The following is a 144,179-nucleotide window of genomic DNA, read 5'->3' on the forward strand; positions in this document are numbered from 1 at the left end:
TTTTTACGATTCAGTATCCATGCTACCCGTCGGATGATAGCTCAGAGTGTCTTCTTTCAACTAGGGATGGTTTGGTGAAACTGTTATTTCGTTAAAAATTTATTTTATTCGTCAAATATTTTCTATGGTGAAATTCCTTTGAACCACTAAAATACAAAAATTCTTCAAAGTGCATATTTTTTACGATTCAGTATCCGTGCTACCCGTCAGATGATAGCTCAGAGTGTCTTCTTTCAACTAGGGATGGTTTGGTGAAACTGTTATTTCGTTAAAAATTTATTTTATTCGTCAAATATTTTCTATGGTGAAATTCCTTTGAACCACTAAAATACAAAAATTCTTCAAAGTGCATATTTTTTACGATTCAGTATCCGTGCTACCCGTCAGATGATAGCTCAGAGTGTCTTCTTTCAACTAGGGATGGTTTGGTGAAACTGTTATTTCGTTAAAAATTTATTTTATTCGTCAAATATTTTCTATGGTGAAATTCCTTTGAACCACTAAAATACAAAAATTCTTCAAAGTGCATATTTTTTACGATTCAGTATCCATGCTACCCGTCGGATGATAGCTCAGAGTGTCTTCTTTCAACTAGGGACGGTTTGGTGAAACTGTTATTTCGTTAAAAATTTATTTTATTCGTCAAATATTTTCTATGGTGAAATTCCTTTGAACCACTAAAATACAAAAATTCTTCAAAGTGCATATTTTTTACGATTCAGTATCCATGCTACCCGTCGGATGATAGCTCAGTGTGTCTTCTTTCAACTAGGGACGGTTTGGTGAAACTGTTATTTCGTTAAAAAATTATTTTATTCGTCAAATATTTTCTATAGTGAAATTCCTTGAAACTCCCAAAATACAAAAATTCTTCAAAGTGCATATTTTTTACGATTCAGTATCCGTGCTACCCGTCAGATGATAGCTCAGAGTGTCTTCTTTCAACTAGGGATGGTTTGGTGAAACTGTTATTTCGTTAAAAAATTATTTTATTCGTCAAATATTTTCTATGGTGAAATTCCTTTGAACCACTAAAATACAAAAATTCTTCAAAGTGCATATTTTTTACGATTCAGTATCCATGCTACCCGTCGGATGATAGCTCAGAGTGTCTCCTTTCAACTAGGGATGGTTTGGTGAAACTGTTATTTCGTTAAAAAATTATTTTATTCGTCAAATATTTTCTATAGTGAAATTCCTTGAAACTCCCAAAATACAAAAATTCTTCAAAGTGCATATTTTTTACGATTCAGTATCCATGCTACCCGTCGGATGAAAGCTCAGAGTGTCTTCTTTTAACTAGGGATGGTTTGGTGAAACTGTTATTTCGTTAAAAATTATTTTATTCGTCAAATATTTTCTATAGTGAAATTCCTTGAAACTCCCAAAATACAAAAATTCTTCAAAGTGCATATTTTTTACGATTCAGTATCCGTGCTACCCATCGGATGATAGCTCAGAGTGTCTTCTTTCAAGTAGGGATGGTTTGGTGAAACTGTTATTTCGTTAAAAATTTATTTTATTCGTCAAATATTTTCTATAGTAAAATTCCTAGAAACTCCCAAAATACAAAAATTCTTCAAAGTGCATATTTTTTACGATTCAGTATCCATGCTATCCGTCGGATGATAGCTCAGAGTGTCTTCTTTCAACTAGGGACGGTTTGGTGAAACTGTTATTTCGTTAAAAATTTATTTTATTCGTCAAATATTTTCTATGGTGAAATTCCTTTGAACCACTAAAATACAAAAATTCTTCAAAGTGCATATTTTTTACGATTCAGTACCCATGCTACCCGTCGGATGATAGCTCAGAGTGTCTTCTTTCAACTAGGGATGGTTTGGTGAAACTGTTATTTCGTTAAAAATTTATTTTATTCGTCAAATATTTTCTATAGTGAAATTCCTTGAAACTCCCAAAATACAAAAATTCTTCAAAGTGCATATTTTTTACGATTCAGTATCCATGCTACCCGTCGGATGATAGCTCAGAGTGTCTTCTTTCAACTAGGGATGGTTTGGTGAAACTGTTATTTCGTTAAAAATTTATTTTATTCGTCAAATATTTTCTATAGTGAAATTCCTTTGAACCACTAAAATACAAAAATTCTTCAAAGTGCATATTTTTTACGATTCAGTATCCATGCTACCCGTCGGATGATAGCTCAGAGTGTCTTCTTTCAACTAGGGATGGTTTGGTGAAACTGTTATTTCGTTAAAAATTTATTTTATTCGTCAAATATTTTCTATAGTGAAATTCCTTGAAACTCCCAAGATACAAAAATTCCTCAAAGTGCATATTTTTTACGATTCAGTATCCATGCTATCCGTCGGATGATAGCTCAGAGTGTCTTCTTTCAACTAGGGACGGTTTGGTGAAACTGTTATTTCGTTAAAAATTTATTTTATTCGTCAAATATTTTCTATGGTGAAATTCCTTTGAACCACTAAAATACAAAAATTCTTCAAAGTGCATATTTTTTACGATTCAGTATCCATGCTACCCGTCGGATGATAGCTCAGAGTGTCTTCTTTCAACTAGGGATGGTTTGGTGAAACTGTTATTTCGTTAAAAATTTATTTTATTCGTCAAATATTTTCTATAGTGAAATTCCTTGAAACTCCCAAAATACAAAAATTCTTCAAAGTGCATATTTTTTACGATTCAGTATTCATGCTACCCGTCGGATGATAGCTCAGAGTGTCTTCTTTTAACTAGGGACGGTTTGGTGAAACTGTTATTTCGTTAAAAATTTATTTTATTCGTCAAATATTTTCTATAGTGAAATTCCTTGAAACTCCCAAAATACAAAAATTCTTCAAAGTGCATATTTTTTACAATTCAGTATCCATGCTACCCGTCGGATGATAGCTCAGAGTGTCTTCTTTCAACTAGGGATGGTTTGGTGAAACTGTTATTTCGTTAAAAATTTATTTTATTCGTCAAATATTTTCTATAGTGAAATTCCTTGAAACTCCCAAAATACAAAAATTCTTCAAAGTGCATATTTTTTACGATTCAGTATCCATGCTACCCGTCGATGATAGCTCAGAGTGTCTCCTTTCAACTAGGGATGGTTTGGTGAAACTGTTATTTCGTTAAAAAATTATTTTATTCGTCAAATATTTTCTATAGTGAAATTCCTTGAAACTCCCAAAATACAAAAATTCTTCAAAGTGCATATTTTTTACGATTCAGTATCCGTGCTACCCGTCAGATGATAGCTCAGAGTGTCTTCTTTCAACTAGGGATGGTTTGGTGAAACTGTTATTTCGTTAAAAATTTATTTTATTCGTCAAATATTTTCTATGGTGAAATTCCTTGAAACTCCCAAAATACAAAAATTCTTCAAAGTGCATATATTTTACGATTCAGTATCCATGCTACCCGTCAGATGATAGCTCAGAGTGTCTTCTTTCAACTAGGGATGGTTTGGTGAAACTGTTATTTCGTTAAAAATTTATTTTATTCGTCAAATATTTTCTATGGTGAAATTCCTTTGAACCACTAAAATACAAAAATTCTTCAAAGTGCATATTTTTTACGATTCAGTATCCATGCTACCCGTCGGATGATAGCTCAGAGTGTCTTCTTTCAACTAGGGATGGTTTGGTGAAACTGTTATTTCGTTAAAAATTTATTTTATTCGTCAAATATTTTCTATGGTGAAATTCCTTTGAACCACTAAAATACAAAAATTCTTCAAAGTGCATATTTTTTACGATTCAGTATCCATGCTACCCGTCGGATGATAGCTCAGAGTGTCTTCTTTCAACTAGGGACGGTTTGGTGAAACTGTTATTTCGTTAAAAATTTATTTTATTCGTCAAATATTTTCTATGGTGAAATTCCTTGAAACTCCCAAAATACAAAAATTCTTCAAAGTGCATATTCTTTACGATTCAGTATCCATGCTACCCGTCAGATGATAGCTCAGAGTGTCTTCTTTCAACTAGGGATGGTTTGGTGAAACTGTTATTTCGTTAAAAATTTATTTTATTCGTCAAATATTTTCTATGGTGAAATTCCTTGAAACTCCCAAAATACAAAAATTCTTCAAAGTGCATATTTTTTACGATTCAGTATCCGTGCTACCCATCGGATGATAGCTCAGAGTGTCTTCTTCCAACTAGGGATGGTTTGGTGAAACTGTTATTTCGTTAAAAAATTATTTTAAATATTCGTCAAATATTTTCTATAGTGAAATTCCTTGAAACTCCCAAAATACAAAAATTCTTCAAAGTGCATATTTTTTACGATTCAGTATCCGTGCTACCCATCAGATGATAGCTCAGAGTGTCTTCTTTCAACTAGGGATGGTTTGGTGAAACTGTTATTTCGTTAAAAATTTATTTTATTCGTCAAATATTTTCTATGGTGAAATTCCTTTGAACCACTAAAATACAAAAATTCTTCAAAGTGCATATTTTTTACGATTCAGTATCCATGCTACCCGTCGGATGATAGCTCAGAGTGTCTTCTTTCAACTAGGGACGGTTTGGTGAAACTGTTATTTCGTTAAAAAATTATTTTATTCGTCAAATATTTTCTATAGTGAAATTCCTTGAAACTCCCAAAATACAAAAATTCTTCAAAGTGCATATTTTTTACGATTCAGTATCCGTGCTACCCATCGGATGATAGCTCAGAGTGTCTTCTTTCAACTAGGGATGGTTTGGTGAAACTGTTACTTCGTTAAAAAATTATTTTATTCGTCAAATATTTTCTATAGTGAAATTCCTTGAAACTCCCAAAATACAAAAATTCTTCAAAGTGCATATTTTTTACGATTCAGTATCCATGCTACCCGTCGGATGATAGCTCAGAGTGTCTCCTTTCAACTAGGGATGGTTTGGTGAAACTGTTATTTCGTTAAAAAATTATTTTATTCGTCAAATATTTTCTATAGTGAAATTCCTTGAAACTCCCAAAATACAAAAATTCTTCAAAGTGCATATTTTTTACGATTCAGTATCCGTGCTACCCATCGGATGATAGCTCAGAGTGTCTTCTTTCAACTAGGGATGGTTTGGTGAAACTGTTATTTCGTTAAAAATTTATTTTATTCGTCAAATATTTTCTATGGTGAAATTCCTTTGAACCACTAAAATACAAAAATTCTTCAAAGTGCATATTTTTTACGATTCAGTATCCATGCTACCCGTCGGATGATAGCTCAGAGTGTCTCCTTTCAACTAGGGATGGTTTGGTGAAACTGTTATTTCGTTAAAAAATTATTTTATTCGTCAAATATTTTCTATAGTGAAATTCCTTGAAACTCCCAAAATACAAAAATTCTTCAAAGTGCATATTTTTTTACGATTCAGTATCCATGCTACCCGTCGGATGATAGCTCAGAGTGTCTTCTTTCAACTAGGGATGGTTTGGTGAAACTGTTATTTCGTTAAAAATTTATTTTATTCGTCAAATATTTTCTATAGTGAAATTCCTTGAAACTCCCAAAATACAAAAATTCTTCAAAGTGCATATTTTTTACGATTCAGTATCCATGCTATCCGTCGGATGATAGCTCAGAGTGTCTTCTTTCAACTAGGGACGGTTTGGTGAAACTGTTATTTCGTTAAAAATTTATTTTATTCGTCAAATATTTTCTATGGTGAAATTCCTTTGAACCACTAAAATACAAAAATTTTTCAAAGTGCATATTTTTTACGATTCAGTATCCATGCTACCCGTCGGATGATAGCTCAGAGTGTCTTCTTTCAACTAGGGACGGTTTGGTGAAACTGTTATTTCGTTAAAAATTTATTTTATTCGTCAAATATTTTCTATAGTAAAATTCCTAGAAACTCCCAAAATACAAAAATTCTTCAAAGTGCATATTTTTTACGATTCAGTATCCATGCTACCCGTCGGATGATAGCTCAGAGTGTCTTCTTTTAACTAGGGATAGTTTGGTAAAACTGTATTTCGTTAAAAAATTATTTTATTCGTCAAATATTTTCTATGGTGAAATTCCTTGTAGGAATGGTTTGCTGAATCTGTTAATTTGTTAAACAATATTTAATTAGTCAAATCCCTACGGTTTCTCTGGTAAACGCGCAAGTATTTTGCAAAGCCATGCTGAAGATGACGGGTTCGATTCTTCAAAATGGAAATATCCTCATGGCAGATTTGCTTCACACATTTTTTCATTGATATTTCTTTCACTCTAAGAGGCTCTATAGAGCCTCTATAGATATCTTAATTTACACATTTTCTAGTTCGGTCAGCCAATCTCATAAATGGCTGTTTTTAAATGAAGCAGCTTGTGGAGTGACAGAGATAGCCGAGCAAATGAGCAAAGCAAATCCGCCGTGTAGATGATCTTTGTACTTGCCACACATAAACATGCAAAATGGACGTTACCAAAGCACCTCTCAGTTAATAACTGCACCTAGACATAGAACAAAGTGACTAAGCTGAGGAGCAGGTTTTACCCCAGTTGGGATGTTACGCCAAGAAAAAGAAAATGCAATCGTAATGGCGACTTCTTCAGCGACTTGAGCAGCCCGCACAGCGCTGTCATTTTGGCTTTGAGGATGTGAAGAAATAAAGGCTCAAATTTACCACTTTTTGCCACCTCAATTTTAGCACAGAGAACAGACATCAAGGCTAGAACAAATTTCATTCGGAAAGTTGTGTAAGGATTTGAATCTTTACTTGAGTAAGGTTGCAAACCAATACACGATGACAACACTAACGCCACCAAACACCATATTGCCACAGTCAGTGGTGAATTGAAACATTTCAAGTGGTGAATTAAATTAATATGGGAAATTAACCGATTGCAGCGCCGCGCTATTGCCACTTGTGTTGGCGATTTCAAATGGCCGTTAAATTCCTTACACAGTTTCGGAACTGGACTTGGATGTCTGTTCTCTGTGATTTTAGTGCTTAACTTCACAATTGCCGTTTTCGTAACATAATTTTCGATTAACCACCCGAGGCACAAAAAAATGAAATATTTCACACATATTTTAGTGCTTGGTTTTTAGTGCCTGGCGAATTTCTTCTTGGATCCGAACGTAGATGTCGCTAAGGTAGGAAAAAATTTTAGTGCCTGGTTTTTTTAGTGCCTGACTTAACACAAGTTATCGGGCACGCCATCGACGCCATTGCAAAATTATGAAAACAAAGTCTGACGACGAAGAACAACAATCAAGAGAAATTTACATTTACATTTATTGTTCGTTGAAATCGTCCTTCAATGGCTTTATTTATAGAGTCGCTACTGCCCCGGTACAAAATGAACAAAAAAACCGGTGTAACTGTTTGTCCTACCACCGAGGAACGGTCCGGAACTGTTCGTGAAGTTGGTTCCCAAGCGATTTGGAGTTTGTCCTCCTGTAAACCTGGTAGGTAATTGTAATTGTAATTGTAATTTATTTAGTTTAAACGATACCCTGTTGGTATTACCATTTGCCAGGTCAAGGAAACATAGGTATTCTCTTTTGAATTGATTCATCGAAATCCTTGCCTTAAAAAAAAAACGCTCCCTTCCAGGATTCGGCGTTGAGCAGCTGCGGGACAACTCGATGGAAACGTACTGGCAATCGGACGGGCAGCTGCCGCATCTGGTAAACATCCAGTTCTCCCGGAAGACCACGGTAAGTCAGATCTACATCTATTCCGACTACAAGCTGGACGAGAGCTACACCCCGAGCCGGGTTTCGATCCGCTGCGGAACGCACTTCAACGACCTGCAGGAGGTCGAGGTTTTGGATCTGTGCGAACCGTCCGGCTGGGTGTGCATCCCGATCAAGGAGGTGCGAGACATCCCGATGCGGACGTTCATGATTCAGATTGCCGTGATCAGTAACCACCAGAACGGGCGCGACACTCACATGCGCCAGATTAGGGTACATTCGCCGACGGACCTGACGACCTATCCGCTGGAACAGTTCGGACCGTTTAGTACGATAGAGTTCCAACAGTTTCGAACAATACGATAGAATTGACGGATAGACTTTGCTGGAAAATCTAAATATACCGGAACTCATTTGTCCGAAATTCCTTAGTTTAATATTTAGTTTTTTTTCAACTGATTAATTGATAGGTGCTGAATTGTTATTGCTTCTCCAAACTTCCTTACGTGACGTTCTATGTAGACAGATGTCCTTCTTTGCTTCCTATTCATTAAATAGTTCAACAAAAATCGATACTAGTTGACGATTAAAATTAGCGATTATGTCGTGAAAATTAAGAAATTTTCTAAAGGAATTCAGATAGGAATTCCTGAAGGAAAAATTTCTGGATAAATCCTGAGGAATTCCGGAAGATTTATATTCATATCGTATGAAACGAATGGTGAATGGCGACCTCACGGTATATTTTCATGTATTTCTGAAGTGCCATTTTATTTACACATCAATAAGTTGATTCAACCAAGAGGTTCAATCTTTCCTTCAACTTCATCAAGAAACACAATTTGATGGAAATATTGCTAAATGTATTGCTTGCATTTTTATTGCGGAGAAGATGGATGATAATGTTGAATCTTGATATAAATACTGACCAACCTGCAAAAGCGAGGATTGAGGTTGGTGTTCATATCCTCAATATTTCCCCTCCGAAAGTGTACGGATGTTTTCCCAAATCTATAAGCAAACCAGTTTTTGAAGTGGTTAGCTATAAGCTGCAATTTAAGTTTTATTATTAACATTTTCCAAATTCTCTATTTTTCCACTTACAATTTTTGGTGAAACACCTTTCGCAATTGGGTTTTTAAATTAAGAAAAATGTATTGATTTTTTGATTTTATACGAAAGAGCACCTTTTTCTGAACCACTATGATTTTTTTCAGATTTTTAGAACATTATTTTGGTACCTAAAATCAATTTTAAAGAGATGTTTCAAAATCACCTTTTGACAGCTCGGCAACTGCTTGACAGCTCCGCCCAGTACAAAATGCGACGAGGGGTGATTCGACAAATCGTTCCCATACAAACTTCAAACTGATTTTTAAATAGGTTCCCGGGCACCTAAATTCATGAAAATTTGGATTTCGGCTCAGTTTTGCATGCAGATTCAGAATATGAAATCATCTCAACAACGTTAAAGAAGCCAATTGGATCACGAATCTACACTTTGGGCCACTGTGTATTTGCCTTCTGTATGAAAATATTATGTAATTAGTGATTCTGTATATTAATTTTGTCGTACTCACAGTGGTTGCTCAATTAGCTTTATAAGATTAGATGTAGGTAGATTGCACGTTGTAGCACCTAAGCCTAGATTAAGGATGGTTTTTTATAAGTATTTTTAACAAACATGCTAGATATTTGCATATTTACCCTGGCTCTATCTCCACTACAGTTCAGTTGGCAATCTATTAACTCTAACGATAGACTATAGTTTAGGCTCAAATTCACTTCTGAACTTTACTTTTAACTAGATTTAAGCACAGAACTATATTTAGTAGGAATTCAATTATATTTTAGGGAAAATTAATTTCGTCAACTCTATTGGCTTTACAGCATGACTTTTGGTTTTCAATCTTTTGTTCGAGGTATCCTATCGTTTGTTGTTGTCTGGTCATCCGTTGGTCATTTTATTCTTCGCGTGGTAGTGTGCGGCTATCGGTGGCGTGGTTCGCTGATGGACCACGAGTAATTGCCTCATCGGCCACAATGCCACCGTGGAGGGGATCCACATCGTAACATCCCCCCACCCGTGAACCTGATTGGGATCCTGGATCCTCTCTGGAGCCACCATGTTGAAGGCCGTCAGGTTCACTGCTCTCTACGATGTCCAGTAGAGCTAGCTTTACCGCGGGTCTTCGGAATACACCTGATGCTGTGCGTACTTCTGCTTGACGCACTCGTCCGTCTCTCCCAGCGATGACCTTTTCTACACGTCCACGAATCCACTGATGACGCGCTGTTCCACCAACAACAAGAACCAGATCATCAATTTTCAGGTCCCGCGTTTCCGCAAACCATTTGGTCCGGCGAGTGATGACCGGTGCGTACTCTTTGACCCACCTGCGCCAGAACTCGTCGCAAATCCATTGGGCCAGCTTCCAGCTACTCCTTAGATCTCCTCGTTGTAGCATTGGCTCGGATGGCAGAATCTTCAGGCCACTGGAGTTGCCCAACAGAAAGTGGTTGGGCGTGAGCGATTCTTGATCTGCTGATTTAAGGGGAATGTAGGTGAGAGGCCTGGAGTTTATGATGAACTCGGCTTCCACCAGGATTGTTTCCAGGGTTTCATCGTCTGGTTTTCGGGGGGCATCCGCAACTGCTCCAATTGCGGTTTTCACTGAACGTACGAGACGCTCCCAGGCTCCGCCCATGTGCGGCGCCGCCGGAGGGATGAACATCCATTTTGTTCTGGCACTTGTAAAAGATGACGCCAGAGCTTCGTTCCGCTCACGCTGCTTCTCTAAAACATTGCCCGCACCCTGGAAGCACGTTGCGTTGTCGCTGTAGATTTCAGCTGGCGGACCTCGCCGTGCAACAAACCGCCGGACTGCCATGATGCACGATTCAGTTGACAGATTGTGCACTACTTCGATATGCACCGCGCGCACTGTCAGGCAGGTAAATACTGCCACCCAACGTTTAACTTGGCTCCTTCCAACTCTGACGAAAACAGGCCCGAAATAATCTACTCCAACAAATGTAAATGGTCGGACGAAAGCTTGCAGTCGAGCCGGTGGAAGTGGAGCCATTGCTGGAGGTTGTGGACGACTTTTCTTCACGCGACAAAGGGCACATTCCCTTGAAACCTTCTCGACGAGACTTCGCAGCTTTGCCACTTCAAATCATTGCCGCATTTCGTTCACGACAGTTTCCCTGTTTGCATGGCGAAAGCGGCGATGATAGCAGTCAGTTATAAGTTTGGTAATGCGATGATGCCGGGGCAAAACAGCAGGGAATCTGGCTTCGACTGGTGCGAATGTTGCAGCGCCAATACGGCCCCTCATCCGGAGGATCCCTTGGTCGTCCAGATATGGCCATACTTTGAAAATCGGGCTTGATTTGGACACGCAAGCGTGCCGCGTATCCGGTGATCCTTGCGTCGGAGACAGGACTGTTATTTCTTCAGGAAAGCAGTCCGCTTGAGCTACTTTCCACAACGCTTCCTCTGCACGCTTCAATTCAGTTTGGTTGAGAACGCCTAGCTGTAGTGCTGAACCGCTCCGTTTATGACGAAGATTGTCTACGAAACGTAAAGCATACGCCATTGCCCGCTGCATCCTCTCGTACCGACAGAATCTTGTGGCTTCAATCAGTGGGACTGCTGACCAGTGCGCATGAACTGGCCGAAGTTCTTCTTGGGTCGAAATATCTTGACGACGTTCCGGCCAATGTTCTTCACTTTGATGAAGGAAAGATGGACCACGAAACCACGGATTTTGTGCTTGGAATACAGGGCCTTTTCCCCACTTTGTGGCCATATCAGCTACATTGGCTTTTGTCGGGACCCATCTCCAGTCTTGAGGATCACTCAGTGTCAAAATTTCGCCCACTCGAACCGCAACAAACTTCTGGAACCGGCGGTGGTCTGATAGAATCCACGCTAGTACGGTTGTGGAATCGGTCCACAGATAGCGTTTAGACACCGGAAGTTCATGATTGCTTAGAACAGATTGAAGGTATTGAGCACCGAGAACAGCAGCCTTCAACTCTAATCATGGGATGGAAAGAGTCTTTAGGGGCGCCACTCTGCTTTTCGATCCAACCAGAGCTACTTGAATACCACTTTCACTCACTAGTCGAAAATATACGACGCAGCAGTATGCTGTTTCGCTAGCGTCAACGAAGACATGGACCTCTAGTCGATTGGCATTGTTGGAAAAGGCGGTGGAGAAGTAGCACCGTGGAATCCTTACTGTGTTCAACTGATCGAAACAATCCACCCATTGGCGCCATTGTCGAATGTTGTTTTCGTTGACCGGTTCGTCTCAACCTGTTCCTGAGGCCCAGATTCCTTGGATTAGGACCTTTCCTTGAATGAGGAAGAAAGAGACTAGGCCTAGTGGGTCAAACAGGCTCATAACGACCCGAAGTATTTCTCGTTTCGTGAGAACGTGGTTGTGGTTGAGAATCCATTGAAGATCTTCCCGAAGTTTGACGGTGTACGTGAAGCAGTCTACACTGGGCATCCATTTCATCCCCAAAACCGATTCTGTGTTTTCAGCCCTCTCCAAGGCCAATTCCTTCATTGGATCTCCTGATTTTTCTCCGATACCTTGCAGAACTTCCCCAGAGTTGGACAGGAAATTACGAAGCTCGAATCCTCCCTTTGAATGAACGAGTTTCACCTCATTCACGACTTCTGTAGCTTCCTGGACTGTCCGGAAGCTGTCCAGGTAGTCGTCCACGACTACCTGGACAGCTTCCGCCTGGTGCTTGATGATGGCGACCGCGGCTCGTGGATATTGCTCAGAAAACTCTGCAGCGTTTAGGTTTTTTACAAATTGGGCTGATACGGGCGAACATGTAGACCCAAACGTCGCAACATCCATCACGTATATTTTGATATCTTCTGACGGAGTGTCACGCCACAGAAAGCACTGAGAGAGACGGTCTTGTTCCCTGATTTTAATCTGGTGGAACATTTCCCGTATATCACCACACACGGCTACCGGGAATTGGCGAAAGGAGCTGAGTACGGCGAGCAATGGTGTCAGCAGGTCAGGACCCTTTAGGAGTTTAGAATTGAAGGAGACAGATCCCACTGTAGCTTTGGCATCCCAAATCAACCGAACTTTCTGCTTTCTGGGATGTTGAACTACTCCTAACGGCAGGAACCACAATCGGCTGCGATCCACTGAGTCCAGCTCCGCTTGAGTCGCCCTGTGCGCGTAGCCTTTACGCTCGTAGTCATGAATCTGTTCACGTACTCGATCTCCGAGCTGCGGCTGTTTGGCAAATTTCCTTTCCAATCCCACCAGTCGTCTAGTCGCCATCGGGTAGCTGTCAGGGAATTCTGGATTATCTGTTCGCCATAGAAGTCCCGTCTCGAAACGATCACCAATGCGTCGAGTCGTCTGTTCGAGAATCATCCGCGCTCGTTTATCTTCCTCCGATTCTAGGGTTTCGTTGCGATTGAAGAGGCCGTCATTCTCCAAGGCGAAAAAATCTCGCAACTGCTCGTTCAATAGGTGATCCGTATCCGCAGCTTCCACGGTGTGAAAATTAACCAAAGCTGCGTTTTCTCCTCTGTCACCAGCACACCCATAGACGGTCCACCCTAGGCGACACTTTGCAGCAATTGGATCGTTCGGTCCACCCTCACGAAGTTTCAGTGGAGCGCCTAGACGAAGGTTATCCAAGCCGATCAGAAGCTTCGGCTGAACATTTTCATAACTCTCCATTGGGAGACCGCGGAGGTGTGGGAAACGCTGAGACAATTCTCCGTAGTTGAGCTGCTGACTGGGCAGAAATAGACAGCTGACTGTCCTGGCTTGACGAAGATCGAACTTTTCAGAACCACACTTCCCTGATATTCCCAAGTTCACCTCCTGGGACCTGGACTCATTCCGCTTAACGTTACCTGTCCACTGGAGAGTTAAAGCTTTCACGGGACCTTTTACACCCAGCTGCTTCGCAACGTTGTCTTCCAGCAGTGTGATTTCCGAACCTTCGTCGATGAAAGCGAATACCGACACGCTTCTGCCTTCGTTGTATAGGATGACAGGTAGTATGCGGAACAAGGCTTTCGTTGAAGGTGTATGGGTAGATGAATAATTGACATGGTGTGTCGATGAAGGAGAGTGAAGAAGAGTATGGTGCTTCAGTCGGCACCCATCTACCGCACAGCCTTGCCATGACTTGCAAGGCCATTTGCCGTGGCTGTTCAGACATGTTCTGCATAAGCCCTTCTTCTGAATAGTCTTCCACCGCTCGTCGACGTTCAGCTCTTTAAACTGAGAGCAATCCGCCGCCCTGTGACCTTCGCGAGTACAGATACCACAGATTTTAGTCGGCTTCCGTGGTGGTCCTGACGAATTCGTTTTACTGCTGGGACAATCGCTTTGCGAATGTGCATGGATCCCGGCACTCTCCCTTCCTTTCTGCTTTTCGTGCTTATACGTCTTCTCGTGGACTGGAAGCTCGAAGCTGACCGCACTCGCTGCGTTGACCTGCTTTTCCATGAAGCGCCCAAAGGTCTCTAAGTCTGCCAACGGTTGTTGGCCCTTGAAGGAAGCCCACTCCATTTTCATCAAGCCTGGGAGCTTATCTACCAACTCCTGCATCATCATGGGGTTGGTGAGATGTTGCTGCAACTGCGCCGCCCGGAGATGATCGACAAAATTGCCAACTGCCAAACCGAACTCGATAACCGTTTCCAATTTATCTTGTCTTGGGCCTGGTGTACGACGAACCTTTTCGAGGAGCGATTTGAGTAGCAGCTCTGGTCTACCGTAGCGTATACGCAGTGTCTCGATAGCGTGAGGCACGCTCTCTGGCAGCAGAAGTTTGCTGCAGACCGACTCTTTCACGTGTCCAGTCAGGCACTGCTGAAGCCTAATCAGGTTTTCAGCGTTTGTGAAGCCGCAAGCAGCGGTCGACTGTTCATAGCTACTGATGAACATAGGCCAGTCAATTGGGTTGCCATCGAATCTGGGCAACTGTTTCCCCACTACCTGCCGCGCTGCAAGCTGTTGCGACTGAAGAACGACGGATTGTTCAGCCATAGCTGGCTGTTGAACTTGCGGAGGCACGATCTCCTGTTGGTATCGATGGGACTGCCGATTCACCCGTGGATTCGAAAAACCAACGTTCTGTGGAGGATACGTTGGATAACTTGACCCGGGAATCCCTGCGTATCGCTGAGATGGCTGCTCAATGACCAGCGAGAGCGGTGTCGCTTCCGACCGATCATATCCACCATGTTGCTGTTCAGGCGCTGTACTATGGGCCGCATCCTGGTTGACAGGGCCGCCGCTGTGTGGATGGCGTTGTTGCTGCTGTACGTATGGATAACACAGCTGCTGCTGCGCTGAAAGCTGGCGGTGCACAGCCTGATTAGTACACAGCATCGGTTGAATGTGAGGCTGGGAGTTCGCTACGTATCGTTGGAACGGTTGCACGACAATTTCTGACCGAGCTTGCTGTAGCGTTTGGGACAAGCTTCCCACTTGCATACCACGAGCCATTTGCGAGGTGATTTGTGCAACCCTGGATTGCGATGTTGGTAGCTGGTATGCCAACGGGTCTTGAGAAACTGTCGGGTGAAGGCCTCTATTAGCTTTTTGTTCCTCCACCATCTTCCCCAAAGATCTTCCATCGGTATGTTGACCTGCTAGCCAACTCTTCACCTTCTCTCGTGAATCTGGAAGTGAGCTCGTACTGCTGCCGCATCCGCTTCCGGCCTCCGACATCCGCTTGATTAGCTCATTCTTCTTCTCGACCGATTCTCTCCGAATCAATTGCTGTTTCGCCAGCAACGCCCGTTGTTCGTCCAGCACGGAAAAAAATCCATTCCCCTCATCATGAATAAACAATCATGTTCTTATGATGTCTGCCAACTCATAATATCATAATTAAAATTCATAATATCATGAATGAGTTGACCAGAAATATGAATAGAAACAAGCATTTTCATAAATTCTATTCATGGTCGCTTCCTAGCGTTACACTTATCTGCCATATGCAATTATATAAATCGCGCGGTCGTCCAGCACAGACATGTGGAAAAAGTTGAACCTGCAAAGTTTTTATTTGGTTAGAGTTATAAATGTGCATATATGAGGAAATGGAACATCGAAACAGTGTGCCCGTAAGATTCGGCAGTTTGTTGGGAGTTGAATGACTAAAAAGTACACGCGCAAAAAGTAAACAGTGCCCAGTTCGCGTTTTCGTTGTGCCATCCGTCGTAGTTCCGAGTTTATGTACGGAGGGTGAAGCAAAGTGAGAATCGCGCGTTAATTTTCGGTAATTCTCTCTATTTTTCCGGTTTATCCATCGTTCGACGACTTCGGAGACTCAGCAAGTGGTGTGAACTAGTGAACAATTAATGTGGTTTGGAGGGCATCCTTACCCGAGCAGGAATGAATAACTGCCACATAACTGGAGCATACCAAAGTCAGGTATCATACCAAGACAAGTTATTGGTCGGTTATCCAGGTATTGGAAATAACTTATTTTGGTATTTTGTAGGTATTGATGGAATACCTCAACGAGTTATTGGTTTGGTGTTGAAGACTGCTTGAGGTATTATTCAATTATGGAAAAATCGCTTTTTGTATGAAAAATCGCCGATTATTATTTAGGTACTGCCATACCTGATGTCATTATTCACGCGTTATGCACAGAATGCACACCAGTTATTATTTTAGGTATTTTACCTCTTATGCAGGGCTACTTAATACCTCATTCAGGTTGTAGGTATTCGGTTTTCCATACTTGAGTTAGTTATTCTTCAGCTATTTTCTCCTGCTCGGGTAGCCTGTTGGATGTAGTAACCAAAGACAAAAATAGTAAACCAGCTAAATACGATTATCCGGTGAGTTCGATCATTGTTGTTCTCTTTTATATTTGAACATTACATATCTACACTAACAAGAGGACAACTAAAAAGTGCTGCTTGCTCATAGAAAAAAAGGATGATGGATAGGTCCCAAAATCATAGAAATGGGCTCTGATATCACGTATTTTATTTTCTTGAGATTTTAGCTTGCATCGTTTTGTTAATCTAATTAAAAGCATTTGGGACCGACGACGACGGAATCATAAAAGTAATTCTTAATTCCATGAATTCTATGCATGGTTCCATCTCCCTCAACCATGATTTTATGAATTTGACTGAGAAACATTGAGGTCCGACGATGACGGAATCATAAAAGCAATTCTTAATTCCATGAATTCTATGCATGGTTCCATCTCCCTCAACCATGATTTTATGAATTTGACTGAGAAACATTGAGGTCCGACGATGACGGAATCATAAAAGCAATTCTTAATTCCATGAATTCTATGCATGGTTCCATCTCCCTCAACCATGATTTTATGAATTTGACTGAGAAGCATATAGGTCCGACGGCGACGGAATCATAAAAGTATTTTTTGATTCCATGAATTCTATGCATGGTTCTACCTCAAAAAACCATAATTTTATGAATCTGGTGGTAAAGCATCAGGATCTGCATCCAGGTTTATGAAAATTATTCTTGGCTTCATGAATGCTACTCATGATCCCAGCTTATTTAATCATAGCTTCATGATTATATTTTCCATTTTTGGTCGTCGAAAGCCAAAACAATAACGGGTGCATAGCGTTATGGTGAAATCAATCATAAGATCATAAAATTTAATCATGGTGTATATTTATAACATAAAATCATAAAAATATCGGGAAACTATGAGTCATATTCATGGTCTTGGGAATGGATTTTTTTCCGTGAGCTTTCGCTGGCGGAGACGTCGTTCTTCCTCTATCAATTGCTTCTTCTCTTCGATCTGACGCTGTTCTTCATCCAGTTCCATTTTCTTCAGCTCTTCCTGCTCCTTCAGCTCCTGTTCCTTCATCTCCTTCTCTTCCTCGATGACCTTCATATGGGCCTCCAGGGCGGCTGCCCGAGCACTGGAAGTTTGGCTCGCTGGGATCGAAGCAATCTTCGAGCCTTTCCTCGAAGCTGATCTTCCACCGGATTTGGCGGACCGATTGTCAGCTTTCAGCTGTTTCCCGCGCTTAGATTTATCGGCACTCACCTTGGCTATGCAATCATTGCATACATACTGCCGATCCTTGACGGTTTCATCAACGCCCGCACACGTGAAGTGTTCCCACAACTGGCACTTGTCGCAGGCAACCATCTGGGCATCTGCCGAGTCAGGACGGTTGCAGATTTTGCAGTTGGACACCGTCTTACCGTGACCTCCATCCATTGCGCCTATCCACGTACAAAAATTCTTATAGAAAATGTACGGATGTTTTCCCAAATCTATAAGCAAACCAGTTTTTGGTGTGGTTAGCTATAAGCTGCAATTTAAGTTTTATTATTAACATTTTCCAAATTCTCTATTTTTCCACTTACAATTTTTGGTGAAACACCTTTCGCAATTGGATCACGAATCTACACTTTGGGCCACTGTGTATTTGCCTTCTGTATGAAAATATTATGTAATTAGTGATTCTGTATATTAATTTTGTCGTACTCACAGTGGTTGCTCAATTAGCTTTATAAGATTAGATGTAGGTAGATTGCACGTTGTAGCACCTAAGCCTTGATTAAGGATGGTTTTTTATAAGTATTTTTAACAAACATGCTAGATATTTGCATATTTACCCTGGCTCTATCTCCACTACAGTTCAGTTGGCAATCTATTAACTCTAACGATAGACTATAGTTTAGGCTCAAATTCACTTCTGAACTTTACTTTTAACTAGATTTAAGCACAGAACTATATTTAGTAGGAATTCAATTATATTTTAGGGAAAATTAATTTCGTCAACTCTATTGGCTTTACAGCATGACTTTTGGTTTTCAATCTTTTGTTCGAGGTATCCTATCGTTTGTTGTTGTCTGGTCATCCGTTGGTCATTTTATTCTTCGCGTGGTAGTGTGCGGCTATCGGTGGCGTGGTTCGCTGATGGACCACGAGTAATTGCCTCATCGGCCACAATGCCACCGTGGAGGGGATCCACATCGTAACAGAAAGATTGATCCAACCACCACTATCATCCAGTTTGACCAAACCATCAAGATCATCCAAGTTCGTCAAACTTTCCTCTCGATTTGTTTGATTCGATAAATCCAGCAGTGCAAAAGAGTCAGCAGATTGAACGAAGACCATTCCATCAGTGAGGAAGAGATAGCAATTCACCAACGTTCAGCGCGTGACTCACGGCGTTCATGGTGGCCAGTTCAATTGAATTTTATGGAATGCTTTGAAAGCAAATTTCTAGAAATAAAGTGTCACGTTTTTGCTTTGTAAATATAATAAAAACTTGATCATTCGAAAAGTGCAAATTTCGATACTTCGCTTGCTTATTCAATTCCATTAATGATTATCAAAAAATATTTTTTGATAGTTCTGGTCACTTACCACGCCATATTCGATTTTTTTTGTGAGCATTCATAAACTCTTATCTATTGAACGCAATCTTTCCGATTAGCATGATCAATTGTTAAATAGTGGATCTATTTACATGATGAATTATGCTATTTTTCCTAATGTCTTGAGAAGGTTAATGTTTCTTATTTTTACCACAAGTTATGAACTTCTACCGTTGAACCAAAATATTTCTTACAAAATGGAGCTTAAACAAGTATTAACATTCGGTTCGAACAAGTTTTGATTTTTGCTAATGTAGTAAATATGTAAAGCAGTATAGGCACCGACGAACCGACGTGACAGCTAGAACAAATAAATTCAAATTTGTTGTCCGCGACGCCATGATGAAAAATAGCCGAACATTATCGCCACCTCTATATTGCTGGTTGCTTTCAAAGATGGATTTATGATGCACTTCAGCTATCACACTATTTCTGTGCTCGGGCACGGTTGCCGACATCATTTTCATAAATTTAACATTTCAAAAACTTTTTACACCAAAAGAAACGCACAAACCTGCATGACTGGCCACACTGCACCAATTTTCGCGAGAAAAACAGAGAGAAAATTGAATCGGAGAGTTGTCAGATGACTGAGAATCAAAACAAAACCGAAAAAGAATCCGACGCAGCACACACCACGTGCTAATCTGTGACATTTCTCGACGTCAAAATGCTGTCAGACAGCATGGTTGCACTTATCGTCACACTTTTTAACCGTCACACTTTCATACTGTGCAGTTCGATTTGGTGGGAACAGTGCAATATTTAACGGCTCGCGATGATTTGATAGCTCGACATCAAACCCCCGTGTGTTCATATAGGAAACGGTTCGCGTCTGTGCTGATTTGGCAGAAGCGATCGCTCGCTTCGCTGGTCGACCGTTAAATTAGGAGGGGACAGTTTTGGATCGCCACTGTCACGTCGGTGGTATAGGTTTGGAAAACAAAGGCTGATAAGAGGTTATTGCCATATTGATTTGTTTGTGTCGTCTATAATTGAAAATGTTTGCTTTATCCGTTATTATTCAAACAGGTTTCTCTATAGCTAGATTGATTACTGAACGATAATTAAATTATATGTCTTGAGAGTGACTTTGGGTATTTTTGGCAGTTTTACTCTCTTTGCCATAAGGGGTTTTGTCGTCCAAATTGCTTGAAACTTAGTTGTAAACAGTTTGATTGGCAAAGATGTGACGCCAACTTAAAGTTTATCAGACTTTAGATAACACCCCATGACGAAGAGAACAAAGCTGTCGAAAAAAAACTGAGTGTTCCTACATGGTTCTAGCATTTTATACTAAAGGTACTACAAAATCGCATATGCGTTAGTGGAAATTGAAGATGTGCTATAAAACATGATAAACCAATGTTAAATATTGAACATTATTCCTAAACTAGCAGACCCAACGTGACTAGCCACGTTCCTAAAAAAGTAGTTTTTATACAATCAAGAAAATGCTAGAATCTCCTAGAAGGTATTTTCTAGAAGCTTTCTTGTTCATATATGAAATATTTCACTCAACATGGTGCACCTCTTTGGAAAGCGCCAGAAGGTATACTATAACATATCCAACATTGGCTTGTATATTATTGTTGTAGGGTTCTAATTCATAGAATGAAAGAAACTTCTAGATTTTTGTACAGGATTGATGCAGTAATGCAAAAATGCAGCGATGCATCAAGAAAAGATGAAACAATGCAGCGATACACTAATGCAGCGATGCAACAATACGATACACCAATGCAAAAATACAACAATGCACCAATGTATGACGGAACAATGAAAAGATAATACTTGTATAACCATGTGAAACAGTTCAACGAAACATTTCAAACGCGACGGAAGAACTGACAACTCTGTGATCTCATATCTATAATTTTTATTCACAGAATCTTCTAGAAAGAAACTTTTTAAAAGATTCCACGAAAGCTATTACATCAATGCATTGGTGAAAATTTCCACAGCATTGGGCATCTCATCGAGAAGCGCCAGAAGGTATACTTCCAAGCATCCACCTTTCGACTATAAATGACTGTTGTAGGGTTCTGATCCATAGAATGGAAAGACAATTCTAGAAACTGCTGAATTGATTGATGTCGTTTTCGTTTTTGTGCGGGTGCTACACCGCTTTGTGCTACACTTTTCACTCCAAAAATGAACATTTTCGGTGCAGTTGCATTGGTGTGCGTGAATAAAAATCATAATATTTAAACCTTGCAAACGTTGATTGGTGGATACGGTGTACACCCGCTACACTCTCGAATTTTTGAGTGCTGCACTATCTTGAGCGGTATAGAAAAAGTGCTACACCGGTGCAGCACGAAAATCAAAAACGAACACTTTCAGTGCAAAAGTGCTACACCGGTGTAGCACCACCGCAAAAACTAAAACGACATAACAAAACAATGCTTTAGAAATCATACGATGCATTGATGTACGACCAATGCAGCAATGCACCAATGCAACGATGTACTAATTCAAATATGCACCAACGCAATGAGGCACCAATGGAAGGATGCACCAAGTCAACATAGGTACAATGCTACAGCGCACTGATTATTGTAGCTTTCATTCTGTGAAACATTTCAAAGCGTGACGGAAGGACAGACAACTCTGGGATTTTATATATCTAGCGTAACATGTGATAAGGGCTTAAGTCCAAAATGTAAACATTGAGAAATCTGCTTGAGAAGGTTTCCATGTACACACTAAGATTCAGATGTTCCAGCTCAGTAATTTTTTCACTGAGTTCAGTATTCTTTCCATCTTTTTACTGAGTTTTCAACAGCAGATTTATTTCGGTACACTCGGTAATCGTATTTACCGTTCACCAGTAACGATATTTACCGTGCTTCAGTAACTTTTGACAGTTTGTGAGCTGAGCTCGGTAACTCATTTACAGAATATCCTAAAAAAATAACCGAGTGTACCGAGTTAAATCTGCTGTTGAGAACTCAGTAAAAAGATGGGGAAAATACCGAGCTGATCTTAGTGTGTATATTCTTAAACCGTATTTAGAAATAAAACACTGTATTAGTTACACTTATGCAGCAAATGATGCGTATGACTGCTCCCTACATGCTGTCTAGCGCCAAAAATAGCATACTACATTGAAATTCGTATAAAAATTAAATTTTCCAACAGCAACGGACATTGGCCCTTTTGAAAATTTTTCTTGACTTGGGCCTCAATACTTTGGCCTTTTGATAATAAGCAAACGACTTAGGCCCTAGTACATTGGCCCTATGAGCAACTATGAATCGACTTAGGCCCTTTTGAATTGAGCTTATTTTGAGTAAAAATAAGTTAGTTTGCCTAAGTTTTCTTATATTTTACGTGATTATGCAAGATAGTATCAGATTCAAATCAAAACCATGAAAAATCCAAGTAACGTGCCAAAGGGCTCAAGTAAAATTGAAATCTAGTTCAACTTGGGCCCTTTTACTTCGACTTAGGCCCAAAAGCAACTATGATTTTACTTAGGCCTTTTGAAAAATCATTAAAAAAGTCATGTTAAAATGGGTTTTTGGAGTGGATGAGGAAGTGTATCGATTGATTACGTGAAACTTGATAGGAATAACGGAAAATCTCGTTTGTTTACATTTTCGACTTAGGCCCTTATCACATGTTACGCTAGATATATCTGGAGCAACATTTGAAAAGGGCATACAAGCATTGGTAAACAATGACTTCACACGTCGCTCCTGAGCCCCCCTCAGCTTATTCACAAAAACTAAGGGCGTTATCAGATAGAGCAAATATCGATCTTTCGGATAACGGTGTTCATTTGCGTGGGCGGGCTGCTGCTATGCCCTACGGAACGTTTTAGAAAAAAGACACAAGACCTCTTGGGCCCTTTTCAAATGTTGCTCCAGATATGATAATCTAATGAAAATTTACGGTGCGCAACTTGTGCTTGAAAATGTTTATTTGGCAGCGCTTTCTTGTTTCCTTCATTCCACCATTCCATCAATTATTTCGATCCCAAGGATTATTGATGAAATCACGAGGATCAAACCAAGTATCAATCCAATATCTTCGACATTACTTCTTTCCAGAGAGATAGATCAAGCCGAGGTTCGAGCAGAGAGAAAATCTCCCGGCAGTATGAGAGAAGTTAATGCATAAAGAGAAAAAAAATGTCCGTGCATGCTTAGCATACGTGCACAGATAGCAAAGCAAAGCCTTTTATTGAGTCAATGCGTTGATTTTCAGTCCTACCGATACCAATGCCAATAGGTAATGCGTAAGATAATGTATTGCTGACTGCACCCCAAATTGGATTGACACAATAGTGTGCACACACCTTCAAAGTGTGATTGCAGCGCAGGGACACGTCGGATCGAGTTGAGGTCTTCGGTGCACTTATTTCTTGTAAATGGAGGAATAAGTGCACCGAAGACGTCGAGACGATCCGAGGCAAATGTGCACTTTTATCACACTTTTTAGGCGTACCAAAAAAAGTGTGATAGTCCAATTTGGGATGTAGTCTGCAATATACACACAATGCATATCTGTCAATTTTTTATTTGTTTTTTTTTTAAATAAATTTTCTATTCACATTAATTTTTTTTTCCAAGCTTTACCATTTTTACATATTCAAACATATTACATATTTTTTATTACGGAAAGTTTTTGGACAGCCCATGGAATGGGACTCGAAACACCTTCAGCGTCGTCTTGCTGTATTACCATAGACTAATTTCAAGACCTCGATGTACCAAAGAAAACGATCAAATTTTCGGTGACCAGTCCGGTACCCAATAAATATTCATAACCGTGTATTTTTTTCCGTGTAAATTGCCTTTTGTGTAAATTTTATTTAGCGTGTTACACTGATCTGACAGCTCTGACAGTAAGGGACTAAACATAAATTACGTAAAGTGAGTACCGAGGATTGTTCACAATCTGCGAACTTGACTGCGGAAAAAATTGCGACCATGACGCCGCTGGTATTACCTTTATATTTCGACATTACAAAAATTACTACTGAAGGGTGTTATTTGTCAGAAGGGGGTATTTCTAATTTATAGGCAACGCAAGTAAGCATGTTACCACCATAATGTGCAAATTATTAATTAACTGGTGTTAGAGACCGCCAGTGCACCAGATTTTTTTTTTATGCAATTCAGTATCATAATTTCTATCTTATACTACTCATTTCAGTTGCATAATGACCTACTTTTCCGTACCGGTTCATTATGCAACTGAAATGAGTTGCATAATGAAAAATAGTTGCATAATGTTCATTATGCAACTCATTTGAGTTGTATTATGAACATTATGCAACTCAAATGAGTTGTATAATTAAAAAATCATTGCATAAAATTTTGTATGGAACTCGTTGCAAAACTCGATTTTTTCAGCACTCTTCGTATTTATCCAACTCGGCAAGCCTCGTTGGATAAATGTACGACTTGTGCTGAAAAAATCAACTTTTTGCAACTCGGTACATAAATAACTATTAGAAGAGTTCGGTAGGACACCAATCGAGTTATAAGATTACACAAAAAAGTTGTCAACTGTTTATTGCCACTAATGCATTGTAATCGTTGGGTTCATTACATTTAAATAAAGTCTTGGGAAAAAATATACTTCTGCATAATTGTTCTTTCTTGTTCGATGATCTAAATATTACATCTGAATTCAGTTTTCTTTTTTGTATGTATTTTTGTATAATAAATTTCAATAGTTGTTTAATTAAATTAAAAAAAAAATATGGCAACACGGCAGATTGTTCTGCAATGATGATGCTCTCGTTCACGCGCTGCTGCACTGAAAGAATGATAGGTTGATCTGGAGGGGAAATATTGAACCAATGAATTGATCCATGGAATAATTTGATCCATGGTTTGACTGGTTTGAACAATCTTCGAGAGGATTGATGTAGCAATTTTGAAGGTGGAGAAATATTGTAGAGAAAATTGAGTTGTCAAAAACATGTCTCACGAAACCTACTGCAAGCCTATCCATATGCGTGAGAACAATAGTTATTTATTGCGTCTTGCTTTGCTTTATAGATCAAATGTTCAATCGTCTGAAATATTTGTTCACACGTCAAACACCAAAGAAAATAGCAAGTAAACAAACCGATTATTCCATGCACCACCCAAAAAGTGTAACAGACGCTTAAAATTTCTAGCAGCGAAACAAACCAATGTATGCTGAAACTGGTGGGAACATATTGTGGTGTGACAAAAAATTTCTGCAGGGGGTCGAATACGGTGCAAAAAAAGCAATATGTAACGAGTTGCAAAAAGTTGATTTTTTCAGCACGAGTCGTACATTTATCCAACGAGGCTTGTCGAGTTGGATAAATACGAAGAGTGCTGAAAAAATCGTGTTTTGCAACGAGTTCCATACAAAATTTTATGCAATGAATTTTTCATAATGCAATCCATTTGAGTTGCATAATGTTCATAATGCAACTCAAATGAGTTGCATCACAGAGAACAGACATCCAGGCTAGAACAAATTTCATTCAGAAAGTTGTGTAAGGATTTGAATCTTCACTTGAGTAAGGTTGCAAACCAATGTACGGTGACAACACTCACGCCGCCAAACACCATATTGCCACAGTCAGTGGTGAATTGAAACATTTCAAGTGGTGAATTAAATTAGTATGGGAAATTAACCGATTGCAGCGCCACGCTATTGCCACTTGTGTTGCCGATTTGAAATGGCCGTTAAATTCCTTACACAGCTTCGGAACTGGACTTGGATGTCTGTTCTCTGTGGTTGCATTATGAACATTATACAACTATTTTTCATAATGCAACTCATTATAGATGCATAATGAATCAGTTCGGATAAATTGGCCATTATGATACCAAAATGAGTTATATAAAATATAAATTATGCTCCTGAATTGCATAAAAGATGTTTACGAAGTTCTTACAAATAGATTAACACGGGAAATCTGAACACAAACCACTACCACACAGCACAGAGAACAGACATCCAGGCTAGAACAAATTTTATTCGGAAAGTTGTGTAAGGATTTGAATCTTTACTTGAGTAAGGTTGCAAACCAATACACGATGACAACACTGACGCCACCAAACACCATATTGCCACAGTCAGTGGTGAATTGAAACATTTCAAGTGGTGAATTAAATTAGTATGGGAAACTAACCGATTGCAGCGCCACGCTATTGCCACTTGTGTTGCCGATTTCAAATGGCCGTTAAATTCCTTACACAGTTTCGGAACTCGACTTGGATGTCTGTTCTCTGTGCACACAGGCATTTGGATTGGTCAATTGAAGAAACATGCGCTATGCAGGGGAAATATTGCTGTGTGGTTGATCAAACAGAAGTTAGGGGAAAAGCTGAATGATTGATGTCAATCTATTTTTGAACAATATTTTACATTCAATGCATCCATAAAACGGCGAACTATTGATCAATATATGCACCGTGTGACTGGCGCTTGAGATGAGAGTATCAACTCTGCGAACAAAATTTCCAAACACTTTTACTGTGTCAGCCATATTGCATGCAACGCAACAGGATGGGATGTTGCATGTCCAACAAATGTGTGAAACAAACAAAAGGCACACGCGTACTTTGCAACAAGTCTTGGTTGAGAGTGTCGTGTAGTAATCATTGTTCAAAATATCAAATACGGTGCTTCAGCGATCCTAAATTGGAAAATTCAAGAACTATAAAAGTAAGTACATGTCTATTTAGATATCTCCGTGTTATATTGGCTTTCATTCTTTAAATCTTGCTCCTTCTCAGGATGACATCCAGTTGTGCCATTTGCAATGACAACCAACAGAAAAATCCACAATGTCGGCTGTTTCCCTTCCCGGACCCCGGGACGCAACCGATCCAGTACCAGAAGTATCTCACCGTTTGCGACCTACAGGAACAATCGTTGTCACAGCAAGGGACTCTGTATATATGCTCGGCCCATTTCACCGCAGATTGTATTGACGCCGAGGGAAATTTGGTAGAGGGGTCAGTACCCACGGCCAACCTGGAACGGATCGAAATCGAAGCCTATGCGGATGAAGATTTCCAGATGTTGGAGGAATATGAACCACTGTTCAATGTGAAATCAACGGCCGAAGCTGCTGTGTCTGTGGTATGTTCGGGAATCGTGCGATATTCAATGCAATTATAGATAACTGGCCATTCACTCTTTTAGGAATCTGTGGCAGCTTCCAGCGAAACACAAGAGATGGAAACGGAAACACTTCTTGTTCCAAAGGTAGAACCCGTCGAAGAAACCTCAGAGGAAATTACCTTCGTGGAAACTGAAATCAAAACGGAAGCCCCAGAAGTCGACGAAGGCATCCCGGATCCGTTTGGAAACGTGATTGCGGCGGGACCAGACAATGACCCCAAATATTGCATCCTCTGTGGGGACCGGGAATCAAAAAATCCCAACTGTCGACTGTACGTCTTCCCGAAGAAGATCCCTAAAATCTATCGCAAGTGGATGTTGGCCGCTCGACTGGACATGGCCCGCTATCAGGACAAGGACATTTACAGCTGCCAAAAGCACTTCCCAGAGAATGGGTTCTTCGCGAATGGAAAGTTCATCCAAAGTTGGGCAACTCCGAAGCTACATCTACCTCCAAGATCATCGAAGCCCCCACTGAAACCAGCACCGTCAACCGCACCGCAGATATTCTTCCTCAACGAACCCGGCCCATCGACATCTTCCTGCGCTGCACGACGCCCCGCCGCTGGCCCACAGATAATCATCAAGTCGAATCCGGCGAACCGGAAGAATGCCGAAGCGCTTAATATCGATCCAGACAGCTATGCCAAGACGTTCGCCAAAGTGGTAATGGAACTGATGCCCACAAAGCTCAACTACAATGGAGAACAGCGCCCGGTCACCGGCACGGTCGTGTTTCAATCCAACTTATTTTAAATGGACAACTTTGACATGTAAGACAACTTCGGAATAAATCTCTGCAATGCTTTATTTGGCATCAATCTTATCAATCTATGAATGCACAAACTAGGCGTAAGCCCAATCCCATAACTCTAGACCCGTACTTAACCCTGGCCGACCATCTTCTGCACCTTCTCGTACAACAGCTCCATTCGGCCTTGCATCACCGGTTGGCCCTTCTTGGTTTTCATGGTCATCATCTTGTGCTTGCGTTGCTTCTCGCTTTGCTTCCGTTGATGTTCCTCCTCTCGATCCTCCTTCTCGTATCTCTTGATGGCACGGGCTTGCGCTTCCAATCGTTCCGGGGCCAAACAGTAGTCCAGTTTCTCTGGTTTTGCCGTAAACAGTGCGTCCAGATTGGGACTGGAACGCTGTTGTTGTTGCTGCTGTCGGTGCTCTTGATTCTGTCCCTGACGTTGTTGGTGCTGCTGCCGCTGCTGTTGATTATGCCCCTGATGATGCTGCTGCCTCTGAAGATTTTGCCCCTGATGATGCTGTGGCCGCTGTTGATGGTGTCCCCCTGGCCCACCACGTGGCCGTTGTCCATGATGTGCACCTCCGCCGCCACCGCCTCGTTGCCTCATACCTTGGCTTGGTTTGTTTCTTTGTTGGAACGGTTTGCCCCCTCTGGGCTGGAATTTGCCAACTCTGCCAGAATCGTCAGCTCCTCCGTCTCGTCCACCCCCAGCTCCACCAGGACGTTTCCATGGCTTACCAGCGGGACCTCCGTCACGTTTTGGCTTGTCGAACTTCTTTTTGAAGAACCGATCGTTTTTGGGCTTATCTCTGTTGTGGAAGCTTTTGCCCCCTCCCTGCCCAGCACCATTACGAGAACGATTGATGTTTGGGTTGGTTTTCATGATTAGTCCGGTACTTTCTGTAAGGATCACTTTTAAAACTAAAGAAATTCGAAGATGCACCGTTAAACCACTGACGGCCGTGCACGCTGTTTGTTGCTGTTTTGATTTTTGTTTTTGACAAAAAAAAAAAAAAAAAAAAAATAAAAGCGAAACGTCTAAAATGTCAATGCTTGCAACATTTGAATGTTGCGTCTAGAGTCGTGTGCGACATTAGGGGAAAGCGATCCGATATGCCCACTTTTACTCAATTGAGTATTGTCGTCGCGGTTGAAACCCGAAGTTTCCCCACACCCGACAATCGAATTTCCTCAAAATCCATACGTGAAACCTAACGTCGGACGTAGTGCGCTGGACAGCGGACCTGGCCCTCTATCCAGCGCACTGTGCCCGACGTACGTCCGACACACGGTTTAGGAGAAACATCGATTTTCGCGTGTCAAAAATTCCGATTTTCAACTGCACGAACAATAATATTGGGTTGTTTAGTGAATAAAATATTGCAATTTTCTATAGCCTAATCGAAAGAGATTGCGAAAGAGCTCATTTTCCTGAGTATAACGTGATTTTATTGGATTCCTATACCATTGTTTTGATGGTTAAATTAATAAACACCCGAATAAAACGGTATCGTATACTAATTGTACAGTGTGCGGTTTTCTTATGATTTGGGTTATCATAAACTGGATTATAAATCGATGATATAACCAATCATATTGATGATAATAGTTATTGTTTTAGGGTTTTTAATGATAGACCGAATGGGTTGTTAAGTATCGTTACCATTCAAAAACGCCAAATTTCTCGAACAAAATATTGGCGGAATTGTACGTAATATAATCAATTTATCATCAACTTTATGATTCGGTGAATAATAAAAACAAAACTGAAATATTTCACCAAATCTGTTTTACCGATTGGAAAAAATCACACCCCTGTGGGCACTTGTAGGACACTGTCAAGTTTTTCTACGATTGTGTGAATCGTTGTTTACATCAACGGTGTTTTTTGTTGTGTCGGGAATCGAACCGAGTAAGATTAAGATTGAAAACTCTTCGCGTGGTGCTTACACACTATACCAAATTGAATCGGTGTTCGCGGTAGGTTGAAACGCGTTGGTGTTGTTAATGTGAAATTTCAATTTGCGAACTCATCGACTTTGGCAATCTGCAATAGAAGCATTCTGGGTGAAAAGGGGACCTTTGAAGTTGTCGACTCCTGCGTGCTATGACATCCGGTAAAGGTAAGATTTCAAGTATTTCGTAAAATTCAGAGGACAGCAGCTTCTGGCGTTAAAAAGCAGCCGCCAAGAGTGGCAGTTTTTGGGTGACAAAGTGATCCTCGCAAGAGCAAAATGGAACCATCACTACAAAGTTGTTTTTTGGTGAGCAAAGGCATTTAGAAGTACGTAACATTGTCACTGATAACGAAACAGCAATGCATAATATCGTAACTTTGTCCCATTGCATTGTGTTTACATTGAAATAGTCCACAAAAGTTGCCAACTTACCAGAAAGGTATTAATAGAAATGATTCATGTATCATTGAATGTATGGTTATCGCAAGCGTTATGATACTTCAATAATATTGAATAATGTCAATTTTCCAATTTCAATCATCGAATCATAGAACTATTATTGCTTTTGTAGTAATCATTCCACGGATGGACGTCTTATGATATGAACGATAGCAGTAATTGTTAATTTTTATGCGGGCAGTTTTAATTTTCGTGGATAGAATGACAGTTCAATCGATAAAGTGACAGTTCGACCCGAACAAAAAATTTTCCCCATACAAATTTTAAATGCATTTTAAAAATAGTTCCACGGTCTCCAAAAATTATGAAATTTTGGATTTCGGCAAATTTTTGGGCGGAGAAACAGATTACTAAATAATCGAGATACCCCTAAAGAACCCAATTGTCCATTTTACGAGCCGATTTTATGAATGAATTTTGACAGGAGGTAGCGTCCAATAACCCGTGAAAATCAATATCATCATCAACCTTGTTGTCACTTCGTAAAATGGCTCATCGCAGTTTTGAATCATACGTTCGATAACTGCAACATTTTTACGTTTCACTTACCGAATAAAACTCGAAATCTGCAACAACTGACAGACGTCAAAGAACTGACAGTTGCTGTAGAATGCAGCAAAATTTAATGTGCATTCGGAAAACATCGCACTGCAAAAATTGCACGGGGAAACATTGCATGGCTGTTGACATTTCATTTTTGTGGATAGCGGTGCGATTACTGCAAAATTGTTGCACTTAGCGGACTTGCAGTTAAAAACGAAGAATTCTTTATGAAGAAGACATGGAACTCAGTTATTTTCCCATACTAACGACAAACGTCACTGATGGCACCGCCGCCTGTTGAGCAAGGGGAATGACATATCCTTTTCTTACCGGAATATCCGCATTTATCCGTACCTAACCGTCGCTAACCGCTGTTAACTGAGCCGAGACTGGGCAGCAGTTAGACGCGGTTAACGACGATTTGCAACGGATAAATTGCGAATTTTTTCGGTTAGCAAAGGAAGTGTCATTCCCCCTGGTACAGCTGTTGAGCTAAGGTGGTACCAGGGGGAATGACACTTCCTTTGCTAACCGAAAAAAACCGCATTTATCCGTTGCAAATCGTCGTTAACCGCGTCTAAGCCCAGTACGGAGGGTTAGCCTAACATTAGCCTAATGTGAGACTAACTGGCCAGCATGTTAGGCTAACTTTTTGTCTCACTTTTGCCTAATGTTAGTCTAAAATTAGACAGATATGACACACTTTTGTTAGACATGTTGCAAATTCGAAACATGTTTGTTAGTCTAACATTAGACTAACGTTAGACATGTTTTACTATGGGCTGTTAGACAAATGTTAGGCATAGATTTTATGCTGCTTGTTTTCATTCCAGCTGTCATCCGAGCAAGAAGTGTGATTGTAGTAGTGAACTTTTGTCGATGTTCACTACTACAACCATACTCTTGCCTCGAATGAAAGCTGGACGAAACATATTTAATAAAAAACTCGGAGCATGTTTTAATTTTAATTTTAATTTTAATTTTAATTTTATTTTAATTTTAATTTTAATTTTAATTTTAATTTTAATTTTAATTTTAATTTTAATTTTAATTTTAATTTTAATTTTAATTTTAATTTTAATTTTAATTTTAATTTTAATTTTAATTTTAATTTTAATTTTAATTTTAATTTTAAATTTAATTTTAATTTTAATTTTAATTTTAATTTTAATTTTAATTTTAATTTTAATTTTAATTTTAATTTTAATTTTAATTTTAATTTTAATTTTAATTTTAATTTTAATTTTAATTTTAATTTTAATTTTAATTTTAATTTTATTTTTTATTTTGAATTACATTAAAATTAAATTAAAATTAAATTAAAATTAAATTAAAATTAAATTAAAATTAAATTAAAATTAAATTAAAATTAAATTAAAATTAAATTAAAATTAAATTAAAATTAAATTAAAATTAAATTAAAATTAAATTAAAATTAAATTAAAATTAAATTAAAATTAAATTAAAATTAAATTAAAATTAAATTAAAATTAAATTAAAATTAAATTAAAATTAAATTAAAATTAAATTAAAATTAAATTAAAATTAAATTAAAATTAAATTAAAATTAAATTAAAATTAAATTAAAATTAAATTAAAATTAAATTAAAATTAAATTAAAATTAAATTAAAATTAAATTAAAATTAAATTAAAATTAAATTAAAATTAAATTAAAATTAAATTAAAATTAAATTAAAATTAAATTAAAATTAAATTAAAATTAAATTAAAATTAAATTAAAATTAAATTAAAATTAAATTAAAATTAAATTAAAATTAAATTAAAATTAAATTAAAATTAAATTAAAATTAAATTAAAATTAAATTAAAATTAAATTAAAATTAAATTAAAATTAAATTAAAATTAAATTAAAATTAAATTAAAATTAAATTAAAATTAAATTAAAATTAAATTAAAATTAAATTAAAATTAAATTAAAATTAAATTAAAATTAAATTAAAATTAAATTAAAATTAAATTAAAATTAAATTAAAATTAAATTAAAATTAAATTAAAATTAAATTAAAATTAAATTAAAATTAAATTAAAATTAAATTAAAATTAAATTAAAATTAAATTAAAATTAAATTAAAATTAAATTAAAATTAAATTAAAATTAAATTAAAATTAAATTAAAATTAAATTAAAATTAAATTAAAATTAAATTTAAATTAAATTTAAATTAAATTTAAATTAAATTTAAATTAAATTTAAATTAAATTTAAATTAAATTAAAATTAAATTTAAATTAAATTAAAATTAAATTAAAATTAAAATTAAATTAAAATTAAATTAAAATTAAATTAAAATTAAATTAAAATTAAATTAAAATTAAATTAAAATTAAATTAAAATTAAATTAAAATTAAATTAAAATTAAATTAAAATTAAATTAAAATTAAATTAAAATTAAATTAAAATTAAATTAAAATTAAATTAAAATTAAATTAAAATTAAATTAAAATTAAATTAAAATTAAATTAAAATTAAATTAAAATTAAATTAAAATTAAATTAAAATTAAATTAAAATTAAATTAAAATTAAATTAAAATTAAATTAAAATTAAATTAAAATTAAATTAAAATTAAATTAAAATTAAATTAAAATTAAATTAAAATTAAATTAAATTAAATTAAAATTAAATTAAAATTAAATTAAAATTAAATTAAAATTAAATTAAAATTAAATTAAAATTAAATTAAAATTAAATTAAAATTAAATTAAAATTAAATTAAAATTAAATTAAAATTAAATTAAAATTAAATTAAAATTAAATTAAAACTAAATTAAAATTAAATTAAAATTAAATTAAAATTAAATTAAAATTAAATTAAAATTAAATTAAAATTAAATTAAAATTAAATTAAAATTAAATTAAAATTAAATTAAAATTAAATTAAAATTAAATTAAAATTAAATTAAAATTAAATTAAAATTAAATTAAAATTAAATTAAAATTAAATTAAAATTAAATTAAAATTAAATTAAAATTAAATTAAAATTAAATTAAAATTAAATTAAAATTAAATTAAAATTAAATTAAAATTAAATTAAAATTAAATTAAAATTAAATTAAAATTAAATTAAAATTAAATTAAAATTAAATTAAAATTAATTTTTAAATTAATTAATTTAAACACATTAAATTAAAATTAAATTAAAATTAAATTAAAATTAAATTAAAATTAAATTAAAATTAAATTAAAATTAAATTAAAATTAAATTAAAATTAAATTAAAATTAAATTAAAATTAAATTAAAATTAAATTAAAATTAAATTAAAATTAAATTAAAATTAAATTAAAATTAAATTAAAATTAAATTAAAATTAAATTAAAATTAAATTAAAATTAAATTAAAATTAAATTAAAATTAAATTAAAATTAAATTAAAATTAAATTAAAATTAAATTAAAATTAAAATAAAATTAAATTAAAATTAAATTAAAATTAAATTAAAATTAAATTAAAATTAAATTAAAATTAAATTAAAATTAAATTAAAATTAAATTAAAATTAAATTAAAATTAAATTAAAATTAAATTAAAATTAAATTAAAATTAAATTAAAATTAAATTAAAATTAAATTAAAATTAAATTAAAATTAAATTAAAATTAAATTAAAATTAAATTAAAATTAAATTAAAATTAAATTAAAATTAAATTAAAATTAAATTAAAATTAAATTAAAATTAAATTAAAATTAAATTAAAATTAAATTTAAATTAAATTTAAATTAAATTTAAATTAAATTTAAATTAAATTTAAATTAAATTTCAATTAAATTTAAATTAAATTTAAATTAAATTTAAATTAAATTTAAATTAAATTTAAATTAAATTTAAATTAAATTAAAATTAAATTAAAATTAAATTAAAATTAAATTAAAATTAAATTAAAATTAAATTAAAATTAAATTAAAATTAAATTAAAATTAAATTAAAATTAAATTAAAATTAAATTAAAATTAAATTAAAATTAAATTAAAATTAAATTAAAATTAAATTAAAATTAAATTAAAATTAAATTAAAATTAAATTAAAATTAAATTAAAATTATATTAAAATTAAATTAAAATTAAATTAAAATTAAATTAAAATTAAATTAAAATTAAATTAAAATTAAATTAAAATTAAATTTAAATTAAATTTAAATTAAATTTAAATTAAATTTAAATTAAATTTAAATTAAATTTAAATTAAATTAAAATTAAATTAAAATTAAATTTAAATTAAATTAAATTTAAATTAAAATTAAATTAAAATTAAATTAAAATTAAATTAAAATTAAATTAAAATTAAATTAAAATTAAATTAAAATTAAATTAAAATTAAATTAAAATTAAATTAAAATTAAATTAAAATTAAATTAAAATTAAATTAAAATTAAATTAAAATTAAATTAAAATTAAATTAAAATTAAATTAAAATTAAATTAAAATTAAATTAAAATTAAATTAAAATTAAATTAAAATTAAATTAAAATTAAATTAAAATTAAATTAAAATTAAATTAAAATTAAATTAAAATTTAATTAAAATTAAATTAAAATTAAAATAAAATTAAATTAAAATTTAATAAAAATTTAATTAAAATTTAATTAAAATTTAATTAAAATTTAATTAAAATTTAATTAAAATTTAATTAAAAATTAATTAAAATTTAATTAAAATTTATTTAAAATTTAATTAAAAATTAATTAAAATTTAATTAAAATTTAATTAAAATTTAATTAAAATTTAATTAAAATTTAATTAAAATTTCATTCAAATTTAATTAAAATTTCATTCAAATTTAATTTAAATTTAATTAAAATTTAATTAAAATTTAATTAAAATTTAATTAAAATTTAATTAAAATTTAATTAAAATTTCATTAAAATTTAATTTAAATTTAATTAAAATTCAATTAAAATTTAATTAAAATTTATTTAAAATTTAATTAAACTTTAATTAAAATTTAATTAAAAGTTAATTAAAATTTAATTAAAATTTAATTGAAATAAAATTAAAATTTAATTGAAATGAAATTAAATTTAAACTAAATGAAAAATAATGATTTGATTTATGAATGAAAGATTAAATTAAAATTAAAGTTACTCACCGGCTCGATGAAGCCAAACTTAACGGAATCGGACACTGTTTTGGAGATGGCTGGTTCCGGCGACAGTACGACGAGAACTAAACGGACTTAGTGGCCAAGAGCAGCGACGACGAATTGACGGGTTGGACAACCGAACGACGGAAATGGTTTAACTGAACGGAAATGGTACGGGTTTAACTAACTGAGACGAGAATTTTTTTCATTCTCTCGACCGACGAACGCGATTTTCAAGCTGCCGCAATCAACAAAGTTTTTTTCCACTGCCATTTGCTCAACTGTCAACAATGCGCGAAAAAATCGAACATTCAGCATAAATTCGGAGTTATGATTTATGCTCTCCAAAAATTTTCGATGAGCAACATGTCTAACCAATGCCTAACAGTGTCGAACGCCTAACTTCCTCCGTGCTGGGAGGGTGCTATTACACTTTTTGCCCAGACGCCAAATATTTGACCACTTTTGACAGATAAATTTTGGCAGGTTGTTTGGCTCTGTTTGTCCCTATTCGTTTTTCGAGTGACATTTTTGACGTAGGACTACGTCTCTCTTTTCTATACCGGGTGTCATTCTAAATTTTCAGAAATCAGCCGCGTTACGTTTAAAGTGGAGATTTTGAGCGTTAATAGCTCAGCCATTTCTTGTTGAATTTTCAAAATTTTGGCACCAATCGATTGCAAATCTTTACACCAATTATGTCCAATAATAATATTTGCTGTTTTTCAATAACAAACTATTGAAAAATTGGGAAAAGTGAACCCATGTTTATTCCAGCCAATCACGATCGAGCACATTTTGGAGCACATTTTGGATGCTCCCGTCGAATATAAAAGCTACTGCTTCTTCGCATCTTCCCTCATTTGCCTTTGTCGTCTCGAGGTGAACGCATCGAACGAGAGCTGCCCACTTTCTTCGTTTGCGTTTTCGCTCATTATTCTTTGACGGCCGTGTTGGCTCGGCGTCGGTGGTTGTCGGCAAGGGTGCTGTTGCACATTCTAACCTTCTAACCTAAGGCACCCTACACACTACTCAAACGGTTTGACCAACATTGACTCCGCCCCCAGGTTGGTGGTTGAGTTGGTGCTGTGTTTGACCGTGTGTGATGCTGTTTGACGAACCGATTTGGCAGTTCGTCAAACCGATTTGACGGTTGACGGTTTAGTCGGCAAAAATCAAACCAGTTTGATTTTACTCAAACCAACGGTGGGCGGAGCCAATGTTTGACGAACCGATCGTACCGTGTGTAGCGTTGTTGCACAAACATAGTGCGATTTCAAATGGGAGAAGATGTTGGTGCAACCAAAGTGACATGTTGGTGCAACACGATTTGGCAGTTCGTCATACGGTTGCAGAAACATTCGCTGGTTCGACCAACCTGGGGGCGGTGGCAATGTTGGTCAAACCGTTTGACTGGTGTGTAGGGTGCCTTAGGCAGACGAAGGAAAGAATACGTTTCATCGATTGCTCGGCGGTGGTGGCAGAGGCAGCAAAATCCACAGAAAGATCAGCGACATACGAATTTGCGAGTTGCGTCGCTGTCCTCGGGGCTCGGTCCTTTCGCCGATTGATTGGCGGTGGCGCATTGATGATAGCATCAGGAACATCCAGGGCAACAAGCGGCGGGCCAATTTTCGACGGCGTTCAGCATTCAGCACGGAGGAATCCAACACGCATTGCGTGGCATGATAAATTCATGTCATTTTTTGTCTAAAATCTTTCAATATTCAATCGGTTCTTTTCAGGACCATAGAAAATTATTCATCAAGAGTTGTGAATCAGATAATTATTTCATTCCATCATGGATCGGTAAAAGTGTGGTACAACCGAAAAGTGAAAGATTGAATGCTTGGTGGCCCCGCAAGAATGATGATGCCGGCCACTAATGGTTCCATCCGGAATTTATCAACCCTATCCGAACCATTTTTCGTGAAACATCGATAAATTATAACGTTGTTCGAGTTAAAATGATCTTAACCTTACAATATTTTGATTACTTTATTCGTTAAATGGAAATTTTCTCATTTCTCGGTTGATTAACCGTTTCAAGCGTCTGGTGCATGCGGGGCGGGTCATGCAAATAAAATATACTGAAAAGCCAGCCGAATGGGAGGAGCTTCATCTGCTAATCTAGGGCATAAAAGCTGCTCCCTCTGATTTCTTTCGTCATTTTCGTTGGATCAGTCAGGCAGGGTGGATGTCACCTCCACACCTGAGCACTACCCATCGGCGACTCTCGGCTATCGTGCTGATAGCGTCATGCAGAGATGGCATTTCACCGTAGTGATTCACTGCGGCGTCAGTTTATCGACCACACTGGGGATAGGAACATTTTTCACCACACCAAGAAGCCAGTTTCTCTTGTTTTGGGTGGTAGGTAGACCAAGCGCTAGTGCGTGCTCTTGCTCGTCCGCCTTGGAACCTGAGAGAGAGGAGACAGCTGGCTTCGATTGCGTGCTACTTAATGTCAAGGAGGACCTGTCACAAACTGTCACCGCGAACCGAGCTGAAAATCGCACATTGATGCTGTGGAGTGGCCAAATATCAAACAGATCTTATTGAAATTTTGCTCCGTTTGTTGTAATTAAAAAAGATAAAATTATGATGGCCAGTTTTCCTCAACCAGCGCAACGAATCCATTCATTTTCCAAGCTCTGTTGCAGTGAATTCAATATGCAAATCGTTTTTGACCAAAAATAAATTTTCAAACCATTGTGCGGCGCATAAACTTGTTAAAAGAAGTAAGAAGAAGAAATGTAAACATCGTGGTTGTCAGTGAGCTGTCTCCTCTCTCTCAGCTTGGAACGAGTGTGGCTCACTCTTTCGCGCGCATCGCTCTCCGGCGCTCTCCCGTTTTTTCACCCAGCAGTCACCGAATTATCACCATGGTGTCGCCGGGGCGAGAACTCTCCGGTGTTTCACCGCAGCGCGCACTCTGGCGCAAAAACCTCACTGGAGCGCGCGCCCGGGTGATTTTTTACACTTTCACCGAAGAGAATTTTAAATCGCTCTCGCCGCACTGTTGTGTGGCCTAGTGCTCAGGGAGCTAAGAGATTTATTTCTACTCACCAAGCTTGCGCGCATCCGAATCGCAGTGGTGGCTCCACATATAAGAGAAGGGCTCCTGTTCAGATGCACAGCGTGAGTGGTGTATTTTCTATTTCTCTTTCCCTCACTGAGGATATGGACATCTCTGGCGTCATGAATCTTATCCACGGCAGAAAGCGGCCTACCAATTTTCGGTGGCATCCTGCAGGATTAGCACGGAGAAAACCAACACGCATTAGTCCTGTTCAACGACGTAGGTTGAACTTGCTCGAAGTTGCTGCATCCTACTCTTACCCATTTGTCAACAAACGGGAAAGAGCGAGATGGAGCAAGTTCGAGCAAGTTCAACCTACGTCGTTGAACAGGACTATTGCGTGGCAAGGCGGTTTCATGCCATTTTCTTCCTGAAATCGTTACTTTATCAAACGGTCCTTATCAGGATCACCAAAAAATGATTCTTCAAGAGTTGTAAATCAGATAATTTTACTCCATCAATCGAGAAAAGTGTGGTTCACCCGAAAAATGAATGATTTAATTCCGGCCACTAATGGTTCCACCCAGAGTTCAGCAACGCATTACCCTATCAGAACTATTTTCCGTAAAACATTGTTTAACTCTAACAATTTTCGAATTAAAATGATCTAAATCATCCAATATTTTGTTTACTTTAACGCTTAATGATTTTTTTTTTCCATTTCTGGGTTGATTAATCGTTTGAAGCGTCTGAAGCAGGCGGGGCGGGCCATGTAAATGAAATATTCTGGAAAGCCAGCCGAATGGGAGGAGCTGCATCTGCTAATCTAGGGGTATAAAAGCTGTTCCCTCTGATTTCTTTCTGGATTCCGCCAGACTGAAAAAATGTCGAATGTCGGGTTAAAGTCGGGTCAATTTTTATCGAATGTTGGGCCACTGTTGGACCAACATCGATCAACTATTGGGTCTATGTTAGGTTTGGTGGCTAAAATCAAAATAGGTGAATGATAGGTTGATGTCGGGTTTGACGTCATCAACTATGGTAAAAGCTTTAAACCTACAACACCACAAATGTATGCTTCCTAGCTGGGGCTCAATTGAATGATGTGCCTTGACTGAGGCTGGAGCTGAAAATTAGTAAAAGCTCGAGATCAGTCTTACCCAACCAATCACAATCAAGCATAGTTCTGTGAGGCGACACGACGAAACTTACACGGAGACAAATTTCATTCGTTTGAAACAAAAATATTCATGTTTATTCGATAAATTGATGAAATGTTTAAAACTAAAATTTTAATTTTTAAAACTAACTCAATTACACATTTATTGCGACAATACCCATTGAGGAGCCCCCCGTTCCGCCGTCGAGAACATAAACAAAACTCACAAGTACTTTCTAGGTTTAATCACCGCATGACTTTATGATAATTGAATTTTATTGGCTTTTCTCGGTGAACGTAATACTACTCAAAGAAGGAGGGAGTAACGAAAGTAATGAAAGAAACGGTGGATAGAATCGCAAGTGTGCGACGAGAGAAATTGAATAGAAGTTGAAAATTAACAGAGGGCCATAATTGAACAACACAATCACAACGACGACCCCTTTGCCTAACGTTCTCGTGTTGAACGGCTAGGTACTAGTAGTTTGATGATGACTACTAGCCCTAGACAGGCAAAAAGATCGTGGTTGTGATCTGTTAAATGTTGTTCGGCTTTGCTTTCGGTTCTATCGATCTGTGACACTTGTTCAGAGATTCATATCGAGCGAACGTTACTTATTTGATTTTTCGCGCTTTCATCTCGTATGCTCCTATTGTGTAGTCATCATCAAACTACTAGTACCTAGCCGTTCAACACGAGAACGTTAGGCAAAGGGGTCGTCGTTGTGATTGTGTTGTTCAATTATGGCCCTCTGTTAATTTTCAACTTCTATTCAATTTCTCTCGTCGCACACTTGCGATTCTATCCACCGTTTCTTTCATTACTTTCGTTACTCCCTCCTTCTTTGAGTAGTATTACGTTCACCGAGAAAAGCCAATAAAATTCAATTATCATAAAGTCATGCGGTGATTAAACCTAGAAAGTAAAATCCAGTTGGCAAGAAAGAATGAAACTCGGTTCGAATAAGATCATTTGGACACAATAGGGGCATACGAGATGAAAGCGCGAAAAATCAAATAAGTAACGTTCGCTCGATATGAATCTCTGAACAAGTGTCACAGATCGATAGAACCGAAAGCAAAGCCGAACAACATTTAACAGATCACAACCACGATCTTTTTGCCTGTCTAGGGCTAGTAGTCATCATCAAACTACTAGTACCTAGCCGTTCAACACGAGAACGTTAGGCAAAGGGGTCGTCGTTGTGATTGTGTTGTTCAATTATGGCCCTCTGTTAATTTTCAACTTCTATTCAATTTCTCTCGTCGCACACTTGCGATTCTATCCACCGTTTCTTTCATTACTTTCGTTACTCCCTCCTTCTTTGAGTAGTATTACGTTCACCGAGAAAAGCCAATAAAATTCAATTATCAAAAAAAAACTCACAAGTTCCAGCTGCAACATCAAACAAAATTTCCTCCTGCAAAAAAGGCAAGGTTCACCGAAAGCCTTCACGAAATCCCGTTGTTTTTGGGAGCGTATGTTATTTAATACATGTATACATGATGTTGGCATTGAAAGTACAACACGGGAGGTGGATTTTTCCAGCGAAGGAAATGACTTTATAAGTTCAATGGGAAAACAAATATTTCCGTAGGGCCGACCTGCCACAAAAAACAAAAATATTTACATTTATTTCTAACATAATCTGTCAGAAGATGCATTTTTGTTTCAAACATGGATTGCATTAGCTTCAAATGTGACGTTCGATTTGCTCCAAACAGTTTTATTTTTGTGGCCAGAACAAATTGACAATTTATTTGAATTTGCCTCAAATATTTTTGATTTTAACATAGATTTTTCTGCGTGTATATAAGTGGTGCACACACTCATTTCGATCATTTCATCGGCACACACAGCAGCGGACGGACAGCACCGAGCGGCAGCAAGATCCCAAAAAAGATCCGCTTCAACGGATGAGCAAACGGGTGGCACCGCCCTCTGTCCAATGAAGCCTCGATTCTTTTCGGATCAATCGGTGGTGGCGGCATGGGTGGCAATGAATTCGACACTGATTTTTCATTTGGGCCTAACTGACATTTTCGAGTTCTCTTCATCGATCCTCTCTTTGTGTTATCACAGAATGTGTATTGAGTTTTCCAAAGATTTTTTGGTTGAAATGCGAAGAAGACGACTACATGTTGCTATAGAAACAAAAAGAATAATGATTTTGTTTGTTTTGATCAAGTTTTTAGCGAAAGGGAGAGTCGACGAAGAGAAATCGATCAAGTCAGTTAGGCCCTTATGAAAAATCATTGTCGAATTATACCAAAATGGTTCTTTTAAGGGCCCCAAAGCTTCCGAAAGAGTTATTTGGAGCATTATTCAATTATTTCTAAAAATTCAACTAATTCTAATTTTTATAGTTTAGTTTATCGATAAAGTTTAATTTACTAAACGTAAATTACTACTAAATATACACCGCTGTATATTTGGTATTTGAAATTCCAAATTTACTGTCAATGTCATTCCAATCGAGTAGGATACCTGTCAAATGCGCTTTAAGGTTGAAGGATTCGTCATTGACATAATCGTCATCATTGAAAGTTCGAAAGCAGTTTTCTCATTCTAAACTGAAATTTCTGCAGTGAAAATAAGTTCACTGTACTCCAATCTTCAGCCGCAATACAGTGAATACATTTTCACTGCGGAAATTTCAGCTTTGTACGAGAAAACTGCTTTCGAAATTTCAATGATGACGATTATTTCAATGACGAATCCTTCAACTTTAAAGGCATTGCTCGGCAGCATCATCGTCATGATACGGGAATCATCATTACCAGCAACAATCGCCAGATTTCGAGTCTTTAGCATATAGTGATTTTACTCTGGCCGTTATTTTTGCTGAATAGATACACGTTTACTTCATCTGTGAGCCCCAAATTCTTTATTATGCGTTAAAAATTAGTCCTACGTCAACATTGCGGTTATGTCTCAGACATTACACACTCCTAGTTTTTTTGTTTGCCAGATACACCTTGGTCAAAATTTAACTGTCAAAAGTGGTCAAATATTTGGCATTAGTCAAAGAGTGTCATACAAGCTTAACTGCTGCTCAGTTAGCAGTGGTTAGCGTCGGTTAAGAACGGATAAATGCGGATATTCCGGTAAGAAAAGGATATGTCATTCCCCTTGGGAAAACAACCTAATTTTGGGTAACGAGTTTATTCGATATACTCAATTTTAAGTAAAATCGACCCAAATATTAGGTAGTTTGGATTTTCCGTTTACCTAATGATCATTGGCGGAGTCAGCTTATTCTTCTTTCTTACTTACTCTACTAAACATACAATAGAAAGAGCGAGATGAAAGAGGAGGCAAGCTGCCTCCTCTTCCATCTTTCTCTTCCTCGTGTCTGTTTAGGAGAGTAAGTAAAACGAAAATGCTGGCTCCGCCAATGCTAATGATAGAAATTCATGTACATTTTCCAGGATTTATTCCTTCTACCTCTGATTAATACAGGGATCAAGACACCAGTAGTTACAGAATGGATCGGAAACGCCCAATATAGAAGCTACTGATCCAGAAAAAAACTACACTATCACTTATTCAAAGATCAAATGGACATTAGACTCATTTGATCCACATAAAACACCAGGTTTAGAGTAAGTTGGGCAAAAGTTCGACCCTAGTTTCAATACTTTTTGAAAAAAGCAAAACAGATAAAAAAATACCGTTTGGTGATTCCACCATCCATGAGCTAAAACTTTGCTGAACAAAGTACGCCAAATGTCCTTTCAATTAAGTTACAACATGTAAGTGTGCGTCCCATTCGAACTCTTGCCCCACCGCTGGGGCAAAAGTTCGAATCTAGTGTTTATCGAGTTTAGCTAACCGAAACACAATATTTTGACACTTTAGTAAGGGACTGGTCATAAACCACGTAGACCAAAATTTGGCTATCTCAGACTCCACTCCCTCCTTGTAGACTTTTGTCCATACAAAAAAAATGAAATTTGTATGGATCGTAGACTTTGGCCAGAATCCCCCTCCCCCTAAAAAGTCTACGTGGTTTATGAACGGCCCCTAATAGTAATACCTGAAACTAATTAACATTTGATGTGGAATACACTTTAAATTTCGATCTAGATTTTACCCAAATTAGGGTTAAATTAACCACACCAACCCAACAATTAGTAGTTTTCTGCCAAATCCAGATGAGCTTGAGCTTGATTGACCGCTCGTAGACGCTACTCCAGTGTCGCCAGACCAGCTACACTAAGGAATCAATGAGATTATCTGCCGGGGACTAGCATTCATCTTCAGTGCAGTGTGTGAACGTTGGTGATCTTCTATTTTTAGGCGACAACGGCGCCTGCCACGTCAGGTTGTAGGTCAATGTGGGGAAGGGGAAGGAAGTGATGATTGCAATCGTTTGTATCCACGTCAGACCGAATATACCTCTGCGTCTGCAAAACATCATGCGGATGTCAGAGTGTTGGTGGGATATGGTTGGCAGAGAGTTCACACATTGGTGTGTGGATGCCAGACGTAAGGTGATTGATTAGTGCGATTATTACTATGAAGCTAAAGCGGCATAGTTGGCTTGATTGCATAACTTGTAGGCGTTGTCTGATAGATTGACACTGTGTTGTTAAAGTTTGAAGGAAGGGAAACGGCTTTTCAACCGTTTTTGGTTCTAGAGATGGCTATGAACATATGAATATATGTTCTGGCATTCGATTTGAGTAGGTCGGATCTACATACATACATACATACTCCACTCATTATTCACAAAAATTGAAAAAAAAAAATGAACATAAGGAAATAATTTTAGCAGCAGTACTTGAGGTAGAAGGCGCGTTCCACAACGCTTGTTTTGCATCGATGAAAAGGGCCATGAGACAAAGAGGGTTTTCTAGAAACATAATCGATTGGATTGAAGTGACGCTTCCAAGGAGGGAAATATCCGAATTTCTTGGGAACTCTGCTGTAAAGGTAACAGCTGTTCAGGGAGGCTGTCCCCAAGGAGGAGTTATTTCTCCTCTCCACTAGTCTATGATTGTCGATGATCTTCTTGGAAAGTTACAGCATCAAGGATCAAGCTTTGTAAAAATAAATGGTTAAATATAAACCCTATAAAGAGAACAATTGTACCGCTTACTAAAAGACACAAATTCTCCATATCTAAGGCTTGCGACTGCATCAGTAACAGGGCCAATGTTTAGTGAAGCAGGTTATTTCTCTATGACCACAGAATGAAATAAAATGTATATTTTTTCCTATTAGCATTAAGAGCAGTTTCAGGCTGCCTCTTCGTTTATTAAAAAAGTTGACGTACAAGAATTTACTTTCCGATTGTATAAAATTTAAACATAAAATAGAGTAAAGTTGTAGGCTTTCAAGAGCGTTGAGATAGAAATTTAAATAATTTTCGTTATCAAATGAAATCAGGGTGCGTAATTTAGCAGAGACGAGCCACGTTGACGTCGTTGGCGAGGTTCATGCGCAAACTACATTTTCATAGTTGATCATCAGATCGGCAGTGGAGCTGTTGCAGAGGCTTTCGTCGGCGAGCGTGGTCAGGTTATCCATCATGTCCCTGTGGGATGAACACATTGAAAATTTAGTAATCTTGTGGTTTAGTTTTTTGGTGTTTTGAAACTTACCATGTGTCCTTGCTAACGTAGCAGAACACCTTGGGCAATGGGAAACCATTGAATGGACTTGCAACCGGAATAGTGTAGGCACCCATGTCGTCAAAGACAACCCAGTCATCGATCTGAAGTTCCGGCAGGATGATGGTTTCAGCGATTTGATCCAGTGCATCGCACGACGGTCCCCAGATGGTGGATTTGTAGGTCTTGCCGCCTTGTTGCCCGATCAGACGGAGCTTTGGAACCTGATGGTCGTAGAGGATGCAGTTGAACGAGGCGTAGACTCCGTCGTTCAGATAGTACATCATACGATCGACGGTACCGGTGACGGGGTTAAGGCAGGTGCGTTTCGATTGCACATTGGTGATCAGGGTGAACGCCGATGCTACGTAGTATCGGCCAGGCTCGGAGATTACGCGCACCGATTTGTCGGGGAAGAATTTGTCCAGAGCCGTATTGACGATCAGTGACACTTCGTCAATCGAGGTTCCATGATCACCGGGGAAGCCGCCGCCAATGTCCAACAGGTTGAATTCGTATCCCAGTTGCTTAGCGTAGTCGAAGAGATCGCGTGCGAAGGAGATTGCCTTGTAGTAGATCGGGAAGTCGGAGCATCCGGATCCAACGTGGAAGCTGATGCCGATCACGTCCAGGTTCAGACTGCGGGCGGCCTTGATCAGCTGAGGAGCTTCCTCGACGGGATCGCATCCGAACTTCTTTCCCAGGGGACATTGCGCCTTCTCGGCTTCGCAGCGGATGCGCAGCACCAGCTTGGCGTCCGGGCAGAACTTTCGGACCTTGTGCAGCTCGATTTCGCTGTCGAAGGTCATGGTCTTGACGTTGTTGGCATTGGCGTAGCGCAGATGCGAGCTCGGCTTCATCGGGTTGGCGAAGATGATGCGATCGGGGCTGACGCCCAGCGCAAGGATCTTGGCGATCTCGCCCTTGGATGCGCAGTCGAAGCTGGCACCGAGGGCGGCCAGCGTGGCGCAGACCACTTCGGTGTCGTTGCACTTGACGGCGTAGTGCGGAACCACTCTGGGCATCTTCTCGATCCAGGCCTGATGCTTGCGGACGATGTCGTCGATGTTCATCACGTAGAAGGGCTCCTCGGTGGGCAGCTCGTTGGTGAGCTGGTCGATGATGGCCGGCACGTTGATGGGGCCGTCCACGATCTGGACCAGCTCGGTTTCGTTTTGAGTGAGGAATTTCATGTTGATGAGTTAGTTTTAGAGTTTTGGAATGCTTGCTTGCGATGTAGAAACTTAGAAATTTAGGGGTAAGTCTTAATCCGATGGCACTTAAGCGTGTATTGTAGTCCAAAGATTTCAATTAAAACGAACTGGAAATGAAGAGATGAGAATTAGTGACGTTCTAGAACTTCCGGGAACAAGTTTCGGGTAACTTACGAGGCAGCCAGTCTCGGTGGGTGTTAGCCAGCGTATTAATCACGTGTCACCAGGGAGGATCTCCTTGGATGTGGTCAGAGCCCGGGGCAAGGGCTAACTGACCTGTGATTTTATTCTGTAACAAGAAAGAAAAGTAATGAGATTTTCATGCTTTGGGATTTTTTTTCGGAGAAGAATAACGAAGGAAAAGGAATAGAAACCTTGGGCGATCGTTCCACCCGTTTGAAACGCGCGTCAAGGTCATTCATTGATTGTTTTGTTTATCATACACGAAGTTCGGCGATGCGCGTTTACTTCCGCGATTGCCATGAATCATGGGTAGGTGAAATCGGTTCAATATGCGTCATTGGAGAAAACAATCCTCTCCAATACATCCGTGAAAAAAAGAGTTTGATGTAATACTTCAAATGCGTATTAATTCGTTTGTGCGGCACCTATTTACGTCCAGGGACGCGTTTTACCCCGAACTCCCCATAGACAAAATTTTCGACACCTTCCCGTTATCAAAATCGCAACTTCGTCGGCAGCGTTCCACCAGCCGACGAATGTAATAGCAATTCCCGTCTTATCAGTAGTTTCCGATTGTCTTCATTACGGTCATTCATTGATCTCCCCGTGAATCTTGACCATTTCAATAGAAATATCATGTGGAACGAAGCATGCCATGCTCTAGCTAGACTCACGTGGTTGTCGATCTTTCGAATGAGAGCAAGCGATGGAAGCTGTGAGCGATTGAGCAGTGAGAGATAGGTGACGTTCACCCGCAACGTAAAGCAGTCACTCGTATCATCGATCAACGGCTACTGCTGTGATTTGTTTAGGTTGTTGCTAAGGAACCTGTTGTTATGACTTTGTCTTCTTCGTCATCAACGAATGTAATGTGGTGTTGGCAAATTTTCACAACCGTCTGTCAACGACGTTTATTATTTGTTTAGAATTCTGAATCATTTTTCAAGACTGATTCAGGCGTATTTTTGTTTAGTTTTTCTTTTTAACGATGTGAATACACAATTATTTCTGGGATCAAAATTCTGAAATGCAGTAAGAAAATTGAACAACTTTGCATTTTTCGGAGTCTGCTGCTAATTTTTCGTAACTTTGATAGTGCCCTTAAGACACATTGTACGAGATGTCTCTGTTCTTGAGCTTTTTTTGGATTAATAATGTCGTTGCACAGTAGGTCTGGCCGCTTCAATGCTTGTATTACATCTCCGATGTGCTGCAAGCATTGATAATGACAACAAAAATGTTAGAAGCAGTTGATTCTATCATTTTCCAGGATTCTTTCTGTGAATGGCTGTGTATGTGTAGACTAGACTAGATATGGGCCCGATACTCCCACTATCCGATTTCGTGTCGATTTTCCCTTCACATTAATCGGTTTTCACGCGGTTCAAATGAAAACATGAATAACCACATACACTACAAATTGGTCGCGTCACATATAGCTTTGAAAACAGGTTAAGAAGTCTTGTTTGTTTTCTTATTTTCATTTTGATTATTACGGTCAACAGCGTAACAACAAATTATCAAATTTAGTTTCAAAGACACTTGAAACCTCACACATATTTTATTTTCACAATCGAAATTCTTTGAAAATACGTTTGGCAACTCTGCGCGACGTGAAGGCCACAAGTTTCGATGATACCAACTCTGCACGTGTACTGTTCGTGGAGCGGGTATTACGCCTTATCTAAATTTTCTATGCTCATATTCGTTTCCTCGAGCAAGTAAAATCGAACAAACCTATGACTAATATGGTCAGACACTTATTACCCAGCAACCAGCGGGTTTTTCCTAAGTATTTTTCGTCTCTAAATCATCCGTATCATTTTACTGATCTGTCCCTTCTGTATAGTCATTCTAATCTCCTTAAATTCTCTACCTTTATCGTTCCTCTTTCAAACATTGTGCTGTCTGTCTACCGAGAGGTAGCCATTTCCAAACCAAGAAATTTAGCTTAGTTGGCAATTTTGGGAAGAGGAAAATTCCCAACCAGCTTGTCTATACCTATGTCGTAACGTGTGATGGACAGTCAGTCAGGCAAAAGAACGCATGTCATGAATCATCATGTAGTCTTCTGAGCTTATCCGAGAAAAACTTACCTTTAGAGAAATTCTCGAAACTTTTCGTCAATGAAGTTAATTATTCAGCATTGATGGGAACGGCTTGCGATCACTCACGGCTACCATGCGATGGGGGCGATTTCACGAATTACACAACAAAGAACCACTCACTTCACGGCTGATTCACTGCGGTTGGTAATTTTTCTCTAGTCGCCTTGTGACTTTTTCACAATTCTTCCACCTGATAGGAAATTTTCACTTCTTCCGACTATGTATCACTACTGCGTTTCTGCTTTCGCACCGCGCTGGCTTGTCGCTAACCACACCGAGAGCTGAACTGAACTGAGAGGCTAGTTGCCAAGACACTACTGTGTATAGCCTTACGTGATACTGTCGGTTGAGAGATAGTCTCCGCTTCTGTTGGTCCGCCCGAGCGGAGCGAGGCTTTTATAAGAGTTCTTGCGAGTGCGCCATGTGAGCGTATGAACCGAATAAGGGAGAGAGAGAGAATTAAAAACACCGGCGCGCATGCGATGTGCTCTTTTGTTTGTCCGTTCTCTCTTTCTTTCTCTTCGGCTGCTTGCGGAATGGAGCGTATTGATTGGTTGGGCTGGTTCGAATAATAGGATAGCCTCGTCTAGGTTCGTGGAATCTGCCTAGTGCGGGGGTTTTGTATCGTGGTTATGGATTAATTGCGATTGGTTAACACAATCGGTTGGTGGGAGGTTGAAGGAATGTTTTAATGAAAATATTATACAACATTTTATTGTGGGATTTTCCATTACAGCTTCTTTTGTTTTGAATAAACAACACTTGTCAACACTGACTTCTATCTTCTATGGATTATATTCATATTTTTCAATCTTATTGCTTTATAATATTTTCAGGATTTTGCTCAAAGGTAACAATAGTTTTCAATTTTAAGATTGAGACTACACAAAAAATATTGACAAGCTATGAACAAGTCCTTAGATTCATAAGCAATGCTCGACAAATGAAAAAGCCTAAGCTTTGTAAATAAAACAAACGTCATTGAAAACAGTTCTTCAATAAATTAATACTTTGGTTTATGGATTTTTTTTCGATCATACATTTCATACATCGCACATTTTTTACTTTTCAGCCCAGCAAGCTACAACCATGTTCCTGAGAAAAAACAACGTTCTAAGATGTATATTTAAAGATGATATGATTGAACTGATCTTCTACTACTACCTGTAGGGTTTGTACTGGCATGCACTCTCTATGTTTACATTGAGTGTGTAGATGGTGCGAATTGAGCAGTTACGAATGAGTGTGTAGAGTGACAGTTGCGATAAGAGTGGAGCGTCGGCGGACGACGGACAGCGAACCTGTGGGAAGTCTGGTGAATCCGAACGACCGGAGAAAGCTACTGAACTGGAGAGCTGGAGTTTGCCGTTGCGAGAGTTGCTTCCGGAAGTGGACCCTACAATTGGCGACGAGGATGGGATGGAAGGCCTCGGTGAATGTTTTTTTGCCCCCTTGAACGTGTTTGTTTTCAGATGGATTTCTGGCAGGTTGGTTGGTGTTGTGATGATGAGAGAAACGGTGCAACAATTCGGCAGGTGAAATTAAAAGAGGAAGTGCAATTATTTGCACGGAATTGATGGCACAGTGTTTTGTAAATGCAGGTGTTAATGGATAATTTTTGGACAGATCATTGAGAGAGCGTGCTTGTATGATGTTTCAGTGCAGAAGTGTGAATGCGCGTGGTACAATCGGTATTTATCAGAACATTTTTTTTTTCAACCGTGGCGGGTTGCCGGTTGAAGAAAATTTTAACCGTGGCGGGTGCCGGTTAAAAGAACACATGAGACCGTGGCGGGTGCCGGTCGAAGCAAATTTAACTGTTGCGGGTGCCAGTTAAAAAAAAAAGACAAAAATACCGTGGCGGGTGCCGGTCGAAGGAAATTCAACCGTTGCGGGTGCCGGTTGAAAGGACAATTGAGACCGTGGCGGGTGCCGGTCGAAAGGAATTTAACCGTTGCGGGCGCCGGTTATAATCGAGGCCGTGGCGGGTTGCCGGTCGAAAGAAACATTTAATCGTTGCGGGTTGCCAATCAAAGAGAATGATTAACCTTGAAAGTCCCTGCAAGGGTGCTTGGGAGCAAGGTAGTGATTCCATGGCTTGGGGGCGCCTGGAAAAGGATCCGTAAATTCCTGCAATCATGTGACATCGAGGTGTTGTGTTGTCATGACTTAAGGGTGCGTTGAATACACAATAGTAGTTGGTAGTGGTTTTGGCAGTTCCTGTAACCACAACATGGTAACATTTCCATGGCTGGGGGGCGCATGGAAATAAAGTAATTTGCTTTAGAAGCTCCTTCCTTCAGATAGGGTGCATGGGAATTGGGAAGTGCTTCCACTACATCTTGAAGAAAACCTGGGTATATTTGTGATTGATTGGGAACAGTGTGATGATTGGCTGGATGATAAAGAGGCGATGCCTTGCATGTTGTGTTTGAAGGCAGTGTAGTATTTCCATGGTTTGAGGATGCCTCTAGGAAGATTGGTCTGACTTAGAGATTCCAAGTTGCACTTGAGACTTTGAGAGCACAAGAAGTAAATCGTATTATCGCCTGATAGTTCTTGCGAGAGACGTGCGGGCGTGAATCATTGTATTCCATGATTTGAAAGTACTTGTAATGGGTAATACGTGTATATAATGGATCACTAAAATAACTAAAACGGCCGCTATGAAGCGAACAGAAAGTGCCACTATAGCCTTGTGTGTTTGACGTAACTCCACTGCTGTCACAATGTAATGCCCATATACGCTGGCGCCTTTGTTTACATGCGATGAACACTAGAAAAGTTTGCTGCATTGATCCATTGATTCTGGCTTGGAAGAGGAGAACAGGGTTTTCCTAGTACTATGGATTTGATGCAACAGTTGTCACAATTACACCAAGCGAACGTGTGATGTTTGATGGTTTGTGCATGGAGTGGAAGGGAAAGCGAGACATGTTTTGTTACTGACCCGGATGCTGGATTCAAGAATGGATTGTTGATTATACCAGGTTGCTGAAACTTGGTTGTTGAAGGTTGGCTAGCTATCTGTACGCGGATGGTTGGGATTGGAATGAGAAAATTTGGTTGGACTTCGTGCGTCATTAAATTGCGCACTTGAGAAGTTGGCTGAAAAATAAAGTATCTAGTGTTGAAAGGAGTTGACGTCTATGATTAATAAATCTTACACCGTTCACTGAAGGGGTCAGCAATATTATGAAAAGCAGTGTGTAGTTCGAATGAAGCATAGGTTCGGAGAGTGACACACGTGGCTCCTATCAAACCAAATGAGTATAAGGCACAGAAAAAAAACGTGACATAGAAGAGAAAATAGTGACTTCAAGGTCTGGGTTCATTGTGGATGGCCAAGATGTGTTGTGCCATGAAAACTGAAATTTTTGAGAGGTAAAGAAATCCTTAAGGAATGTTTTTGTTTGGATTTGTTAAGTGTGGGAACTCACATCGACCCGGAAACCTCTGCACCAATGGAAAAAGTCAGCTGGTTGAAGAGTTAAAACATTTGGAGTGTTAAAACAGGCATTGCCCTATAAATTTAGGCATTTTGTCTTACTTTGTCTAGTTTCTCTCATATAAATACATTATTTATATTCATGCATTCAGTTGCTTGACGCATTGGTGCAGTACGGCTTATAGAATTCTATTGATTGATTGATTGATTGATTGATTGATTTGTCTTTATTAAAGAGATTTTCAGCCCTTGGCTTTGAACTTTGACGAATAGAGTGGCTTCTCTTAATTATTTCCTTGTTGTTCATTGATAAAAGGTTGGAATTAGAATTGGAAAAGGTTTGAAAAGCCAAGGGGATGTTATTCGAAAATAGTTGAGTCACGACACATCACGTTGATGTTGGGAAGCATGCAAAGATGCAAGGAGGTTGATGATAGCTGCTGAACACAGAGTCTTGTTTGGTGGATTGTTCTGATAATTTGTGTGACGGGGTTTGATAATTAAGAAGGGGAAGGTTATGTATAAATTGTTTCTGGTTTCGCGGATGTGTTTTCGTGTTTGACAGATGTTGGATCTCCAGTTAGTCCAATGCAGTGGTGCTTGGGCTGAAGTATACCTCGGGCTAAAGTGAGATTTAGCGTCTAAGCCGTGGGCCGCAGTTTGAGCAACACTGGTCTAATGGATAAGGCTTGCCATTTTCTAACCCAGAGAAGCTGAGTTGGATTTCCGTCTCGATCATAAGGTATTCGAGACTTCCTAGATGTGATATATCAAAGAGCTTTCCACAATGTGCCAGTTCGTCCAATAGCAGGTGGGAAAGGTCCTTGATGTTAGATTGCTTATGGAATATTGCGACTGGGCAGGCCAAAGTCCAGCGGAGGCATTGTGGATTGTTGTTTTTAAGTATTGAGTTGCATAGCGTAAATGAGGGGTGCTGAGTGATAATAACGCTGGTATTGCATTTCAGAGCATGGGCTAAATTTTGCTGAATTCAAGGGAGTCTGTAGTTTTAGTGTTACATAAAGAGAGATTGTTTAGATGTCAGGTTCATAACATTTTTTAAAGAAAGATGGGGGTGTAGGGTTTGTACTGGCATGCACTCTCTATGTTTACATTGAGTGTGTAGATGGTGCGAATTGAGCAGTTACGAATGAGTGTGTAGAGTGACAGTTGCGATAAGAGTGGAGCGTCGGCGGACGACGGACAGCGAACCTGTGGGAAGTCTGGTGAATCCGAACGACCGGAGAAAGCTACTGAACTGGAGAGCTGGAGTTTGCCGTTGCGAGAGTTGCTTCCGGAAGTGGACCCTACACTACCCAAAACCTCGCTAAACATTCTATGCAAAGTTTGAAGAGTGTCTGATGCTTTATTACGAGTAGATCTGAAGGCCTTAAGGACAAACGTCTTGAAATCCCGCTTCAGCAGTGCATCAGAACTTCAGACGCACAAATCGCACAAAGCAAGCTTCAAACAACAGTGCATTTTATTATTCTGTTCTTGCTCACTTGTAATAAGCTTAAAATAAGCTCAGGTGCGCTGGTTTTGTTTACGAAGAGATTTGTGCTTTCAAAATCGTGAGTAGGTGCCAAGGTCGGCCATTGAGGTGGACATTTTGGGATTCTAACAAGTCTGTCCTTAAATACATAATATTATAAGTGACCTTAGTGACCTGATGCTCAATTTACCATATATCTCAACTTCAGAACAGTTTGGATGATCTAGAAAGCCACAAAGATTAGTATACCAGAACCATATCTCGCGTTTAGTATCATATGGGCGTATCTACAATGATCGATTTCTCTTTATAGATTTTGGATTTTTCTGGGAAATACGATTGTTGTTTTGGCTATTTCTTATCCCTTGAACAGTACAGTTTTCCAAAGTTTTGCTCAAACAGTATCAAATTAGGCAAGGAACCATAATACCCACGCTTTTTGCATCATTTCATTGCAGAAACGGAGAATTGACCTTCTCACCATACTAAAATTCAGCTCATTACTACAAATCTAGTACTTCACCGATCTGTCCTATTGGTAAAAAGATATAAATAGAAGAATGTTAAAAAGTTTTCCAAGTCATTTGCAATTCTTCAAAGACTAAACTTTGACACAGTTTTTTCACATCAGTCATGTTTATTTTCTCATGAATCTCTCGAACACCTGCCTCTTGCCTGCTTCGCAACGAGAACCCGACCCTTGTCAACAAGCAAGGGAACGTTCAAAAATTACGTCCAACATTTTGGGGGGAGGGGGGGTCTAAGAAAGTGTGACAGTACGTGTATTAGGTATAGGAAAATAGCGTGACAGAGGGGGGAGGGGGGGTCTAGAAATCCCGAAAAACGATGGACGTAATAAATGAATCTTCCCCAATTGGTTCTCTCTCTCGCTTCTAATCGCTCCTGCGGCCGTGCCGGTCGGAGAGCTCTAACTCTCCTCGTGCTCAGCTTGTTGTTTTCTTATGAAGAGTGTGTGCTGTACCCTGGCCTCTGGCTGGCTGAGGCTGGAAGAGATAATACCGCGCGCCAGCAAGCCGGCTCGAGGTGGTTTTCGACGACTGGTATGTACCTCTTGTATTTGTTTACAACGTTCGACAAAACGTGGGTACAGGGTAGGGTTTTTCTCGAGGCCTGCTGAAGAAATCCGTTTTACACTACTGGCGGCGGTTTTTCTTCGTTTGCCATGCTGGATGGTTGGTGAATGCAGCTAAGCTCTTCTATAGAGCCGTGCAGTGGAGGAAGAAGGCAGACTACGCCGATGCTTGTTTGGTCGCTTTCCACCGATCGATACACAGCCCGATGACGATGAGTCGAATCATATGAACATGGGGGGAATCGGTGCGAAATGCGATGCTTGTTGTGTTGAACGATCATCTCCGATGTTTAGTTCTTATTTAGCATTTTAACTCTTCATTACTTACCCAAGTACATGATGGGCTATAACACGCTTCGGTTAAATCTACGCCGAACGAAGAATCCTGCAGGGTGGCTACACAGAATCAAAACTAAAATTGCCGCATTTTTCTCGCACTGATTTTGAATCAATAATATAATATAATATAATATACAGAGGATACTCAAAATAACTGGGACAGGTATAATTTTCACTTTTCAAAAAATGATCAACTCGCCGTAACTTTTCGAAAAGGGCATAAAATATTCTCAAATTTTTACTGTAAGTTCATCAACTAGTTGTGTATCAGTCGTAAATGATCAAAATTTCATTGCATTCGGTTCATTGAATCCGGAGATATAACAGCTCAAAGTTGGCTATCGGATAATTAAACCTTTTTCTAGAACCTTTATAACTTCGTATAGAATGGTTCGATCTTTTCCAAATTTTGTCCACTGATACACAACTAGTTGATGAACTTACAGTAAAAATTTGAGAATATTTTATGCCCTTTTCGAAAAGTTACAGCGAGTTGAACATTTTTCAAAAAGTGAAACATTTACCTGTCCCAGTTATTTTGAGCATCCCCTGTATATTTGCTAAGCTTGTAAAACATTCAAGAATCTAAGTTAAGTGTATATGTAAACCGTATTGGAACAACTACGTAGCCCAATAGAATTATCGGACAGTTTTCTTGTGAAATTTTTCGAAAAGTTCAATTGCCTAGAAATCCTAGAAAGCCTCAAGAAGTCTAATTGAGACTTTATACAGCATCAAATATTTGACAACGCCATCTGTCTTGTACTAATGAAAATTTGATCAATTCAGACAAAATGTTTGAGCCTTAGTTTAGTAGCTACTCATATGTGGCGCTTGCATCGTTTTTGTTTGAGTTTGACGTTTGCTCACTACCGCTAACTAGTGCATGGTTGGCCAAACTCAGTCCTTTTAGCATTGGGCGAATATGTATCCCTGACTATGATTTAATTATAAAAATGTTGAAAGTGTTACGTCTGTTTGTCTGTGGATTCATGTTCTTCCTGGTTCTTCTATACAAAAATTGAATACACAGCTGTGAAAACTCCTGTTTTGTGGAAATTATGATGATTTATATAAAAAAAAGCAAATGATCAGAGACTTTTTTACAAAAGCTGAGGGAATTCTCCTTTATGAAGGGCCAAAAAGGGTTGTGCGGACCCGCAAGTAGAGACACTTGCGTGAAACCTGCTTCAGGGGAAAAAAATCTCCTTCCAACAGAAAATTCTCACGAAAAACTGGGCATTTTTTTAATTATCGTACAAATTGGGCCGAAGGTCAGATTTTTATGAAACTTTTTCCACAGGCAGGGCTCATGGATATATGAACAAAAAAAAAATTGAGGAAAATTCAGGGTCCCCTATTATCCCGGAAAACACAGGTGGAATTTTTTTGGTTTCCCCTGACACTACTTACTTTGAAAAATCATAACTCAAGAACGAAGCATCGTAGAAACAAAGTTTTTTTTAGAAAATGAAAGCAAATTTTCTCAGAAATCCAAAAAAATATGAACTGGAAAAAGTTCCCCACAAAATTTTCCACAGCTGAGAAAATTCATAATAAAAAAGCCGAAAAAACTATGCCCGAACTCGTGGAAAAATTTCGAAAATATATTTTTGAGAAGGTTATTTCATAAGTTTTAATCGCTGAAATTTTTGAATTGCATTTTTTTTTTCGTTTTTGAGTTATGGCCAATTTTGTTGAAAAATGTCCAAATGTGCCATGAAAGCCTTTTCTTTGAAAAAAACATAACTGAAGAACGAAGCATCGTAGAAACAAAGTGTTTTAATGAAAATGAAAGCAAATTTTCTTAGGAATCTAAAATATATATGAAGTGGAAAGAGTTTTCCACAAAATTTTCTACGGTTGAGAAAATTCATAAAGAAAAGCCGGAAAAACTATGTCCGAACTCGTGGAAAATTAAAAAAAATATTTTTGAGATGGTAATTTTTGGAATGTACTTTTTTTTCGTTACTGAGTTATGGTCAATTGTGTGAAAATGACCATGTAAGCCTATATTATTGCCATAACTCAGGAACAAAAATTAAGTGCATTCCAAAAATTTCAGCGATCAAAGCTTATGAAATTACCATCTCAAAAATATTTTTTTAAAAATTTTCCACGAGTTCGGACATAGTTTTTCCGGCTTTTCTTTATAAATTTTCTCAACGATGAAAAATTTTGTGGAAAACTTTTTCCATTTCGTATCTCTTTTTGGATTCCTGAGAAAATTTGCTTTCATTTTCATTAAAACACTTTGTTTCTACGATGCTTCGTTCTTGAGTTATGATTTTTCAAAGAAAAGGCTTTCATGGCACATTTTGACATTTTTCAACAAAATTGGCCGCCATTTTCCGCAAGTTCGGGCATAGTTTTTCCGGCTTTACTTTACAAATTTTCTCAACTGTGGAAAATTTTGTGGGAAACTTTTTCCAGTTCATATTTTTTTTGGATTTCTGAGATAATTTGCTTTCATTTTCTAAAAATAACTTTGTTTCTACGATGCTTTGTTTTTGAGTTATGATTTTTCAAAGTAAGTAATGTCAGAGGAAAACAAAAAAAATTCCACCTGAGTTTTCCGGGAAAATAGGCGACCCTTAATTTTCCTCAATTTTTTTTTGTTCATATATCCATGAGCCCTGCCTGTGGAAAAAGTTTCATGAAAATCTGAGACCCTTCGGCCCAAACCCGTACGGTAATAATAAAAAATCCCCAACTGCAAAATCAAGCCCTTGTTTGGCAGAATTATCCCAATAGATGGGGTCCAAGAGCCCGCTCTCAATCCACGAAATGTTAACAACAAGGAGGAGGCAGTTCCAGGCTCCTGTCCAAATAGTTTCAATCGGATGCCCTGATGGTACCTCCCTTTTCCAATATATGATATGATATGTGTGTATTATTTGTGACTGTTTATTATATGATAGAACATTCTTACCGTTTTGTTATCTGAAAACAAAAATGTTATGATTATATTTGGTTAGCATTTTTTCATACATGAAGTTTACCTGAATCCTCCTGAAATAAAATGTTAATAAGTAGTAAAAATTCAAATATAACACATCTAGATTGAGTTTAAATAAGGGCGAAAGTAACATGAGAGAGTTCTCTTTTTGAAATCGATTTTTGTTCTATTTTTAAGCAATGTCGCTCACTTCAAACATCTCATTCTCCGTAATCAATGCTCCGATTGAGCTGAAATTTTTACTGTAACTCGCCTACATATGATATGTCAAATAAACGTCGAGAAAGAATTTGTGAATTGTTTTTTTCTTATTGAAAAAAAAAATACGTTTCTTCAATTTTTTTTGGGAATTTTGCTAAAATTTAAGGAGATCGTTCGCAAAACTCGCCAATATCAAATCAATCGGTTTGAAAATGACTTAGTTATAGAGGCAAGTGCCCAAAATAGGTACACCTGCCCAAATGGTACAATACCCTATCTTGAATTTCATCAATCTGACGCAAAATCTGTATTCAGATGATCGAATGGTATTGTATTCAGCTTTTAATTTATGGAAAAAGATTTAAAATTGGTTGAACAAAACGCAATATATTTGAATTTTAGTAAATTACATATTTTGAAAAGTTGTAAAACAAGATATTGAGCTAAAACTCAAAAACTGTTCTACTTAAAAATTTTTGAAGGTCGGTTTCGAAATCAGCGCTAAATTGTGCTTCAAAAATTTTGGTCGTTGACAGAAGTTCACGACTTTCGTTTTATTTTGTAAACTATTGTTACTTTAGACAGGAAAATATGTAGCAAGATCTAAATTTGATGTGGCGGATCTTACACCGCAACGCTCCGTAGGAATAAATTATAACTGGGTGAGGCGATTGGTAGGAGTTGTGATGACATTGAACTCCGCGAATGCTTAGTAGTGACCCTCCCACTACAAGATGAGCAGATGTGAGGGGTTCTCTAAAGAGACTGCTGATGGGTCTGAAGTTTAGAAATCCCTTAATCTAGACCAGCAGCGTAGTCGTGTCATGATTAACACGGGGTTACCTTCAATGACTTTTCGGAAATGATTCGGTGTGTTTGAGTGTGGGACTGCGTTGATAAACCGCTCGGTGCATCATCACGCAGAAGATACAGGCTAACCAAAGGATGTATGCGTTCGAGAGATTAGTTAAATTTTGGTCGGCATAAGACTCGGAGGAGCCAGGTCCCAGATATGTGTACTTTTTATAAAAAAAAGATGCAATTTTGCGTAACAAACTGTGTAATGGACAAAAAACTGAGTTCACGAACAAATTCTGAAGTAATTCCTTCAAACCACACAGGAAGGTCTTCGAACGTTTCAAGTCATTCTAGATAATCCACCTCATCTAGCCCAAGAGCAGCGGTTCCCAAACTTTTTGTAATCATGGCGCCCTTCGAAATTGTTTGACAAATCCGCGGCGTTCCAGTAATCAAATCCTGATTTCATTCCCTGCTTGTAATATGAATATCTATGGAATAGGCTTGATCAGTAAAAAAGTGAAGGTTGGATAGATGGCAAGGTAGAATGTTAGGTGAGATGGAGGAAAGTGTAGAGCGTATGGTAAAAGATTAGGTCAGAGGGTATGGTAGAGGTTACGGTAGGGTAGGGTAGGATAGGGTAGAGGGTAGGGAAGAAGGTGGGGTTGAAGATTAGGATAGAGCGTATGATAGAGGTTTGGGATAGAGGACAGAGAAGACGGTAAAGTGAGCGGTAAAACGGTAAGGATTAGATAAAATGAGATTTTCTCGAGATACCTTCAGGAATTCTTTCCGGGATTTCTTCAGGCATTCCCCTCGAGAATTTTCCCAGGATTCCTACCGAGATTCCTTCAGATGTTCTTTTCGTAATTGCTGTGGGGATTGCTCCTGAAATCTCTTCAGGGATTTCTGCAGGGATTGCTTTAGAAAATCCTGAAGGGATTTTTTCAGTGTTATTCTATTCAGCATTCCCTCAAGGATTGAACTCCTTCAAAGATTTATTCCATTTGGAATTCATCACGAAAAGGAATATGAAAGAATATAGATTTCAGTCGAGTTTGGTTCAGACAACCTTACATTTTTTAGGTATTCGTGCCGAAATTTCTGATGGGATTTCTTCTAAAACTCTTCCCAAGGCGGTTTCTTTAATAATTCCTTCCAGATTTTCGTCCATGGTTCTTTCAGGGATTCTTGCTAAGCTGCCACCCGAGATTCTTGCCATGATTTCTCTAAGGATTCCATCAGGTATTCTCTACGGGATTCCTTCAGGAATAAAGTAATCCATGATTTTGAAATCTTGAATCTTGAAAGGATTCTTTCAGAAATTCTAGCCGGCATTTCTTCAAGGATTGCTGCTAGAATTACTTAAAGGTTCCTCCTGGTATTCTTTCAAAGATTTATATTATATTCAGACAATCCTAGTGTATTTTTTCAAGTATACGTGTCAAGATTCCTGTTGGTATTCTTGAATGATTTTTCTGTAATTCCTTCCGCGATTCCTTCTGTGGCTCTTTCAGTCGAGCTTCCAGCTGAAATTCCTCTCAGGATTCTACTAGATATGACTCCCAGAATTTCTTCAGAAAATCCTTCCGGGATCGCTTAAGAAAATCTTGAACTGCCAAAATTATTTACTGTGCGAGTTTTCTAAAGAAGAACTTCCTCCAGCGTGGCTTACAGCTAATGAGAGTGGGAGAATAAGATAAAAATAGGGAAACAGACAGAAATATGCTTTTTGATGCACGTAGATATCTCTAGTAAACCATGGCGTCATCTGAGTCATTTTCTTATTTTTCTTGAGTGCAGTGCCAATTCAAGTGCCAATCAATTCATATCAGCGTGCAGATTACCCAAGTGATTACCTAAAATAATTTGTAATAGAAATGTTGGAGAGTTATTTTTTGTCAGTTCTAACTACTCACTCAATCACTCATCAATTTTTTTCTCAAAAACTCTTGATTTGTTTGCAATATTCTTTACCTTTTTCAAGCCAGGTGACCGTAACTTTCCAAAACGAAGTTCAAAAACATATTATAGGTTGTGCCTAAATTTGAGAGACTTCTGTATCCGAATAATCTCTATCTAACAAGAAATCATTCATAATTCAGAAATCTATATTCATCATTTGTTTAGAGTTTTGTATTTATGGATTTTACACATGCAAAACGGTCATTTACAAAAGAAGCTTTCAGTTAATATTGCCCGTTGTGAAGATTTATAGATTCCGACGCAAAAAAAAGATTAGGCTCATTTTCAGCGTAGGTGCGTTATAAATGTTTGTTTACAATGCAAAACTATCAAAAAATGTGTACCTAACAACACAGCGTAAAATATTCACCAGGACGCGGTCTGGTTTTATATCTGCGGGCCCACGCAAGAAAAATCCACGCAACTAATTTTCGCGCAGGAGTCTAAACAGGTGGAATCTCCGCAATAACTACACCGCATTTTTTTTTGCTTTTATTCAGCAAACTTTGCTGATTGCATTCAGCAATACGAATTACACAGCGAAACAAAGACTAACCATTGCATTGGTCTTTCTCAAGAGCAAACTTATGTGTCTCCGACGGATGTTTGGCCCCTGAATCCGAATCCGGGCTCAGATTTTCTCCAACATGTCACAATTTTGAGCTATACCTCTAGTTATAGGATAAAATATACGATTTTAGGCTGCAAGCCATTAATCATGGAAATCTTTTTTTAATGAATTAAAAGGTAAATTGGTCAACTAACATGTACATTAACGACTCATGCAAAATATTTCGATTTACAAAATCGAATTTGATAGTTTTCAGCGATTTATGTTATGTACGATACTTCCCATACAAGTCACCAGTGCTGAAAATGTCATTTCGACATACATATCTAAATTCAACCACATCCAGCTCATTTTAGATGTTCAACCTGAGAATATGGCATATGAAAAACTTGTGTGGCTGGACCAGTTCTACAAGAAAGTCACGGAAAACATGATCTTTTTAGAATATTTAAGATAAATGTCAAGAAGTCAAGAATTGGGTTGTTTAGTGAACAAAATATTGCTATTTTCTATATCCTATAATAGAAAGAGTGCATTTTTCTGAGTATAACGTGATTTTATTGCGTTCCAATACCTTTGTTTTGATGGTTAAATAAACAAAACATTTTTTTTATTTTTGTGGATAGAATGTCAGTTCAATCGATAAAATGACAGTTCAATCCGAACAAAAAAAAATTCCCCATGCAAACTTTAAATGCATTTTAAAATAGTTCCCAAACTCCAAAAATTGAAGTTTTGGATTTCGATTAATTTTTGGGCGGAGAATCTGATTTTGAAATAATCTGGATACCCCTAAAGAACCCAATTAACTTCGTTTTAACTACATTTTTAGTTCAAGGATATAATAAACTGAAGATGGCGAAGTAATTTATTCTTATGAAGATTAATAATAAAACCAGGGATAGGCAATGGGCCATTTTACGAAACAACAACAGCGTTGATAAGTGTAATTTTAATTTTTAATTAAAAACATGTCAATTAGAAAAAAATACAAAAAAAAACAATTAAAAACACGTTAATAAAAAAAATAAAAACAGTGTTGATAATAAATATGTAATATTCACGTGTTCGTGTTGCATCCAAATGTTCTCCTGTTACATTTTCATTCATAAGACTGGTTCATAAAATAAACTATTTAAAAATGGGATTAAATATCAAATAATTTCCTTGGAAAACTCATTTTGCCCAACCCCCCCCCCCCCCCCCCCCCCCCATTTTGCCTAGGCAAACCAACCAACGGGCTTGCCCGACGCTGGCAGATGTTGTGACGCGCCGCGCGTCAGAACGGCAACAACGATCCAGTGATTTGATACTTTGCGCAGGCCCAGAGGCGATGAGGTAAAGTCCCAATCCTCGGAGGTCGAATCAATGAGTCCAAAATTCGGAAAAGGAAGACGGTGAAGGCGGTTCATTTTGAATAATTGAATTAATGTTTGTGAGGAATTGGGAGTCTGGGAAATGCCAGACCATTACAGGTTGAAACGGGTTTTGGGCGGTCTTAGAACATCAGCACATAGTGAGTAATCATGAGAAATATTGAAAAAAGAGATTACATTCAAGTGTTCATAACCGGCTTCAAAGTGCTTTCTAAGCTATATGCGGATGTAGATTGTTGATAGCACAATTCAATGAATGTCTAAAACCTAATCTCGTTCTTTTGTATAATCCTCACTGATCTAGGTATTTTTTCTCTTCCTTTCTTCGAAGTTTATACCTGGAAATCCGTTCTCAAGTTCAGTGTTTCTCCTCCAGGATTTTTCAGATTTTTGCCTCGTTTTATCGTTCCGATTGCGAACAAGTTACATGTATGATCCCCTCATGGTTTCTTGAACCTCGATTAAGATTGGATCGGAAACCTCTGGTCTTTGCCAATGTGATTGGTAGATCCCTGAACCTGATAGTTTCTTTGTTGATTTTTTTTTGCTGGAGGTACAGAAAGTGGACCATCATCGCTCCTATTCCAGCAGTGAACCAAGTAGGCTGTTTACAATTGGCTTGGTTACGTCGTTGTGGTCGCTGCCGCCGCCGTGTAACAAGCTGTAAAGTGCAAACTTGTCTCGCCTGTCTGATCGTAGTAGGCGCGCGCTTGCGCCAAGGGTGTTATCAATCAGCCGCTATACTGCCTGCGCCGACCCGGGGCGTGATGAGTGCGATAGTCGCATGATAAGAGCCGGTCTGGGGGTTTGTCCTGAACTTGTTAATCGGAACTTGGCTGTTGACTTTTCAATTAGATGTAGGTATTTAATACACCACTAAAATTGATTGTCATTGTCGAGCGGTCGCGGTGGTCAGACAATCGTGTTGTGTTAGCTTTTGATACAACGTATTCTTGTTTTTTATTTCCGAAGACGTAGTGACTCATGCATGCGTCTAATTTGTTTGCCAAAGGTAAAAAAGTCTTAGTTTTTAATTATTTATAGCATATTTTAGAGCATTTGGATTTAAAGTATGTTGACTATTTGGCAAGAATTAGAAAGCACCATGCGTCTCCATGATGATTTCATTGCAACTATATACAGTAGACGTTCGATAAGTGCAACATGTTTACGTTTCAGTTACCAAATGAAATTCGCTAACTGCAACGACTGACAGCCGTCAAACTGATGTCAAATGCTGTTGGACGCAGCCAAAATGCATTCGAAAACATCGCAATGCAGCTGAAGTGCATCCGAAAAACATCGCAACTCTGTTGAAGTTTTGTTTTTGACAGATAGCGGTGCGATAACTGCAAAATTGTTGCACTTAGCGGACTTGCAGTTAAAAAGCATTGCAGTTAAACCGTTTGCACCGAGCGAACGTCTACTGTAATCGATTGATCCCTGTCTATGTCTCAGCTTTACTGAAACCGATTTGGATTTTCTGAAAAAAAAAAAATGGATAGATAAATTAGAATTGATGAATTTATAACCTATGAGAAAAGATTCAAGGAAAATACGAAAGGAATAAAATGCAGGAAAACAAAAGTAATGGATCGATCGGTAAAAGCTTATTTCAAAAGGAGCATTCAAGTGAGCCACATTACTTTCGATATTTTCCTTTTCTTTTAAGGACAGATTTGTTAGAATACCAAAATGGCAGCAACAATGGCCGACTTTTGTACCTATATACTCACGATTGTTGGCGCACGAATCTCATTTTAAGCTTTTCACAAGTGAGCAAGAACAAAATACAAAAAATCACTGTAGTTTGAAGCTTGCTTCTTGAGAGTTGTGCTTTTGAAATTCTGATGCACTGTTGAACCGGGATTCCAAGACGTTTGTCCTTAATGTATTACAAGCTATTGGGCCTAAATCAAAATGACTCATCAGCACTTATGTTCTACCGGATTATTGAGATTCTACACCTAAGTAATGAAGGTAATTCAAGTTTAACTATGTTACAACACTATAAAAAGTAGACATTTTTATATCGCACTACCTGTCTCAACGTTTTAACAAACTTTATTCTGCTTACTCCTTTTTACATTTCAAAACAAAACCCATAAATTCAAAGCAGAAAAGCGGATTTTTTAGGGTTTCTTGGTTCCATATGTAAAAAACGTCATGAACCTTTCTTTGAGCGCACACTATCAGAATAAGAAGTTTAATCTAAATGAACAATTCGTAGTTTAAAGTGGAAGATGTGAACAACCAAGTCAATAACCGCCGCTCAACTGCTTGAAAGATCGTTCAGCTCTGATATCCGTCGAAAGGGGCGGTTCAATAGTTTATTATGCAGATTCAGTGACTGTAATAGCTCTGTCACCATGGGAACTCCCAATTGCTTGTAATGAATTTTACCGAAAATCACCTTCAGCTGCAACATGAAGATACTTTTGAAAGGTACTATCCCTACTTGGGTTCACAGGGAATGCATCATTAGGGGCATATACATTATACATTGTTGCAACAAATTATTACAGTTTTACACGGAACTACAAATGACCCAAAATTCAAGTTGTTTTGATGCAATCTCGGTCTTTCGCGGAATTACTCAAATTTGCGTCAAACAGTGACGTGGTGAGTAAGTAGCTCTCGTTTGATCGCTACAAAAAAAAAACAGTTATTTTCACCCACAAAAATACCCAAGTTATTTTCACCCAGTGCACATTGGGCAAAATCGAGCCCAAAGGTGGAAAAAAATATTACTTTCCTAATACAAGACACTATGTGTCCATCAATGGCTTATTCGAAAGCAAATTTTCTCAAGAATTGGTTGGTGGATGATTCATGTACGGGCAACTTCTCTGAAGCGAGTTATAGAGCCCGTTTTACCCCAGTTCCCCTTAAAATTTGGGAATTTTTGTTATTTTACGGCACTTGTTATGATTTGAATGATTATTTCGCTGGGATACCATCGCCCCACTCCCATTGAGTAACGTTACATACAAAAAGTTATTGAAATGTTGGAATTTTAGGGTGTTGTGGGGTCAATTAGGCAATGGTATATTTTCAAGGTAGAAATTCATTTTTTATTTTTATTTATGATTTTTTACGTGACAATAACTAAATACATGATCGAATACACATGGTTTATTCCTAAAGAAGCCATTTTTGGCGAGTTTGATCTTAAATTATAGGTTATAGTTAAGTTTTCCCGCATTCAAATATGAGTAGTTCCCATCCTTATAGCACCATATAAATTTAGAGCTTAGTTTACCCAAACTCCCCTATAAACTTATTTTTTATTGTTTTTAAATTAAAACAACTTTAACTTGAAACTTCTATGCATGATATGAGTATATAGAGCTAACCAGTAATATCACTGCATCCTATGAAATTTGGAAATTTAGTGCACAATGGGGTTAAATGAGAAAAAACATTCAAAAAGCTTGAATGACCATATAAGTTGACAAATAAGTTGACCAATAATCATTCAAATCATAAGGTGCCGTAAAATAACAGAATTTCACAAATTTTAGGGGGAACTGGGGTAAAACGGGCTCTATAACTCACTTCAGAGAAGTTGCCCGTACATAAATCATCCACCAACCAATTCTTGAGAAAATTTGCTTTCGAATAAGCCATTGATGATCACATATGGTCTTGTATTAAGAAAGTTATTAATTTTTTTCACCTTTGGGCTTGATTTTGCCCAATGTGCAGTGGAAGCCTTATTTTTCAAGAAACCCATATTTGGCTTCTTCCACGGAGCAGCATAGGATGTGTCGGTGCTTTTCGTTTTCGACAAAATCCCTGTGGGCGAGGGAGAAAACAATCCAGTGCTGAGTAAAAACTAAAAAGTGTTTAGCCAAATTTGTGTTTTTAAGGCTTATTCGGTGGGTTGAATTTTTTTTCCGTGTATATTTGGACTGTGCGTGTACACATCCTTAAAAAAATGATTGTGACGCATGATCACGTCGGATCGAGTTGGGGTCTTTGGTAAACTTATTACTTGTAAATAAAAAAATAAGTGCACTGAAGACGTCGAGATGATCCAAGACAAATGCGCACTTTTATCACACTTCATAGGTGCACCAAAAACAGTGTGATAGCCCAGCAAGCTCTTTTGTAACAATTGTTGAGCTCCTGCACTACCGCAGGATTTTTTGTGATGCTTTTGATTTTTTTTAATTTTAGTAATTTTATATTTTTTCGAATGTTTTTGTAAATTTTCTCAACTTTTGCTACACATAAACTCAGCCATCCTGAAGACGAATTGAATCATGCATCGTTTCATTTGTTCATTAGTAATCAAAGGATATGCCGTATGGCAAGGGAATGCTGTCTCGGAAAACGTCGTATTGCCTATGCCTACTATGTTTTTGACATACAGCTCTGGAGAAAAAAGGTCTAAAAAAATATAATTTTAAGTTTTGCCGTTTTTGTTGGTTTTTTTTATTGGTGCCATTTGCATCATTTGTATTAGAACCCCCTTTCGGAAGAGTGAAGGGTCTCACACATACCCTAGACACTTTGCTTTCCTTCACAAACCTTCTTCTTCTAGGCGTAACGTCTCAACTGGAACAAACCCTGCTTCCTTTGGAAAAGACACTTCACTGTCTTCAACCAGAGGTTACACAGACTGGACGATCACACACATAAGCCAACGGACAACACACCCAGTAGTCCGCTAACCGTACGGCAACGAAGCTCACAGTTTTTGCCTAAGAGCTTCCTCTGCCAGTGGAATTTAGCATAGTTGTCCCATGTTAATAAGGATTCCCATAGAACATGGGACAACTATGCCGCGCACGGCAGTGAAACCCCTTGGAAATTCTAAGAACGAAACCCTGGAATGAAAGTCCTTGAAAACCACTGGAACGCCCCTTGAGTGCCTCTGAATCTTCTTTAAACCTAATGGGACGCCGCTATAACCCCATTGATCGCACACTGAAACCTCCTGGAAAATCCCTGGAACAATACGGAACCTCCTTGGAACCCTCTGGAAACTCCCAGATAACTCCTTAAATCCACTCATGCCCCTTGGTACGAGCCTGAGACCCCTTGAAACCCCCTAGAACGCTCCTGAAACGCCCTGGATCGCCTTGGAAATCCCCTGAAGCCTCCAAGAACGTCAAGTAGCCGGTTTAGAATAGTACTACGGACCATCTGTTCCGGGGGTAAAAGCCCACCAAATACTGTAACCCCAATCCAAGGTGTCAGGCGACCCGTGTTGATGGATGAATGATTGAGGGGGTTTAAAAGATGCTCGATCTTTAACGGAGCCTGTAACATTACGGTAAAAGATCTACCAAACCGAACCCTAGTGACATCCGGTTTGTCAATTTAGGGTAATGTGTTTTGGTAATAAGGATTCATGGTACAAAGTCCTTGTTACTGGTGACACTTTCTAAAATTGCGTTTATTCTCTGCCTTGCTGATAGTTGAAGACTCGGACTTTGTCCATCCGAGACTACACACTTGACGTTAGGAAAACGCACATGATTTACGTATCTTATTGCGTACTAACCTAATAAGGACTGATAAATACTGGTAATTCAAGGACTTACGTGTATTCTTATTGCAGAACACATTCTTTAATTTAACAGAATTTTGCAACTAGCCTTAGGTCCCGGGTTTTTCTTTGTTGTCCCGGAGCTAAACTAGAAGCGAAACTTGGATGCGGCTCCAGGTTTCAGGATGAGTTCCAGTGCATGGATAAATATCAGTACATATACATACTACTGTTTTGTTTTCTCAAAAATCAAACCGATTGTATTTGATTAGGTGCGCTCTTTTTTATGGTTTAAACACCTATGAAAACAGGACCTTTTCGTCGCATTCGATTTTTGAATCTCTGAGGTAACAAAACAAGAACTGTACAGAAATCGTTGGTTCATTGCCTCTTAATGACAATGGAGTAGTTCCACATGCACTAAATACTAAGGATACCACAAAAGATCAAAATACTGGTCACAAAAGATCAAAATACTGGTCGCAGTGGCTCATCCGAACAGAAAAAAAACGTCAAGAAAACCTATTACGAAAGTTAAACGGGCCCTACCAAAACCCGCGCCGACGTTGGGCGCCATTATTACGAAAATATATATGGAGCACTACAAATGCATATTAGAAATATATCATCTTGTAGTGGAACCTTATAAATGCGTAATAAATTAGGACATCACACTTGGACAAATACAACACAGAATAGATATTTTGCCCTGTTACCCTATTGGATAGCAATTCCCGATGACAGGATGACGAGGTTTCATTAATGTTGTTGGTCCATCAGTCAATCCTGTAATCGTATTTTCTCTGACAGATTGCCTTTAGTTCACAGCATTAGTTGCTTTCAAAGCTTGAGTTTTGTTTAGGAATTTCTAATCCTAAGGGGCATCCCGATTCGGGTATCATCATTAGAGTTCTATAATATGAAGTCTGTGCCAGGGAAAGGTTTACATCTCTAGTACTTAATCACGGCCCGAAATGGCCTAAATGTTGGCAATCGAAATAGGTTTGCGGGCCTCTATTCTGCCAGAGCCCTTTAAATGTGCATAGCATATTTAACACAAAAATAAAACTTGTAATAAACCCTATGGACGTCTCTGAAACTCTCTGAGCTTCAAAAACACCCCTGGAATGTCCTTCAATGCCCTGAAACGCCTCGGAAACCCTCTGGAACCTCCCTAGTACTCCCTGAAACCCCCTCAGGCCTCCTGGAATACCGCTGGACGCCCCTGATATCTCCTAAATGCCTTTAAAAACCCCTAAAAATCCCTGCAGCACTTCTGAAATCTCATGGAATGCCCCTGAAACCCCTCAAACAGTGCCGGATATAGGGGCTTCCATAAAATTTCACTTCACGAAAAAAAAGGGAAGCATGAGAAAAGAACTTGTGCAATGTACATCTCTCGATTGGATTTTTATCATAAGAACTTCACATTACTGCCTAATAGGAGGCAATCAGTGAAGTACTAGATTGAAAGTAATGAGCTGGATTTTTGTATGGTGAGATGTTCAATTCTCCATTTTTGCAATGAATTGGTGCAAACAGCGTGGGTTATATGATTTCTTGGCTAATTTGATGCTGTTTGAGCAAAAGTTTGGATAACTTTGTTGTTGTATTATTTATTTCATGCAACTTCAACAACACAGTTACCCAAACTTTTGCTTAAACAGCATCAAATTATCCAAGAAATCATATAACCCACGCTGTTTGCACCAATTCATTGCAAAAATGGAGAATTGAACATCTCACCATACAAAAATCCAGCTCACTACTTTCAATCTAGTACTTCACTGATTGCCTCCTATCCACTTATCCGCAAGCGGTAATGGTGGCGGCGGGCTTGTTCAACCGGTTCAGTTTTTGACGTTTCATGGGGGAAAGTCAAAACAGTTTCATTTTCCTCCTCACCCCTTCACCCACCGTTTGATGGCGCCAACCGACTGCGATCCCCACGAAACGTCAAAATTCGAATCGGTTTTTTATGCCCACCGCCGCCATTACCGCTCGCGGATAAGTGGATTGAAAGATGTACAGGGGGTGGCCAAAATATTTGGGATAGGCAACTTTTTTTCCTCTCACAAAAAAGTTCAACATGCTGTAACTTTTCATAGAGTATATAAACATTTCTCAAATTTTGACTATTTGTCAACCTATGGTATGTGCATTATTGGTACAAATTTAAGCCCGATTGGTTAATTTTTCGCGACCTTGGCGTCATCCTAGATGAAAAGCTTACGTTCCGGTTCCACTATGAAGACGTTATATCTAGAGCGAACAGACAGCTTGGCTTTATAATGAAAATCGCCAATGAATTCCGCGATCCGCTTTGTTTAAAATCACTGTATTGTGCACTTGTGCGGTCCGTTGTTGAGTTTGCCGTCGTCGTGTGGTGCCCTTATCAAACCACCCACCTGGATATCTCGCATCGAATCAATCCAGAAAAAGTTCTGGTAAAACACTAATTTTGCACAACTAATTTTTAAACTGCCATATCTCAGAACCCATTGAAACGAATTGAATGAAATTTTAAACGTTTTTCAACATTGTATTGATACTTAATTGATACTCAATTGATACGACCTTATGAAATATACATTTTTCTCACGACGAATAAAGTTATACCGGTTTGACATTTTCACCCATAAAGAGGAAAATTAGTAAAATTTACAATACCAAACAAAAATTACTAAATGTATTCTTCCGTTAATCCAAATATAATATATCTAATTAGAGATATTTTGAGAATAGAAGTAGAAAATCTTTGGATATCAGAACTAAAATTTAATGACATTAATGTAGAAAAATTACACTTTTTCGAGAAAACCCCAAAAAGTGTCAATCCATGATAACTGTTTTCGACGTTCAAAAAGTACCAGTTTTTTAAGACGGGTTCAAATTTGTACCAATAATGCACATATAATAGGTTGACAAACAGTCACAATTTGAGAATTTTTGATGTACTCTATGAAAAGTTACAGCATGTTGAATAAAATCCATATATTCCTTGAGAAAATTGCAGAAGAAATTTAGGAGAAATTGACTAAAAATTTTACCGGATTTTCCACCAAAGATTTTCAAGAAATTTAATAGAAAATTCTATTGAAAATAGATCAGAAAATTCATCAGAAACTCAAATCATGGATTCCCGCTATAATTTCTTCAACATTTTCTATTAGATTTTCCTCTTTGATATCGGAGTTTTGTGGAAAATTCTTTTGGGAGGCCGCCAGAACTTCCCATAGTAGTCACGCAAGAACAAGTTTGTCCATCATGATCATGTTGCCGGTGACGGGTTCGATTCCCGGTCGGTCCAGGAACTTTTCGTAATGGAAATTTTCTTTACTTCCTTAGCCATAGAGTATATTCGTGCCTGCGAATGCCGTGAGTAAGCGATTTGCGAACTGCAGAATATTTGAACTAACCACTCAAAGGCTAGCCTTTTTTGGAATGATGGACACATTTTAGAATAATTAGTAAGAATTTTTTTATGTAGTCTTACAAAATTATCATCCAAAGTATGAAGCTTGCTCACTCTGAACTCAATTCAAAGAATTCCATCCATTTATCATGCATCCGGTGATTTCTAGACGATAAGTAGGTTGTTATCACCTCATCAGCTTGAAGCTCAAAGATCGGAGTTAATGTAACAATCATTAGCATAAGCGGTACGCTTTGCTGTTTCAGTTAAGCCTAACAGAGGAAACCCCCTTGTATTCCTCTGCTTGCGGTAGTTTCCGGAGATCTCGTGCAAGGTCGATAACTTTCTATCTACCCTAGCTTTATCGGAGCGATCAATCTCGAGAGATATAAAATTCGACGAATTTCCACGTGCAGCTTGCGGTTAGGTTTCCAGTGGGTTTAGCTGCCGGTACGTGTTATATATTGATGGCGTTGCGTCATCTTGTAGTTGATGTTGGGAAATTCCCCACAGAAATTTCAAAAATGTTCGGAAAAACAGTTGACGTACAATAAGAGAATTTGGTTGCCATTAATCAAACCTCATCAAAACAAACTGTACGCGTTCTAAAGCAATTATCGCGGGTCTCCGTGTATGGGATTTAATTGCTCCGAGATTAGCACCTGATCTCGGCAACTACAATGTAATTACTTAATTATCGCACAACGTGTTGGACTCGATCACGCTCGTCATATGTGAGTGTTGACGAGATCTGCCAATGGGAGGCCCAGCCACAACCGACGCCCCCATCTTGCGGTCACGTTGAGGCCGGTGTGGGAAAGTCCCTTGTGAGCTCGTGCCAAGATATTCACCAGGCGATAACCTGTCAACAACCGAGCAGCCGGCCGGGATTATTTTCCGAATGTTGCACAAACCCATTAGGTGTAGTTAGAGGGCTCGCGATCACTTAGCGATCATGTTCATTCATAAATGATGCGAATATTTTCCCACTGGATAACGTGCCGAGCCGATCGTTGCGTTGCTCTGGCATTAGGCTATAAAAGTATCTTGGGTGAAGTTCAAGGGCTTAGTTGTTTACATTGGTTGATCAGCTGGAGATCGCGCGCGCTTCCAAGATGCACAATATTCGCTATAACTTGATCGAGGATGGGCTTTCGCTGGACGAAGTGATCCAATCAGTTGTTGCTCGTGGTCCGCAGGATAGCCCAGTGCACATCCTTAATCTGGACGACGTCGTAGCAAAGCATCGGAATTGGCGTGAAAAGTTGCCACGTGTAGAACCCTTTTACGCCGTGAAGTGCAACGACGACCCAGCGATCATCAGGACACTGATCGCCCTCGGAGCAGGATTCGATTGTGCGTCGAAGAAGGAAATCGGAACGGTGCTCAAATTGGGTGGTGATTCCAGCAAGATCATCTACGCTCACACGGCCAAATCGATGGATTCGATCACTTACGCCAAGACATGTGGTATCAACTTGATGACCTTCGATGGAGAGATCGAGTTGGACAAGATCAAAAAGTTACATCCTGAGGCGTCGTTAGTACTGAGAATACGCTTCGATTCTCCCGATGCCGTAGTTTCTCTGGGGAAGAAGTTCGGTTGCGATCCAGAACATGAAGCCCCTCATCTACTCAAGTACGCCAAGTCGCTTGGGTTGGCCGTGGTCGGTATAAGCTTCCATGTCGGATCGGGGAATACAAATGCAGACAGTTTCTACGGAGCCATCAAAACAGCTCGTTCGCTTTTTGATTTTGCAGCAGAACTGGATCTGGACCTCAACTTACTGGACATTGGAGGCGGATTCCCAGGTGATCATGATAAATCAATCGACGCATATGCGAAGTCAGTAAACCTGGCTCTTCAACGCTACTTTCCAATCAAGTCCGGCGTTCGGGTGATTGCCGAACCAGGAACATACTACGTCGCGTCCGCCGCCACCCTCGTTGCAAACGTCCAATCGAAGAGAATCATCCGATCCAGGCCCCAGTCGGCCATTACAGAGATCATGTACTACCTAAATGACGGCCTGGCAGGATCGTTTGATTGGCTGAATCCACGCCGCTATCCACCGGTCGTGATCCCCGGAAACCCCCAACTGGTCCGCAGCCGAGATCAGTTCCCGACAACGCTTTGGGGTCCCACGTGCGACTCTACCGACTTGATCGCCTCCGGGTGGATGATGGAAGAACTGCAGATCGGAGACTTTCTCGTGTTCGACGATATGGGAGCCTACGGAACGGTGTTGGCCACGAACTTCAACGGATTCGACAAACCCAAAGTGTTGGTCTATGTCACTAGGACGACGTGGGATCAGCTGAAGCTTAACAAACATGGCCGAAGATTGAAACGAAACGGTCACTGCTAGTGCGAACACGAAACGGAAATTTCCTACTTGTTTGATTGCGAATAGTTGCGATCGATACGATCTAAGCGCGATAATTAAGGATGAATGGTTGGATCGTGAGAAATATAACGTTGCAATAATTGCTCAGCAACAAGATTAGATTCATTGAAAGGTGCACATATATGAATGGATTGCGAAAAGTTGATGGATTGTGGTAAATTATTTGCTATGTTAACGAAGTGAAAATGAGATGTTCGATTGCATATTATTTGTTCTTATATAGACTACCAGTATTTTTAGATTCAGTGAAACTTTAATAAATCAATTTTATTTACCCTACAGTCGTGTTCAATAATTTAGTTTATGTGAAAGCTTCTCTGATGCTCTGATATGTTTGGTAGGTCATCGATCAGTCATTTTACCAGTCAAGTCAGTATAGGCACTAGGCAGGCTTTAGCGATTTCAGCATAGTCGTTCTTAATTCAGTTTTATACGGAAAGTTTTGAGGCCAATTTAGACTTCAACAAGTGGCCGTGACCATGGGAACAAAGCTGCTGAAAAGGAGCCCCAAGTAACCATGACGCTGTATATAGAGCATTAATTTTGCTTTATAGGGTATTATATGACATGCGATATAAAGTTGTTTTGTCATATAGGCATCATTAAAGTAGGTTTAAAGTCGAAAGTGGCGCTACTATTGTTAATTTAAAGCAAGCTTTACTGTGGCGATTGCTAAAGCATATAAAATGCTTGTACCTTATAGCTAATGCAATCAAATCGTATGAAATGCATACTTAATGCATCATGTCAAAAAAGAAAAAAAAGTATGTTTTTCATTTTTCTATCTATTTTTATCTTCCGATACTCTCACTTTGATGTTTTTTTATTGTGCATCTTAGCTTAATCACTCAGATCCTGCTGATCTGAGTCAGCCGCCATAAGATTGCGCCCGTTTGATTTGTACACGGCGGCTGACAGCTCCACCCGGCGGCTGCACAAACAGTTTTAGCCAAGGTGCACACCGTGTACAAATTATACGTGCGCGGTCTGGCGCGATCTGAGGCTGCGCGTTTCGAACGCAGCTTGCTGAGAATCTAAGATAAGCGCGACAATATTGTATTTCGGGAATTGAACCTAGACTGCTGAAACTGAACCACGATGAAGCTCGGACGCGCTAACGTTGTGTGCTACGATACCATGTATTTTGTACCTGGAAAAATGTGCAACATAAAGTAACGTATACTTAGCTCGTGCCTTATTGAGTTGTGTTTTCAGCAACTCTAAAAAATGTGCTGGGGTCTGAATGCCATCAGTTATGTTACTCTCGAATATAAATTCGTCTGTGTTGATTCTGTTTTTTTTTGTTTTCATACGTGCTCACTTCTACCTAGAATACAATAAATAAGAAACAATACAAACAAGGACTAAAGCGCTTCCTTTTATGAATTCGGGACGTTGTTAAATAAGGAAACCAATACCCCACATAATTTTTGTTCCCTCAGCATCTGATTGTTTTCATGTCCCAACCAGAAACCCAAAAAATCATAAATAATATAAATTTTCAAACAGCAACATCTGAGCATGATAATCTAAGTGCTCCGCAGGAATCCATGAAAATTTTGGTTTGTTTTTCTTTTGTTTTGAATGGTTCTGTTTCTAAAAGTGTTTTACAGTTTTTTTTTCGAACTGAGCGATATTTTTCTGTTTACAACGATGAAAGCTTTAGTACAGGCATATATAAAGTAATAAATGCTTGCATTATTGATTGCTATAAAGCTTTTAACATGGTAATGCAATGAAGCATTTAACAACGACTCTATAGAAGTATACAGAACTGTCAAAATCTCGTAATGCTTCAATGCTTTCATAATGTAGATTAAACGCTTCATTACTTGACAGAGGTAAAATAAAAGTTATGTTGCATTAGCTAAACTATAATACGATTGAATTAATGTTATGATATAATGCTTGTGGTTACTTGGGTAAGTTACCTTTGAGTTTTTCGATAATAAGTAAGAAAGCATAATTAATTGCTTTACGTATCAGAAAAACCTAACACTGAGATTTCACCTTACTATTTTTTTTAAGATTACGGTGATTAAAATCCGCGATAAGGCTTTATCGATTTTATCAATGAAAATTGGTGAAAATTTTCACGAAAAGCCAATACCCATGACTTTGTTGTGCAAAAGGATTTATAGTGATATTTTTTCCATGTGGTAAACAAAATCATTCAAATTATCAACCTCTCCAGTATGTTTCAATTTGATTGAAAACTAGCTGTACCCGGCAAACTTTGTCATGCCTGCTGCGTTTTTTTGACGTTTAAAATTTCTAGCCAAGACCAAGTCCCCGGTCGAAATGTATGGGAAATTGATTTACAAAATTTCTCAATTTTTTCATGTTTTTTTTTTGTCTCATAAACCTTCCTTGGGTGAAAACTACTAGAATAAAACTAAGACGACCAAAATCGGACCTTCCGTTCGCAAGTTATGCGCGGTCCCACGTGAGCCACTGCATTTTTATATATAGGGGGATTAGGGGCATAATGGACACCCGCGGCGAAATGGACACCCCTGTTTTTGCAGAAACCGTTGGCTTTTATGTAAAACGTTAAATGCATAAGTGTAAAGGAACAAGTCATTGTTCTATTTTTCAAAAGTACCATTTATATTCCTTCAAAATAACCAAAATATCATTGAAATTGAAGTATGTTTTTCATATGGTGGATTTCTAATAATTTCGAAGCAGCAGCAAATTAGGTATTACGAGTGTTTCAGTGTGTCCACCATACAAACAAGTGAATTGTTAGGTTATCTACATGTATACGTAGATTTAGTCATGGATGAAGTATTATATTTTTGATCAGAACTTACTGAAAATAGTCATTTCAATGTTGTAGTCGATTCTGGGCGAAATGAACACTGACAATTATGAATGGATGTACGCGCGTTGCATACTGTTAGGCGTTTTAGAGAGTTTGAAAAAATCAATCCGATTATTTTAGCCTTAAATTTATTTTATTACCTTTGAAGTTACACTGTGGTGCATAATTGATCGGACAAACGCCGATTTTCATACAAAATGGCCAAGTTTGAGATGCTGTAACTATGGTTTGCGTGCCGCTGTCCGATCACTTTTGCAATTTTTTCAACGCCTTGCCACGCCCTGACCTGTGAACGAAAACATTTTATACTTTGTATACACAAAATTCAGCATATTCGTAGTTCCGTGGCAAAAATTGAGCTCAATCCATCAAAGCAAACCTACAGCATCTCAAACTTGGCCATTTTGTATGAAAATCGGCGTTTGTCCGATCAATTATGCACCACAGTGTATGTAAACTCGTCTTAGATGAAGTATTATATCTATGGTATTGATCTCCGTAGGCAAATTACTTAACTGGTCGATATTATTAAAGATACAGCATAACATATGCAGGGGTGTTCATTATGCCCCGATGGGTGTCAATTTCGCCCCGTACCTTTCCTGCCATCCCCAAAAACACATGGTTTTCAATTCATTATTTCTTCTCAATAATGACATTCTACAAGCTGTAAATGTTTGAAATACGTAGGAAACAAGTTAAAGTTGTAAGCCAACTGATAATATGTTAAGTTTTTGGCTGTTATACAGGCCTAACATACTCATTTGCTTAGGGTGTCCATTATGCCCCTAATCCCCATATAGATGATATTGTTGTGTTTTAGCAAAAAAACAGAACTAGCAACAATTTTTCTTTTACTTCCGCCTCTTTTTATACATTCAACACAATGTCGGAAGGGGCGCGCTGTTTTGTTCATAGTCACTATGTTCACAGTTGTGTATATCTCGCGCTCGTTTACTCTTTTGAATATTCCGGAAACTACGAGCAGTATTTGTATGGTTTCTCGGTGTAGTCCCCTATCAAGGACTAGTATCTAGAACAATAGAAATATCCAAACTGAATTTCCCGGCCAAGTTATTGAAGGAAGATAGAATCGATGAAGGGAAATCGATCATTGTAGATACGCCCGTATGATACTATACGCGAGATATATATTATTTTTCGAATTATTGTTAAAGAATTCTAATGTGTTTGTCAAACCACCCTCAATATTCTTAAAGTGACTTTCGCCTATACGAAAAAATGTGGCTTTGTTGTGGCAGTTTGGGCCCCAGGTAAGTTTGGAGTAATGGCAAACAGGTTTGGTATAACATATTGACCCCATTTTTGTAACATCTTCATACTACAGCGGCCGTTCGCTCGTTGCAACATGTTTACATTGCAACGAGCGAATACCATTCGCTAATTGCAACGTCACTTTGACACTAAAGTGCATCGAAATGCACTGACAGCATGACTGACAGCCCAAATTTGACACTTGATTGCTTTTTAATTGCCAAAACTTGTCAAATTTTGCAATTAGCGGACTTCAACTAAAAAGCGTTGCAACGAGCGGGTTTGCAACGAACGAACGGACGCTGTACACGGTAAAAAATCTGCACTGTGATATGAACGGATTGGTACTTGAATAAATATCATTCGAAAAAGAACATCCAATGCCTCTTTAATTGAACTTCACTTCAATTCGTTGTTGACAATGTTTGGAATTCGAATCTAGAATTAAAAAAAAAGTGCTCGCCGCACCCAGATTCGATACCAGGACCTGGGAGGTACACTATCATCTGTTTTACCACTACACTCAGCGAAAAAAACTAGCGAAATTCATAGAAATACCTTATGAAAATTTGCTATAACTAATTCTTGAAATTCATCCGAATCATTATGAATTATTTGAAGGCCGTTTCATAAGTTGGGCCTTATGGAAATCTTAAGGTTATTTGGCTGAGTGTACACTACTTCACACCTGTTAGAGAGGTTCGATTCGAAGCGAAACACTTTCTACCACCTGTCATCTATATTTACTTTCATACCCAAAACAGTCATTATCAAATCAACAGCTTTTCACTTTGGATCGTACTGCTTTGTACATTAGTGCAAATTGAAGTGATTTTTAGTTGATTTCTCCGGTGGGTTTGTTTTGGTTCTCAAATCAACACTGACAGCATTGCGATTTCAATGGAAAAGCCTTTCTGATTGTTAGGTGTGATCATAGCACACCGCGCAAAATTCAAATTTGAATTCGTTGCCATAGGCAACACGTTTTTCATCACAGCAACCTGCGCGTTGCCCGAGCCTCACTCGGTCTCTTTTGTGGTTAACACTAGTCAAGTAAAGACGCGAATAAAATTAGCTCATAATTGAATTAGTAAAACCACGTTTTTCACTGTTTCGGCTGGTTCCAAAATAATTCGTCTTTTGGCCGAAACACAACATTTTTGGCGACGAGGTAAAACGCAACGAGTTCCACGACGGCACAGCAGCGAAAATGGCGACAAATTCGTTTTCCGCACACGGGGAGGAAATGCAGCAAGCGATTCTGCAAATGGCTCAACTGCTCCAACGATTGGCCACGCCGACGCCGATCAGCCAGGAGAAAGTGCTAGAGTCCCTCTCCACGAACATCAACGAGTTTGTGTACGACCCCGAAAACGGCATCACCTTCGAAAAGTGGTTTGCACGTTATTCGGATCTTTTCGACAACGACGCCCGGAATCTCGACGACGCTGCCAAGGTACGTCTTCTCCTGCGGAAGCTGGATCATGCTTCACACAGCCGCTACGTGAACTACATCCTGCCCAGGCTTCCGAAAGACATCGATTTCGACGAAACGGTTTCCACGCTGAAGAAAATTTTCGGCACACCGACATCCGTTTTTAACAAGCGCTTCCAGTGCCTGCAGCTGGTGAAAAACGAGGCCGACGACATCATCAGCTACGGTGGAAAGGTAAATCGTGCTTGCGAGGAGTTCGAGTTCGAGAAAGTGAACATCGATCACTTCAAGTGCTTGGTTTTCGTGTGTGGTCTCAAGGCACCACGCTACGCCGATATGCGGGCACGACTTCTTTCCCGCATGGATGGCGAGACGGCTGATGCACCAGTGACTCTCCAGACGCTCATCGACGAGTTCCAACGACTGGTCAATCTCAAGGCGGATACGACGCTCATCGAAAAACCATCAGGTTCGAAGCAAGCCGTCCACGCGGTCTCGGAGAAAAAGGAGCACCAGTCTCAACGTCCACCGAAGCTGAAAGGTAAGCCACTTCCATCCACACCATGCTGGCAATGCGGTCAGGTCCACTACGTCCGTGACTGCCCGTTTTCCGACCATCGCTGCAAGACATGTGATCGCATCGGTCACAAGGAAGGTTACTGCGGCTGCATCAAGAAATCGCCCGGCGGTGATTCCAGCCCAGCTCATCCGACCGCGAAGAAGCCTACAAAGAAGAAGCAGAAGCATTACGGCGGTTCCAGTTCCCAAACCCGAGGAGTCTCCGTGGTGAACCACATCGCAAACCGTTCCAGGAAGCGAAGATTCGTGACGACAACCATCAACGACGTCACCACGTCGCTGCAACTGGACTCCGCAAGCGACATCACGGTTATCTGCGAGCAAACCTGGCATCAGCTGGGTAAACCGGAAACGACACCTGCGTCGATCGATGCAGTCAACGCGTCCGGTGAGCCACTGGGGCTCATTGGCGAGTTCCAATGCGACGTCACGCTCAACGGAACAACGAAACGTGGCAAATGCTTTGTCACGTCGTCCCCTAACCTCAACGTTTTCGGCATCGACTGGATCGATATGTTCGACTTGTGGTCGTTGCCATTCGATTCGATCTGCAACAGCATCGCTTCGACGACCAAGCCAGCTTTCGACGATGAAGTCCAGAAGCTCCGGAGCGACCATCCGGACGTGTTCGACGACTCGCTGGGGTACTGCACCAAGACGAAGGTAAAGCTTTTTCTTAAATCTAACGCAAAACCAGTTTTTTGTCCAAAGCGCCCGGTTCCATTCAACACCACTCCATTGGTGGACGCCGAGCTCAACCGTCTCGAGTCGATGGGAATCATCTCTCCTGTCGATTTTTCGGAGTGGGCCGCTCCGATCGTCGCCGTCCGTAAGCCCAATGGACGTGTTCGCATCTGTGCGGACTACTCGACTGGACTGAACGATGCGTTGGAAGCGAACAACTATCCTCTGCCGACGCCGGAGGAGATTTTCGCCCAGTTGGCCGGAAGTCGCGTGTTCAGCATCATCGATTTGTCAGACGCCTACCTGCAAGTCGAGGTGGACGACGATTCGAAGAAGCTCCTAACCATCAACACGCACAAGGGGCTGTTCCAATTCAACCGCCTCGCTCCAGGGGTAAAATCCGCGCCAGGGGCATTCCAGCGGTTGGTCGACGGCATGATTGCCGACATTCCAGGTGTGCGCTCTTTCATCGACGACGCCATAGTTTTTGGTGCTACCTGGGAGGAACACGCAGAGTCACTCAACAAGCTGCTGACTCGACTGGCGTAGTACGGGTTCCACGTCAAGGCGGAAAAGTGCAAGTTTTTCCAGACCGAACTCGGTTATCTGGGTCACATCGTGGATCGTCATGGCATCCGCCCAGATCCAGAGAAGCTGCAAGCCATCGCCAACATCCCAGCACCAACCAACGTGACCGAACTACGCTCGTTTCTCGGGGCCGTCAACTACTACGGTAGGTTTGTACGCAACATCCACGAGCTACGTCACCCGCTGGACCAGCTGCTGAAGAAAGATGTCAAGTGGCAGTGGAACGACCGATGCCAACAATCGTTCGAAAAGTTCAAAGCGGTTCTGCAGTCCGAGCTGCTGCTGACACACTACGACCCGACGCTGCCTATCATCGTTGCAGCAGACGCCTGCAACACCGGCATTGGTGCGGTGATACTGCACAAATTTCCGGACGGCAGAATGAAGGCAGTTCAGCACGCTTCTCGCTCGCTCACACCAGCCGAGCAAGGTTATGGTCAACCGGAGAAGGAAGCATTGGCTCTCGTGTACGCGGTGACCAAGTTCCACAAATATCTGCTGGGACGCCACTTCACCCTGCAGACAGACCACAAGCCGCTACTCGCAATTTTTGGCTCGAAGAAGGGCATACCGTTGCACACTGCCAACCGACTGCAACGGTGGGCGCTGATTATGCTGAACTACGACTTCGACATCCAGCACATTTCCACCAACGATTTCGGTTGCGCCGACATGCTATCCCGGCTCATCGATCGGACCGCCCGTCCGGAAGAGGAATACGTCGTGGCAGCAATCAACCTGGAAGAAGACATGGTGAGTATCGTTAACGACTCGCTAGACAAACTTCCAGTCTCATTCACAGCATTACAACATGCGACGAAGGAGAACAAGCTTCTGAAATCGGTGGCAAGTTTCATCGAGAAAGGCTGGCCGCGCGACTCGAAGTCGGTCAACGATCCGGATCTCTTGCCGTACTACAATCGGCGGGAGTCACTCAGCATCGTCAATGGCTGCGTGATGCTACACGACCGTGTGGTGGTCCCTGACCAATTCCGGAAGAAAATCCTGAAGCAGTTCCACCGAGGCCACCCAGGAGTGGTTCGCATGAAGGCAATCGCTCGCAGTTTCGTGTACTGGCCCGGCATCGACGACGAAATCGAGGAGTTCGTCCGCAACTGCAATCCCTGCTGCGTAGCTGGCAAAGCGCCGGTCAAAACAACCCTCGAATCCTGGCCTGCACCGTCGAAACCATGGTCCAGAATACACATCGACTACGCCGGACCTGTCGATGGCGTGTATTTCTTGGTTGTTGTGGATCCATTCTCCAAATGGCCGGAGGTTTTCGCTACCAGGACGACAACAGCAAATACCACTATACGCCTGCTCTCTGAATCCTTCGCTACTTTTGGCATACCGGAAACCATCGTTTCGGACAACGGTCCCCAGTTCGCCGGACACGAATTCCGGACATTCTGCCAAAGCCTAGGAATACAGCACCGTACCATCCGCAATCCAACGGGTTGGCGGAACGATTCGTCGACACGGTCAAACGGAGCCTTCGCAAAATCCGTTCGGGGGGAGAATCACTGGACAGCGCACTGCAAACGTTTCTGCAAGTGTACCGTACCACTCCGACCAGCGACCTCGACGGAAAATCCCCGGCAGAAATCATGTTCGGCAGGCCAATCCGGACAATTTCGTCTCTCCTACTCCCGCAGACCGAATGTTGCAGTCCATCATCGAGCAAGTCTGAAAAACAAAATGAAGCGTTTAATAAGAAGCACGGTGCAATTGCGAGGATTTTCGAACCTGGTGACACAATCTACGCTCAGGTTCATCAAGCAAACGCCTGGCAATGGGAAGCAGCCACCGTCATCGAGGGCATCGGGAAAGTCAACTACAATGTTTTCCTGGTGGACAGACAACGTTTGATCCGGTCACACGCGAACCAATTGAAAAAGCGTGCGGCTGATCCAGTCCGTACCCTTGATTCCACACCGCTCTCCGTCTTCGTGGATGAGTTCGGACTATCCTGTCCGACACCGGTTCGTCATCCACATCCAGGCCCGCGCCCGGGTAATCCAACAGTTCCTGCTATGTCCGAACCAGATTCTGGCGACTCGGAATACTTTTCTGAGTCCGGTTCCGAAGAAGCTGCAGCACCGCCACCGAATGTAAACAACAGACCGAGACGCACAACACGGCTGCCAGCGAGATTCGAGCCGTACTATCTCAGCTAAAGGGGGGAGATGTTAGGTGTGATCATAGCACACCGCGCAAAATTCAAATTTGAATTCGTTGCCATAGGCAACACGTTTTTCATCACAGCAACCTGCGCGTTGCCCGAGCCTCACTCGGTCTCTTTTGTGGTTAACACTACACACCAAATTTTGATTTTCTCATTCAGCAAAACGAATTGCTGGATAAGCATCAGCAAATTACATTTTGCCGAAAGATCGGTTCTGGTAACTGATTATTCAGCAAGCATTGAAAAAGCTGGCTAATCAGCAAAACACTTGTCAAACACTTACAATTTTCTGTAAGAAATGTTGCGCGCCTCCTCCTCCCGACTTCCAAACCGACGTGAGAACTAGCAGAAATCATGAAAACTCCGGCAAAAAAGTCTTCAGCAGCTTAGAGAATAAAGCGCAATGTTTTAAAGTATGTCTCTTACATTTGTACACTGCTGGCTTAATCAATTTCAGCTAATTAGAAACCATTTAAATAAAAGTTTTTGAAAAAAAAACAAACAAAAAACGCAGCCGGAATCGAGTGCAGACAAAATTGCTGGTTGACCAGCAAAGTATGCTGTCAGAACGCATTGCTGAACAGCCAGCAAAAATATATTGCTGAATAGATTGCTGTATCTACAGCATGTCAAAAACCAGCAAAATTTTGCTGGTTTCCAGCGAATGGGGCACGTTCGGTGTAGTACTAGATTTGTAGTAATGAGCTGAATTTTAGTATGGTGAGAAGGTCAATTCTCCGTTTCTGCAATGAAATGGTGCAAAAAGCGTGGGTATTATGATTTCTTGCCTAATTTGATGCTAATTGAGCAAAACTTTGGATAACTATGTTGTTTCTGTTGCAAGAAATGGAGAAAACAACAACACTGTTGCTCAAAGTGTTGCTCAAACAGCATCAAATTAGGCAAGGAATCATAATACCCACGCTTTTTGCACCATTTCACTGCAGAAACGGAGAATTGACCTTCTCACCATACTAAAATTCAGCTCATTACTACAAATCTAGTACTTCACAGATCTGTCCTATTAAAAATAGTGTGTAGTCAAGTAAAGACGCGAATAAAATTAGCTCATAATTGAATTAGTAAAACCACGTTTTTCACTGTTTCGGCTGGTTCCGAAATAATTCGTCTTTTGGCCGAAACACAACACTGATCATGCTGATTGGGATGTTGAATAGTTAAGGGATTTTTCCCTTACATTGAGCGTGCAGAATTTTTACCGTGTAGACCAAGCTCTGTTAATTACGCAAAACATTTAAATTGATGGCATACTTTGATTTTTGTTTCATTTCAAAGTTGAACCGGGCTATTTGTATACCTGGGGTTCATTTGGAGGACCCAAATTGAATTCTTTATATGTTCTGATTCTCAAGTTTTAGAATATTTATGTCTTTCGGCAAATTCGTTCGGTAAGTAAAGGACCGTCTGGTGGGTCATTGGTAATTCGCAATTTCTCCGCTACATGGCGCTATTTGGCATTAAGGACATATTTGTTAGAATCCCAAGATGACCGCCACAATGACCGGCTTTTGCACCTACTCGCGATTTTGAATGCACAAATCTATTGTAAACCAAATCATCGAACCGGATCCTCTTATTTCAAGCTTTTCCAGCGAAATTTCATCTGCATTTCATTTTTTTTCTTCAGCAGGTTATTATAGCTGAATACGAGTTTAATATGGTACTCTTATAACTCAGGTTTCTACAGATATTGTCTATCCGGTTGGAATCAAGACCGACATTCAATCAAAAATTGCCATTTTCTTGGTCCACAAGTGTCGCAACTGTTTCGCATCTAGTGCGCTGTGTTGCTGACAACAACGGGAAGGATGCGCACTACTTTTGACATGATTAAAAAACGTCGCGAGTTGGGTCGCATCGCGACTTGATTGTGCGAAGTCCGGTTTGGTGGCGGCCCGACAATAGTAAAGCTAGTGTTGCACTAGCCGAGAATATTGCTTAATAACGTCTCCACTTTTGCTTCAATAACGCCTGATCGCCTGATTACAGGATGTGATATTGTTAAACTGTTATTCAATATAATGTCGAATAAAATGTCGTTGCGATTTTATTTAAATAAGTAATTGTTCCTAGGGTAGGTGGCGCTACAGTAGACGTTCGATAAGTGCAACATGTTTACGTTTCAGTTAGGGGCTGTCCATAAACCACGTGGTCATGAGGGGGGGGTTCGGTCAATGACCATTTTGTATGGAAAAAAAAAATTGTATGGACAAATGACCATGCGGGGGGGGGGGGGGTTGGTTTGAGAAGTCCCAAAAAATGACCACGTGGTTTATGGACAGCCCCTTACCGAATGAAATTCGCTAACTGCAACGACTGACAGCCGTCAAACAGTTGCCAGTTGCTGTTGGACGCAGCCAGAATGCACTTAAAAACATCGCAATGCAGCTGTAGTGCATCCAAAAACATCGCAACTCTGTTAACGTCTTGTTTTTGACAGATAGCGGTGCGATAACTGCAAAATTGTTGCACATAGCGGACTTGCAGTTAAAAAGCATTGCAGTTAAACCGTTTGCACCGAGCGAACGTCTACTGTACCGCCACCTAGTTAAAGGTTGGCCGAAATCGGTTCTTTTAGCATTGGGCGCCCCAAGCAACCAAAAGTTCGAATAAAACAGCATGTTTGGGCTTAATCAGCTATTCGAAGGAAGATGAATTGCGTTCTATACAGCTCACTTTTTAAGTAGTTAACCGAACTTCAGTTCATAAAAAGTACACTTGTGCCGCTGAAAGGAACGCTATTCAGCTTAAAAATAAGCTTCCGAAAAATGAAAAAGAATGAGCTTAGCCCTCAAAAGTAATTTTTGATTGAGAGACATTAGCATGTGTGGAATCCTTATTGACTAATATCTTGAAATACATTTTTAATGTTGTTTTACTTACTGAGACTTGAACTCGGGTTCTCCTCGTTGAAAGCCGACACCTTACCACTATTCCATGTTTGGATTGTTAAACACTGAGGGATTTTACTTAATGTGCTGATATCATTTATTAGTGCTCAATCAGGTTCGCGTGTGAACTTTCTCTGAACTTGAAATACTCTGCGAGACAAACTTTTTGAAGACGAAAGTTCGGAAGAAGTTTACGTGGAACTTTTTGTGAACTTACACAGTTTGACATTTTCAGTTTGTTTTGGTCCACAGTTTAGGCAAGTGCAAAGCAATAAATTAGTGCCAGTGTCGGTAATTCTGAAAAGATTATAAGTTTTCAGCGACTACGATCGCGTCGAACACCGGTGCGCTGGCGCGACAAGTGAGACGGGATGGAAAACATCAGGCAAAACTGGGAGACTTTCGCCGTAGCCGAAAAAAACTCCGGCGGAACACTGGGTGGAGCAGTTGCTCGCTGAGAGAGCAGCCGTTGAGCCACACAATACGGATTCTTTGCGTGGATTTCAAGTAAGTACGTTGAAATATAATAGTGAAACAAAGTGTACTTGTGAAATTAACACAAGCTGTGGCTGCTGAGCTCGATTGCCGAGTGATTTAATTGAATGTGAACTTCTCCCGAGTTCCGCTGTCTCCGAAGTTCATGTGGAGTTTACTTTTGGTCCGGTTAATATTGCGCATTGCGCAGTTAAAAGTGCGACGAGGAAGTGCGGAATCTCAAATAAAAGTGCGATTTGGTGTCGGATCGTTTCGGTGTCTTCACCGCACTTATTCATTAGCTCATGATGAATAAGTGCGGTGAAGACACCGAACCGATTTGATGCAATATCGCACTTTTATTTAAGATTCCGCACTCTGTCGCAGTCCAGTTAGCAATGCAATAAACTATATTCATCCGAATTTCATGTCTCCGAAGTTCATGTAAAGTTCACTTTTGGTACGGTTAATATTTATCAGAACTTTGAGTAGTAAGTTCAAAAAAAGTTCAAAATAAGTTCGGAGCGGAACATTTCAAGTTGTTGGTATATGTCCATTTGAACTGTATTTAAACTTTAGTGGCACGCAAACGTTCAACATGAGTTCGGTTAAAATTTGATTGAACTCTGCCCTAAAGTTCAAAGTAAGTTTTTTTCTGAACCTTTTTTCGACTTCAATGTCGTTTTGAAGATAAGTAAAAAGCTTGTGTATGTACTTTCAAGTTCATAAACAATACACTTATAACTTTTCGGAGAATCAAGTTCAACGAAACCGAAATTGAACCAAATTTGAACTTCTGAGTTCGTTCTTCAAGTGGAATCCGAACTTTTGGTTGCTTGGGGCATGTGTTTCCGTGACTATGATTTGAATCGAAAAATGTTCCAAGTGTTACGTCTGTTTGTCTGTGATCTCATAATTTTAAGCTGTATAATATTCTATAATATAATATAATATATAAATTCTTCTGTATAATAATCTTGATGATGTAAAGAATAGTTCATTTTACGAGCCGATTTTATGAATGAATTTTACCAGGAGGTAGCGTCCAATAACCCGTGAAAACCAATACAGTGGACGTTCGCTCAGTGCAAACGGTTTTACTGCAATGCTTTTTAACTGCAATGGGGCACGTTCGGTGTAGTACTAGATTTGTAGTAATGAGCTGAATTTTTGTATGGTGAGAAGGTCAATTCTCCGTTACTGCAATGAAAAGGTGCAAAAAGCGTGGGTATTATGATTCCTTGCCTAAAATGATGCTGTTTGAGCAAAACTTTGGATAACTATGTTGTTTATGTTGCAAGAAATGGAGAAAACAACGACACTGTTGCCCAAAGTTTTGCTCAAACAGCATAAAATTAGGCAAGGAATCATAATACCCACGCTTTTTGCACCTTTTCACTGCAGAAACGGAGAATTGACCTTCTCACCATACAAAAATTCAGCTCATTACTACAAATCTAGTACTTCACCGATCTGTCCTATAGGAGGCAATCAGTGAAGTACTAGATTGAAAGTAGTGAGCTGGATTTTTGTATGGCGAGATGATCAATTATCCATTTCTGCAATGAAATGGTGCAAACAGCGTGGGTTATATGATTTATTGACTAATTTGATGCTGTTTGAGCAAAAGTTTGGATAACTGTGTTGTTGAAGTTGCAGGAAAAAATAATACAACAACACAGTTATTCAAACTTTTGCTCAAATAGCATCAAATTAGCCAATAAATCATATAACCTACGTTGTTTGCACCATTTCATTGCAGAAATGGAGAATTGATCATCTCACCATACAAAAATCCAGCTCACTACTTTCAATCTAGTACTTCACTGATTGCCTCCTATTCCGCTAAGTGCAACAATTTTGCAGTTATCGCACCGCTATCTGTCAAAAACAAAACGTCAACCAAGTTGCGATGTTTTTCGGATGCACTACAGCTGCATTGCGATGTTTTTTAGTGCATTCTGGCTGCGTCCAACAGCAATTGACAACTGTTTGACGGCTGTCAGTCGTTGCAGTTAGCGAATTTCATTCGGTAACTGAAACGTAAACATGTTGCACTTATCGACTCTCGATAAGTCTGCATTGTTCGATTCCATACAAAATTTTATGCAATGATTTTTTTCATAATGCAACTCGTTTGAGTTGCATAATGTTCATAATGAAACTCAAATGAGTTACATTATGAACATTATGCAACTATTTTTCATTATGCAACTCATTTCAGTTGCATAATGAACCGATTCGAAAAAGTAGGTCATTATAGTACTGAAATGGGTAGTATTGAATAGAAATTATGATACTGAATTGCATAAAATAGTTTTTAGCTGTTTTTAGGTTTTTATGTTCGCTTCAATGTCAGTGTTGAAAAACGTTCTGTCAGATTTTGTTCCGCTTTGTTATCGCGCTTCGTTCGAGTCGGATTATTTTTATGTCCACTCCGTCGACGTGGCGTCCGTGGCATCACTGAAATAAATTTTGTTGTTGTTTCTACCGAATCCATGGTAAAATTAAGAACTGTACCAACAATTTTCAACCGAATGCAAAATTCTGTTAATTGTACAGTAAACGTTCGCTCGGTGCAAACGGTTTAACTGCAATGCTTTTTAACTGCAAGTCCGCTAAGTGCAACAATTTTGCAGTTATCGCACCGCTATCTGTCAAAAACAAGACGTCAACAGTGTTGCGATGTTTTTCCGATGCACTACAGCTGCATTGCGATGTTTTTGAGTGCATTATGGCTGCGTCCAACAGTAATTGACAACTGTTTGACGGCTGTCAGTCGTTGCAGTTAGCGAATTTCATTCGGTAACTGAAACGTAAACATGTTGCACTTATCGAACGTCTACTGTACTGAAACATTGTCAATATTACCATGCGTGAAGTCGCATTGACTAAAAACATTCTTGATGTTACTATTTTGACATTGTATTTTTGACCATGTTTATCTAAGACGCGCAACATTAAAGTCTGCATAATCGAAATTACAATGCCCAAATAGTAGAACCAAGAATGTTTTTAGTCAACAGTAATACACGCATGGTAATATTGACAATGTTTCAGTACAATTAACAGAATTTTGCATTCGGTTGAAAATTGTTGGTACAGTTCTTAATTTTACCATGGATTCGGTAGAAACAATTGTTTCCATGGTGTATTTATTGAGAAATTATAGTGGTTTCTGCTTTTAGTAGTGTTGCGTGTACGTACACGCTGCATTACACGAACACCACTTGAGTTACTGGTTGAAAATAGTAAACAAAGATCAGCTGTTCCCAGCTAAATCAAATGGGCATATTTTCAACCAGTAGATTTGCATTAGTGTTCGTGACACCGCGCTGCGAAACCACTATAGAGATAAGTGACATTTCAACACACGAACACTAGCGCAAATTTTTCCTCACACAAAAGTGCACGCCGATTGAAAGGCTATTCAGATTGCATATGCAAATATTACCCAATCGAAATGGGTAAAACGGGTAAATAATGATAAAACTAACGTCCGGGGCAAGAGTGCAAATATTTTCCTCGCAGTTTCACAACTACATCTACAAAAAAGGCACGCATACATTTGAACGTGATTACCACTATAGAGCTTGCTGACGTTTATTCACCTCTCTCTTTCAAGCATGCAGGCGGGATAGGATTTGTTTTCATCGGGAAACCTTTCCCGATGAAAACAAATCCTATCCCGCCTGCATGCTTGAAAGAGAGAGGTGAATAAACGTCAGCAAGCTCTATTGCGTCTTAAATCCAGAGTGACAAACCGCAAAGTTTACTATCTTCAATAAATAACATGGATGCAACTAACGAGTCTGGAATAACAAAGAGGAGAAACGTCAAAATTGGAACAGCCGATTTGCTGTCATCCCCATAGTTCCAATCGAGCAGGAGACCTGTCAAAACGACCAGGATTCGCCACTTTGGTATACTCGAGACACTTTAGATGCAACGATATCAGATCTATTCATATTCACACACGTTTACCATGCTTTTTGCGCCACCCGAACGAGTTTCAAATTTTAGGCTGCATACTTGCTTCCGCTGGTGCTAGTACTGCAATCAGTTTCTTCTTTCAAACTCAGCTGATCATTCAAAACAAAACAACCTTATCGACCTTATAAAAGGCGAGAGTGCGCACCCGTGTTTACGTTGTCAAGCTTTTGCGTATCATCAAGGATTATAATTTTGGAGCTCTGGATGCAAGAAAATGAATGTACTTGGTAGAATAGTTCGTACAGCAATCTATTGCAGAGCACCGCTGGTCGCTTCCAGTCTTAGATCTGTTCCAGTGGCGGTAAGTAACCATCATCACCAGATCCAATATGCTTCCAAATCATCCAAAGCAGCTGTTGGAGATGCTGCCACTGGCGGTGAAGTAGGCGTTGCTGCCGGAGCTAAGAAGTCCAAACCGGCTCCTAAGATTACTCTCGTTGGATCGGATCAAAGCGTTTCGATTGTGAATCTGGACGAAGCGCAGAAAATTTCCAAGCGCCGCGACCTGAAGCTGGTCAAGATTGTCGATTCGGATATGAAGACCCAACGGCCGGTTTACAAGTACGTGAGTGATGTAATTTCCTTTCGGTTGGGAGTCTCGAAGTTTTTGATATTTTTAGGCTAATGACCAGCGCGGAATATTTGGAAGAGGATTTGAAGCGTCGCGAGGAGAAGAAGCGCAACAAACAAGAAGCGGCCATCAAAGGTGACAAACTGCTAACCATCAGCGCACGGATCACGGAACATGATTTGCTATCGAAGATCCATAACGTTCAGAAGTGGCTCAACAAGCATTACGAAGTCCGGGTCATTGTGTCCGGCGATGGTGACAAATCTAAACAAGAAACGGTAGCCAGTGCGTTCGAAAGCCATGTCAAGGACATTGGCAGAATAGTTCAGAAACGATTCAGAGAGAACGACATGCGCTTCCAAATTCTTCCCGTTGGCAATTCCTCGGATAACGTTCCTAATACTGCAACTGCCGGCGCATCCAAGAAGCCTGCAGGGAAACATCCCGCCGGTGGTGCAGAGCAGCACCAATCCGTTAGAGCATTTCATTCTTCTGCGCCGATCGTGTTGGCGGCGTGACAATCAAAGCAGGATGAGAACGTGCAGTCGGATGAGACCAATCGAAGTAGGCGGGTTCGGGGCGATTTGCATCAACTTGTGAAGCCACTTGGCTTCGTTGGGCTGTTCCTGGTGGCAAAATATACGTTCTGGTCCTACATTTGGCGCCGCGGCGACTCGACGACGACAAAAAGATGATTATATTAAATGTGAGTGGAGGAATAGATTGATTTAGATTTATCGAGGATTAGAAAATATAGTCGATCGAGTGTACATCTTTTAAAATGTTTTCTTTTTATATTAGATCATACTCCGCTTTTGCTTTCAACATTTTTTAAGTAATGCACAATATGTTTGGGTCTGGAAATAAATAATAACATAGAAATTGAACACGTCAGTCTTCAACGGTTTCCGTGGTGTAGTGGTTATCACATCCGCCTAACACGCGGAAGGCCCCCGGTTCGATCCCGGGCGGAAACACGTAATTTTTTTGTGGCTCCCTGTGTGTTTCCTAAGAAGAATACGCTAGATCAAGCGCTAGATCTTTTTTGTCTCCGAAACAATTATTTAAAAATATGCAAACGTTTGTTTCAATGATTTTTGTTCAGATCATACAAAATCTCTGATTGAAAATATCAGCAAAAAGCTTTGGATACATTGGAATTTATATGCACGAGAACTGCTAGAGTATTGGGCTTGACCCGGAAACTATACTTTTAGGCGCATATACAACATGGCTGCGTACAAATAAAGCACGTAGCCAAAATCTACACTCAAGAATAATTCCACTCAGTCGATGAGTAACGACTAACTACAACTCACGTACAGGGGGTGGCCAAAATGTTTGGGATAGGCAACTTTTTTTCTCCCACAAAAAAAATCAACATGCTGTAACTTTTCATAGAGTGCATCAAAAAATCTCATGTTATATGTGCATCATTGGTACAAATTTGGGCTCGATTGAATAGTTTTTCACGAAGTTAGAACCGTTCGGGTAAAACACTATTTTTTAGACAACTCATTTTTGAGCTGTCATATCACGGAAACCAGAGAACCGAATTGAATGATTTTTTTTTAATGTTTATAAACAATACATTGATACTTAATACAACGTTATAAAATGTAATATTTTTTCACGGCGAATTAAGTTACAGCGGGTTGAAATTTTTACCCATATAGAGGAAAATTAGTCAAATTTACAATACCACACAAAAATTACTAAATGTGTTCTTCCTTTAAGCTAAATTGGCTCTCATATATCTGATTGAAGATAACTTGAGAACAGAAGTGCAAAATCTTTGGACATCAACACTAAAATTTATTGACATTGACGTAAAAAAATTACATTTTTTCGAGAAAAATCCAAAAAGTGTCTATCCATGATAACTTTGTTCAACGTTCAAAAAGTATCTATGGTTTAATAGTTTGTGAAGCATTTCAGGCCAAACATTTCAATAGGTCCTATCTGCATTTGAGAGGCTCTCTTTGTTCATTTCTCTTTCAATTATTGCAATGTAATGGTACACTTTTTAACTATTTTTGCTGTACAAATCAAAAGACGATTGTTTTGACTATCGTTCAATGCAAGGACACAATCATAATACAAATAAAAAGCTGAGATATTAACAAAAGAGAGGGAAACCAAAGAGAGCCTCTCTTCTGCAGATAGGACCTTTAGACATGTTTGGCCTGATTTGTATATTGTTAGTGTACGTTCAAAATTTCATTCAATTCGGTTCATGCACATATAATAGGTTGACAAACAGTCGAAATTTGAGATTTTTTGATGCACTCTATGAAAAGTTATAGCATGTTGAACTTTTTTGTGAGAGAAAAAAAGTTGCCTATCCCAAACATTTTGGCCATCCCCTGTATATCAGCAAGACATAAGTGCTCCAACAGCTTCAAATTAGGCAAAAAATCATGATACCCACGCTGTTTGCACCACTTCATTGCAGAAATGGAGAATTGATCATCTCATCATATAAAAATCCAGCTTACTACTTTCAATCTACACGGAGAAAAAAAAAAGGCAAGTCAATCATATTGCGCACTGACAAGCGCATTGTGCACTGACTTTTATATAATCCTATTTTGAGATTGTATTGCGCATAATATAATAGGTCGAAGAATAATGGAAGCTTGGACTAAGAAGAATTGATGGTCTCTTTAGAATAAGAAGCATGGTTGATTCAATCATAATATGCTTACATCAACAATATTTATAATTGATGATTTGACAGTTCACTTATTATCATGGTAGATTCAAGCATGTTTATGTTTAACTCGATATTTAACTTGAGGCTTGAACTAGCTATACCGGTGTGGTAAGCGATCCTGCCAAGTTCAAAACGCGCACACTCTTGGCTAAACTGTTCGCCTCAAAATTATTTGTCAGACTGATGAACGATTTTCCCAACCCCAAGATCGGCCTCTCGCGCTCGATCAAACTTTCTCTTTTCCTCTTTTCCATTTTCACCGCCTTCTCATTCATGCACAATGGACTTATCCACCGATGAACCAAATTCATCGCGGTCCGAGAATTTTGACACTAGAGCGGGGTCTGTTCCAATCAGAACCGTCCAATTCTGATTGGAACGGCCCTGCTCTAGTGTCAAAATTCTCGGACCGCGATGAATTCGGTTCATCGGTGGATAAGTCCATAGACGAATGCACCGATGAACTGAATTCATCGCGGTCCGAGAATTTTGACACTAGAGCGGGGTCGCTTCCAATCAGAAGTGAATTCTGATCGGGAACGACCCCGCTGTAGTGTCAAAATTCTCGGACCGCGATGAATGCAGTTCATCGGTGCACTCGTCTATTCAGTCGATTCTCCTGGAAGGATTCTGCAACGCACAAGTAGCTGTCAAACTAAAGGGCTTTTCATAACATCAGATTGAACGTACACGCTCAACACATACTACTCATCCCAATCTTCAAAGATTCAATATACACGCCTAACACATTCTACTTATTCCATCCAATTCTCATACACTACAAACGGATGATGATTCCTGAGGAACTCCTAGATTAACTCTCAAGGAACTCCTAGAAGATTTCGCTAGGAACTCCTAGATAAATTCCCGAAGAATTCCTAGAAAAATTGCTGAGGAACTCCGAGAGGAATTCTCGAGGAACTTCTAGAGAAATTCCCTAGGAACTCCTAGAAAAATTTACGTGAAACTCTTAGGGGAATGATCTTGTACCGACTTTTCGAACCCTCTAAGCAGAATACCCTCTTCGAATGAGTGTAATCAGTTTCGTACCTTTTAATTCCGCCCTATGTTGCTTATCCTTTCACAGATACGCGTATTTCGACTACCACTTGTAATCTTCCTCAGTGTGATAACTGACACTGAGGAAGATTACAAGTGGTAGTCGAAATACGCGTATCTGTCAAAAGATAAGCAACATAGGGCGGAATTAAAAGGTACGAAACTGATTACACTCATTCTTAGGGGAATTTCCGAGGAACTCCCAGAGTAATTCCCGATGAACTTCTAGAGAAATTCTCGAACTCCTAGAGGAATTCCCTAGGAACTCTTAGATAAGTTCCCTAGCAAAACCTGGAAAAAATCTCTTGGAACTCCTAGAGGAATTTCCGAAGAACTTATAGAAAAATAGGAAAACTTATAGGAATAGGACACGTTCAGTGTATTACTAGATTTGTAGTAATGAGCTGAATGTTTGTATGGTAAGAAGGTGAATTCTCCGTTTTTACAATGAAATGATGCAAAAAGCGTGGGTATGAAACTAATGTTCTGCCCGACAACAACTCAGCAGCGCGAGACTCGGACGTAGTCACAGGGTCGGCGCGCTACCGGGCAACCGGAGGGGCTTCGCGGATCTATTAGGGCGCTCAAAGATTCAAATAAACTACACTAAAGCGGTTCGAAATTACGGTGTATTCAGTTGTCTGTTGTTCTGTAGTTTGTCACTGGTTCACGGCACGTACCTTAGCTGACTGCAAACCTGCGAGCGCTCGCGGCGGGACCTCTGTTCCAGCGATGGCTGGCTGGACTCGATGCCGTCCTGTGGCAAGATGGCGGAACAGCTGCCGATGATCTGCGACGTCTGGAACGTACTATGGCGCTTGGAGAATGACTGGAATGGCGGTGTGTGGAGATGGTTCCGGACTACAGGCGCTTCCTTCAAGCTTAGTCGGTCGACGACGGCAAGGCCGCCCTTTGTCGGACCGAGAAGGGAATCTCTCCTTGAGATTTAGGGCTTTTGCCCGAGAGCTTTGTCCTCCTTGGTAGTTATGGCCGAAGCCAGAGGAACAATGGTAATCCTTTACTTTTAGATTTGGGCACCTTACAGAAACCCAAACCGTTGCGTGCACTGGCGGTACTCGGACACACCAATCGGAAGGCTGGTTTTTAAAGAAACCGAAAAAAAGGTCCTATTGAAGGACATTCCAGGGTCAGTTAAGATCCATCAGGATTTTCGAGGGCTTAGTTACCTGAATGCTGGTTAACTCTGGCACACCTCATTTCTGGCACAATCAACTGTTTCGAACACTCCACAATTACTTGAGTTAGCACATCCGATCTACACGCTCGCCTGTTTCAAAGTGGACGATGGCCGCCCACTGAAAGTCCTTTGAACCCTTCAGTCATCTCTTAAGTTCCGTGACGTCATCATCTATGACTTAGGTCACGCCATGTTTAGCTGTAGATTTAGGTTGCAGCCCAGTGGTTTTCTAATCGCTGAAGTTTGGTAACTGATCTGAATCTTCGACTAACATGGCGCAAATTTAAAAAACTGATATGAACCTTGTAACAACGGTTACAGGTATTATGATTCATTGTCTAATTTAATACTCTTTAAGCCAAACTTTGGCTAACTCTGTTATTTAAGTGCAAGAAATGGAGAAAACAACAACACAATTACCCAAAGTTTTGCTCAAACAGCATCAAATAGGAAGCAATCGGTGAAGCACTAGATTGAAAGTAGTGAGCAGGATTTTAAGGACAAGGTATTTGAAGTACATAGCTAAAAATTTCTAGAGCACCGTTTTTTAGAACAGTTGAACGGATTTGGATGAAAATGCATCACGCTAATTGTTCATTGGTTGTCAATAGCGTGATGCATTTTAATCCAAATCCGTTCAACGGTTCTAAAAAACGGTGCTTTAGAAATTTTGAGCAATGTACTCCAAATACCTTGTCCTTAAACAACACAGTTAACTTTTGCTCAAACAGCATCAAATTAGTCAAGAAATCATATAACTCACACTGTTTTACCCATTTCATTGCAGAAATGAAGAATTAATCATCTCACCATACAAAAATCCAGCTCACTACTTTCAATCTAGTACTTCACTGATTGCGTCTTATAGGAAGCAATCAGTGAAGTACTAGATTGAAAGTAGTGAGCTGGATTTTTGTATGGTGAGATGATCAGTTCTCCATTTCTGCAATGAAATGGTCCAAACAGCGTGGGTTATATGATTTCTTGACTAATTTGAGGCTATTTGAGCAAAAGTTTGGGTAACTGTGATGTTGTATTATTTATTTCTTGCAATTTCAACAACACAGTTACCCAAAGTTTTGCTCAAACAGCATCAAATTAGGCAAGAAACCATATAACCCACGCTGTTTGCACCATTTCATTGCAGAAATGGAGAACTGATCATCTCACCATACAAAAATCCAGCTCACTACTTTCAATCTAGTACTTCACTGATTGCTTCCTATTAGGCAAGGAATCATATCTACGCTTTTTCATCATTTCATTGTAGAAATGGAGAATTTACTATCTCAGCATACTAAAATTCAGCTCATTACTACAAATCTAGTACTTCACCGATCGTGTCCTATTCGCTAGTTACTCCTAGAAGAATTCTGTAGGAACTCCTAGGAATTCCCTAGGAACTCCTAGATAAATTTACTAGGAACATCTAGAAAAATTCTCGAGGAATTCCCGAGGAACTCCTGGAGGAATTTCCTATGAACTTCTGAAAGAATTCCCGAGGAACTCTTTGAGGTTTTCCCAAAGAACACCTAGAATAATGCTCGTGGAATTCATAGAAGACTTCTCTTTTAACTCCTAGAGGAATTTCTTCTTGAACTTCTAAAGGAATTCCCGAAGAACTCATAGAGGAATTCCCTAGGAACACCTAGAGAAATTCCCTAGGAACGCCTAGAAGATTTGTCGTGGAACTCCTGGAGGAATTTCCGAGGAACTCCTAGAGGAATTTCTGAAGAAGTCCTAGAGGTATTCCCGAGGAACTCCTAGAGAAATTGCCTTGGAACTCCTAGAAGAATTCCCGAGAAATTCTTAGAGTAATTCCAGCGGATTTCTTAGAGTAATTCCCGAAGAACTTTAAGAGGGGAACTCCTAGAGTAATTTCCTTGGAACTCCTGGAGGAATTCCCGAGGTGCTCCTGCAAGAATTCCCGAGGTACTGCTTGAGGAATTATCGAGAAACTCCAGAGAAATTCCCGAGGAACTCCTGGAGGAGTTTCCTTGGAACTCCTAGAAGAATTCTCGAGGAACTCTTAGAGGAATTTCCGAGGAACTCCTAGAGGAATTCTCGATGAACTCTTACAGGAATTTCCGAGGAACTCCTAGAAGAATTCTCGAGGAATTCCCTAGCAACTAGAGAAATACCCTATGAACTCCTAGAAAAATTCTCGTGGAACTTCTAGAGGATTTCCCGAGGAACTCCTATAGGAATTCCCGAGGAACTCCTACAGGATTTCCCGAGGAACTCCTACAGGAATTCCCGAGGAACTCATACAGGAATTCCCGAGGAACTCTAGGGGGGGGGGGGGAGGATTCCTAGAGTAATTTCTGAGGAACTCCTGAAAAAAAAAATCCTTTGAACTCCTGGAATTCCCGAGGTGCTCTTACAAGGATTTCCGAGGTACTCCCAGAGGAATTCTCGAGAAACTTCTGGCGGAATTCCCGAGGAACTCCCAGAGGAATTTCCTTGGAACTTCTGGAGGGCTTTCCAAAGAGTTCCTGGAAGAATTTCCGAGGAACTCTTGGAGGAATTGCCGAGGAACTCCTGAAAGAATTATCGAGGAATTCCTGTAGGAATCTCTTGGAGAAATTTCCTTGGGACTCCTGGGGGAATTTTTGAAAAACTCCGAGAAAAAAATTCTGAGGTACTACTAGTGGAATTCCCGATGAATTTCTGGAGGAATTCCGGTAAATTTTTGTGGAACTTCTGGGAATATACCCGAGGAACTTCTTTAGAGAACCCTGGAGATATCCCAGGAATATCTTTGGAGTTATTGCTTATTGCTGCAGGACTTCTTGGTGAACTCCCAGGGAAATCATGGAAGGATTTCTGGTAGAATGCACCAGAAATTCTTGTGCAGCTTCTAAAGAAATTCCCGTGGTATCCATGGGGAAGCTATGAAGGGATTCCCAGAAAATTCCTTGAGGAATTCTCGGACATTCCTAGAGAAGTTCCTGTATAACTTCTAGAGGAATCCCTGGGGAACTCCTGGAAAAATTTCCTGGCAACTCTAAAAGACATTCTTGGGGACTTCTGGGAGAAACTGCCTGGAAACTTCTAGATTTCCTATAAAGTGCGCCTAGAGTAATGCTCGGGGAACTCCAGGAATACTTCCCGGTGAACTGAGCAATATCCTCGGGAAGTTCTGGAGTAATTTCTGTGGAAATTCAGGAGGAATTCTCATTGTAATTCTAGAAGTATTTCCGAATCACTTTTGGGAATACAGTAGACGTTCGCTCGATGCAAACGGTTTAACTGCAATGCTTTTTAACTGCAAGTCCGCTAAGTGCAACAATTTTGCAGTTATCGCACCGCTATCTGTCAAAAACGAAACGTCAACAGAGCTGCGATGTTTTTCAGATGCACTATAGCTGCATTGCGATGTTTTTGAGTGCATTCTGTAGTATCTACCTAATGGTTGTGTGCATAGGATATCTACCTACATGAAATACTATTCATTACAGTACCTAAATGTCTAGGTATGATTCATTTTGTCTACCTAAGGTAGTATAAATACGGGTGGTCATTAGACCACATGGAGAGCCTGCACAAGCCTTGGACTTGTAAACATCTTTATTATTCTTCTTTAGAAGGATATAAAAGTGGCGACGAGGATCAAGCAGGAGCGTGTAATTTCTTTTGAGTTATTCCGAAATTATTTCCTTTTGGTTTTCAGGTTGTTGTAATAACAAATTGTTATTTTTGTGGAGAACGGAATTGTTCTTTTGTGGAAGAATTTCCATTATGTTGTGAACAGAATGTTCTTTTTGGCCGATGTTGCATTGACGAAATTGTTCTTTTGTGGCGGAATTGCCATATGTTATGGTGAATGGATTTGTGTTATTTGTACTTTTTTGGTAAAAGTTGCCGATGTTGGGATAACGAAATCGTCTTTTTGTTTTTGGATTTTTGTTAGCGGACAGATATGTTCTTTGAAAGTGACGGACTCGTCAGTTCAACATTATTTTGGTGATGAATGTTATTTTTTGAAGTTTTCTAAAGGGGAAAGGACTGTAGTATCTACCTAATGGTTGTGTGCATAGGATATCTACCTACATGAAATACTATTCATTACAGTACCTAAATGTCTAGGTATGATTCATTTTGTCTACCTAAGGTAGTATAAATACGGGTGGTCATTAGACCACATGGAGAGCCTGCACAAGCCTTGGACTTGTAAACATCTTTATTATTCTTCTTTAGAAGAATATAAAACATTCTGGCTGCGTCCAACAGGATTTGACAACTGTTTGACGGCTGTCAGTCGTTGCAGTTAGCGAATTTCATTCGGTAACTGAAACGTAAACATGTTGCACTTATCGAACGTCTACTGTAGTTGGGAATCTCCTAGAGAAAATTTTAGAATCAATTCTGTATTAAAGAAGGACCTGGTCTGACGAGCGTTGGGTGTGAGCAAGGTTTGAGATTGACAGCCACGAACCGTTTATTATGGTGCAATATTACTGATTCATCTTCGAATAAGTGTAATCAGTTTTATCACAGAGAACAGACATCCAAGTCCAGTTCCGAAACTGTGTAAGGAATTTAACGGCCATTTGAAATCGGCAACACAAGTGGCAATACCGTGGCGCTGCAATCGGTTAATTTCTCATACTAATTAAATTCACCACTTGAAATGTTTCAATTCACCACTGACTGTGGCAATATGGTGTTTGGCGGCGTTAGTGTTGTCATCGTATATTGGTTTGCAACCTTACTCAAGTGAAGATTCAAATCCTTACACAACTTTCTGATTGAAATTAGTTCTAGCCTGGATGTCTGTTCTCTGTGGTTTTATATCTCTTAACTCCGCCCTCTAGTGATTATCCATTGACAGATTTGAACGCGTATTCCGACCACCAATTGTGGATAACTAACACTGAGGAAGATTACAAGTTGGGACATTTATTGTACATATTGGCTCAGCAGTCTTATTTAAACATTAAGCGAACTACAATTTCCTCGCTTCGACGTTTCGGCCCTGGTTTGGGACCTTCCTCAGGGATCTATATAGTATTATTAATGGTCCACTGCACGAATTTATGCTGGCCTGCTTGCTCCCACAGAAAATTTGACGTTTGAGAGGTGCCGACACCGCTCAAACGTCAAATTTCGTGTGAGAGTAAGCAGGCCAGCATAAATTCGTGCAGTAATCCATAACTAGCTGTCCTGGCAAACGTCGTTCTGTCTGCCTACTGTGTTTTTTGACATGCAGCTCTGTAGAAAAATGCCCCTCAAAATGGAATTACTGATTTTCCCGTTTTTCTGGCCTTCCCGGTCACTTTTCCCGGTCACTATTCCTAATATTTTGAAAGAATCATGTCGATCTGTTGACCCGTTCCCGAGCCTATTCGTGACATACAAACACCATTTCATTTTTTTATATAGATAGATAGATATGGACAATTAACAGTTTTACAATTGACAAATGACGTAATAAAAACATAAAAAAATAACGTTTTACAAAACAATTTTACTTATTACCAACGAAGATTACAAGTGGTAGTCGAAATATGCGTATCTGTCAAAGGATAATCACTAGAGGGCGGAATTAAAAGGCACTAGATTATACTCATTCGAAGAGAGTATTCTGCTTTGAGGAATCGCAAAGTCGGTACAAGATCATTGTGATTCAGTTTTATTTTTAATGATGTCATCACAGACAAACAGACGTCTCAATCTTCTCATTTTCCATCGTTTCCATTTTTTAACGGAATATTCAAATATTCCATAGTTCGCAAATCGCTCGCTCATGGCGCTCGCATCATTTTTGCCTGTTTGACGTTTGCTCACTACCGCCATCTACTCAGTGGGTTTGTGAACCACAGCGTAATTAGCATTGGGCGATTATGTTTTCGTGACGATGGTTTTTATCGCATTTTGTCCCAAGTAATACGTCTTTTTGTCTGTGATGTTATGCTAAATAAATGAAATAAATGTATTTTGCTTACCCGCATAGAGATTTACAGTTTGTCTTAATCTCCAAACAGTAAATCTCTTTTATCTGTTGCTGTTAATGTATAACTAATAGTTGCTTTAATGTCGAAGAATATAAGTTTCAACGCATTCAACTATATAACACGGTCTATGCAATGCATAGCAAGTGGTGACATCATATTATACTGTGCAGATATTGTTGAATGGTATAAAGATGGAAGCTCGCAATTAATGGTGGCAATATTAATTCACCTTATGACAAACTGTTTGTGCATATTCTGAGCAACACATTTACACGCATGCGTTTCACTATATGCCACTGAAGATGAACAATATGACAAGCAGTGGTCGCATCTGTATTCGTGAATTAATGAAAATCGGCTAATGGTTGTGTTGACAACATTCAAAACAAAGAAAAAAATTGGAAGCAGCCAATCGAAAAAGCAAGTTTGTTTCGGAGCCCAGATTTCGACTAATATCTTCCGTAGTAAATCGGGGCGGTGTACCAGAAGTAGCAGCTAATGTGCTGTTAGCGGTAAGTACTTAGACAGAAAAGTTGTGATCATCCAACTCACAGTAAATATTCTCCCGTAGTAGGAAACGGTATCTACCCGGCACTAATCGGCAGCATACCTAACGGAGACCAACGTCCCCTTCATTTGTGCAACATCCGGACGATCCAGCCTCGGATCCAGCAAACATCCATGGTGACCTCGTTATGCAAGCTGGAGCGGAAAGCAAACGACGAAGGAGTTCCTAGGACACGCTCAATTTTGGCGTAAGGAATGATGGAAGCTATCACGATTAGTAAAAGTAATTTTTCCATTGAATATAATTAAATTTGTTCTCTTTTTTATTTCTGTCATGGTACAAATATAAAATCACAGTACAATACAGTGTTTAAATCTATATGAATACAATATGGTATACAGTAGTTCTACTATGAAGAACAATAAATTACTCGTCATTCATACATTACTCGTTTTTCTTCCAAATGTATGGTCAAACTGTTCTCTAACCGTTTGCTATGCAGTAAGTTGTTCGAAAAACTGGATAGTATATTGACCATATTCTTTACGGTATTGCGAAAAATTTGTTCGGGAAAACGACCGATTTTTTATGGTAACCTAACTTAACCGCCTATTCCACATACTGTAAATTGGCGGGTTACCATTTGTCAAACTGGCAAATATGTACATGGAATGGTAAGCTTACTGTTATCTCCGATAGTCTGAGAAATGGTTAAATGACAATTGCTAATGGTCATCTACAGTATGAGAAACGTTGCATTTACAGTTTGTGATTATGCGGGTACACTGTTTACTCGAGAAGGTTTTGAAATTGATCTGTAGCACACATTCGTATTCAAAAAACAGCCCTTAACGACACACGTTCTAGTTCACTATATGACTCGGTGCCATGAATCGGAGAACAAGAACAGACAATGTAGAAAACTGCTGCAATCAGCGCAAAGTATTCTCACTTTTCAAGCTGCAAATTAACGTTCGCTGCAGGGGCTTCTTCTAGTTCGTTCTGCCATCAGGAAGTTTTCCCCTCGACTGTCGTTTTCCTAATTAAATCTCTGAAAAATCTCTTTGGCCGTTTATCACATCATTCTCTCCTCCTGGCTGGCATTCCCGTTCGAAACAGAGAGGAGTAGAAGTACAAGCGCGAATAAAAGAATAGATCTTCGTCGAGTGCGAGGCTCGACTCGTTAGGCGACATGGTTTTATGTAGGTTTTATAGACATGCGAGCTGCAATCCACGGGCTACCAGGGATGAGCGGCTGGAGAACAGTAGAATAAAAGAGATTAATTACAACTTTATCAAATGAGTGAAGAGACGGGAAATTAAAACTTTTCCGCTTTTAGTTTAGTTCGTTTCTCCCGTTTTTTCGTTTTATTCATGTAGCAAAACAGAGGTTTTGCTGAGGATCACTTAGTTTAACGTGGTATAACTTTTTTGTTGACTGCAATGCGACTTCTGGCCATAACTCAACCGTGAAGGAAATTCTAACATGAGCAGACATGAACGGTTTAACTGCAATGCTTTTTAACTGCAAGTCCGCTAAGTGCAACAGTTTTGCAGTTATCGCACCACTATCTGTCAAAAACAAAACGTCAATAGAGTTGCGATGATTTCCGGATGCACTACAGCTCCAATGCGATGATCTTAAGTGCACTCTGGCTGCGTCCAACAGCAATTGACAACTGTTTGACGGCTGTCAGTCGTTGCAGTTAGCGAATTTCATTCGGTAACTGAAACGTAAACATGTTGCACTTATCGAACGTCTACTGTAATAACATCCTTATTGTCGTCTGGGAAGTAAAGGAATGTTAGCTATGGAAACCGAGCAAACATTTTCGTAATGTTTGTTAGTGAAATACCTATTTCATATTTTAAGCTCTGCTTAATTAGGCTTTTCTCTCTCCAGAACAGCATGTCAAAAACAAAAAAGTCAGGCAGTACGACGCTTGCCGGGACAGCTCGTTATATTTATAATTTCTGAAATAACCCATATCACTGTGGGTACATTATAGACAATGAATTCAATGCTATGTAATTGTTTAATTTAAAATAACTCCCTACCGAAAGCAAAATGAACTCATTGATCAAAACGAACAATTGACCTCATAAATAAACACAAAATATATACAGTTTGCCTTCCTGTTTTAAAATTCGTCTGCGGTCAGCTAATTGGTTTTCCATCTGATGGGTTTCCCATAATAACAATTACGACATCGGCCACCATTTCAGACCAGTCAGTCAGTGGTGGGGCAACCGCAATCAGGTATAGTTCCAATAATTGTAAGCCCCTGGGGCTCTCAATGGGCGTTCTTTCCGAGCTGATGCGCTTCTGCACCACACTGGATCCCAACCAACCGACCGCGATGAAAAGCCAGCAGTGTAATGGAAAATTAGCACCGCGTGCCAATAACGGCGCGGTGGCATGGTGGTGGCTAGGCTACACAGCCCATCATCAACTCAACCAACATTCCGGCGCGACGCAATCCTCATTCCGATTGAACCGATCTGATACCTAACCATCAGGACGTCGCTGTCATCACCGCACCACACTGGCTAACTGGACTGAGGGAAAGTGGGACAAAATGAGCAAACTTGCTTATTAGGCGCAGTCCATAAGCCACGTATACTCTTTTTAGACCATCTGGGGGGTCTGAGATGGTTCCTCCCCCCTCGTAGACTTTTGTTCATACAAAATTTTCGAAATTTGTATGGAGCGTACACTTTGGCCAGAACCCCCCTTCCCCCTAAAAGTTTACGTAGTTTATGGACAGGCCCTTATCTCATATTTCTTTTTGGGGCCTGCACACGGTACCAGTCTCGACCTTGTCGGGGATCCCTTTTCAACCGCGTGTTCGGATTCAACCCAGTAGACCGACGCCAAGACAGCATCGCTACCAGGATGTTCTCCCCGCGGCCATTTAATCGCTGTAAAGGTCGATTTTGACAGCAGGGCACCAGTATGACCTACGTAGCCGACTCTGAACCCCTGGGCCTGGACCACCTCTTGTATCGCCATTCTCCGAGTCCACGCGCCACCTCCACTTCAAGACGATGTGGGTGATAGCCGTTGAAACAGCATTTCAGCCAAACTCATCATTATACATCCTCTGAACAATATTGTCCAGAGTTGTGTCCTCTCCGCTCTCCGAATTGAACTTCTATGAACTTGAAAGTTCCGAGTAGTAGCTTGAAAGCTGCTTAAGAGGCTGAAACAAACCTCCGGTGGCTCGTGGAACATCAGATGACATACGCACCAGCCTACCTCAATCCTCCCTTCTTTAACGGACTTTTTTTACGTCCACCACAGGCAGATGAACCAAAGCTATCTGTGTCCCTGTCGGCCCATTCCGAAGCCTAACGGGTTCGGCTGCCACCTGCACATCGCACTGTTGCCGCAGTGCCATGACGAGCACTTCCACTTCTGTGACCTCGTCTAAGTTTTTCACCTTCAGAGTCGCGTGTGAGAGCCCTCACCTTTACCCCTTCACCAAGGACCTCTCCCGCCAAACTGATACTGCGCACTTCGACTCTCAGATCCGCGTGTTTGGCGTTGCTTCGCATCGCCTTCAAGGCATCCGATTACTTCTACTGTTCGGTCTTAATATCGAGCGCGTCGCCTTCCTCGCGCTTAGCTACCTCAAACTGCGGATTTATCTTCTTCTTCTTCCGCTCGACCTTTGTCCAAGGGGACGTCCTCCCCTTGGTTCACCCTACTCTGTGGTTGCTGAGGGCCTAACAACGGTCGCAACCCCCTGTTCCCTTCCTTCCGGGACGAGCCAGTCCTTGGGTCAGCCTTTTCTGGCCCACCCTTCCCAGCTTTCCGGGACGCCTGGCTGGGATCGGACTTGCCGGCAATACTGTCGACCTTCGGATTTCGTATTCTCCTAACCTTGCGGGCACCGCATAATAGCTCCTCACCTAACGTCTTCCTCACCCGCTTCTACGAGTGCTTATCACAAGAAGTCCCATCCGCCACACCTTTTGGACTTACAGCGAAAGCGGAGTCCTCCGTCTGGGTAGAATTCGTGACCTTTTCTTTAACAGGTTCCGCCACTACTTGGCATCATCCATCGGCTTACGAAGTCGCAACAGGGCCGTTTTCAGGTTCTTTCTAATGTTGGAGACTTCGTGGACAAAGTCGATGATCTGCTTGGCTGCTCAGCCACCTCTTTTTTGGATGATGGCCCTCAACAACCACGCTCCGTTCAGTATCTCTGCCGACTGTCTTGTCGAGGAGTGGATCGGAGCTCCAACGCTGGAGCTGCGTGCGCAGTTTCCCGCACCTGCTTCCTCACTTCTACTTAACGGATCGCCAACCCACTCCTTGCGAAGGAGTTAGCATCGCCACTACCACTAGCACCTGCTTGATTGTTTTGTTTATTAGATTGTAAGAAGGATCCTGATAGGGGTCCTTAAGCTCCTGGCTTTTGTGCCAGACGACAAAGTCGTCTGCCAAGACCTCCGATCAACTGTGCCCAGCTAGCTTTGGTTTTGCCCAAAATAGGATCCTTCTTCTTGTATTTCCCAAAACTCCCATCAGAAACAATTCCCACGATTCTGTCCTCTATTTCCCAAATTCTTGTCCAAACAATTCCCACTATTCCGTTTCTATTCGTTCATCCAAAAGAATATCTTAGTTATTATGTTGCATAGAGAAAAGTTTAAAATTTATTCAAAGACCCGTTTAAAAATCAAAATAGAAAAAAGTCCGCTTAAATGTTTTATTGTAAAACAAATGTTTTTTTGTATTGTTTTTTTTTTCAAGAAGAAAAGACATACATTCCCCTGCTCTATATCCTGCAAGAGCTAGCTACTTACTGACCAACCATCGAGAGTTCTCCCGGAGCAATTCGCTAGCCTACGGTACCGAACTTCTCGATGGTCACTCAGTCCCTGCTCGTGACGCCATTCCCCTCTGTGTTGTGTTCTGTACGTGAGTCTTCCTAATCCTCTACTCTGTTTTCTTCCCCTACTATTCACAATAAAAGGTCCCTACTCGTGTTGTGTGATGGTGTGTGTCAGCTTTTCGGTAATTACAGTTTGATGACGTTTCGATACCTAGCCGTATCCCTCTTGGGGTGCTCTTGTCACCGTGCCCGGTCAACCAGTGAGAGATTTTCGATATCGATCGATATCGCACTATAAAGGAAATCCGAATCTGGTTGATAGGGTGGTGACGACCGACGACGATCGACCTGGATGCTCCACGAAAGTGCGATCGTCGAAGCACTGGTTGTCGTCGGATGCTGGTGGAAGTGGATGCGGCTGGCGTCCACAACGAAGCCACTTTTCGGTAGACGAGTGACGGGAGCAACTACCCCGTGGCAAGACGACTCTAGGCGAGACGAGGAGAGGCGATGCTAGGGTTCACGATCGTCTTTGTGCTTCGGCGCCGGACGATAGTTGTGGTCGTAGTACAGGGCGCCCGCAGCGAAGCAAACTTCAGCAGACGAGACGGGTGGAGATCTCTCGTGACCAGATGGCTAGAGGTGGGATCTCTCGTGACCAGATGGGTGGCGAGATGAGTCGACCCGAGGCGAGTAGAGGCGGCGCTACATACATATCACGATCGGAATTTTGACGATGAAGCACGTGATCTTCGTTCCTTCGGCGTCGGTGAGTGGTATTTTTCTTTCACGGATAACCTTTGTTTCCGGACGTGAGTCAGGGTGATCACGCTGGCGTTGGGAAAACTTTCCCCCTTTGGATTCTCCACGAGGTGGCGATCACGGGTTGGCGGGTGTGACGCACGTGGGCCGAGCACTCTTTCACGATGAACCAACGCTCTCCAAATGCACCGAGGCGGTCGGTACACCCAGGGTGATCACGCTAAAACCACTTTAGCGAGCACTTTCTTCGGAGTCTGGAACTGCACGGTAACGCCACAGACAAACAGACGTAACACTTGCGAAATTTCCATCGACCACGCTTTTAAGGCTCAAATAACCATCATTCAGTCATCAGCAATCATCAATTTTTCAAAAGCAGTTTTCTTCCTTTAAGTCACAAAACCGCCATAGAAAATTATTTCACTGTTATCCAGATGGTCGTCAGAGTGTAGTGATAAATTTTTATCAACATTGGTTGAGATTTCAGCGAGAAAACTGCTTTTGATTTTTTGCTTAACGATGATGGTTTGTTTCCTCTTAACGATCATTTTAAATTTTCCTAGTTGTAGCTTTCACAACCAGAGGCGCACGCATCGTTTTTCTATGCGTTTGACGTTTCACACTAGCGCCTTCTGTTGACGATACTGCACAACACAGTGATTCGTGCAACTTTTCCACCAGGTGATAGTAGTGTGAACTGGGCGATGGATTTCCATGAAAATCGTTCAAGGTGTTACGTCTGTTTGTCTGTGGTAACCCCTCGTATTCGCACCTTGCCTCACTGGTTCTGGCTTCCGACTTCGTGGCCAGGAATCCCAAACGGATTCGCCACCTGGTTGTGGCTACACAAATAAAACGTCCATCAGAACCAATCACACACTTAATAACCAATTCAGCCAAATTACCTGTGCTTCCCTTTATTTTCTTTTAGTTTTCTTCTGCTACGACTCACGATATATCTCGCTTCTCTTCTATAAAATCATTAACAAAAAATATTAATCACTATTTTTCTCCATCATTTCAATTAAGTTAAGTTTACTTTTCGTTACTCTTTTGTATCGCGCGACTCACGATTTTCTGGTTCAAAATCTGTAGAAACTTTTGTTTAAAAACTCTGGAAAGAACATTTATTTTAAATTATTTAAGCTTTCTTTTCTTTTCATTTTTTTTCTCTTAAACACATTTTAATTTTACTTCGACTATTCTCACTGCACTTAAAACTTTTTACTATTTTCGACTCGGTGGTCCAAATGGGAAAGACCTTCTCGATCTCCCAGACCAACTAAGAAACCTCTTCTATTCCCATTCTTCATTGATTCCCATAATTCAAGGGTTTCCTGTCTATGTCTTGAATTCAATTTCCATACGAAAAATTTTCCCGTAAGCAATCATCAGCTGTTCCGGGTTTCCTGTTGATCGCTTTTTCTCCTCCAATATCTTCTACCGATCTACCGTGTAAATCACCCACACTTCTTTAAAACATTGATTCGAGCACTTCCTCATTGTTGCCTATATTCCAGGCGCAAATTAAAAAATCGTTCATATTTGAAACGACCGATTCTACAGCGATCCGCTCGTTCCTCAAGATTACATAGATACGAGGTGTACGGGAGTTGCACCTATGGCACGAATTTCCCAAATGGAGCAGAACGTTCTTCTGGAGCCGACCTACTGATAACTGATATCTGCACGGGAAAGGAGGTCCGCCACGCCAGAGCCCTGCATTAACGCGGTAAGGAACAAAATACTGTGGGGGTGCCCAGGTACCCCACAGGCTCTGCTTAACACCTTAAATTGGGGATAGCAGTTCTATCCCCGGGCCTTAGTCTGACCGGTAAGGTACGTCCTACACTAAGGATACGGGTAATGTCAACTGGTCGCAGTGCCAAATCCGAATAGGAATAAATAAAGTTCCCCGCAAGGTAAATATTAGATTTATTATCCAAGAAATTCCACCAAATCGCTGCATTGCAATTGAGTCAATAACTTTTAAAGTTTTCACCTGATAAACTCTGCGAATTTTATATCATCGTATGAGTAGACACTCTGCGTACGAAGGATGAACTGTGTGAGTTTGTCGGGAGTAGAATTCAATTCCAGATGATAATCAGGTGCTTTAACCATCACACCTGGTTTCAGGAATTCTCTGGGGCCTTTCCGGAGGTTTTAGCAGTGTTCTAGGGGATATCAGGAGTGTTTCAGGGGGTCCAGGGATTTTCAGGAAGTATTCTGTCTCATCAGGCGTCCCAGGGGTTCCAGCGAAATTCCAGGGGGTCTCAGGAGCGTTTCTGGACGTCCCACGGTGTTGAGTGGGGGCTTCAGAGGATAACAGGTGGTCTCAGGGGCGTCTTAGGGAGTTACATGGGATCGCAGGGGCATTTCATGGTGCTTCAAGGGAATACCAGGTGGTTCTTCTTCTTCTTCTTCTTGGCGTAACATCCTCACTGGGACAAAGCCTGCATCTCAGTGTTCTATGAGCACTTCCACAGTTTTTAACTGAGAGCTTCCTCTGCCAATGACCATTTTGCATGTGCATATCGTGTGGCAGGCACGAAGATACTCTATGCCCAAGGAAGTCAAGGAAATTTCCTTTACGAAAAGATCCTGGACCGACCGGGAATCGAACCCATCACCCTCAGCATGGTCATTTTGAATACCCGTGCGTTTACCGCCTCGGCTATATGGGCCCTACCAGGTGGTCTCAGGGGCATTTCATGGGGTCTCATTGGATGTCACAAGGGCGTTTCAGGGGGCCTCATGCAGGTTCCAGGAGGTCTCAGGGTCGATTAATGTGGTGTTAAGGGGTACCAAGTGGTGTCAGTGGCGTTTCATGGGGTCTCAGCCTGTGGAATAGCCTATGTTTAAAAGAAGGTAGTAGCACAGACAAACAGACGTATCACTTGGAACAAAATGCGATAAAAATTATCGTCACGCATACATAATCGTCCAATGCTAATTACGCTGTGGTACGCAAACCCACTGAGTAGATGGCGGTAATGAGCAAACGTCAAACAGGAGCAAAAACGATGCGAGCGTCATGAGCGAGCGAATCGCGAACTTCGGAATGTATTTGAATAATCCGTTAACGTATCACTTGGAACAAAATGCGATAAAAATTATCGTCACGCATACATAATCGTCCAATGCTAATTACGCTGTGGTACGCAAACCCACTGAGTAGATGGCGGTAATGAGCAAACGTCAAACAGGAGCAAAAACGATGCGAGCGTCATGAGCGAGCGAATCGCGAACTTCGGAATGTATTTGAATAATCCGTTAACCTTCCAGGACGCGCGCCATCGAGCAACCGAAACTGCACCGCGCGCACGTTGTATACAACGAGCGAGGTTTTTTGGTGGTGTTGTACTTTTTACAACAGCGCGCGCGCTGAAGGGTTAAAAAGGGGAACGATGGAAAGTGAGTAGAGTGAGACGTATGTTTGTCTGTGGTAGTAGTAAGGCCAGAAAGAACAACATAGGTGTGTTCAAAGAAGGATAATTTCCGATGAAAATGTGATCAAACTACTAGGAGCATTGTTAATAACCCAGATCGGGTCTTCAGATAGACTTGCGAACGGGGTAATAGATAAGTACTGTAGACGTTCGCTCGGTGCAAACGGTTTAACTGCAATGCTTTTCAACTGCAAGTCCGCTAAGTGCAACAATTTTGCAGTTATCGCACCGCTATCTGTCAAAAACGAAACGTCAACAGAGTTGCGATGTTTTTCAGATGCACTACAGCTGCATTGCGATGTTTTTGAATGCATTCTGGCTGCGTCCAACAGCAATTGATAACTCACGGCGTGTGTATGGGAAAAGTTTATAACAAAAAAATGGGCATAGTCAAATTTTTCGCTATTCAAAAATAAAGGCTTTCAGCTTTCATTTGCAGGGTCCCTCAAAAAAATCCACCGAGGGATCCCGAACAACTTTTTCAGAATACTGTTTTTCCCCATACAAAATGAACGGTTCCAAATTAATCCCTATTTCTACTTAACAAACATACCCAATTTTTGTATGAAAAAGTTCCCCCGATGGAATATTTCGATGTTAGGCTTGAATGAAAGCTGGTAGCGTCAACTTTCACGTAGCGTAAAAATTAGCGATGCCTATTTTTTTGTAATAAATTTCTTCTACCAGACACACCGTGAACTGTTTGACGGCTGTCAGCCGTTGAAGTTAGCGAATTTCATTCGATAACTGAAACGTAAACATGTTGCACTTATCGAACGTCTACTGTAATGGAGTAAAAGTAAGTAATGGAGGTAATGTGTCATTCGTGGTAATGGAATTCGAGGTAATGTCCTATAGCCGTTGCGGGGGGTCCCAGAGTTGGTGCCGGTGAGGGGGGAGTTCCAGGGGGTAACAGCGTTTGCTTTAGGGGGTCTCAGGGACATTTCAGAGGCTGGCAGGCCTGGTACTGGGGGGTCTGAGGGGGTCTTTCCTAGGGGTTTTAGAGGGTCTCAGTGGCGTTTTTAAAAGTCTCAGAGGCTTCAGGGAGGCTCCAACTCCTACTTTGAGTCTGAGAGAAGTTAAGAATGCAACTTCCAGTAAGTTCCAGTTGGTTTCCAAACCAACAAACCAGTAAGAATGGTATCGTAGCTGAACTCATCCAGATGGGCCAAGAAAATTTGGCTACCTGTTTGCACCTGTTGATAATCAGGATCTGGGAAACCAAACAGCTACCATACCAGAGGAGTGGAAGGTACCTCTTTCACAAGAAAGATGATCATTCGGGGAATGGGAGAGCTTCAGAGCGATCACCGTTTTAAAAGCTGCCTATAAAGTGTTATCCCATATCACCGACCGTCCTCTGTCACCTAGAACGAACGAGTTCGTGGGAAGTTGTCAAACCGGTTGCATCGTCGGCCATTCGATAATGGACCAGATCATCAATGTATGGTGAATAGAAGAAACGTGATGTGGCGAACATCGGGCGTAACCATGGGTGAAGATTGGTATTCACAAACCGAATAGGTATATAGGTTAACATGGTGATTTTTCAAGCTAAACTTATAGGTACAGTAGACGTTCGCTCGGTGCAAACGGTTTAACTGCAATGCTTTTTAACTGCAAGTCCGCTAAGTGCAACAATTTTGCAGTTATCGCACCGCTATCTGTCAAAAACAAAACGTCAACAGAGCTGCGATGTTTTTCAGATGCACTATAGCCGCATTGCGATGTTTTTGAGTGCATTCTGGCTGCGTCCAACAGCATTTGACAACTGTTTGACGGCTGTCAGTCGTTGCAGTTAGCGAATTTCATTCGGTAACTGAAACGTAAACATGTTGCACTTATCGAACGTCTACTGTACCATTTTTCTTATGGTGTAAGATTTGAGGAGATTCCAGGCATTTTGATCCATTTTTCCTCTAACCGTGATTGGTTTGTAGAACAAAACTCCGGCTAGGCTAACACCCATCAGTGCAAGTGGTGGGCCACCACCATCCCACCGTGTTCGTATTCTATGTTTTACCAACATGATTACGTGCGGTGGTGATGCGGTAGGCATGCGAGCGTGGTGTGCGATATGGTGTGTAATCATCGTAATGGTCAACCATCGTTTAATGGAAGCTGTAGCGATGCATTTCGCGTTAATGTTCGGGAATGAGGATTTTTTGTGTGCTGATTCCACATACGAACAAGCTGACATTGCACATCGGCTGGATTCTCTTATTACTTTTCGTGGAAAGGATGGGAAAATAGAGCCAACGTTCATTTACTATGTAGCTTTAAGCTTTCATTAATGTAGCGAAAAGGGGGAATTCAAAGCATCCCTACGACACAGACAATAATTGAAATCTGATACCACAAAGAGATTACACTGGGATTCTGTTGTCTGAGACAAGCAGACGCATCCCAAGAAAGAAACATTTTCCGAGATAAAATTTCCTCGATGCGACATTAAGTTATCTGTGGTGCAGGATTTTCCCGATCATGCGGTTTTCATCGAACATTGTAATCGTCCCCGCCCGCATGCCCCAGGATGGAATGCTCCTCCGTAGCTAATTAAACAAGTTGAATACAAACCACCGCACCGGTCATTATCGGTAGGTCCATCTCGTGTCATGATTATGCGATTGCCTCTACAGCAGCGCGTCGTAGTACATACGATGCGGTGTGCAATTTTACAAAAAGGGGTCAAACAGTAGATTTATACGGGATGATACGGTCCGGTCGGTGTTGTCCGGCTTCCAGTCGGGGCCATTTGGTTCTGGTTGCTTCCGGTTCAGTTGGTTTAATTTTTACTTTTTCACCGCATGTGTACCACATTCTGACTGCAAGCAGCTAGATGGGTTTTTAATTTTCATTCTGGTTTTAATATATGTCACCCAAAACAAAGCGCGCATATTCCGTGCATAAACGCTCACGCTGTAAGCGCAAAAGTAGCTTGTCGGCGGTAGAAGCACTTTTCCGCGCTTATTTGATGGTGCGCCTGCGCGCACAAAAATTCGAGTAGTATTTTTGACCACACATTGACAAGCTGCAATGTGTGGGTGTCATCGGTTGCTACGTTGCTGTGAATGTATTGGTGTTCACATACTTTCGCGTCACCAATACATGCAAAACGTGCATCTGTATTGGTTGGGAAAAATGTTGAGAATGTGTGGGTGTCCTACCGTGATCGGTGGTTTGTTTTCGTTCCGATCGAACGATGGACACGGGTGCGATTATCGGTCCTCGTAGGCGAACGGCATTGCGGATTCTTTGCCGTTTATGAGACATTTGGGAAAGTTCGTCTCCCCATTTCGCTCCCATTATCCCATTCAGTTCAAACCTGTGACAGCAAGATGAGCGAACCAAACAATGATACGACAGAAGGGGTGGCGGGTGGGCGCCTGTAGCAGTCGGATGCGATGCAGAAAGGTACCGGCGTAACGGGCTCAGACGCACCACGATGACAGCAGCAGGAAACAGCGGTGTTGGCTTACCCGGGTTTTGTACTTTTCGTCGTCTGCAACTACTTATTAGTACTATAATAAATATGAATATGGTAGACGTTTAGAAGCAAAACTCCTTCGGCAACTCGGACAATATTTTATTTAAAATTTATCGGCAAACTTATTTCTGGATTCTTTAAGAAGTTTATTAAAAAATTCTCGAAATCTTTTTTTTGGTTTTTACTTTATGTTAGGTATTTTAACTAAATGCTCATTCTACGCTCAAATCTATTTTTGGGAAATTTCTTTGGCATTACTTTGAGCATTTCTTTGTCAATTTTTAAGGAAATGTCTGCGGTAGTGTTTTGAGGAATTATTCGTAGTTCCTTATATAAGTTTCTTAGGCAAATAATTAAATTATTGCTACAGCAATATACTGGCAGTTTAGTCAGCGTTTCTCAAGGGTTCCTCCAGGAATTTCTCCATGGATTTCTCCAGGAATTTCCCCAGGGATACTTCCAGGGTTTCCTCCAGAAATTTCTCCAGGAATTCCTCCAGGAATTTCTTCAGGGATTCCGCCAGAAACTTCTCCAGGGGTTCTTCCAGCAATTTCTCTAGAAATTCCTCCCGAAATTTCTACAGGGATTCCTCCAAGAATTTCTCCAGGGATTCGTCCAGTATTTCTCCAGGAATTTCCTCAAGGATTCCGCCAGAAATTTCTACAGGGATTCCTCCAGAAATTTCTCAAGAGATGCCTCCAGTATTTCTCCAGGAATTCCTCCAGGAATTTCCTCAGGGATTCCGCCAGAAATTTCTACAGGGATTCCTCCAGAAATTTCTCCAGAGATGCCCTCAGTATTTCTCCAGGAATTCCTCCAGGAATTTCTTCAGGGATTCCGCCAGGAATTTCTCCAGTGGTTCCTCCAGTAATTTCTCCAGGGGTTCCTCCTGTATTTCTCCAGGGATTACTCCAGGAATTTCTACAGGAATTCCTCCAGGAATTTCTCCAGGGGTTCTTCCAGTATTTCTCCAGGAGTTCCTCCAGAAATTTCTTCAGGGATTCCTCCAGAAATTTCTACAGGGATTCCTCCAAGAATTTCTAAAGGGATTCGTCCAGTATTTCTCCAGGAATATCCTCAGGCATTCCGCCAGAAATTTCTACAGGGATTCCTCCAGAAATTTCTACAGGGATTCCTCCAGAAATTTCTCCAGGGATGCCTCCAGTATTTCTCCAGGAATTTCTCCAGGAATTTCTTCAGGGATTCCGCCAGGAATTTCTTCAGTGGTTCCTCCAGTAATTTCTCCAGGGGTTCCTCCATTATTTCTCCAGGGATTACTCCAGGAATTTCCCCAGGAATTCCTCCAGGAATTTCTCCAGGGATTCCTCCAGTATTTCTCCAGTGGTTCCTCCAGTAATTTCTCCAGGGATTCCTTCAGGAATTTGTCCAAGGATTCCTCCGGTATTTCTCCAGGAATTCCTCCAAGAATGTCCCTCAGGGATTCCGCCAGGAATTTCTCCAGGGATTCCTCCAAGAATTTCTAAAGGGATTCGTCCAGTATTTCTCCAGGAATTTCCTCAGGGATTCCGCCAAAAATTTCTACAGGGATTCCTCCAGGAATTTCTACAGGGATTCCTCCAGAAATTTCTCCAGGGATGCCTCCAGTATTTCTCCAGGAATTCCTTCAGGAATTTTCCTCAGCGATTCCGCCAGGAATTTCTCCAGAAGTTCCTCCAGTAATTCTCCAGGGATTCATCTAGTAATTTCTCCAGGAATTTCTCCAGGGATTCCTCCAGGAATTTCTCCAGGGATTCCTCCAGGAATTTCTCCAGGGATTCCTACAGTATTTCTCCAGGAATTCCTCCAGGAATTTCCCTCAGGGATTCCGCCAGGAATTTCTCCAGAAGTTCCTCCAGTAATTTCTCCAGGGATTCATCTAGTAATTTCTACAGGGATTTCTCCAGGAATTTCTCCAGGGATTCCTCCAGGAATTTCTCCAGGGGTTCCTCCAGAAATTTCTACAGGGATTCCTCCAGTAATTTCTGCAGGGATTCCTCCAGTATTTCTCCAGGAAATCCTCAAGGAACTTCTTCAGGGATTCCGCCAGGAATTTATCCAGGGGTTCCTCCAGTAATTTCTCCAGAAATTCTTCCAGAAATTTCTACAGGGATTTCTCCAAGAATTTCTCCAGGGATTCCTCCAGTATTTCTCCAGGAATTTCCTCAGGGATTCCGCCAGAAATTTCTCCAGGGATTCCTTCAGAAATTTCTACAGGGATTCCTCCAGAAATTTCTCCAGGGATGCCTCCAGTATTTCTCCAGGAATTCCTTCAGTATTACTCCAGGAATTCCTCCAGGAATTTCTTCAGGGATTCCGCCGGGAATTTCTCGAGTGGTTCCTTCAGTAATTTCTCCAGGGATTCCTCTAGTATTTCTCCGGGAATTCCTCCAGGAATATCTTCAGGGATTCCGCCAGGAATTTCTCCAGGGATTCCTCCAGAAATTTCTCCAGGGGTTCCTCCAGGGATTCCTCTAGGAATTTCTCCAGGGATTCCTCCAGTATTTCTCCAGAAATTCCTCCAAAAAATTCCTCAGGGATTCCGCCATGAATTTCTCCAGGGGTTTCTCCAGTAATTTCTCCAGGGATTCCTCCAGAAATTTCTGCAGGGATTCCTCCAGTATTTCTCTGGGAATTCCTCCAGGAATTTCTCCAGGGGCTCCTCCAGTAATTTCTCCAGGGGCTCCTCCAGTAATTTCTCCAGTGGTTCCTCCAGTAATTTCTCCCAGAATTCCTCCAGTGTTTCTCCAGGGATTCCTCCAGGAATTTCTCCAGGGATTCCTTCAGGAATTTCTCCAAGAATTTCTCCAGGGATTCCTCCAGTATTTCTCCAGAAATTCCTCTAGCAATTTCTTCAGGGATTCCGCCAGTCTTTCTCCAGGAATTCCTCCAGGAATTTTCTCAGGGATTCCGCCAGGAATTTCTCCAGGGGTTCCTCCAGTAATTTCTCCAGGGATTCCTCCAGTAATTTCTCCAGGGATTCCGCCAGGAATTTATCAAGGGATTCCTCCAGTATTTCTCCGGGAATTCCTCCACGATTTTTTCAGGGATGTAGCCAGGAATTTCTCCAGTATTTCTCCAGGGATTCCTCCAGGAATTTCTCCAGGGATTCCTCCAGTCTTTCTCCAAGAATTTCAAAGGAATTTCCTCAGGGATTCCGCCAGGAATTTCTCCAGGGGTTCCTCCAGTAATTTCTCCAGGGATTCCTCCAGAAATTTATTCAGGGATTCCGCCAGGAACTTCTCCAGGAATTCCTCCAGGAATTCTTCCAGCATTCCGCAAGGAATTTGTCCAGTGGTTCCTCCAGTATTTCTCCAGGGATTCCTCCAGGAATTCCTCCAGGAATTTCTCCAGGAATTCCTCCTAGAATTTTTTCAGGGATTCCGCCAGGAATTTCTCCAGTGGTTCCTCCAGTATTTTTTCCAGGGATTCCTCCAGTCTTTCTCCAGGAATTTCCCCAGGAATTCCCTCAGGGATTCCGCCAGGAATTTCTCCAGGGGTTCCTCCATTAATTTCTCCAGGGATTCCTCCAGAAATTTATCCAGGGATTCCTCCAGGAATTTCTCCAGGAATTCCTCCAGGAATTCCTCCAGGGATTCCGCCAGGAATTTCTCCAGTGGTTCCTCCAGTATTTCTCCAGGGATTCCTCCAGGAATTTCTCCAGGGATTCCTCCAGGAATATCTCCAGGGATTCCTCCAGTATTTCTCCAGAAAATCCTCCAGGAATTTCTCCAGGGATTCCTCCAGAATTTCTCCAGGAATTCCTCCTAGAATTTCTTCAGGGATTCCGCAAGGAATTTCTCCAGGGATTCCTCCAGTATTTCTCCAGGAATTCCTCCAGGAATTTCCTCAGGAATTGCGCAAGGAATTTCTCTAGGGGTTCCTCCAGTAATTTATCCAGGGATTGCTCCAGAAATTTCTACAGGGATTCCTCCAGGAATTTCTTCAGGGATTCCTCCAGTATTTCTCCAGGAATTTCCTCAGGGATTCTGCCAGGAATTTCTCCAGGGATTCCTCCAGAAATTTCTCCAGGGATTCCTCCAGGAATTTCTCCAGGGATTCCTCCAGTATTTCTCCAGGAATTCCTCCAGGAATTTCCTCAGGGATTCCGCCAGGAATTTCTCCAGTGGTTCCTCTAGTAATTTCTCCAGGGGTTCCTCCAGTAATTTCTCCAGGGATTCCTCCAGGAATTTCTCTAGGGATTCTTCCATGAATTTCTCCAGGGATTCCTCTAGTTTTTCTCCAGGAATTCCTCCAGGAATTTCGTCAGGGATTCCAAAAGGAATTTCTCCAGTGGTTCCTCCAGTAATTTCTCCAGGGATTCCACCAGTATTTCTACGGGAATTCCTCCAGGAATTTCTTCAGGGATTCCGCCAGGAATTTCTCCAGTGGTTCCTCCAGTAATTTCTCCAGGGATTCCTCCAGGAATTTGTCCAGGGATTCCTCCAGAAATTTCTCAAGGAATTCCTCCAGGAATTCTTCCAGGGATTCCGCCAGGAATTTCTCCAGTGGTTCCTCCAGTATTTCTCCAGGGATTCCTCCAGGAATTTCTCCAGGGATTCCTCCAGGAATTTCTCCAGGGATTCCTTCAGTATTTCTCCAGAAATTCCTCCAGGAATTTCTCCAGGGAATCCTCCAGGAATTTCTCCAGGGATTCCTCCAGTATTTCTCCAGGAATTCCTCCTAGAATTTCTTCAGGGATTCCGTCAGGAATTTCTCCAGTGGTTCCTCCAGTAATATCTCCAGGGATTCCTCCAGGCTTTCTCCAGGAATTTCCCCAGGAATTTCCTCAGGGATTCCGCCAGGAATTTCCTCAGGGGTTCCTCCGTTAATTTCTCCAGGGATTCCTCCAGAAATTTATCCAGGGGTTCCTCCAGGAATTTCTCCAGGAATTCCTCCAGGAATTCCTCCAGTGGTTTCTCCAGTATTTCTTCAGGGATTCCTCCAGGAATTTCTCCAGGGATTCCTCCAGGAATTTCTCCAGGGATTCCTCCAGTATTTCTCCAGAAATTCCTCCAAGAATGTCTCCAGGGATTCCTCCAGAATTTCTCCAGGAATTCCTCCTAGAATTTCTTCAGGGATTCCGCCAGGAATTTCTCCAGGGATTCCTCCAGTAATTTATCCAGGGATTGCTCCAGAAATTTCTACATGGATTCCTCCAGGAATTTCTCCAGGGATTCCTCCAAGAATTTCTCCAGGGATTCCTCCAGTATTTCTCCAGGAATTTCCTAAGAAATTCCGCCAGGAATTTCTCCAGGGGTTCCTCCAATAATTTCTCCAGGGATTCCTCCAGAAATTTCTCCAGGGATTTCTCCAGTATTTCTCCAGGAATTCCTCCAGGAATTTCCTTAGGGATTCCGCCAGGAATTTCTCCAGTGGTTCCTCTAGAAATTTCTCCAGGGGTTCCTCCAGTAATTTCTCCAGGGATTCCTCCAGGAATTTCTCTAGGGATTCCTCCATGAATTTCTGCAGGGATTCCTCCAGTTTTTCTCCAGGAATTCCTCCAGGAATTTCGTCAGGGATTCCAAAAGGAATTTCTCCAGTGGTTCCTTCAGGAATTTCTCCAGTAATTTCTTCAGGGATTCCACCAGCATTTCTCCGGGAATTTCTTCAGGGTTTCCGCCATGAATTTCTCCAGGGGTTCCTCCTGTAATTTCTCCAGGGATTCCTCCAGAAATTTCTGCAGGGATTCCTCCAGTATTTCTCCAGGGGTTTCTCCAGTAATTTCTCCAGGGATTCTTTCTGAAATTTCTCCAGGGATTCCTCCAGGAATTTCTCCAGGAATTCATCCAGGAATTCCTCCAGGGATTTCGCCTGGAATTTATCCATTGGTTCCTTCAGTAATTTCTCCAAGGGTTCCTCCAGTGTTTCTCCAGGGATTCCTCCAGGAATTTCTCCAGGGATTCCTCCAGGAATTTCTCCAGAGATTCCTCCAGTATTTCTCCAGGAATTCCTCCTAGAATTTCTTCAGGGATTCCTCTAGTATTTCTCCGGGGATTCCTCCACCAATTTTTTCAGGGATGTAGCCAGGAATTTCTCCAGTATTTCTCCAGGAATTTCTCCAGGAATGTCTCCAGGGATTCCTCCAGTCTTTCTCCAGGAATTTCTCTAGGAATTTCTTCAGGGATTCCGCCAGGAATTTCTCCGGGGGTTTCTCCTGTAATTTCTCCAGGGATTCCTCCAGAAATTTCTCCAGGGATTCCTCCAGGAATTCCTCCAGGGATTCCGCCAGGAATTTCTCCAGTGGTTCCTTCAGTAATTTCTCCAAGGGTTCCTTCAGTATTTCTCTAGGGATTCCTCCAGGAATTTCTCCTGGGAATCCTCCAGGAATTTCTCCAGGGATTCCTCCAGTATTTCTCCAGGAATTCCTCCAGGAATTTCCTTAGGGATTCCGCCAGGAATTTCTCCAAGGGTTCCTCTAGTAATTTCTCCAGGGGTTCCTCCAGTAATTTCTCCAGGGATTACTCCAGGAATTTCTCCAGGGATTCCTCCAGTATTTCTTCAGGAATTCCTCCAGGAATTTCCTCAGGGATTCCGCCAGGAATTTCTCCAAGGGTTCCTCTAGTAATTTCTCCAGGGGTTCCTCCAGTAATTTCTCCAAGGATTCCTCCAGGAATTTCTCTAGGGATTCCTCCATGAATTTCTCCAGGGATTCCTCCAGTTTTTCTCCAGGAATTCCTCCTGAAATTACGTCAGGGATTCCAAAAGGAACTTCTCCAGTGGTTCCTCCAGTAATTTCTCCAGAGTTCCTCCAGTATTTCTCCAGGGGTTCCTCTAGTAATTTCTCCAGGGATTCCTCCAGTATTTCTCCAGGAATTCCTCCAGGAATTTCCTCAGGGATTTCGCCAGGAATTTCTCCAGAGGTTCCTCCAGGAATTTCTCCAGGAATTCCTCCAGAAATTTTGACAGGGATTCCTCCAGGAATTTCTCCAAGAATTCCTCCAGGAGTTTCTCCAGGGATTCGTCCAGGAATTTGTCCAGGGATTCCTGCAGTAATTTCTCCAGGAATTCCTCCAGGAATTTCCTCAGGGATTCCGCCAGGAATTTCTCCAGGGATTCCTCCAGTGATTTCTCCAAGGATTCCTCCCGAAATTTCTACAGGGATTCCTCCAGGAATTTCTTCAGGGATTCCTCCAGGAATTTCTCCAGGGATTTTCATGGAATTTTTAAATAAATAATAATAATCCTCCAGGAATTTCTCCAGGGATTCCTCCAGTTTTTCTCCAGGAATTCCTCCAGGAATTTCTTCAGGGATTCCGCCAGGAATTTCTCCAGGGGTTCCTCTAGTAATTTCTCCAGGGATTCCTCCAGAAATTTCTACAGGGATTCCTCCAGAAATTTCTACAGGGATTCCGCCAGGAAATTCTCCAGTGGTTCCTCCAGTAATTTCTCCAGGGATTCCTCCAGTATTTCTCCAGGGGTTCCTCCAGGAATTTCTTCAGGGATTCCGCCAGGAATTTCTCCAGGGGTTCCTCCAGTAATTTCTCCAGGGATTCCTCCAGAAATTTCTACAGGGGTTCCTCCAGGAATTTCTCCAGGGATTCCTCCAGGAATTTCTCCAGGGATCCTCCAGGAATTTTTAGATAAATAATAATAATCCTCCAGGAATTTCTCCTGGGATTCCTCCAGTATTTCTCCAGGAATTCCTCCATGAATTTCCTCAGGGATTTCGTCAGGGATTCCGCTAGGAATTTTATCAGTGGTTTCTCCAGTAATTTCTCCAGGGGTTCCTCCAGTAATTTACCCAGAGGTTTCTCCTGAAATTCCCCCAGGGATTCCTTCAGGAATTCCTCTAGGGATTCCTACAAGAATTCCTCAAGGTATCCCCCCAGAGATTCTCCCAAGAATTCTTCCAGGGATTTCTCCAAAAATTCCTCTAAGTATCCCTCCAGGGATTCCGCCAGGAGTTCTTCTAGATTCGTCCAAGTAGAATTTCTCCAGCGATTCCTCCAAAAATTTCTCCATGGATTCCTCCAGGAATTTCTCAAGGAATTCCTCCAGGAATTTCCCCAGGGCTTTCCCCCAGAATTCCTCCAGGGACTGCTTCAGAGGAATCCTGGATTTTTTCCAGGATTTCCACTAGGAATTTCTCCAGGGATTCTACCAGGGCTTCCCCCATGAATTCCTCCTGGAATTTTCTAAGGGATTCCCTCAGGAATATCTCCAGGGATTCCTCCAGGAATTTCTCACTGGATTCCTCCAGAGCTACTTCCAGGGATATCTTCGGGAATTCCTTGAGGAAATTTTCTAGCATTTCCACTAGGAATTTCTCCAAGGATTCCACCAGGGCTTCCCCCATGAATTCATTCAGGGATTCCTCCAAGAATTTTTCCAGGGATTCCTCCGGAAATTCCTTTAGGGATTCCTCCAGGAATTTCTTAAGGAATTCCTCCAGGAATTCCTCCAGTGAATCCTTCAGGAATTCTTCCATGAATTCCTCTAGAGATTCCCCGAAGTATTCTTACAAGAATTCCTCCAGATATCCCCCCAGGGATTCCTCCAAGAATTCTTCTAGAATTCCTCCAGGAATTCTTCTAAGTATTCCTCTAGGGATTCCTCCAGAAATTCACCTAGACATGCCTCCAGGTATAACCCAAGGGAATCCTTCAGAAATTTCGCCAGGGATTTCTCCAAGAATCCCTCCTGGGATTCCTCCAGAAATTTCTCCAGGGATACCTCCAGGAATTCCTCCAGGGAATCCTCCAGGGATTCCTCCAGCGATTCTTCGAGGGATTCCTCTAGGTATTGCTTCAGGGATTCCTCCAGGAATTCGTCCAGGAATTTCTCCAGGATTTTCTCCAGGGATTCCACCAGCATTATCTTCAGGGATTCCTCCAAGAGTTTTTCCTGGGATTTCTCCAAGGATTCCTCCAGGAATTTCTCTAGGAATTCCTACAGGTATTCCCCAAGAGACTCTTCCAGGAATTCCTCCAGGGATTTCTCCAAGAATTCCTCCACGCATCCGTTAGGATTTTCTCCAGGGTTCCTCCAGGATTTTTTCCAAGGATTTCTACAGGAATTCTTCCAGGCATTCCTCCAGGATTACCTCAAAGAAATTCTGCAATTTCTCCAGGGATTTCTCAAGAAATTCCTCCAAGGATTCCTCCAGGAATTTCTCCAGAAATTTCTGAAGGGTATGAATTTCTCCAAGAAATTCGTCAGGGATTCCTTCAGGAATTCCTCCAGGAATTTCTCCATAGATTCCTCCAGGAATCTCTCCAGGGATTTCTCAAGGGATATCTTCAGAGGGATTCCTTCAGGAATTTCGCCAGGGGTTTCTCCAAGCATCCCTCCAGAGATTCCTCCAGCAATTCTTCGAGGGATTCCTCTAGGCATTCCTTCAGGGCGTCCCCCAATAATTCCTCCAGGGATTACTCCAAGAATTTCTCCAGGAAATCCTCCAGGAATATCTCCTGGGATTTCTTCAGGAATTTTTCCAGGGATTCCTCCAAGGTTTCTCCCAAGAATTCTCCCAAGGATAACTCCACGAATTCTTCCACGGATTCCCCCAAGAGTTCCTCCAGGGATTCCTCCAGGAATTTCTCAAGGATTATACATTTACATACATATCCTATATGTTGGCACCAGAAATCTTTTAGAAATATTCCGACGATCAGCCATTGCTGCAAGGATTCTAAAAATAATCTGTGATTTCTCAGTGGCACTAGAAATCGTATAAATATATTTCCAGAATCAGCCGTTGCCGCAAGGATTGTAAAAATAATCTGTAAATTTCCAGTTGGCACCAGAAATCCTTAAGAAAACCAGCTAGTACCAAAAAGCTTTTTGAACAATCAGGGAATTCCCACTTTGAATCAGAAATCCTTTAAATATATTCCGACTATCCACCATTGCCGCAAGGATTCTAAAAACAATCTGTGATTTCTCAGTTGCCACTTGAAATAATTAAAATATATTCCCAGAATCAGCCATTGCCGCAAGGATTCTAAAATTGCAAGGATTCTGTGAATTACCAGTTGGCACCACAAATCCTTAAAATATTTCCCGAACATGAGCTATAACCAAAAAGATTTTTAAAAAATCAGTGAATTCTTAGTTTTAACCAGAAATCCTTAAAATGTATTCCGAGGATCAGCTATTACCACAAAGATTTACAAAAAGAGTTGGCACCAGAAGTCCTTAAAATATATTCCGAGGATCATCCAGAGAGTTCCATAAGAACTGTGATCCCACTATAACAATTCTTCCCACAAGCAAAATTTCAAAAATAATTTCAATAAATCAATCAGAGTTCCTCCAAAGAATTCCACAAGAACTGTGTTCTCACTACAACAATTCTTCCCACAAACAAAATTCCAAAAATTATTTCAAAAAACTAATCAGAGTTCTTCTAAAGAATTCAATAAGAGCTGCAAACTCCAAAAACAATTTCCATAAAATAATCAGAGTTCATCCAACGAGTTCCATAAGAAATGTGATCTCACTATAACAATTCTTCCCACAAACAAAATTCCAAAAAGAATTTCAATAAAATAATCAGGGTTCCTCCAAAGAGTTTCATAAGAACTGTGATCTCACTACAATAATTCTTTCACCAAACAAAACTCCAAAAACAATTTCCATAAAATAATCAGAGTTCATCCAAAGAGTTCCATAAGAACTGTGATCTCACGATAACAATTATCAACACTAAGAAATTTCCAAAAACAATTTCAATAAATTAATCAGAGTTCCTCCAAAGAGTGCCATAAAAACTGTGATCTCACTACACCAATTCTTAACACAATTACAATTTCAAAAATAATTTCAAAAAACTAATCAGAGCTCTTCTAAAGAATTCAATAAGAGCTGTGATCTCACTACAACAATTCTTTCCCCAAACAACAAAACTCCAAAAACAATTTCCATAAAATAATCAGAATTCCTCCAAAGAATTCCATAAGAACTGTTATCTCACTACAACAATTCTTAACACAATTACAATTTCAAAAATAATTTCAATAAACTAATCAGAGTTCTTCTAAAGGGTTCAATAAGAACTGTGATCTCACTACAACAATTCTTTCCCCAAACAAAACTCCAAAAACAATTTCAATAAAATAATCAGAGTTCCTCCAAAGAGTTTCATAAGAACTGCCCCAAGTAACACACTTGTCACTGAAGAGTCACGGCGGCGCAGGTTTTTGTTGCGCAGAAGTTACTGTGACTTACTTCCCAAGCAGCTGGAAAAATTCCTGGAGAAATTACTGACCTAATTTCTGAAGGATGTCCAGGAGCAATTCCTGGATCAATTCTTAGAGAAATTGCTGTATGAATTCCTGCGAAATTCTTGAAGTAATTCCTAGATGAAATCCTTGAGAAATGCCTGAAGGACTGCACGGAGGTTTTTCTTTGGGAAATGCTGGAGGAGTGCTTGAAGGACATCCTGGAAGAATCTCTAGAGAAATTCTTGCAACAATAACTGGATGAATTTCTGGGGGAATCTCTAAAGAAACTCTGGAAAAAATATCTGGAAACATCCCCTGAGAAATTCCTGGAGGAATTTTTGGAGAAATTCCTGGAGAAATCCTCGAAGGAATTTCTGAAGGAATCCCTCAGAGAAATTTGTGGAGAAATCACCGAAGAAGTTCGTGGAGGACTTTTCAACGGAATTCCTGGAGGAATCCCATGCAGCAAACCATGAAGAATTCTTAGAAGAATTCCTTGATGAAATCCTGGAGGAATGCCTGCATGAATTTCTGGAGGAACCTCTGGAAGAATTCCTGAGGCAAACCCAGGAGAAACACTTGGAAGAACTTTTGTGGAATTCCTGAAGGAATTTCTGAGGAGTCCCTGAAGCAATTTCTGAGGGAATATCTGGTGATATTCCGGGAGGAATCACTGAAAAATTTCCTGGAGAAATCTCTGCAACAATCCTGGAGAATTCCTGGAAAAATTCCTAGATGAATTTCTGAAGAAACTCCTGAAGGAAGCCCGGAAGCAATTTCAAGAGGAATTCTTAAAGGAATCCCTAAACAATTCCTGGAAGAAGTATTGAATTGTTTCCTGGATGAGCTCCTTAAAGAATACAAGGTGGAACTCCTAAAGGAGTTCTAAGAAGAGTTCCTTGGAGAATCTTTGGAGGATTTTTTTTAAATAAGTTGTTCCAGAAAGAATCACAGAAGAAATTCCTGAGAAAATTATTGCCATAAATTCTTTGAACAATCCCTGAAGGAATCCCTGGAGGATATTCTAGAGGAAGGCCTATGGGGATTAATGAATGAATCTCTAGAAATACTCCTGGAGGGATCTCTAGAAGAATTTCTGGGGGAATTCCTGAATGAATTTCCCAGAGGAATCCCTATAACAATTTCTGGAGGAATCTCTGAAAAAAAAAAATCATGAAGGAATCCCTTGAGAAATTCTAGAAGGAATCCCAGGAAGAATTCCTGGAAAAATTACAGATGGAATCGCCGTTGTCAAAAGTACAACACACCCAAAAAAAACCTCGCTTATCGTGTACAGCGCGACTCGGTAATAGAGTTCTATTAAAAATCGGAAAATTATAATTTGTGATAAGAAATTCTAAAACTACTTCAAGGTTTTACGGTAATTCATCTTGGCACTACAGTTCCACCTATGATCAGAGAATATCTAGTTGCGACCAGAAGTTCTAAAAACATTTAAGTGTATTCCCGAGTAACATTTTTCAGTGAAATAGACTTAATAGTTAATTGTATCCGAAACTTCTAAAAATATCAGGGTTTAACCACCTGGCACTTGTATTCTACAAAAAAAAATAAAGCGTTATTCCTGTCCATAAATTCTAAAAATATTTTAAAGGTAATTCCTCTTGGCACTAGGGTTTTACAAACAATTAGAAAATTCCTGGTTGTGACCAGAAATTCTCACAGAACACTGCTGAGAATCAGGGTTTGGCGCAGTGAGTACGTTACGCCAACAAGAAGAAGGTTATGAAGAAGGAATCCTACATGATAGATATTTACTTACCCTTACTCTTTCCCAATGCAGCATATCCATGTCATGTTGTATAAGTTTAAACAAAAGGTGTAGAAGTCGTAAGAACGATTTGGGGCTCATTTGGCAAACTCCAGCCAACCCACCAATCTCCAATGAGGAATGTGACCATACAAACCCAGTAAATTTTCCAGGTTCAATTCCTGTGGTGTAACATGTGATTGGATCAAACTTTTTCATTCATTTAGATTTCAATTTTTAACTTAGTCAGGCACAAACGATCGTGGAAGCACAAAACAACAAATACGGAACACAGATTCCTCTTCCGCAAACACTGTCACACTTTGTAAGCTAGTAAAAAAAAAGAACCGCTAAACACCAATGATAATGCTTCTTCTGAATTCTTCTAAAACTCGTAATATTTCTTCTCAACACAACACACTGATTTACTGAGCACAAACCCCGTACTCAAGTAAACATCACCATCAAATTATGTACGGAGCGAAAGCTTTTTCGCTGCCGGATGACGACTGGAGACGGTGTACTCTTCTTGGTGGTGGCACCGGCCAGTGCATGCACAAATCGCTATCCCGTACAGGCTTTTGGCACAGGCGCTATCAGCGAAATTGTGTACCGGTAGATCGAGCGGCATGGATATGGATATTTGCCTACCGCGGAACATCCTAATTCGTTCACGAGAAACTCACCCGTCGCGGACATCCGAAAACTTCCTTACTAAAAACTTTACCGGAAAATGCAAAATGCGACGACCGGCGAACGATAAACAACTAACTGTGTTTCTACTGGCAAATCAAGAGCAGGCGATGATTTTGCTCACACACACGTAAGCGTCGCTGATACTGTATGAAAGCTTCCACTTATCCACACAGCATATGTGTACGTGCATCATCAATCGCATGTCATTCGAGTTCGGTAGTCGAGCAGTGGTTCTGTATCGGGATACTATTTTTGTGGCGCATGTATGCGATAACCGAGCGTGAGCGTTTGTGCGCCATCAAGCATGAGTGTTTTGCGCTTATCCCGTGCGCGTTTCGTGCACAGAACACTGTGAGCTAAAACGCGCTTATGGCTCTGTTTTGGGTGTAGTATCCTGCTCTGGTGTGGGACAAACTACAAAAGATCTTGGAGGAATGGGCGCAGGAGATGTAAAATACTCCGAAAGATCCCTATTAAGACATTATTTCATCACACATAGATAAAAACTAGCTTAAATTGTAAACAATCGTGCATTTTAAAGAAAAGCCAATTAAAATGCGAAGAGAAGACACGAGCAGAACGTCATTTTTATCAATCGTCTGTCAGCTCGGAGTGAATATTTTTGCTGGTCATTATCTTTTCTTGTACCGGCTTTTCGAACCCTCTAAGCAGAATACCCTCTTCGAGTGAGTGTAATAAGTTTTGTACCTTTTAATTCCGCCCTCTTGAAGAAGGCAGAAAAAGGTACAAAACTTATTACATTCATTCATAATCTTTTGTTAGACTTTTTACCTTTCGGCCTCCTGGGAGCTTTCTCTGCCAATTACTATTTCTCATTTGTATATAACAATAAAAATACACTACAACTCCAATGGCGCTGTAGTCACTTTCCCTTTTTTTATTATTTTAATAACTTCATTTGTACTAATCGCTTATTTGTAAGTGTCCTTCTGATAAAGGATCTTTTGTTTTGGTAAAAAAAAAAAATATTTGTCACTTTTAGTACCGCAACTGACACTGTAAGGGCGTGGCAAACTAGATGTCAGTCACACGAATAATCGCGACATTAAACTCCTGTGGCTAGTTGTTCTAATTATATAACGCAGCAGTCGCAAAGATTCTGCCCTTGGAAGTAAAAAAAAAAATACTTTGCGAAAAGTTCCTGGACCGACCGGGAATCGAACCCGTCACTCTTAGTATGGTCATGCTGCCACGCCTTTACTGATGTGGCGATAGGAGCACTTGAAATTCTTTTGGAATTCTTATAATTTCTCCATTAAGTCCTCCCATGGGGTATTCTTTTGGTAATGCAGATTTTTTTGCAAATTGATTCTGTTAGGCCTGAACCAACTCACCTTCGATTTCAGTGGATGGAGTCAACAGTGCACCAACATCGAGTGTTGTCCGAAACAGTGACTGCTGTATCGATGGACCATCAGTCATGCAGGGTGTGGTACGTTGTGGTGATGATGATGATTGTGTACCCACCATCAGCGCAAGGATTACCTATGGCTGCAGAGTCATACCGGAACGGAATGATCTACCTGATGGTTTGTTGTAGCAGGGTAAGCTAAATTCACTGGAGACCTTCGGAAAACAACATGATAATTGTTATCTCGTGACAAAGTCTGGCCACCCCACGAAAATTTGCCCGGAAACCAGTTCATTTAACTTCCTTAGGCTACCCCTCCGAAATCCCCATATATGTCATGTTCAAATATAAAAAGTAATAATAAGGAACGAACTCACCGGGTAATCCTGACCAGCTGGTTTTCTATGTTTGGCTTTGGTCTCAGCATGCAAACGGTCCAAACCATATAAAATGTGCACTCGTTCACACCACTCGCTGATTCTCCGATCGTCCATCGAAGAATCCGAAACAAAATACATAAGCGATAATACCCGACTCACTGAAAAACAATCTCTTGGATACTAGCATTTCCGAATTCGGAATAACGACGAACACGAGCACCATGATGCGGGCAATGTGGTATCTTGCCACCGAACCATCTTCGATCGTTTACACAAAGTGCGAACAAAAAACACTAGAAAAATGCAAAAACGCAGTAAGAGACGAAATGCGGCACGTTTCAGCCTCCGCGCCCTGCTTGTCACTGACGACCGACGACCGTTCACTCTTCCATCAGCGTTCCACTCAAGTACGAACGAGAACACAAAGAAAAATGCAAAAACGCGGTAAAGACGAAATGCGGCATGTTTCAGCCTCCGCGCCTGCAGGGTGTGGTACCTTGTGGTATGCACATAATAAATTATGGTATTACTCTATTACGTTTAGCGTGTATGTTTACATTGAGTATCTGTCATATGTGGAGATGTTGTTATTGTTCATTACAGAGAAAGATTCTCACACAGGGAACCTGGCGATCCTCGGTTCTCAGTCAATCTGCAGTTATTCCTCAGACTTCTTTCAACGGCGGGTGTATAAATTCACAGGATTTACGAAACACAATATTGCACGGTACACGACGTTTATGGCTTTTAGGAAAACTACATAACTTCGACTACACTACATGTATTTAAAAACTAATAGAAAAACGTTTATCGTGATACAATCACGGCGGTGTTATTCAACCGACGACCTGCTTGCAACTACATCTATTACAGCAAAATACCCTAAACCTATCCGTCCCATCTATAATAGTGACGTCATTTAGTCCGACAACCATCCTATACTCTGCCTTCTGCTAAATACTCTTCTCTCTTATAACTGCGCAATCCCAATAGCTACCTATGTATGCCCCATTGCCTGTCCGTCGATCGGCTGCGATTTCCAATGTCCAGCAGACAATGGTCCAGACGTAAACATTTGGATCATCTATATCGCATTCTGGTTATTGTAGTGCTGACTGGATTTCTAGTTGTAAATCAGGGTTGTATCTTCGTGGGGCACTCCCCAAGTAACACAGAAAACATCTTTGGAAATTAAAATTTCCAAAGATGTATTATAAATGTACTATAAGTGGATTTTCAAACAATTCGTGTCATAGACGAGCTCTAATTGTGTTGTTCGATAACAAACACAAAACCTAACAGCAGTCTTGCTCTTGGGCTGCATAAACGTATGGAATATGTTGGTTTAACAATTATACAACAGAACTGAAGCAACAGGCACACCAACTCGAATATTGAATGTTTACGTTTTCACATTTAGCAGTTTTATTATGAATCAGTTTTGATCGCTTTAAAAAAAAAACACTTTGATTTAGTAATCTGCCAATGCACCCGGCGTTATGATCTACGCAAGACCAAGTTAGCCAACATACTCCATTCAGCTGGTCCAGCGGCATTCAGTTTCTTTAACTCCCAAAAGACCAGGAGCACTGTACGAAAGCTCCGTTTTTTTATTCTAAATGTGCCTACTAGAATCCACAAATAAAATTACATTTCAATATCTTTATAGCAGCATCATACGGTATATCGGATACCACTGCAGATGCAGTGGCAGTGTTCTTCCGGCTATGAAACGGTACACGCAAATTGCCTCGATATTTTTCAAGATAGAGAAGTAAATCTTCGATTTCGAACTGCACCGGGATTGAATATGAGCTGAGCCGTCATTCAATAATCCCAGATTTCATACGGAGAGCTTTTCTGATAGGCACTACCAACTTCCCTAAGAAATTTCGTAATTTATTCGGGTGGACTTACAAATTAGTGATTGGAAGGATAAAACCAATGATTATCGGACCAATATTTTACAGTCGCTCACTGGAAATTTCATAGAAACTAAAAAACACTGACGAGCCTTTGGACAGCAGCGTGCTTGTTGACAAAACACATTTTGACGTTTTGATAGACGCGGGAGTCGCTACGCAAATATGTTGTAATACAGTTTTTTAGCTGTTGCGATGATTACTGCAAAATCAAATAATAACATATCTGCGTTTAGATTGGACAGAAGCTATCAAGACGTATTACTAACGTTGATAAAAGATCTATCACATTTCATAATTGAGTTTCTTTCTAAATGTCATTTTAACGCTGTTTTAACTATGTTTTTACAATCAAAGAGCAAAATTAGTAGAAATGTTTTTGTTTCTATGAAAAATAATTATGATTACAGTGCTTGCTAAAAATATAAAGATGCAAAATGCAAGTCAAGCAAACTGACATTATTCATTTCTTTGCTTGGTAAGAACTATAAAGTAATCTTTTTTTTAAATTCTAAATATGGAAATATCCAAGCATAATTCTTAATATCTTCCATTCATACATGTATAATCGACATTTAAATTATTATCAACATCTTTGATCGGCACTGTTAGCTTCACGAAGTGTTCGCCATATTTTTTCCTTGTCGTGGATTAAAAAAATATCTCCGAACCAGGTTTATTTCGTTGAATTATGATATATTTTTTAATCATTTCAATGGCGCTCAAATTATGCAAAAGTAAAATGATTGGTTTCACAATAAATCTTCAACCGCATGGTGAAACATGATTACCACCTCTGTGGCTGAGCATTTCAGAACTTACTTTCCGAAAAGTAAACGGACATTATCACCATCACTTATAAATCATCATTTTTTCGTGCATTTAGCAAGTGTAGATTTGTATCATTATATTATATTTTTTTCGGAACGTTTCCTCGCATCAAATGTTTAGGTTTTCAATTAAAATTGAATTAAAATATTAGTTTGTTTAAAAAAAATATTCTGCAAGCTATATAGCTTTTAAATGGCATAATTGTAACATATCAGTATGCTATGTAATATAAGTATTTTCTGCTAGTTGATAAATATAAAATTAGCTCGATTTCAACCAAAGAATGTGATTGTGTTATCTGAGTATTTTGTCAGTTTTAACTACAGACAGATAACTTGATTGTAACTGATGAACAATGATGCGTCAGGTGTGAACGACATAATTAGTATTATAAGTGTATCACAATACATCTTATATAACATGTAAGATGTTTTATAAGCCGCCATTTTTTGCGCTGTTTTGAACTTATAAGTGTCCAAAATCAAGTAAATAATGCAAGAAAAATACAGCCGGTTATGTATTAAACGTCGAGTTTTTACTCTTATATAACAAGTGGTGTTACTTGGGTCTCCTACCAACAGATTCGAAAATTCTATTTTCAATTTACGGCTTTTTTCTAACACCGTAACTTATTTGTAAATTCAAGAAAAAAGGTTAAAAGAATTCATGGAGAATATACCGAAGAAATTCCAATATCATATTCTGAATTTTTTTCAAATTAAAGTAGAAAGGAATTTATAGTGAATTATTGTAAAAGCTTTCTTTTAAATTTTCGAAGACAATTTAAAAGGAGTTACTGGAGGATTTTCCAAAGAAACTGTCGAAGGAATTCCGAAAAGAAGTGCTGAACATCGAAGTAATTCACAAAATGATTGCCGAAAAATTGCTCGATGAAGAAGCCAAAGGTTGTCAAATTTTTGGCATAAATAAAAAAAATCAAAAATTATCTAGAGGCAGCTTTTGACTGATGTATCAGGACACCTGGGATGATTTTTGGCGTGGCAGTCGCATTTGCAATCAAACGATCAGATATTCTCCTTCATCGTACGTTTCGATGTGTATTACATCTTCTTCAGGGAATTAGAAATGCAATTCGCTTGGAATCGACTTCTTGAACACTAGTTGTGCTTTTTGACGGATTATGTTTCCACAAAGCATTTCAAAACGAAAGCGATTAACACTTCCAGTTCTCTGAAGAAGATGTAATACACATCGAAACGTCGGATGAACGAGAATATCTGATCATTTGATTGCAGTTGCGACTGCCATGCAAAATGTTAACTCATTGATTTGAACATTAACCAACAAATCTTTTCAGTCATTTTTCCTTCCAGTCATGTAAAAAACGATTTCATTCAATCAGAGCTCGACGTGTGCGTCGAATATTCGGTGTGAACTCGGCGTGCATCGGCGTGGGGCATCTTAAACAATGGGGCCGTTCATAAACCACGTAGACTTTTTGGGGGGAGGGGGGGGGGTATCTGGCCAAAGTCTACGCTCCATACAAATTTCAATTTTTTTGTATGGACAAAAGTCTACGAGGGGGAGGGGGGGGGGTCTGAGATGAGATGGCCAAATTTTGGTCTTCGTGGTTTTTGAACAGCCCCAATTATGAACAAAGTTAACTACTTTCTAATAATTGGATTACAACAGGTGGACATCTAGCTATGTGCTGCTGCAGAAATTTTCTGGTTTTGTTGATGGTAGCCTTTCTGAGAAGGGATACGCCGATCGGCGTGCGGTTTTCACGCCGCCGCCGCCGCCGCCGATTGCCACGCTGACACGCCGATGCTTCCTGCATCAGCTTTAAACAACATAACCTTAAAATTTTTCCACCATTGCATGGATATAACTTACTTACCTTACCGGTCAGGCTAAGGCCGGGGTGGCCTCTGCTGTACATAGTAGCCGCCTCCATTCAACTCGGTCCATGGCTGTTTGTCTCCAGTTCCGCACTCTGCGTAGGGTCCGCAGATCGTCCTCCACTTGGTCGACCCACCTAGCTCGCTGCGCTCCACGTCTTCTTGTACCGGTCGGATGGCTCTCGAGAACCATTTTAGTCGGGTTGCTATCCGACATCCTGATGACGTGACCCGCCCACCGTAGCCTCCCGATTTTCGCGGTATGGACGATGGTTGGTTCTCCCAGCAGCTGATGCAGCTCGTGGTTCATTCGCCTACTCCAAGTCCCGTCTTCCATCTGCACTCCGCCGTAGATGCTACGCAACACCTTCCGTTCGAAAACACCAAGGGCGCGTTGGTCCTCTGCACGTAGGGTCCATGTTTCGTGCCCATAGAGGACGACCGGTCTAATCAACGTTTTGTAGATGGTTAACTTCGTGTTACGGCGAACTTTCTTCGATCGTAGAGTTCTGCGGAGTCCAAAGTAGGCACGATTTCTTGCCACAATGCGCCTCTGAATTTCTCTGCTGGTGTCGTTGTCGTCGGTCACCAGTGAGCCCAAGTACACGACTTCTTCAACCGCCTCGATTTCATCACCGTCGATATGAATTCGGGGTGGCGGGCGCGGTGATTCCTCCCTGGAGCCCTTTGCCATAATGTACTTTGTCTTCGACACATTAATGACTAATCCGATTCGCCTGGTTTCACTCTTTAGTCGGATGTACGTTTCCGCCATCGTCTCAAATTTACGAGCAATAATATCAATATCATCGGCGAAACCAAGCAGCTGAACGGACTTCGTGAAAATCGTCCCACTCGTGTTTATCTCCGCTCTTCTTATTACACCCTCCAAAGCAATGTTGAACAGCAAGCACGAAAGACCATCACCTTGCCGTAACCCTCTGCGAGATTCAAAGGGACTCGAGAGTGTCCCTGATACTCGAACTACGCACATCACTCGATCCATCGTCACCTTGATCAACCGTATCAGTTTATCCGGGAATGCGTATTCGTGCATAATCTGCCATAGCTGTTCTCGATCGATTGTATCATACGCCGATTTGAAATCGATGAACAAGTGATGTGTGGGCACGTTGTATTCGCGGCATTTCTGCAACACCTGGCGGATGGCAAACATCTGGTCCGTTGTAGCGCGTTCACCCATAAATCCAGCCTGATATTGTCCCACGAACTCTCTTGCAATCGGTGATAGACGGCGGCATAAAATTTGAGAGAGTATTTTGTAGGCAGCGCTCAGTAGTGTGATCGCGCGGTAGTTCCCGTAATCCAACTTGTCGCTCTTTTTGTAGAAGCTCGCTTGGTAGTTGATCTGCTCCAGCGGCTTTGTTGTATTTCAATCGGCCAACCTCTTCCTGAATCTCTTGGAGGTTAGGGGCTGAAAATCTTTCGTCCTGCACACGTACTCCTAGATCTGTTACCACGCCACCCTTCGGTGCCTACAATGTCACCATTGAGGTGTTCATCGTAATGCTGCCGCTACCTCTCGACCACCTCACGCTCGCTCGTGAGAATATTCCCGTGATTATCTCGGCACATGTCGGCTTGTGGCACAAAGCCTCTGCGCGAGCGGTTCAGCTTCTCGTAGAACTTTCGTGTGTTCTTAGCGCGGTACAGCTCTTCCATCGCTTCGCTATCTCGTTCTTCGTGCTGGCGCTTCTTCATCCGAAAGACTGAGTTCTGCCTGTTCCGCGCCTGCTTGTAACGTGCCTCATTCGCTCTCGTACGGTGTTGCAGCATTCTCGCCCATGCTGCATTCTTCTCGTTTTGCAACTGTTCACATTCGCCGTCGTACCAGTCGTTTCTGTGATTCGGAGTCGCGAAGCCTAGTGCTGTAGCCGAGGTACTACCTATGGCGGATCGGATGTCCCACCAGTCATCTTCAAGTGTAGCTGCGCAAAGCTGCTCTTCCGTTGGTAGGGCCACTGCTAACTGCTGCGCGTAGTCTTGAGCCACTTCTACGTTACGAAGTTGCTCGATGTTGAGCCGCGGCGTTCGACTTCGACGCGTGGTGATAACTGTCGAAAGTTTTGAGCGCATGCATACAGCGACTAAGTAGTGATCCGAATCTATATTCGCACTGCGGTATGTGCGGACGTTGGTTATATCTGAGAAGAATTTACCGTCGATTAGAACGTGGTTGATTTAGTTTTCTGTTTGATGGTCGGGTGATCTCCAGGTGGCTTTGTGGATATCTTTGCGGGGGAAGAAGGTGCTTCGGACTACCATACCACGGGAGGCTGCAAAGTTTACGCATCGCTGGCCGTTATCATTCGATACGGCGTGCAGGCTGTTTCGCCCGATTACCGGTCTGTACATTTCCTCCCTTCCTACCTGCGCGTTCATGTCGCCGACAACGATTTTCACGTCACGCGGCGAGCAACCATCGTATGTTTGCTCTAACTGCGCGTAGAACGCTTCTTTCTTGTCATCGGGTCTCCCTTCGTGTGGGCAGTGGACGTTGATGATGCTGTAGTTGAAGAAACGGCCCTTAACTCTCAACATGCACATCCTTGCGTTGATCGGCTGCCACCCGATCACACGTTGTCGCATCTTGCCCAACACTATAACTCCTGTTCCCAGTTGATTGGTGGTGCCACAGCTTTGGTAGAAGGTAGCCGCTCGGTGCCCGCTTTTCCACACTTTCTGTCCAGTCCGACAAAGTTCCTGCAACGCCACGATGTCGAAGTTGCGGGGATGTAGTTCGTCGTAGATTATCCTGTCACATCCTGCGAAACCTAGTGACTTGCAATTCCATGTTCCAAGTTTCCAATCGTAGTCCTTATTTCGTCGCGTGGGTCTTTGCCGATTGTATCGAGTCGTATTTTCTCCTATGTTATTCGCAATGGGGATTTTTACGGGTGGCTTATTGGGCCTACGCCAACACTCCTGTCTCGCCGGAGGGCCATCGTACCAATTCTGTTTAACGTCCCAACCAACACTGGGACGACCACGCTGATGGGGCTACCACCTTGGATCTAGCTGGGCGTGGTGCAGCGTTTCTAACTCAGCCGCTGGATGCCAGAACAGACGCTGTTTGAGTCGCACCTCCTTGGTGAACAGACACTCGAATCGTACCTCCTCAATCTAGCTGATGTCAGAAGGACAACAGTGCCCGCCTAGGCTGCACTACCAGCTAAGCACACAACTCTTAGCTAGCGGTCTTTGTCACCGCTTGACCCGTGGAAGCATGAGGTAGGAACTTGTGAGGACCAGAGCTATATTGGACGCTCTCCTTATCGACTCACCGTTTTGCAGCCCATGTGTACCATGTACAAGACGTTAATAAGACCGGTGGTTCTCTACGGACACGAGACATGGACAATGCTCGAGGAGGACCTGCAAGCACTCGGAGTTTTCGAGCGACGGGTGCTAAGGACGATCTTCAGCGGCGTGCAGGAGAACGGTGTGTGGCGGAGAAGGATGAACCTCGAGCTCGCTGCACTTTACGGCGAACCCAGCATCCAGAAGGTGGCCAAAGCCGGAAGGATACGGTGGGCAGGGCATGCTCCAAGAATGCCGGACAACAGTCCTGCAAAGTTGGTGTTTGCTAACCATCCGGTTGGTAGAAGAAGGCGTGGAGCGCAGAGAGCACGATGGGCGGACCAGGTGGAGCGTGATCTGGCGAGTGTTGGGCGTGACCGAGGTTGGAGAGCTGCAGCTGCAAATCGAGTATTGTGGCGTACTATTGTTGATTATGTCTTGTCTTAAATGTGATATTGAACAAATAAATGTGTATGTATGTATGCACCCCAAGCCACCTCTAACCGGCAATAGGACATGTTCGGGTAGTACTAGAATTGTAGTAATGAACTGAATTTTTGTATGGTGAGAAGGTCGATTCTCCGTTTCTGCAATGAAATGGTTCGAAAAGCGTGGGTATTATTATTCCTTGCCTAATTTAATGCTGGTTGGGCAAAACTTTGGGTAATCCTGTTGTTGTTTTCTCCATTTCTTGCAACGTAAACAACACAGTTACCCAAAGTTTTGCTCAAACAGCATCAAATTAGGCAAGGAATAATAATACCCACGCTTTTTGAACCATTTCATTGTAGAAACGGAGAATCGACCTTCTCACCATACAAAAATTCAGCTCATTACTACAATTCTAGTACTTCACCGATCGTGTCCTATTGCAGCACGTCGTCATCGCTAGTAGCGGCGAAAAGTACCATGCGCCTCCTTCGCGTACGCCAGCACCAGTCAGTGCTGTAGGAGAGCGACCTGGGTGGGGGATTTAGGGTTGACTATACATTCCAATGTCTTTCGAAAATGTACAATTTCTTCAGATTGATGAGATGTCAGGTGTGGTACATAGACATACCATCTGCATGTTACCAGATATCTCATCATTCTTAAGAAATTTTAAAGCCATCTCAACCCTTGAAAAATTCTAGACCCCGCAAACGTAAAGTGTTAGCGACTGGCGTAATTTACAAACTCATAAACCACTGCTGTTTACCAAGTTTTTGCCGGATGTTGTAGGACTGGTAACAAGCAGCAGCGTATCATCATGAATGTAGGTATCTCTCCTAATCACCGGGCAGCTAGCAAGCGCCACGTGCAAACTTCAGCATAAATCTCACCGAATATTTCATTTCAAATTGCTCATTTCCTCTTTCCGCCACGTGTCACATCCTCCAACGATTTAACTAACTAATGGCGATGCATGGCACGTTCCACATCGCTTCGGAGTCGCCTATCGTGTACAGTGTATGTACATATATTCAACGACAAGTTCTGCATTGTCGAGACTTCCGGCAACCCGTCCGTAGTGCGACAGTCCCAAAAGGGCCCACAAATCGTATGCTGACTGCGCTAGACTGGGTCCGGAAAATCTGCTTCCTCCTAAATCGTGTGTACGCCAGTGATAAAATTGTATTTATCTGTTGCATTTACGTCATGTCGCTGTCTGACTGACTCCACTCGGTGCTCCTCGTCGTCCCCCCAGCACTAACCGCAATCATACGGTTTCGCGGTGGTACTACAGCGTAAAATATGAAGCATACTTTATTAGCCGCACATCTTGTCCTACATGTCGACCAGATGTTGGGGAGCATTCCACATCCCCATTTAAAGTTTCGACACTTTCGCCGGAGAAAAACATGCAGATTATCTCGAATCCGCAAAAGCGGGCAACGTTCGGTATCTTCCTGATACTGGGAAATGGTTTGCCAAATGGGTGGGTGGGTGTAGTCAAATAGAAAAAAAGAATGCAAATCGTTTCAACCAACAAAGCAACACAATAAAAGACAAAAGTTTATCCCAGTGTTGAGCACTAACGAACGGACAGGAAAAGGAGGATTTTGGAATTAATAACGGTTCCAGCTGATAAAATCACGCTATTTATGCTGGGTTTTTGTGAGTTTTGTCGTTCACTCGACTCAATTCAAAGTTTCTTTCTACATCTCCCTTCTGCATTTTCATGTGGCTATGTGCTAGACTGCCGTTGGCAACATAGTTGTCCCATGTTAATAGGGATTCCCGTAGAACATGGGACATCTATGCTGCACACGGCAGTAGAACTCGACCGACGTGAACCGCAAATACGGAACAACGATATGTACGGCGACGGATCGGTGCGCCCGAACAAAGTTTAATTAAAAAATATCCTACGAAATCAGAGAAAGCTTCTGTAATCCGGTAAGTGGAACGGAGAGAAACCGGATATTGGAAAGCCCGATAAAAGGTCCTAAGAAAGGCTCTGAAAAACAGTCTCATCATAGTAACCCGTGGTTGACAACGTTCATCAATGAGAGCCAAGAAAAAGGTCCAAAAAGAAAATCGCCTACTGTGCTCGCCTACCCGAAATAATTCTAACCGCGTGAGCCACCGGGCTACTTGATTAATGTCTCCGTGCAGCGTGATAAATTTCCCGGCAAACAAGTGTCACTCATCTTTTCCCGCGGAAATCGCTGAAATGAACCTTCAGACAGGTATCCGCAGCAGGTGGCTGCAAAAAAACGTAAAATATTGCCAGCCATGCCGACAACGCAATACAAGACAGAAAAAGGTGCCACGAGATGGACGGAATTTTGATGGCAACTGTTGCTCCCGCTGAGTCGCCGGGCTTTGGACTGGAAACCTCCATTATCATGACATGTTGAATGATTCTGAATGGTAATGATGGGTCCACTATACTGGTTTATCCGATGAGCTTTGGGGGATGTTAGTGATGATGATAGAATGATGAATTAGCAGGGTCAACCTTTTTCACGTACATATTTGGTCGAAGGGCTAGCACCAGATACAACAGGTGATGGTAGGCACAGACAACACAGACCAGACGAAAATAGCTCAATAACAGCATATTTCAATATAAAGTATTGAAAGAGATATGGTTTCGGTGATTTAACCCTTTGGAGCAGGAGGGGTCATATACATATAACCCCAACATAGAAACTGCTGCATAAATTTACACATACAATAAACTGCCTTGGAAAAAGTTGTTGCAAGTTGAGTCCTCTATTCAGGAAAAATTGGAATATTTGTATTTGAGTCTTGACTGAAAACCTAGAACATTCTGACCATCATAAAGTTTGGAGAAACGAAATATGTACCTAGATCAAAGACATGTGAGCAGTCCCCATATATTATAAGAGATCTTCCGCCCTTCCAAAACACAAAGTTTTTTTGTAAATTTGTTAGTGCACAAACATATAACAAATCACATCTTTACATATTTGGAAGAGCGGAAGATAAATATCCAATATCACAGTCATTTTTGCACACATGAGGGCGGAATTGCCTATTCACAGAGGTATATTTTTCTGAAATTTGTGAGAGCGAAAAAAAAAATCGAAAAATCACATAGGCGATGTTCCTACATTTGACAGAGCGTAATAGAAAATTTCAATTTCACACAAGAGTTTTTTCATACAAGTATTTTGGAGAGCCAAAACAATTGAAAAAAACCTTATTAATCCACCTAACGGTGACGACTCAAGTGACATGTTGATGAGTGTCGCACTCTCATATGTTTAACAAAAATCCATTTCATGGCACCAGATATGATCCGCTTAACTGGCTTTTGATGTTTAATCCCTAACCTTAAAAAAAACCGCTGTCTTGTTTTTAGGTCGTTACTTTGGATTTAAGTTAGCAATCATGGATATTCTGGCTACCATTTTTGAACCATAGACTTCTTTCCCATAGCAAATACACCCACACTGCATGGCTTTAGAGCCTGAAACTCCATTATACAACCGCCAACTTGAACTTGGAGTCGCCATCTCGGATTTTAGACCTCCATCTAGGATATTCTGGCCGCCATTTTTGGACTCCGGATCGGACATCTGCTCATATCAAATATATAAATATTTCATGATTTTGGAGTCTTTGACAGCCATCATCTTGAATTTTGTGACGCCGTATTGAATATTCTGGTCGCCATTTTTGGAATGCAGACTATTTCCCTTCGCCAAATATACCCATATTGTATGGTTATAGGGACTAAAACACCAATAAACAGCCGGTATCTGGAATTTAAGGCCGCCATGATGGATTGTGGGCCGCCATCTTGAAAATTCTGGATGCCATTTTTGGACTTCGGACATCTTCCTCATACCAAATATACCCATATTGCATGGTTTAGACTAAACATCAATAAATAACCGCCATCTTGAATTTGAAGCCGCCATCTTGGATGTTATACCGCCATCTTGGATATTTTGTTCGTCATTCTTGGACTCCAGACATCTTCCCCATACCTAATATATTCATATTGCATAGTTTTAGAGCCTAAAACACAGTTAAACAGCCGCCATCTAGAATTTGGAGC

General features: G+C 40.4%; 5 protein-coding genes, 1 long non-coding RNA gene and 1 other non-coding gene across 9 annotated transcripts; 4 read left to right on the top strand and 3 right to left on the bottom strand.

Annotated features, from left to right (window-relative positions):
• Positions 1–7,092: 7,092 nt before the first annotated feature.
• On the top strand, positions 7,093–7,988 carry LOC109410624 (anaphase-promoting complex subunit 10). 2 transcript variants are annotated; one of them, XM_019684146.3, is made up of 3 exons: positions 7,093–7,358; positions 7,430–7,444; positions 7,507–7,988. In XM_019684146.3, the coding sequence occupies exons 1-3, from the start codon at positions 7,211–7,213 to the stop codon at positions 7,953–7,955; spliced, it is 612 nt and encodes a 203-aa protein (XP_019539691.1). In that variant the 5' UTR covers positions 7,093–7,210; the 3' UTR covers positions 7,956–7,988. The 2 variants fall into 2 exon arrangements, with proteins under 2 accessions (XP_019539691.1, XP_019539692.1); XM_019684147.3 differs by lacking the exon at positions 7,430–7,444 and having other exon boundaries at positions 7,097–7,358.
• Positions 7,989–23,820: 15,832 nt separating this feature from the next.
• Positions 23,821–113,194, bottom strand: LOC134292039 (uncharacterized). Its single transcript, XR_009999420.1, has 2 exons — positions 113,030–113,194; positions 23,821–23,974 (listed from the first exon to the last, which is right to left on the bottom strand). It is a non-coding gene; the product is annotated as an uncharacterized LOC134292039 (long non-coding RNA).
• LOC109410625 (uncharacterized) lies at positions 26,542–27,958 on the top strand. Of its 2 annotated transcripts, none has more exons than XM_019684148.3 (3): positions 26,542–26,686; positions 26,758–27,106; positions 27,170–27,958. In XM_019684148.3, exons 2-3 carry the CDS (start codon positions 26,759–26,761, stop codon positions 27,902–27,904), a joined length of 1,083 nt encoding a protein of 360 aa, XP_019539693.2. In that variant the 5' UTR covers positions 26,542–26,686; position 26,758; the 3' UTR covers positions 27,905–27,958. The 2 variants fall into 2 exon arrangements, with proteins under 2 accessions (XP_019539693.2, XP_062716682.1); XM_062860698.1 differs by having other exon boundaries at positions 26,603–26,690.
• Positions 27,939–28,888, bottom strand: LOC115269253 (G-box-binding factor). The gene has a single exon (XM_029877799.2). The coding sequence runs from the start codon at positions 28,786–28,788 to the stop codon at positions 28,033–28,035; it is 756 nt and encodes a 251-aa protein (XP_029733659.2). The 5' UTR covers positions 28,789–28,888; the 3' UTR covers positions 27,939–28,032.
• LOC109410626 (ornithine decarboxylase 1) lies at positions 45,531–49,695 on the bottom strand. Its single transcript, XM_029875752.2, has 4 exons — positions 49,255–49,695; positions 47,150–47,264; positions 45,753–47,082; positions 45,531–45,685 (listed from the first exon to the last, which is right to left on the bottom strand). The coding sequence occupies exons 3-4, from the start codon at positions 46,952–46,954 to the stop codon at positions 45,586–45,588; spliced, it is 1,302 nt and encodes a 433-aa protein (XP_029731612.1). The 5' UTR covers positions 46,955–47,082; positions 47,150–47,264; positions 49,255–49,695; the 3' UTR covers positions 45,531–45,585.
• On the top strand, positions 91,927–93,247 carry LOC109410628 (translation initiation factor IF-3). Its single transcript, XM_019684150.3, has 2 exons — positions 91,927–92,350; positions 92,410–93,247. Exons 1-2 carry the CDS (start codon positions 92,004–92,006, stop codon positions 92,876–92,878), a joined length of 816 nt encoding a protein of 271 aa, XP_019539695.2. The 5' UTR covers positions 91,927–92,003; the 3' UTR covers positions 92,879–93,247.
• Positions 93,265–93,337, top strand: Trnav-aac (transfer RNA valine (anticodon AAC)). Its single transcript has one exon. It is a non-coding gene; the product is annotated as a tRNA-Val (tRNA).
• Positions 113,195–144,179: the final 30,985 nt, after the last annotated feature.

The sequence above is a fragment of the Aedes albopictus genome, chromosome 3 (assembly GCF_035046485.1).
Source record: "Aedes albopictus strain Foshan chromosome 3, AalbF5, whole genome shotgun sequence".
In the NCBI taxonomy this organism is placed as follows: domain Eukaryota; kingdom Metazoa; phylum Arthropoda; class Insecta; order Diptera; family Culicidae; genus Aedes; species Aedes albopictus.

Bases quoted from the DNA above. Each gene is read 5' to 3' on its own strand.
- LOC109410624 (XM_019684146.3), top strand. From the start codon at position 7,211: ATGGCTTTATTTATAGAGTCGCTACTGCCCCGGTACAAAATGAACAAA.
- LOC109410625 (XM_019684148.3), top strand. From the start codon at position 26,759: ATGACATCCAGTTGTGCCATTTGCAATGACAACCAACAGAAAAATCCA. The intron at 27,107-27,169 runs GTATGTTCGGGA...TCACTCTTTTAG, and splicing joins CCGAAGCTGCTGTGTCTGTG to GAATCTGTGGCAGCTTCCAG.
- LOC115269253 (XM_029877799.2), bottom strand. From the start codon at position 28,788: ATGAAAACCAACCCAAACATCAATCGTTCTCGTAATGGTGCTGGGCAG.
- LOC109410626 (XM_029875752.2), bottom strand. From the start codon at position 46,954: ATGAAATTCCTCACTCAAAACGAAACCGAGCTGGTCCAGATCGTGGAC. The intron at 45,686-45,752 runs GTAAGTTTCAAA...TTCATCCCACAG, and splicing joins TACGTTAGCAAGGACACATG to GGACATGATGGATAACCTGA.
- LOC109410628 (XM_019684150.3), top strand. From the start codon at position 92,004: ATGAATGTACTTGGTAGAATAGTTCGTACAGCAATCTATTGCAGAGCA. The intron at 92,351-92,409 runs GTACGTGAGTGA...TGATATTTTTAG, and splicing joins ACCCAACGGCCGGTTTACAA to GCTAATGACCAGCGCGGAAT.